General features: G+C 39.5%; 2 protein-coding genes, 1 long non-coding RNA gene and 2 pseudogenes across 7 annotated transcripts; 3 read left to right on the top strand and 2 right to left on the bottom strand.

Moving 5' to 3' along the window:
• Positions 1 to 1,255: 1,255 nt before the first annotated feature.
• LOC115895643 (dnaJ homolog subfamily B member 6) lies at positions 1,256 to 2,757 on the bottom strand. Its single transcript, XM_030926277.1, has one exon. The coding sequence runs from the start codon at positions 2,606 to 2,608 to the stop codon at positions 1,880 to 1,882; it is 729 nt and encodes a 242-aa protein (XP_030782137.1). The 5' UTR covers positions 2,609 to 2,757; the 3' UTR covers positions 1,256 to 1,879.
• Positions 2,758 to 51,560: 48,803 nt separating this feature from the next.
• LOC104667023 lies at positions 51,561 to 53,359 on the top strand (annotated as a pseudogene).
• A 10,091-nt stretch (positions 53,360 to 63,450) lies between these two features.
• On the top strand, positions 63,451 to 99,211 carry LOC115895658. The gene is made up of 4 exons (XR_004055828.1): positions 63,451 to 63,573; positions 66,024 to 66,129; positions 83,955 to 84,044; positions 99,155 to 99,211. It is a non-coding gene; the product is annotated as an uncharacterized LOC115895658 (long non-coding RNA).
• On the bottom strand, positions 83,376 to 134,009 carry ZFY (zinc finger protein Y-linked). Of its 5 annotated transcripts, none has more exons than XM_030926312.1 (8): positions 133,311 to 134,009; positions 113,195 to 113,283; positions 104,691 to 105,263; positions 90,172 to 90,321; positions 89,763 to 89,906; positions 88,672 to 88,824; positions 87,755 to 87,895; positions 83,376 to 87,033 (listed from the first exon to the last, which is right to left on the bottom strand). In XM_030926312.1, the coding sequence occupies exons 2-8, from the start codon at positions 113,253 to 113,255 to the stop codon at positions 85,850 to 85,852; spliced, it is 2,406 nt and encodes an 801-aa protein (XP_030782172.1). In that variant the 5' UTR covers positions 113,256 to 113,283; positions 133,311 to 134,009; the 3' UTR covers positions 83,376 to 85,849. The 5 variants fall into 5 exon arrangements, with proteins under 5 accessions (XP_030782172.1, XP_030782173.1, XP_030782174.1 ...); XM_030926313.1 differs by having other exon boundaries at positions 133,500 to 134,009; XM_030926314.1 differs by lacking the exon at positions 113,195 to 113,283.
• Positions 134,010 to 138,117: 4,108 nt separating this feature from the next.
• LOC104667032 lies at positions 138,118 to 139,424 on the top strand (annotated as a pseudogene).
• The last annotated feature ends 4,755 nt before the right edge of the window (positions 139,425 to 144,179 follow it).

Genomic DNA, 144,179 nt, shown 5'->3' with positions numbered 1-144,179 from the left:
CGGTGGGCGCCGGGGCCCACACCTGTCATCCCAGCACTTTGGGAGGCGGAGGCGGGCAGATCACGAGGTCAGGAGATCGAGACCATCCTGGCGAACACGGTGAAACCCCGTCTCTACTAAAAATACAAAAAACGAGCCGGGCGAGGTGGCGGCGCCTGTAGTCCCAGCTACTCAGGAGGCTGAGGCAGGAGAATGGAGTAAACCCAGGAGGCGGAGCTTGCAGTGAGCTGAGATCCGGCCACTGCACTCCAGTCTGTGTGACTGAGCAAGACCCCGTCTCAAAAAAAAGAAAAAATGCTAAAAGGAGTGCTTCAAACTGAGACACTAATATGTAAAAAGAAAACATCTGAAGTAAATATAACTACACAGAAAAACCCAGAGTACTCTACTATAAGCATGGTATATAAACTGCTATGTCTTTAGTATAAAGATGAAATAACAAGGCTATTAAAATAATAATTACTTTTTTTTTTAGTAAAAAGAGACAGATTTCATTATGTTGCCCAGGCTACTTTCAAACTCCTGGTCTTAACTGATCCTCTCACCTCCGCCTCCCAAATTACAGTGATTACAAGTCACAAAAACTGCACTCATCCAACTATATTATTTTTTAAGAGATAAGCAATAATAAAAAAGTAAATGGGACATCAAGAATTCACGTTAGAGGCCATGAGATTAAAGTATAGAGTTTAGGGTTTTTTTTTTACATTTACAATGAGAATTAATTGTTGTCAACCTAAAATAATTTATTATAACTATAAGGTATTTTGTTGTAAATAACATTATAACCACAAAGTGAAATCCTATAATAAATATACCAATAATAAAAAGGAAAGAATCAATATACTGCTAGAGAAATTAACATGACTAGGAAGACATACCAAGAGAAAAGAAAGAAAGAAACTACCAAAATAATACATATATTTAAAATAAAAATGCAGCTAGTAGACCTTACTTATTGTTACCTTAAATGTAAATGACTTCACCAATTAAAAAACACAGAATTAATTTTTTTAAAGACTTAATCCTATGCTGTTTACAAGAAATATGCTTCACTTATAAGAACATGTACAGACTGACAAAGAAGAGCTAGGAAAAAAATATTTCCCATTCCCACTGTATTTGCATGATATCATTCCATGCACATGGAAACTTAAAGAGGGCAGGGTAGCTAGTTAAAAAAAAAAAAAATCAACCTTTTTCTAAGTTTACTTTCTTTTTTTTTTTTTTTAATGCACCAACACATTCGCATTTATTTTTTTTTTAAAGCAAATGACAAAGACCCAGTTTACCAGCTTTACTTTTTTAAACCTAAGCTTAACATTACATATTTAAACAATTGTCAAAACTTACTAAGTTGCCAGCATTCATGCACAACTAGAAAACATCCTTAATTTATATTAAACCAGAAATGTATTACCATTAATGCATTAATATCTTTCACTACTAAATACTGAAAAAAATTGAAATTATTTCTGTAGAAGAATGGTCCTGGCAATGTTAACTTCACAGCAGGCGGACACTACGTGGCTCACATTTCAGACATAATGAAAAGCAGGTCCATGCTGGTGTTAGTGTACAATCTTGTCCTACACTAAAGAGTCAAGACTCACCTTGGAGTACGTTTAATAAAAAAGCAAAGTGCATACAGAGATTTACAACAATTTTAAAGACAAAAAAAAAATGGTCCTATTATGTGGTCCCAACAATAAACTCAAAAGTCTACGACAAATAGAGGCTCCGATGAGCTGTTTATAAATACTTTAGGCACAATTATACTGAAAGTCGAGTTCGTTTGAAATCTTCAAAAAAATGTTTCTGTTAATCCTCAAATGGTGCTCGTTATAGTTTAACATTTCTGTTAAGCGCGTGCGTTGAATTACTTGTTATCCAAGCGCAGCAGCTGCTCCTTACCATTTATTGTTAAGGACTTTAACTGGCCGTCTTCTTCAACTTCTACTCTTTCTTGACCGTTCTCGACAATTCTCTTTGTAGTGATTTTTCTGCCATTAACTATTTTAGTTGAAGTTGATATCGATTTGAAGTTGCCCATGCCGCCACCACCACCAAATGACGTGGAAGAGAATGAAGTGAGGCCCCCATGACCTAGTGACCCAAATGAAGTAAATCCTGTATCAAAAGAAGAAAATCCACTTCCAAAAGACGGGAATCCACTGAACGCAGAGAAAAACGACCCCGTCCCTCGGCTTCTGCTTCCTCGGGGACCCCTTCGATTCCCAAAGAAGTCCTCAAAAGGGTCTTCAAACAAGTCAAATGAAAATGGGTCCCTTCCACCAAAAAATTCCCTGAAGACATCATCTGGGTTGCGGAATGTGAAGCCAAATTCAAATGGACTGTCAAAATGACTTCCACCTCCTCCTCCACCATTTAATCCTTCTTTGCCATATTTGTCATAGATGTCCCGTTTCTTAGCATCCGACAGCACTTCATATGCCTCCGCTACTTGTTTGAATTTTCTCTCTGCTTCTTCTTTATTCTCGGGATTTTTATCTGGATGCCACTTCAGTGCCAGTTTCCGATATGCTTTCTTAATATCCTCGGGTGAGGCATGTCTCTGCACGCCTAGAACTTCATAGTAATCCACCATGTTTTAAGAGATTGTTGGAATGGGTCCGAGGACGGGGACGGCAGGTGTCGGGACGCAGGAGAGGCGGGGTGACTGCCCGAATCTCCTCACAGCTCCTGCACTGCTGCGCTGGTGGTGGCGGCGTCTCCTCGCGCTTTCCTTTCTAGTTTACTTTCAAAAAGGAGATATGATGAAAATAAAATCACAGAGATGCACAGAGAGGCAGCTCATTCCCACTCCAAACCTCTTAAAGTCTCCAGCCCCAAACTCCTCAGGGAGATGGATTTGAGGTCTCCTCCCATCTCATCGTTGAGAAGCCTTGCAATTAAAAGAGAATACTACTACAGATTTTATAGAAATAAAAAAGATGATCAGAGTGTACCCTGAAAAATTATGCCAAGAAATTGGATAACTTGGAAAAAGTGGGAAAATTTATAGAAACATGCATACAACCAAGACTTAATTATGAAGAAAGAAAAATCTCAACAGACTAATACCTGGTGTAGAGATTGAATAGTAATCTAAAACTTCCCAACAACAAAAAGAGTCCAAAATCAGATGGCTTCACTGGTGAATTCTAGCAAATATATGAAAAAGAATGAAAACAAATACTTCTCAATGGAGTTAATATAGCAAGGCTGCAAAATAGAAAGCCCAGTATCTCATTCAATTACAGAGACACTGAATTACCAATCACATAAAAAAGTAGCTCTGCGCTATCTGAAGAATGTAAGGTATACAAAATTTATCAGGTACAAAAAGACATAAAATAGGAGGCCCCCACCATCCACATACATGCACCCATGGCCTGGATTCATTGTTTAATGGTATTTTGCTACACCTTTCCTTCTCTGTAGTTTCCAGACTAGCTGAGGACTACATTAAATGTTACTAAAAGCTGCACAAAGTGACCTTTAGCCATTATCATCAAGTTCCTCAAATTTGTGATACAAAAAACAATGGATAACCAATCAATAGCTTATGTTATTTTAGTGTACATCCTTGGTATTCACTTAAGAACTGCTCCTTCTTTACTTCTTCAGAAACTCAACTGTAACTGCTGCTAAATGGAGCATATATTAAGGGCATCTTGAATCCATATATCCCAAGTTGCCATCCTCAACCTTGGCACAAATATACCAGTGATCAGGAAAAGATGCAACAGAAGGAACACAGAATGTTCAAGCTTGCTTGAGGGACAAGGTAAGAAGGGTAGCTCCAGGAATTTGCTTCTCTTTCACCCAACTGAAACGGATAACTAACAACCATGTATTTGGATGCCTGAGTGTCATGAAGAATCAAAAATAAAATAAAAAGCTTTCCAGTTTATTGCAATACCACAGAAGCTGCAGTACCACAAACATCAAGGGGATAAAGATGTTAAAAACTTTCAAAAAAGAAACTAGTAAATTCTCTAACTGGGAAACTAAATGCAAAATCCCAGAAAAGCACATCACAGAAAATCTTAAGAGGCCCGTAAATTCTCTGACCAAGCTCACTGCTGAAGCTTCCCGACTCTGAAACCAGTCAATAAAAACAGGAGAAGTGGCTGTTTTTTCCCAATGAACAACTCACAGCAGAAAATATCAAGCTATAATACATAAAAGAATAAGTTAGATCACATTAGGTCACAAAATAAGCCTTAACAAATCTTAAAAGATTGAAAATCAAGTACCCTTTCCAACTAGAATGGAATGATACCAGAAATCAATAGAGTAGAAAAAGCCAAACTCAGACTGTTTTCCATCTGCTGTCATCCTCCCAGCAACACAGAAGACTTCTGTGATAAACATGTAGGAATTTCTCTCTATCAACAAACAGCAATCAATTCTACAGTGAACACAAGTTGGATGTCCTCCAATTCCATTCTGATTCTAACTATGTGGAGATGGTATCAAGATGACACAGGTTGAGAGCTTAGTTCCATAAAACTGCCCCCACTTCCAATGCCAATCCCAAGTTCCAAGTGGTCCTACCTATGCTTTGACTGACTGATTACAAATTGGACATCCACTACCCCTCCTTGGGTTCAGTTAACTTGCTAGAAAAGCTCATAGAATTCCGGGGAACACTTACGTTTACTGGTTTGAAAAAAATAAAAAATACATCACAAAGGATACAGATGAAGACATGTGTAGAGAGAGTTATAGGGGAAAAAAGAGTTAGGGATTTCATGCCCCCTCAGGGTCTGCCATGCCCAAAAACCTCCATGTGTTCAGCTATCTAGTGTGCTCCAAACCATCCTTTTGGGCCCTGTATTAGTCTATTTTCATGCTTTCAGTCTGAGAAGGGAAACCCAGCAAGGCCTATCTGTTCATATTTTCCTTAGCATCTCTGTGCAGTATTTCTTCTTCCACCATATGGGGAAGGACTAGTTCTGAAACCAGGGCTGTAGAGCCTGCAATGAGAAAAAGGTCAGAGCGTTTCTTTATGGTCAGCTCCAAGACAGGCAAGGGAAAATTAAAGTATGTTTTTCATTTCTGTGGCCTGCCTTGTGGAGAAAAAGAAGTAAATGGAAGGACAGAAGAAAGTCAGAGAAATTCTGTTTCCTGAGACCTGCTTCTGAGACCTGAAGCACCCCAACATTACAGCAAGTGCTATGGGAGTAATGAACCAAGAACTGTGGAAAACAATCTACCTCTCTGTCACATAATATCACGATAAGAGAAAAACTGCAAAAGTCTCAAATAAAAGATTTAACATATTTATGAACAAATAATAGGTTTGGGAAACAAAGGAAAATGTGAAACTATCTTGAGTTAAAACAAAAACACAGTGAATGAAAACTTTAAGTTGCCACAAAAACAGTACAAAGAGTAAAGGCCTACATTAAAAAAGAATAAAGATCTCGAGTTAACTGCCAAAGTTTGTATCTCAAAAACTAGAACAACAACAACAACAAAAAACCAAGGCCAAAGCTAATAAAGGAAAGAAATAACAAAGTTTGCAGCAGAAATAAATAAAATGGAGAACAGAAAAACAATAGAAAACAGTTTTTTAAGTTCAGATTTTAAAAAGATCAACAAAATTGACAAACCATTGATTACACTGAGAAAACAAGAGAGGACTGAAAAACCCAGAAATGAAAAAGAGACATTACAACTGATGCCACAGAAATCACATTTCTTAAGAGACTATGTGAGTGATTATACACCAAGTACAGGATAACTAGAAAAGGTGGATAACTTTCTAGAAACATATAATCTGTTAAGATTGAATTATGAAGCTAGTCTGAACAAACTGAAAGCTAGTAAGAAGGCTGAATCAGTAATCAAAAATTTTCCACTACAAAAAGTTCCAGAACCAAATGATTTAATTCTAAAAAACAGTTTTTTAAAAAAAAAGCTATCCCAAACACTACCAACATCAGATGCTACAATGACAACAACAACCACCTAACTATAAATCAATATCCCTTATGAATACTAAGGTAAATTCCTTTAAAAATACTAGCAATCTGCATGCAAGAACACATTAAGATTTTACACCAAGCTTGTCCAGTTCACAGCCCATGGCCCACATGTGGCACAAGATGGCTTTGAATGCAGCCCAACACAAATTCATAAACTTGTTAAAGTATTATAAATTTTCTTTGTATTTTTAAGCTCATGATCTATTACTAATGTTAGTATATTTTATGTGTGGCCCAAGACAATTCTTCTTCCTATGTGGCCCAGGAAAGTCGAAAGATTGGACACCATGTTCAAGTGGAATTTGTTCCTGAAATGAAAGAATACCTCAATGTATAAAAAGGAAACAATGAAGTACACAACATTAATAAAATGTAGAGGAAAGAATACGTGATCCACGTATGTGGATGCAAACAAACAAACAAAAAGACCAAATTAAACATCATCTTCTGATGGTAACACTCAACAAACTAGGAAGGCAAGAAAACTATGTCAATGTAACAAAACCTGTGTATAAAAAATCCACAGCTTATATTCTGCTGACTAGTAAAAGGCTGAAAGCTTTTACTGAAAGAAGAGGAAAAAGACAGTAGCTGTTTTGTCACATTTATGTAAAATAGGACTGGAAATCCTAGAATCCTAGTCAGAACAACTAGGTAAGAAAAGAAAGGGAAAACCTCAATATTGAAAGATAAAAGTAAGATTATCTGTTTAAAGAAGACATAATCTTATTATCTCAAGAAGTCTAAAGTCTTCACCAAAAACAGCTTAACTTAATAAGTTGTAGGATACAAAATCAGCACATGAAAATCAGTTGCATTTCTAAATACTAACAATGAACAATATAAAAAGGAAATTAAAAATAGAATCACATTTATAACATCAATATGATACAGGAGGCAAAACACTTGCATTTGGAAAACCATGAACCACTTCTAAAATAAATTAAAAACACAAATTTTTAAAGGTTGATGTTCATGGATTTTAAGGCTTAATGTTATAAAAATGCCCATGTGGCACATATACACCATGGAATACTATGCAGCCATAAAAAAGGATGAGTTTGCGTCCTTTGTAGGGACATGGATGCAGCTGGAAACCATCATTCTTAGCAAACTATCACAAGAAGAGAAAACCAAACACCGCATGTTCTCACTCATAGGTGGGAAGTGAACAATGAGATCACTTGGACTCGGGAAGGGGAACATCACACACTGGGGCCTATTATGGGGATTGGGGAGGGGGGAGAGATTGAATTGCGGAGTTATACATGATATAAATGATGAATTGATGGGTGCTGACGAGTTGATGGGTGCAGCACACCAACATGGCATAAGTATACATATGTAACAAACCTGCACGTTATGCACATGTACCCTAGAACTTAAAGTATTAAAAAAAAAAAAAAAAAAAAACAGCACTTGAACAGAAATTTAATTTTCTCAGAAAGAGCATGCTTACTTCCTGCAGAAAGGGTACACTAACCAGCAGTTTGGCCATGAGAGGACACCAAACAAAGGAGACAGGGTCATTTATAACTTGATGCATCCACCCTACTCTGTGTCTGGTTTCCCCTAGCTGGAACAGGACCTCACATTCTGTATTTGTCCTGATTGGCTAGCAACTTAGAACTTTTTACAAGAGGGAAAAGCAGAGGAGAACAAAAGAAGGAGGAAGTAACTTCTGGAATGCTGAGAAAGGTAAAGAACACCTTCAAACAAGGGAGAGGAACAGGCTATGACCTAGGGCTTGCTTGGACTGGTATAAGCATGCCAGCGCAAATATTTAGGCTAAATTGTAGAAGCTAAGAACATAAAGTACACGGATTTCTTTATTACAACTAGCAGATATTTAAGAATGTTAGCACAGGTCTTTGAATAAATTTTGCTTTTAAGAGAAGTTACTTCCCAATTAGATGGGGAGGAAAGTCTTTGAAGAGGAACCTCTACTTTACTTTCACACTCCTCAAAGAAAACATAAGATAAACTTCATTACATTAAATTTTACGTTAGTTTCTTGGATATAACAGAAAAGCAAAAGAAATAAAGCAGAAAAACCACAAATGGATAATTTCAAACTAAAAAACTTCTGTGCAACAAAGTAAACAGAGAAAACGCAACTTACAGAACAGGAGAAAATTACAAACTATGTATCTGTTAAGGGTCTGGTATCCTTTATCTTATGTATAAAGAACCCCTAAAACTCAAAAACAAAAACAAAATAATCTGATTTTTCAAATGGTGAAAACAAATCATTACTTGTCACCCAAAAGACATAGAAATGTGGCCACAAAATACATACAAAAGAGTCAGTGATTTGTTGGTAGGAAAAAACAAATCAAAACTAAAATGAAATATCACTTTACACTTATTAGATAATGGTGTTGGCACGGGTGTCAAGAAATTTAAGTACTGAAACATAGTAATGGAAAGCAAAATGGTGCAGCCACTATGGACAACAATTTGATAATATACAGCATATACAAAAGAATTTAAGAGAGTACTCAAATACTTGTTTACTCATGTCACAGCAACAATATTCACTATAGTCAAAGAGGGAAGCAATTCCAGTAATCAACAAATGAAATTGAGGCAGGGAAATAGGATCTGGAGGCAGGGAACATAAGGTCTATTCACACTTCAGCTATGACAGGAAATATCCTCTCCATAGGGTGCATGCCGAGTAAATGACTTTGTAACTTTACTTCATCCTCTCCATTTACATAGGGTATATACCAAGTAAAGGGTATTATAAACTCACAAGAACTCTGTAATGAGGTCCTTGATCCTCTGTGCTCAGGCTCACCCCCACACTGTGGAGTGTACTTCTATTTTCAATAAATCCCTTCATTCCTTCCTTGCTTTGTGTGTGTGTGTGTGTGTGTGTGTGTGTGTGCGCGCGCGCGCGCGCATCTTGTCTAATTCTTTCTTCAAGATGCCAAGAACCTGGACAGCCTTCACTAATATTTTGGTAAGCCAACCAGGAGGAAAAGGTAAGTGCAAAGTTTGGGGTTTATTCTTTTCCTTTCTCCTTTTCCTTTCTGCTCCATACAGGGAAATCTCTCCCTCTCTGTTTTCCTTTCCGAGACGGGACCATTGGTTGGCAGCACCTAAACATGGAAGCAACTGCAGGTTTCTGATGCCAGTTGTTTGAAATGCTTGTTGCCTCAGTGCTGTAAAGAAATAGCACTTGAACAAAATTTATTCAGTAAAGCCATTTTTACTTCCTGCAGAAGGGGTACACTCTCCAGTAGTTTTGAAATGAGAGTACACCGAACAAAGGAGACAGGGTCATTTATAACCTGACACGTCCACCTCACTGCTGTGTCCGGTTTCCATTGGCTGGAATGGGACCTCAAATTTTGTATTTGTTCCAATAGGTTAGTAACTTAGTAACTCCTCTTAAAAGATGCCAAGGTAGACAAGAACAAAGGAAGGAGGAAGTAACTTGTGGAATGCTGAGAAAGGTAAAAACACTTTTAAATAAGGAAGAGGATCATGCTATGACTTAATGCTTGCTTGGACCAGTATAAGCATGCCAGGGCAAATATTTAGGAGCACAGGTCTTTGAATAAATTTTTCTTTTAAGAGAAGTTACTATTTATTCCTAATTGGATGGAGAGGAAACTCTTTGAAGAGGAACCTCTACTTCACTTTTTACAATATTCCACCTTTTTATTTTATGATTTCTCTTTAAACTTGCTTACTATGTTTTGACTTAATTGTTTTGTTTGTTCTTTTAAGAGAAGTAATTTTTTTAATTGTGTGGAGGAGAGTTAAGAGTTAACTATGTAACAGTGGCAGAGACAAGTTTTAATATAAAACTTTGAAGTCAGGGAATAATAGTTTACAAGAATAAGTACACCAATAATAAGAGTGGAAAAGGTGAGAACTGAAGTAAATTTTTTTTTTAATTTATAGTTACCTACCAGAACAACATGAATTTAAATTTTGCAGCTATTTGATTTTGTGTTTTAAATGTATTTGGCACTTCTTATAGGACCTTAATAACATTTATATAAACCTGAGGATTAAAGGACTTAAGAGTTTTTTTGTTTTTTTTTTGTTTGTTTGTTTGTTTGTTTGTTTTTGGCCTGAGTGTTTTGTTTTAACCTGTTCAGACTGATGAAATACCAGGGTAAAGGGGATAACCAATTCATTTAGAGCATAAGTGTAGCAGGACAGGTGTCAGACAAAACTCCTCAGACACCAAGTAACAGAAGGAAGGAGTTTATTCCACCGGGGCATTGACAAGACTTCAGTCTCAAGAGTCGAGCTCCCCGAATAACCAATTCCTGTCCCTTTTAAGGGCTCACACCTCTAAGGGGGTGCATGTGAGAGGGTCATGACTGATTGAGCAAGCAGGAGGTATGTGACTGGGGGCTGTGTGCACCAGTAATTGGATCGGAACAAAAAAAGATAGGGATTTTCACATTGTACTCCTATACAATGTCTGTAATCTATAGATAACAGAACCAGTTAGATCAGGGGTTGATCTTTAACTACCAGGCCCAGGGTGTGGCGCTGGGCTGTCTGCCTGTGGATTTCATTTCTGCCTTTTAGTTTTTACTTCTTCTTCCTTTGGAGGCAGAAATTGGGCATAAGATGATATAAAGGGTGGTCTCCTCCCTTATTCCCCACTTTGAGACTCTCACTCATTTTATTAGTGGGAGTTCTCAATTTGATTTTCACTATCCATGTTTTCTTGCAAGACAGATCGATAGTGATTTATATAGTATATTTGTGCTGAAGGATTTTGGTGAGCTAAGGTAGTGATGAAGTTTTTTATCATTTGAAGAAGTACAGGTATCAAACAAGGGAGCAGTAACCAGGTTCCTATTATTATTATTATAACTCCTATTATAAGACTTTTAAATCCACCTAGAGCTGGGAACCATTTTCCAAACATGGCTCCAGGATCAAATCCATGCCACACTTGCATGGACACATGTGCCAGTTTTGTCATATCTTTAACTATGTCTTCAACTACTTGCCCTTGATCATCTATGTGTAGATAGCAAATAGTAAGGTTAAATTTTCCACAGACCCCTCCTTCAGCTGCTAGCAAGAGCCAACCTATTTTGATAGACAGCATTTCTCATCTGAGTTTCTTGCTGAACCAGAATAGTCAAGGCTCTGCCGGTTTTATTAGTGATTATTTCTAAGACAGCTTGTAACCATATGATTCAGTTGATCATGTAAATGGGGGTCCAGTATCCCCATGAGCCATCTTGTGCCCAAGTAGCAGGCCCATAATATTGTATGATTCTCTCAGGGGGCCATTCATCATCTTTCCAATTTCCTATAGCTATGCTGCTCTTTGCATGCAAAGCATAGACAGGGAAGCCCAGGAGTTCACCTGTTTTTATGGGCAGTAGGAAGAAAGATGGTTTAATAGTGCCAGTAACACAATGACCTGCCCACTGGGCAGGTAATTTGGCATAAGCTCTGTGCCCCATATCCAGAACAATCCAGCTGGGGCTGTCCAGTCCCAGTGGGATTCCGGATGGGTCCACATGGTTTGCAACTTTGGGAATTTGCTAAATAGATTCCTCTCTGTTTGATTTGAACTCCACCAAGTGACCATTTTTGTGGTACCATTATACAGTTTCTGTCCCAGACAACTAAGTCATCCTACGGGGTGAGTGAATTCTTTTCCTTCTCTAGCTATGCAATATTGTCCAATAATTAAGGTTTTTAAGACCCAGAAATTATCAGGGTCATTCTTTTGAGCCAGAAATTCATCAGGAACTGGGTCTGTAGGCACTAATTCTCGGGCTTCCCATGGCCATTGATCTCCCATTACAGTGCCTCCACATACATAACAGGAAGTGACATTGAGAGACTGGGCTATATTCTCGGCTAATTGCAAAAACAAATTTCTCGTTTTTCCTGTAATTTCTGGTACTAGTACATTTAGTTCATCATAGAAACTTTGAAACACTGGTTCAAGAGAGCGTTTGTGAACTTCTCCTCAAACCAAGATATTTACTCGAGGATCCAGTCTGGCCCCATCGATTCCTAATGTCACACGCCCTTTTTTCCAGTGAGGATCAAGGGGATTGGTTATTACTAGCCTAAGGGGTTACATTGTCCCTGAGTACAGGTAGGGCCATTTTTTCCTTTCCGAAGGTGGACTGGATCCTTTTCATTTTTTATCCAAATGGCCCAAATGACACAAGACCAGTATCCACATTCATTTCCACACAGTCCTAATTCATGGCAATTGTACTTATTTTCGGTCATATAACCTTTTTCCCAACTAAAGGAGCCACATCCCCTTCCTAACTTATTGCTATTAATGACGGCACAGGCATCAAATTTCAAGATTATGCATTTGGGCACCCCTTTTTCTTCTGTTCTGGCTAATACTTTACTTGTATCAGTTATGAGTCCCCACCAGTCTTCAGTCCCTAATCTTACTTCAAAAACTGTGGACCTGGGAGGCTCAGAAGGGTCATAACACACATCTGGCCGGTTGTTTCCTGGGCTACATACCTTGTACTGAGTGTCATTATGTAAACATGTTCCTTTTAAAGTTTCTAGGCATTCATAGTAAGTATAGAATAGAAAGATTGTTTTAACTTGTTGCCCTACCTTGGTAACCTGATGTATACACTGAAAGCAGTCCTCCATGTGGGGAAAATCAGTGGAAGTTTTTACTATACAAGTCCAAATTATAAGGAAAATGAGTCCCACGATGATTCTCCTCATGCTTTGGCTGTGCGTAGACCAGTCAGCTTCTGGGTGTGACTGGAGCAGGGCTTGTGGTCCTCCTCAGAGTCACTTTGCAGGGGTTGTCCGGGCTCAGTTTTTGCCTCCCAGGTTTCATCGGCTACAGGTTTCACACAGCTGTGATGGATCCAGGCTGGTATTCCTTCTACCTTTACAGCCGTGGGGCTGGTCAGGATGACAGTCTGACGTCCTTTCCACCATGGCTGCAAAGGGGCTACATTCCAGTCTTTGATTCACACATGATCAACTAGAGAGAAGGGGTGAACTGGGGAGAATAAGCTGATGGGACACCTCTCATTTACCCAAGTTGAGATTGATTGTGTAAGTTTTCCTAAAGTCTGTAGCTGTCACTGTAATTCAATGTCACCTAACTCTCAGGGAGTGCCTGGAAGCCCCCATAGTATAGGAGGAGGCCTATGATACAGTATTTCATAAGGGGAGTATCCTGTTTTCTTGGAAGAAGTGCATCTAATTTTAAACAATACCATCGGAAGGACCTGTATCCACTTCAATCCTATTTCCTGACATACTTTCCCTAAACTATTTTTGACAGTTCGATTCATTCGCTCCACCTTTCTGGAACTTTGAGGTCAGTAGGTGGTATGTAGCTTCCGAGTGATTCCTAATGCTTTTGCTGTCTTCTGTACCAAGTCAGCCACAAATGCTGGCCCGTTATCTGAGCCGATTCATAAAGGCAGTCCAAACCTAGGAATAAGATCTCTGAGAAGCACATGGGTTACCTCATAGGCCTTTTCAGTTCATGTTGGATAGGCCTCTACCCACCCAGAGTAAGTACAGTCAAGAACCAGCAAATACTTGTTACCTCCACATTTCAGCATTTCTGTGAAATCCACCTGAAGATCCTCAAAAGGAGCCGCTCCATAAGATTGTGTGCTGTGTGGAACAGTGGGGCCTTGCCTATCATTGTACTGTCAGCAAGTGACGCACTGTTGTGCTACTGCTTTGGCAAGGGCTGGCAAGTGTGAGATGTAGAAGTACCGACCTAACAATTTTTCAAGTGACTCTTGAGCTAGATGAGTGGTTTCGTGCATGGCCAGTATAACTGTGGCTCCCAGCAACTGCGGCACAGCTACCCTCCCATCTGGCAACCTGATCCATCCTCCTTTTTTTACTTGCCCTCCTTCTGCGTGGAAGAAGTCTTTTTCTTCCTTAGAATAGGTAGGTACCAGGTCAGGTATTTGAGGGAGTAAGGGGGCTGCTGCCGATGTTGGGTTAGGGGTAGATGCTGCTTTTCCAGCTTCTGAATCAGCTTGAGAGTTTCCTAAGGCCACTGAGGTGGAGGCTCACTGGTGTCCCCTGCAGTGCATGACTGCTACCCTCTGAGGTTTCCACACAGCCTCTAATAATTGAAGAACTTCTTGTTGCTATTTTATGTCCTTTCCCCCAGAGTTTAACAGACCCTTTTCCTTATACAATGCTCCATGCATTTGGAGGGTTAGAAAGGCATATCAAGACTCAGTGCAGATGTTTACTGTCTTACCTTCACTGAGTTCTGAGACCAAGTTAAAGCAATGAGCTCAGCCTTCTGGGCTGAAGTGCCCTGTGGCAACGGTTTGGCTTCAATGACAGGATCCAAAGTTACCACCGCATATCCTGCACATCTTTCTCCTTGTGGGTTAACGAAGCTGCTCCCATCCATGTATAACTCCCAGTCTACTGATGTCCATGACTGGTCCCGAAGGTCAGGTCTGCTAGAATAGACAGAGTCCAACATTTCTATTCAGTTATGCTCGACTGGGCTCTCTGATACTGGGAGCAGGGTGGCGGGATTTAGGGTGTTACAGATTTCAATAGTTATGCAGGGATTTTCACATAGCAAGCTTTGGTACTTGGTTAATCTAGCATTTGTTAGCCAATGATGTCCTTTGGTATTCATCAAAGTTACCACCACATGGGGGGCCTTTATATTCAAATTTTGCCAAAGAGTTTGTTTATCTGCTTCTTGTGCTAATAGGGCTGTTGCTGCCAGGGCCCTTAACATGGTGGCCAGCCTTTGGAAACCCCATCTAGTTGTTTTGAGAGATAGGCCACTGGCCTTCTTCAGGGCCCCACAGTCTGGGTTAAAACTCCAACTGCCATTTTTTCTCTTTCTGACACAGAGAGTGTAAAGGGCTTCATCAAATCTGGTAGTCCTAGGGCTGGGGCCAACATAAGTTCTTCCTTTAACTTACAAAAGGCTTGCTGTTGTAGAGGTCCCCATTCAAAAGGCTCCCGGTCACTCCCCTTTGTAACCCCGTACAAAGGTTTGGCTAGTACTGCAAAGTTTGGAATCCATAATCTGCAAAACCCCACAGCTCCTAGGAATTCCCTTACTCGCCTTCTGGTTTTAGGTTCCAGTAGGCTGCAGGTGACCTGCTATCTCTCCGACCCCAGGCTGTGCACCCCTTTCTGAATAGTGAATCCCAGGTAGTGTACCTGCTCTCTGCAGATCTGAGCTTTCTTCTTGGACACCTTATACCCACAGTCCTCCAGGTGCTGAAGCTGGGCATCAGTCCCTTTCACACACCCGAATGCCGTGGAGTGTCCCACCAGAAGGTCATCCATGTACAAGAGCAAGACGCAGCCTAGGTCTTTAGCAGGAAACTTTTGCAGATCTCAAGCCAGGGCCTCCCTGAAGATAGTAGGGGAATTCTTGAACCCTTGGGGAAGCCGGGTCCAAGTGTACTGAGTAGTGACACCTGACTTTGGATCTTCCCACTGAAAGGCAAACAGCTTCCAGCTCTCAGGAGCTATTCTGATGCTAAAGAAGGCATCTTTTAAGTCCAGAAACGTAAACCAGCTGTCCTCAGCTGGCAGCAGCCCTAACAATGTGTGAGGGTTAGGAACTGTCAGGTGGAGAGTCACTGTAGCTTGGTTGACCAAGTGCAAGTCCTGTACTGGCTGGTAGTCCTTGGTCCCTGGCTTAGAGACAGGCAGGAGGGGTGTATTCCATGGAGACTAGCAAGGAACTATAATTTCATAGGTTTTCAAGCACCTGAGATGAACCTGGATTCCTTCGAGAGCTTCCCTGAGAATCTGATACTGCTTTTGTCTAACTGGTTGAGCCCCAGGCTTAACTTCTATGAGTATGGGGGCTCGGTTGACCACCAGTCCCGGAGGATTATCCTCTGGCCATACTCGGGGCCATCGCTTAGCTAGAGCTGGTTTTATCTCTTGGCCTGGCTCAGTTAGAAAAAGTCTCCATTCTTCTTCCTGGGGGACTGTATGGGCCATGATAACTCCTGTTCCCGGTAACTCTATCTGTAAAGAGCCCTATTTTGTAAAGGAGATGGTGGCTTTCAGCTTGTTAAGCAAGTCTCTTCCCAGAAAGGGCAAGGGAGAGCTAGGTATGTACAAGAACTGGTGAATTATCTTATGTCCCCCCACTGAGCAGGTCCATGGTAGACAGAAAGCCTACTTAGTGGAAACTCCTGTTGCTCCAATTATATCAATGGTTTTCTTGGATAAGGGGACGACCCAGGTGGTCACTACTGAATGTTCAGCCCCAGTGTCGACCAAAAACTTAATGTCCTTGCCCCCAATTATAATCCTGACCATGGGCTCCTTGGGGGCACTTGAGCCCAGTCCCCTTCACTCCAGTAGCCCTTCAGCCAGATTGAACAAATCTCCCTTGTCTTTATCTGAGGTATTTTGTTCTGAATCACCGTGTTTTTCCTTCAGTTGGGGACATTTGCTTTTCCAGTGTCCTACTTCCTTACAATAGGCACAATGGTTATGTTGCAAGCATGGGCGATTAGACTGGGTATTCTTCCCGGAACCCCCCTTTCCCTCTCCTCTCAGGGGAATTCCCTTAATGGCTGCAACCAGTAAGTCGGCGTTTCACCTGGCCTGACGTTCGCCTTCCTTACGGCTTTCTTTGTGGCTTGTTGCATCTCTATTCACAAACAGTTAATTGGCTATTTCCAGTAACTGTGAGGTATTCATACCCATAAACCCAGCCTGTTTCTGCAATTTTCTTCTGACATCTTTCGTGCTTTGACTAACTAAGGCCGTGTTAATCGTGTGCTGATTGTCAGGGCTGTCTGGATCAAAAGGAGTATACATACAGTAAGCCTCACACAGTCTTTCATAGAATTGCGCTGGACTCTCCTCTTTTCCTTGGATGACCTCAGAGACCTTATTTATATTTGTAGCCTTATGAGCCCCTTTCTTTACACCTTCTATTAATGCCTCACGGTACTGCCTTAGCCTCTCCATGTCTGGTCCCTCATTCAGGTCTCACTGGGGGTCTGTTCCTGGCAGTTGAATTCTTAAATATTCTTAGGGGTTTTGGTAATTGGCTGGGACATGCTCCTCTAGCCACTTAGTTGCTGCCTGGGGCACCCTTCACCTTTCATCTGTATTAAAGAGGTACATAAGCAGCTGGTGGCAATCAGCCCAAGCATGATTATGAGTCTGTATAATAGTTTGGAGCAAGTCAATTAAAGTTTGAGGCTTTTCAGTGTAAGATGGAGTATTATTTTTCCAATTGAGGAGGTCAGCAGAGGTGAAAGGTTGATACACAAAGGCACACCTTTCCACCATGTGTCCATCCTTATCTACCCCAGTATATTGCTGCTCTCTCAGGGCATTTGGATTCCAACTGTGGGCCCTAAGCGAGCTGCCAAGGGAGGAGTTTCTCCCATGGCTTCACTTCCTCTCTTGTCTACTCTGGGTGGTCTAGGGGTGTGGTCATCTGGTGAAGGCGCAAGTGCTGTGGGCTCAGGGGTGGGGAGTCCTTCCTCCTGATAAGGAGGGGGTATTGCTGGTACCAATTCCTGCCATGATTCTTCTGGTGTTGGGTCGGACAGGACTTTTGGTGCTGACTTCCTTGGTGGGTGGAGCAAGGACCTTCCTTAACTAACTGTCCCTTTGCTGCTAGTACTGCTGCTGCCTGTCTTCTTAACTACTGTGGGGGTCCAAAACTAGCTATAACCAAGAATCTATATATGGGAACTGATCTGGGTACCCTGACTTACAGGTTACCCTGTGCCATACCTTCAAGACAAGGGACCTGTCCAAGCTTCCTTCTGATGGTCAACCCACCTCTAATGCTGGCCAGGCTATCTCACACAAAGTTCTAAGTTTTCCTGTTGTCATGGTGACTCCATAGTCTCCCTTAAATCCCTTCTTAAAATTTTTCTACATAGTTCCTAATGGGGTGGGCTTACTTTGTGCCTGACCCATGTTTTCTCGAGACAAAACACCACACTCACACCACAGGAACACCACAAAACAAAGAACGGGTAAAAAGGGCACACACAAACTTTTGTAGTTTACTCCAAGACAAAATCAAAAACCAAAATCAGAGTATCAAGAAATCTAAGCCAGGTCAAAACCAAAACCAAAGTATCAAGCAATCCAAGTCAAAAACCAAAACCAAAGTACCGGCAGAGGCACACCGTGGGTGATCAGGCAATGCTTCCACTCAAATGGAGTGGGCAAGATCTCAAGACCAGTCCTGTGAAGCAATTCAAACCAAATCAAAACCAAAACCAAAGTGCCAATAAAAGCAGGCCATGGGTGATCAGGCCACGCTTCCACTCAAATGGAGTGGGCAAGTTTCAAAGACTAGTGTCTTACCAAGTTTTAGATGTCTAGACTCCAATGCCCGTTCCTTCCTGGTGTTCACCCACTGCATTGATCCTCCACGGCGGCCTGCCACACACTGCTCTGGCAAGGTTTCCCACTGGGGCGAATGCCTATCTGGGAGCGCTCTCAGGATACCTGTCGCTCAGGCTGGTCGGAGTCCCCAGCAGGGATGTTCCACAGGGCAGGCTTAAGCTGCCTAAGGAGCTGCCTTCACCATCCACCATTCACCTCGCTTCCGGGTCAAGGAACTGAGAAATGTAGCAGAATGAGCATCAGACAAAACTCCTCAGACACCGAGTTAAAGAAGGAAGGGGTTTATTCGGCCAGGGCATTGACAAGACTTCAGTCTCAAGAGTAAAGCTCCCCGAATAACCAATTCCTGTCCCTTTTAAGGGCTCACACCTCTAAGGGGGTGCATGTGAGAGGGTCATGACTGATTGATCAAGCAGAAGGTATGTGACTGGGGGCTGTGTGCACCGGTAATTGGATTGGAACAAAACAAGATAGGGATTTTCACAGTGTATTCCTATACAATGTCTGTAATCTATAGATAACAGAACCGTTTAGGTCAGGGGTTGATCTTTAACTACCAGGCCCAGGGTGTGGCACTGGGCTGCCTGTGGATTTCATTTCTGCCTTTTAGTTTTTACTTCTTCTTCCTTTGGAGGCAGAAATTGGGCATAAGACAATATGAGGGGTGGTCTCCTCCCTTGTAAGTACTGCTTCAATTATTTGGCAGAGTGTTTATTATAGTACTACTATACATTTGCTTGGGGATAGCCAAGCATGGACTGATGGGCAAGCTCTTGGAAGGGCTTGAGCTTATTGTATTCTTTTATGCTTTCAAGGAACACCAAATTTTCCTCTGCCATGTGAGGCACAAAGTAAACTTGACATTCAGAGGTGGAAGCTGGATTGCCTGCGGTGGCTGATCCACAGGGTGTTGAATTTCAGGAAACAGCAGAGAGAGCTCAGTATGATGGATTATTTCGAGCAGTGGGATTTTGAAAAAGAGTCACCATACAGTCCATATTTGGCCGATGAGAAGATCACCCAAGTGGAAAGGGGATAATCTGGGCCTCTGGCCTACCGTGTGTACAAGTGTAATAATTGCTTTTATTTAAAGTGCAAACTGAATATTTAATCCATTTCAGCCAGACTTTTGCATCTTGATATTTTGTCTTGATGGCTAAGGTCTGTTTTAGATTTTTTATTTTTAAAATAGACACCCTCGTTTTATTCAATGTGGGAGCAACTGGTGTGGGATTTAGAACTGAGGCTACTGAAGAAGGGGGAGATGGGGGGAAAATGCACATTTTAAAAATATCTAGGGGGTCTTTTCTATTTATGTTAATTCCCATAGCACAGAAGCCACTAAGGGGAGGTCTAGAGTTAGTCAAGATGGAGGTGGTGAAAAAGAGAAGGCCATGGTTACATTGATAAGGCTGACAGTTAGAGGGGTAGTCCTTTTAGTGAAATAGATGAGGGGTTTTAGATCTGCACGGACCTTTTTTGTGGAAGTCCAACTTTGTTACTGGATAGTTTATGGGACATAGTCCCATTCACTACAAGGTTGCCAGGCTGTAGGAGCAGAAAATTTGTGTCTTGGCTGCAGGTCATTACAGCAATGAGTGATAAGGGTAACTGTGTCAATTAGAGGCCTGGGACATAAATATTTGTGTGAAAAGGCTAGCTGTTGTTGATCTTTTACATTTCTACAAGGTATGACAGAGCAAGCATTAAAGACAATGGTCTGAAGTCAGTTAGACTTAGTTACCTTAATAACCAAGGAGCTAGTAACAGAATAAGGAAAGGAAAGGAAGCAATATAGAAGGTATATGAAAATTAAGCTTTTTTAAAATTTTAACTTAGTAGGGCTTGATTTTAATACAGTAACCCATGATTTTTAGGGGAAGATTTTTTTTTTTTAATTTCAGTATGGTGGGTCCCTTTTCTGCTCAGTTGTGAGGATGGCAGTCTTAGTGGTTAACAGCATAAAATAGGTTCTTCCCAGGATAGCTTGAGTTTCTTTTTCTTTCTATCTTTTGATGAGGATGTGGTTTTTAGGGTGGTGCTGATGTACTGGAAATTCTAGGGGTGGTAGCTGTGCTAAAAGACTTTTAGTTCCCAGGGAAGGGAATAGTGGCGGATAAATTAAGTATGTCATTTCTGCTGCATATCCTGAGGCTTGAGGCCTCATGGTGATGCCCCTTGCTCTATTCCTGCTTAGTGTCCCCCAGGGGACACTGTGACCCTGCCCCCTCTTTTTTTTTTTTTTTTTTTTTTTTTTTTTTTTTTGAGATGGAGTCTGGCTCTGTGGCCCAGGCTGGAGTGCAGTGGCGCCATCTCCCCTCACTGCAAGCTCTGCCTCCTGGGTTTACCCTATTCTTCTGTCTCAGCCTCCTGAGTAGTAGGAACTACAGGCACCCGCCACCTCGCTCGGCTAATTTTTTGTATTTTTAGTAGAGACAGGGTTTCTCCGTGTTAGCCAGGATGGTCTCCATCTCCTGACCTCGTGATCCGCCTGCCTTGGCCTCCCAAAGTGCTGGGATTACAGGCGTGAGCCACCGCACCCGGCCATGTTTGGCTTTCTTATGGCCTTTACTGTCCCTACTCGCTGTGGCCTTGGGGATGAGGGGCCTTGTGACTTACCTGGCTGCGTTTAGGCCTTAAGAAAACTAAACACCGTTTTATATGTGACAATGTTTTTGTATGACTTTATACCAGATATGCTAAATTTTACCTTTATATGTATGTGCTATTAACATTAAACTTACTAAGTTTTGTAGACATTATTTATTCAATTTTAATATCTGTCTATAAGGTAAGACCTTTATAGACTCTTTTTAACTTTTTATAATTTTTTTTAAAGAGCAGATTTGTGGTTTAAGAAAATTTACTGTGCTTTCATTTTAATGTGCAGTTCACAGAAATACTGGATGATACCCCTTTAAGTTTAGCCAATATGTTTACACACAGAATTTCCTTTACAATTAACATTTTAAAACTTGCTTAAACCTTTAAAACAAAAAAAATTTTTAGCCTTTAATGTAAGTAAAAATCCATATTCTTATGCCTCCTTATAATCCTTTTATTAAAAGTATATATTTTTTTACATACCTTGTACATAAACTGTTTTTTAAAAAATAATTTTACATTCAGGAGGCCTAATTACTTTTACATTATACAACACTTTTTTTGCATAAATTCTCTTTTATAGATTTTCTTATGACTTTTACAGACAGTCTTTAACTTGTTTTAACTTTCTGCCTTCCTTTTACAGTTTCTTTTTCTCCTTTCACCCTCTGTGTCTTCCTTTGATTTATCTCTTCCAGTTTCTCTCTTACTCTTTCCCTCTCTTTCTCTCTCTCATTTCCACTCTGTTTTCCTCTCTCTGTCTATCATCCTGTTTCCCTTTGTTTTCTGGAGTTCTCCCACTCCTGCTGTGAGTCAGGCAGGGCCACAACACGGGCCCCACACCTGCACATGCGTGGCCGTCTGTTTCTCTTGGTTTGTTTTTTCTTTTTTTCCCTCATTTTCCTTTTTACTTTTCGTCCTTTGTTTTTACACTTAGTTTCTATGGCTAGGTTGGTGGGATATGCACGACTGTTGTCTGGGCTCCAGGCCGTCATCGACCCTAAGGCTTGGAAGATGCCTGCTGCAAATTGCAAGAATTATGCCTTCATCTCATGTGCTCCCCTTCCAGTGCTGGTCCCTGCCCTCTTTTTCATATAGACCCTTGGTGTGTTTGCCTGACTGGCTCTGTACTTGCTGTTTTTGCCTTTTTTTCTCTGACTTCCGCTCCTTTTTTTTTTTTTTTTTTTTTCTTTTCTGCTGGTCTTTCTTTCCTCTCTGCTAGCCACCTATGCTGCTGTTTTTCCCTCTCCTTCCTCTTCCCCTAGGGGAGGGACCAGCAGGAGTACAGCGATTCTTTCTTCCCTAGAAGAAAGGAAAGAGGGGGTTCTGAATATTTTTCTTACTACAGGAGGTTTACTTACTACATGAGGTTTACTTACTACACAAGGTTCAACACCTGCCATGGGGATTTCTCACTTCTTTCTAAGGTTCAATGCCCCCCACCGCAATAGGGACTTCTCACCTCTTTCCGAGGTTCAATCCTTGCTCTATGGGAATTTCTCACTTCTTTTTAACCTCCAAGACACCCTGACTAAGGAATAGTTTACCGCCCCTACAGTTTTTGTCTTCTTGGTACATTCTAACCAAGGAATGCTTTACTGTCCCGCAGCTTTTTTTTTTTTTTCCTTAGTCCCAACCACCAAGGAAATACTTCACCAGCTCCTGCCATTTCTTTTTTCTTGGTTGTGCACAGAGTTGTCACATAGGATGTGCGGAGCCTTTAAACTAGGTTGTGGGCCAGTTTCTTTTTTTTTTTTCTTTGCGTTGCTGAGAGCCTGGATTTACTTGTAACACTGGGTGGATCTTAATTTTTCACCCATGAGGTGATTTTTTTCCATGAGGAACCTCTGCTTTACTTTTGTGAAACTAAAGGGTTTCCATGTGGAGAAGGCTGACTACCACTGCTGATTTCCTTAATTTCCTTAAGGGTCTTTTTTGTGTTTTTTTCCCTTTTTCCTTTTCAGTCTTTCATGGCTGTTTACTAGTAGCTCCTTGAAGATTGAGGGCAATTGGCTGGGGTCACTCCCTGCTACTGCCTGACGGCCTAGGAACCAATGGGAAGTTATAACCGCCCTGCCCAGAAGGGAGAGGGACTTTTTTTAAAAAAGGGCAAACTTATAAGCCGATAGTTACATTGGCAAACTTTGTGGTGTATATTTTACCACAAAAAGCAGGGGAGCGGGCAGTCCAAAAAGCTAGAAAACAACAATCCCTGTAAGGTCTATAGAAGTCACACAAAGAGCCCCAATTGATTAGCAATTAGTTACATCTGATACCATATGTGATTATTTATATACTCCTCCATCTTCCCTAATTCTCTCACCCATGTTTGGATAATTTGCCTCTCACTGTCATTCCATGAACTTTGAAAGACCCAGCTAGCTACCAGAACAACTATTTCAACCTTCCAACAAATCCCTGGCATCTAGGTTCAGTTGTGCTTTGACCTCTGCAGGTAGACTTCATAGCAGGGGCAGGTTGACAAAAGATGGCCATGACTGTTAAGGCTACTTCTAGACTTGAGGGTCCATGTTACCCACTGCTACTCCCCAACTCTATTCCACTTATTAGACAAGGATATCTCCTCATTTACCTCTTTGGACTTACTACTCTTTATGTACTTATTTCCTGATTAAACTTTATCTATGAATGAACAAAATAACTCAAAATAACTCAATAAAATGAAGAAACATTTTACACTTTTCAGAAGTAACTAACATTTTAGTAGTAGAAAAATACAGCATAGAAGTATACTGATACTATTTATATATTAACAATAAACCCCAATATTATTGCTGACATATGATTAACAATGGAAAGCATTTATAAAGTACATGTGGCAAATATAAAAACAACAAAATTAAGTGGCAATGGATCACTTGAATCCAGTAGTTTGAGCCTAGGCAACATAAAAAAACCCTGTCCTTACAAAAAATACAAAAAATTATATGGTCATGTTGGTGTGTGTTTGTGGTCCTATCTACCCAGGAGGCTGAGGTGGGAGAATCATTAGGAGGTTGAAGCTGCTTTGAGCTATGATGTTGCCACTGCACTCCAGTCTGGGTGACAGAGTGACACTCTGTCTTCTCTCTCTCTCTCTCTGTGCAGGTGTATATATATATGTGTGTGTGTGTATATATACGTGTGTGTGTATATATACATGTGTGTGTATATATGTGTGTGTATATATACATGTGTGTATATGTATGTATATGTATAGATGTATATTTAAAATATACCTGTGTGTGGTGTGTATACACATATATACACACGTGTGTGTATACACATATATACACATGTACATACACACACACACACACACACACACACACAAGGTGGGGGTTTCACCATATTGGTCAGGCTGGTCTCAAACTCCTGACCTCGTGATCTGTCTGCCTCAGCCTTCCAAAGTGCTGGGATTACAGGTGTGAGCCACCTCACATGGCTTTTTTTTTTTTTTTTTTTTTTGCTTTGTTGCCCAAGCCGGAGTTTAGTGGCACAATCTTCACGTACTGCAGCCTCAATCCCCTGTGCACAAGTGATCCTTCCACCTCAGCCTCCCAAGTAGCTGGAACTAAAGGCATACACTACCACATCACATTTGTATTTCTTCTTCTGATTGCACAATACTTCACTGTATGGATATGTCATATATATATATATATATATATATTCAATAGATGTATATTTAAAATATACCTATTAAGCAAACATTTCTTACATCTCAATTCTGGAATTTATAATAAAAATAATCACACCTGAACCTCAGTATAAACACTGCAAAAACAGCATCAGTTCTTTTTAAATACTATCTATGATTTCTACATTAAAATATTTTCTTCTAAATCTAGAAAACAAAAACAAAAATCATACAATTATACAAAGATGATTATAGTTTTTTGTTGTCTCCAATGCAAAACTAACCATTAGCATTCATAGAAAAATTACATATATAAAGAGCAAACAACTTCATAAATGTATCCAAAGAGCAAAGATCTCTCCAAACTTTTCTTAAGGGATTTTTACAGGCTTTATGAATGGCAGTAAATTCATGAGATAAATGACCACAAATTCTTGCAAATTTTTTTGGAGAAAAAAATGACTATGAGCATCACATGCAGGTATCCTCCTATGTCTGAGTAGTGCAAAACTGCATTTACAGGAGACCACCAGTCTCAGAGTCTTCCATCTGAAACATGAAAGGCATACTACCAAGATCTGCCTCATTGCTTCAGTGGTGACAAGGTGTACCACTGTCCCTTAACCCTCAAACATGTGCATCTCACTGAGACTTTTCTACATTGAACCTCCCATGACACAGTTCCCTCATTGGCGCCTACATCTTCCTGAATATCTGCCTGCAAAGCCAGGTGCCATCATGTTCTGTAGGGCATAGCTTTTTACAGCAGAGCAACAGGCCAGCCAGCCTGTGGGAGCTTCAGGAGCCTCTTCACAGCCAACTTGCTTGAGTTTGAAGGTCAGTGTTACTGATATCCCAGAAGGGATGTTACTCATCTCATAAAACCCCAGTGAGAAACATGCCACATGCATCTTTCAATTGTCACAATAAAATGGAGGCCTTCCCAGACAGGTGGAACTGTAAGTCCGTTAAACTTCTTTCCTTTATAAATTATCTAGTCTTAGGTATTTCTTTACAGCAATGAGACTCCATCAGTGGAGCCAATACTTAAAGGCTGCCTTCTGTGGGTCAGCATTTGTTACTCAGAGCAATGGAGCCGCAACAGTTCTAGGTGTCTTTCAAACTCCTACTTCTTTTTCATCTTTGGCCCACAGAGATAACACACTTTTCAGTCTCCCTTGCAGCTAGGTGTGACCATGTGAGTGGGTTCTACACAATGGAATGTGGGCAGATGCCATATATACCCCTTCCGTTCTTGTCCCATAAGCTTCTGGCAGAATGCTTCATGACTTCTCTCTTCCCTTGCCTGCAAGCTGAAAGCAAAGGCCCCAGTGGAGGATGGCAAAGTCTCATAAGACAGAAAAGGCACACCACAGAAGAAACTTGGGACTCTGAATTACTGTGTGAACCAGAGAGTCTAGAAAGCCATTCTCATAACTGTACTTGACTGACATGAACAACACACACCTGTTAGGTGGCTGAGATTTTTATTGCTAGAGTAGTTATTTGGCTGACATGCTTAAAGATCTGGATAAAGAAATAAATTAATGGAAATATGGAGGTTTTAATTTCATTTGACATAAGTATCTTTAGTGATTCACACAAAGTTATTTAAGGATATACAGCAATCAAAACAACACAAAGTCCGGGAGACTCTGTGAAAACAACAGAAAGTATCACATGCCATCTAGGCCATAATTCATGTAATGAATATTAGTTTCTAAATAGAGAAAGGCTTCTTGACTGAAATGGTGTGGTTACTAGATTTGTGAAGACATTTTATTTAGATTGAAGACTTAGAGAGGATTAAATGGTTTTTCTCTCCTATACTATATGGTATCTCAGGCATAATGGGTAAGACCAACCATATTCTTATTTTCATAACATCATATTTCAATTATAAACATCACTTACAACTTTATTAGGTAATTATTATTTTACATTACTACTTCCCTCTATTAGTCTGTGAGTCCCTTAAAGAAAAGACTGTTTTCTTGTAATTCACTTTCTTAAGCCAGAGCCTTAGAAAACAAAATGCTATTTGACAAATTAAACAGGCCAACTGTAGAAATTGATACTACAGAAGAATCAAATGGAGTCAATTAACAACCAGGAAAAACTTGGAACGGACAAATAAGGGGAGAAAGAAGCATTTTTAATTTGAGACCAGAAGGCTTTGATTATTTAAAAAAACAAAAAACAAACAAACAAACAAAACAAATCGGGGGACTCAGGAGGCTAGACATTATAGGGTCATTCCTCAGTCACACAGCTTATTTTTTTAAACAGATCTGTCCTTAAAAGAAAGGTAACTCATCAGGTTTCCAGAGCTTGATGAAATATCCCTGAGAATACTTCCCCTAGCCCTTTTGTTCTGAATTTCAACATCGTCATCTACAATCTCGTTTCCTGAATGTGGGTCTGCACACCAGAGAGGGAGTGTGTAAAGAAAACAGAGACATGACATCTTTGCAAGATGTTATCTCCAGCAAAGAATTAAATGTAGCAGGACAAGCTGCAGACAAAAACTCTCAGACACTGAGCTAAAGAAAGAAGAGGTTTATTCAGCCGGCAGCATGGGCAAGACTCCTGTCTCAAGAGCCGAGCTCCCTGAGTGAGCAATTTCTGTCCCTCTTAAGGGCTCACAACTCTAAGGTGCACATGAGATGGTCACGACTGATTGAGCAAGCAGTGGGTATGTGACTGGAGGCTGCACATACCAGTAATCAGAACAAAACAGGACGATTTTCACAGTGCTTTTTCTATACAATGTCTGTGATCTATAGATAACATAACTGATAGGTCAGGGGTCGATCTTTACCAGGCCCAGCGCGTGGTGCCAGGCTGTCTGCCTGTGGATTTCATTTCTGCCTTTTAGTTTTAACTTCTTCTTTCTTTCGAAGCAGAAATTTGGCATAATACGACATGAGGGGTGGTCTCCTACCTTAAAACTATTCTAAGAGAATCAGTATCACACATACTTAGGAAAGTGAACTCAATGCCACATACCTAAGAGCTAATGAGTCTGATGAATCAAGGACTCTGAACTCTCCTTGGGTAATTAGCCAACTCTGTGTGCTTCCCATCTGAGATAAGGAAAGAAATATAGGCGAAAATAGAAAAGTTCCAATGTTACCTAGGAAACACCATCTATGAGAAAAACACTAGAAATGAAGTATTACTTCCTTAAGGATAATACACACTGCCGTTTGTTTTAAATAGTTTACATAATTCTTACCTTCCTCACAAATTTCAATTGATAAAATTATGAAACTTAATGACCAGCTTTTTATTTTCATTATTGCCAAAATGCTAAAAGGAGGTGTAAATACAAAACTTTACAAATACAAATAAAATACAACATTATAATACAGGGTTCTTAATTCACTACTGAATTTAATTGGCAAAATGAATATTTAAAGGAGGAACATTTATGTTAAATAGGGGCAGTTTTTAAAAAATAATTTGGAGTGAAAAAAGAGAGATATAGACTAACCATTGATAGAAGTAATCTAAACTAGAATGGGAAAGAACAAGAGTGGCCAGGCAGAGTGAAAACATGGAAAATACGATTCTTTAGAAAAGGCCATATTGGGGTAGCAGCCAAGATGACTGAAGAGAAACAGCTCTGCCCAAAGGCCGGCGATTTCTGCATTTCCAAGTGACTGCTTGGACAGTAGGTGCAGCCCATGGAGGGTGAGCTGAAGCCCGGTGAGGCTTCGCATCACTCAGGGAGTGCAAGGGGTCAGGCAAATTTTCCCCCATCCCCAAGGGAAGCCATGAGGGTCTGAGTCTGAGGAAGCATGCACATTCCAGCCCAGATACTGCACTTCTCCTACAGTCCCCTTTGGAAAGACATGGAACTAGCTGCAAGAGTTTTGTTTGTTTGCTTGCTTTTTCCTTACTCCAGTGGTACCTGGAACACCAGTGAGACAGAACCGTTCACTCCCCTGGAAAGAGCTGAAGCCAGGAGCCAAGTGGTCTGGCTCAGCAGGTCCCACTCCCACAGAGCCCAGCAAACTAAGATCCACTGGCTTGTCATTCTTGCTGCCAGCACAGCAGCAGTCTGAGATCAACCTGGGACACTGGAGCTTGGTGGAAGAAGGGGCATCTGTCATTGCTGAAGCTTGAGTAGGTGTTTACACCTCACAGTGTAAACAAAGCAGCCAGAAATTTCGAACCAGGCAGAGCACACTGCAGGTCAGCAAGGCTACTGTGGCCAGACTGCCAAATTTCTCCTCTCGGGACAGGGCATCTCTGAAAAAAAGGCAGCAGCCCTGGTCAAGGGCATATAGATAAAACTCCCACTTCCCTGGAACAGAGCACCTACAGGAAGGGGTGGCTGTGGGTGCAGCTTCAGCAGAATTAAATGTCCCTGGCTGATGACTCTAAAAAGAGCAGCAAACCTCCCAGCAAAGCATTCAAACTCTGCTAAGAGTCAGAATGCCTCCCCAAGTGTGTCCCAGGCCTCCATGTATTCTGATTGGGAGACACCTCCCTGTAGGGGATGACAGATGCCTCAAACAGGAGAGCTCTGGCTGGCATCTGGCAGGTGCCCCTCTCAAGCAAAGTTTCCAGAGGAAAGAATAGGCAGCAATCTTTGCTATTCTACAGCCTCTGCTGGTGATACCCAGGCAAACAGTGTAGGGAGTAGACCTCCAGGAAACTCCAACAGACCTGAAGTAGAGAGGCCTGACTGTTAGAATGAAAACAAACAGAAAAGATAGCATGTCCACTAAAAGACCCCATCCGAAGATCACCAATATCAAGACCAAAGGTAGATAAATCTGCAAAGAAGGGGAGAAACCAGTGCAAAAAGGCTGAAAATTCAAAAGACAATAATGACTCTTCTTCTCCAAAGGATCACAACTCCTCACCAGGAAGGGAACAAAACTGGATGGAGAATGAGTTTGATGAATTGACAGAAGTAGGTTTCAAAAGGTGGGTAATAACACACTCTGAGCTAAAGGAGCACATTCTAACCCACTGCAAGGAAGGTAAGAACCTTGAAAAAGGTTAAACGAATTGTTAACTAGCATAATCACTCTAGAGAAAAACATAAATGACCTGATGGAGCTGAAAAACATAGCATGAGAATTTCATGAAACATACACAAGTATCAATAGCCAAATTGATCAGGTAGAATAAAAGATATAAGTGATTGAAGATGAACTTAATGAAATAAAGCGAGAATACAAGATTACAGAAAAAAGAATGAAAAGGAAGCAACAAAGCCTCCAAGAAATATGGCACTATGGGAAAAGACCAAACCTGCATTTGATTGCTGTACCTGAGAGTGATGGGGAGAATGGAACCAAGTGGGAAAACACTCTTCTGGATATTACCCAGAACTTCCCCAACATAGCAAGACAGGCCAACATTCAATTTCAGGAAATACAGAGAGCACGACAAAGATATTCATCAAGAAAAGCAACCCCAAGATGCATAATCGTCAGATTCACCAAGGTTGAAATGGAGAAAAAAAGTTAAAGGCAGCCAGAGAGAAAGGTCGGGTTACCCACAAAGGAGAGCCCATCAGACTAACAGTGGATTTCTCTGCAGAAACTGTACAAGCCAGAAGAGAGGGGGACCAATATTCAATATTCTTAAAGAAAACTATTTTAATGCAGAATTTCATACCCAGCCAAACTAAGCTTCATAAGTGAAGGAGAAATAAAATCATTTACACACAAACAAATGCTGAGGGATTTTGTCACCACTAGACCTGCCTTACAAGAGCTCCTAAAGGAAGCACTAAACATGAAATGGAACAACCAGTACCAGCCACTGCAAAAACATGCCAAATTGTAAAGATTATCGATGCTAGGAAGAAACTGCATCAACTAATGGGCAAAATAACCAGCGAACATCATAATGAGAGGATCAAATTCACACATAACAATATTTACCTTAAATGTAAATAAGCTAAATGCCCCCAGTGAAAAGACACAGACTGGCAAATTGGATAAAGAGACAAGACCCACTGGTGTGCTGTATTCAAGAGACCCATTGCATATGCAAAAACACACATAGTCTCAAAATAAAGGGATGGAGGAATATTCACCAAGGAAATGAAAAGGAAAAAAAAAGCAAGAGTTGCAATACTAATCTGTGCTAAAACAGATTTAAACCACAAAAATTAAGAGAGACAAAGAAGGGCATTACATCATGGTAAAGCGACCAATGCAACAGAAGAGCTAACTATCCTAAATATATATGCACCCAATACAGACACATTCAGATTTATAAAGTGAGTTCTTAGAGACCTACAAAGACTCTTAGACTCCCAAACAATAATAGTGGGAGACTTTAACAACACATTGTCAATATTAGACAGAGCAATGAGATAGAAAATTAACAAGCATATTCAGGACTTGAACTCAGCTCTGGACCAAGCAGACTGATAGACATCTACAGAACTCTCCAACCCAAATCAACAGAATATAAATTCTTTTCAGCACCTCATTGCACTTAATCTAAAACTGACCACATAATTGGAAGTAAAACACTCCTCAGCAAATGCAAAAGGACTGAAGTTATTACAGTCTTGCAGACCACACTGCAATCAAATTAGAACTCAGGATTAAGAAACTCAATGCAAAACTGCACAACTACATGGAAACTGAACCACCTGCTACTGAATGACTACTGGGTAAATAATGTAATGAAGGCAGAAATAAAGATGTTCTTTGAAACAAATGAGAACAAAGACACAATGTAACAGAATCTCTGGGACACATTTAAAGCAGTGTGTAGAGGGAAATCTACAACACTAAATGCCCACAAGAGAAAGCAAACTGACACACTAACATGACAATTAAAAGAACTAGAGCAACAAGAGCAAACAAATTCAAAAGCTAGCAAAAGACAAGAAATAACTAAGATCAGAGCTGAACTGAAGGAGATAGAGACACAGAAAACCCTTTAAAAAAATCAATGAATCCAGGAGCTGGTTTTTTGAAAAAAATCAACAAAATACATAGACCACTAGCCAGACTAATACAGAAGAAAAGAGAGAAAAATTAAATAGATGCAATAAAAAATAATATAGGGAATATCACCACTGATCCCCAGAAATACAAACTACCATCAGAGAATACTATAAACACCTTTACTCAAATAAACTGGAAAACCTAGAAAAAAAGAAAAAATTTCTGGGCACATACACCTTCCCAAGTCTAAACCAGGAAGAATTTGAATCCCTGAATAGACCAATAACAAGTTCTGAAATTCAGGCAGTAATTAAGGCCTACCAACCAAAAAAGTCCAGGAGTAGATGGATTCCCAGTGAAGTTCTACCAGAGGTAAAAAGAAGAGCTGGTACCATTCCTTCTGAAACTATTCCAAACAGCAGAAAAAAAGGAACTCCTCCCTAACTCATTTCATGAGGCCAGCATCATCCTGATACCAAAACCTGGCAGAGGCACAACAAAAATGGAAATTTTAGGCCAATATCCCTGATGAACATCGAAGTGAATATATTCAATAAAATATTAGCTAACTGACTACAGCAGAACATCAAAACTCTATGCACCACGATCAAGTCATCTTCACCCCTGGGATGCAAGGTTGGTTCAACATACACAAATCAATAAATGTAATCCATCAGATAAATAGAACCAGTGACAAAAACCACATGATTATCTCAATAGACACAGAAAAGACCTTCAACAAAATTCAACAGCCCTTCATGCTAAAAACTCTCAATAAACTAGGCATCGATGGAATGTATTTCAAAATAATAAGAGCTATTTATGACAAATCCACAGCCAATATCATACTGAATGGGTAAAAATTTGAAGCATTCCCTTTGAAACCTGGCACAAGACAAGGCTGCCCTCTCTCACCACTCCTATTCAAAATAATATTGAAAGTTCTGGCCAGGGCAATCAGGCAAGAAAAAGATATAAAGGGTATTCAAATAGGAAGAGATGAAGTCAAATTGTCTCAGTTTGCAGATGACATGATTGTATATTTAGAAAACCCCATGGTTTCAGCCCAAAATCTCCATTAGCTGATAAGAAACTTCAGCAAACTCTCAGGATACCAAATCAATTTGCAAAAATTACAAGCATTCTTATACATCAGTTACACAAACAGAGAGCAAAATCATGACTGAACTCCCATTCACAATCGCTACTAAGAGAAAAGAATACCTAGGAATACAATTTACAAAGGATGCGAAGAACCTCTTCAAGGAGAACTACTAACCACTGCTCAAGGAAAGAAGAGAGGACACACATAAATGGAAGAACATTACATTCTCATGAAAAGGAAGAATCAATATGATAAAAATGGACATACTGCCCAAAGTAATTTATTAAATCAGTGCTATCCCCATCAAGCTACCACTGACTTTCTTCACAGAATTGGAAAAAACTACTTTAAACTTTGTACGAAACCAAACAGGAACCTTCATAACCAAGTCAACCATAAGTAAAAAGAACAAAGCTGAAGGCACCACACTGCCTGACTTCAAACTACACTACAAAGGTTACAGTAATGAAACAGCATGGTACTGGTACCAAAAGAAATATATAGACAAATAGAACAAATCATAGGCAGAATAATACCACACAGAAATAATACCACACATCTACAAGCATTTGATCTTTGATGACTCTGGCACAAATAAACAATGGGGAAAAGATTCCCTATTTAATAAATGGTTTTGGGAAAACTGGCTAGCCACATGCAGAAAGCTGAAACTGGACCCCTTCCTTGCATCTTATACAAAAATTAACTGAAGATGTAGTAAAGACTTAAATGTAAATACAAAAACCATAAAAAATCCTAGAAGAAAACCTGGGCAATACCATTCAGGACATAGGCATGGGCAAAGTCTTCATGACTTAAACACCAAAAGCAATGGCAACAAAAGACAAAATTGACAAATGGGATCAAATTAAACTAAAGAGGTTCTGCACAGCAAAAGAAACTGTCATCAGAGTGAACAGGCAACCTACAGAATGGGAAAATTTTTTTGCAATCTAGGGAGTGGAACATCTCACAATGGGGCCTGCTGGGGGGTGGGGGACTAAGGGAGGGATAGCATTAGGAGAAATACCTAACATAGGTGATGGGTTGATGGGTGCAGCAAACCATCATGGCACATGTATACCTATGTAACAAAACTGCACACTCTGCACATGTTCCCCAGAACTTAAAGTATAATAATAACAATAATAAAAAGAAAGAAACAACTCTGCTCTGTGGCTCTCACCAAAAAGCAAGAAAATCATGGGTAAATTCTGCATCTTCAATTGAGGTACCAAGGTTCTCTAACTGTGACTGATGAGGCAGTTGGCGCAACCCACTGAGAGTGAGGAAAAGCAAGGTGGACTGAGGGCCCATCTGGGAGTTGCACATGGCAAAGGGTGCCTCCTCCCCGGAGCCAAGGGAGGTGGTAAGGGACTGTGCTACTTCTTCCTAGAAACCATGCTTTTCCCATGGGTCATTGGAAGCTGTGGACTAGCAGGTCCCCTAATAAGCTCATGTCACCAGGCCTTTGGTCTGAAGCACAGAGCTGTGCAGACTCATGAGAGTTACTCAGGTGGGTGGCCACTTGAACAGGCACTGAGACACAGAAATTTTTTGCATATCCTGGTTCCAGAAATTCCAATGAGGCAGGAAATTTGTTCACTCCCATGGGAAGGGGACTGAAGCCAGGGAGTCAAGCTGCCTCACGCTTACTAAACCCCACAAGCTAAAATCACTGGCTTGACATCCACACTGGCCAGCACAGCAGGCTGGAGGTTGCCTAAGAAGACGGAGTTCTGGTAGGAAAGGGGCAGCCACTGTCACTGTGGCTACAGTCAGCCATTTTCCCCTGCTGCATGCTGGTGAAACTGGGTTTTCTGGCTTGGGAGCAATTCCCTACAGAGCAGTACAGTGGCTGGGGTGGTTAGTGGCCAGACTGCTTCTTTAAGTGAGACCTGGATCCACTCCTCCTCACCCAGCAAGTCCTCCCTGTGGGAATTTCAGCATCCCCAGCCAGGAATTTATGGACAGAACTCTGATATCCCTGAGACTAGCTCCCATTAGGAGGGGCTGCTATGGTATTGTGGACCAGCTGTCTTAGTCTTTTCTGGCTGCTGGCTCTGGAGAATCGGGGACACCCTGATTCTCCTATTGACTGGGGAGTTAATAGGAATCCTCCCCAGTGCAGCACACCTGCTCTGACAAGAGGCAGCCAGACTGCTCAAGTGGGTACCTAATCCTACTCCTTCTGACTAGGTGAGAGACCTTTTAAGAGGAGCTCCAGATACCTCACATACCCCCACAAAAACCCCATCCTCAGAGATTAAAGATAGATATACCCATGTAGATGAAAAATAATCAATGCAAAAATGCTGAAAACTCAAAAAGCCAGACAACCTCTTCTCCAAATGATCACAACACTTCTCCAGCAATGTCACAGAACCAAGCTGAAGTTGAAATGGATATAGTGACAGAAGTAGGCTCCAGAAGATGGGTAAGAACAACTTTTGTGAGCTAACAGAGTGTATTCTAACTCTTTGCAAAGAAGATAAGAATCCTGATAAAACATTACAGGGAGCATTAACTAGAGTAACCAGTTTAGAGAGGAATATAAATGATCTGATAGAGCTGAAAGACACAACATGAGAACTTCAAAATGAAAACACAAGTATCAATAGTCAAATAGACCAGGCAGAAGAAAGGATATCAGAGCCTGAAGACTATCTTGCTGAAATGAGGCAGACAGAAAAGATTAGGGGGAAAAAAAGAATTAAAAAGAATGAACAAAACCTATGAGAACTATGGGATTATGTAAAAAGATTGAACCTACAATTGATGGGGTACCTGAAAGAGACAGGGAGAAGAAAACCAAGTTGGAAAACACACTTCAGGATATCATCCACGAGAACTTTCCTAATCTAGCATGACAAGCCAACATTCAAATTAAGTAAATCCAGAGAACCCCAGCAAACTATTCCATGAGAAGATCAACCATATAAGATACATAAGCATCAGATGCTCCAAGCTCAAAATGAGGGAAAAAATGTTAAGTGGAGCTGGAGAGAAAGGGTGGGTCACCTATAAAGGGAAGCCCATCATTCAAACAGTAGACCTCTCAGCAGACACCTTACAAACCAGAAGAGATTGGGAGCCAATATTCAATATTCTTAACAGGAAGAATTTACAGCCTAGAATTTCAGTGGCCAAACTAAGCTTCATAAGCAAAGGAGAAATAAAATCTTTTTCAGACAATCAAATGCTGAGAGAATTCATCACCACTAGGCTTGCTTTGCAAAAGCTCCTGAAGAAAGCACTACATATGGAAAAGAAAAACTGTTACCAGCCACTACAGAAACACAGTGAAGTACACAAATCAATGACACGACTAAGCAACTACATCAACAAGTCTGCAAAATAACAACCTAACATTATGAAGCAGGATCAAATTCACACACACAAATTTAACCTTCAATGTAAATGGGCTAAATGCCCCAATTAAAAGACACAGAATAGCAGACTGGATAAAGAGGCAAGATCCATTGGTGACTGGGTTCCAAGATGGCTGAATAGGAACAGCTCCAGTCTACAGGGCCCATCATAAGTGATGCAGAAGACAGGTGATTTCTGCAGTTCAAACTGAGGTACCAGGTTCATCTCACTGGAACTTGTCGGACAGTGGGTACAGGACAGTGGGTGCAGCCCTCTGAGAGTGAGCTGAAACAGGACTCCTGAAAAGGAGTCAAGAAATTTCCTTTTCTAGCCAAGGGAAGCTGTGACAGATGGCACCTGGAAAATCGGGTCACTTCCACCCTAATACTGCACTTTTCCAACAGTCTTAGCAAGCGGCACACCAGGAGATTATATCCCGCACCTGGCTTGGAGGGTCCCATACCCACAGAGCCTCTCTCATTGCTAGCACAGCAGTCTGAGATCAAAGTGCAAGGCAGCAGAGAGGCTGAGGAAGGGGCGCAGTCATTGCTGAGGCTTCAGTAGGTAAACAAAGTGGTCTGGAAGCTTGAACTGGGTGGAGCCCACTGCAGCTCATGGAGGCCTGCTTGACTCTGTAGACTCCACCTCTAGGGGCAGGGCATAGCTGAACAAAAGGCAGCAGAAACCTCTGCAGACCTAAATGTCCATGTCTGACAGCTTTGAAGAGAGTGGTGGTTCTCCCAGCACAGAATATGAGATCTGAGAATGGAGAGACTGCCTCCTCAAGTGGGTCCCTGACCCCTGAGTAGCCTAAGTGGGAGGCACCCCCCAGTAGGGGCAGACTGACATCCCACATGGCCGGGTACCCCTCTGAGATGAAGCTTCCAGAGGAATGATCAGGCAGCAACATTTGCTGTTCAGCAATATTCTATCTTCTGCAGCCTCTGCTGCTGATACCCAGGCAAACAGGGTCTGCAGTGAACCTCCAGCAAACTCCAACAGACCTGCAGCTGAGGGTCCTGACTGTTAGAAGGAAAACTAACAAACAGAAAGGACACCCCCACCAAAATCCCATCTGCATGTCACCATTGTTAAAAACCAAAGGTAGGTAAAACCACAAAGATGGGGAAAAAACAGAGCAGAAAAGCTGAAAATTCTAAAAATCAGAGCGCCTCTGTCCCTTCAAAGGAACACAGCTCCTCATCAGCAATGGAACAAAGCTGGAGAGAGAATGACTTTGACAAGTTGAGAGAAGAAGGCTTCAGACGATCAAACTTCTCCAAGCTAAAGAAGGAAGTTTGATCCCATCCCAAAGAAGCTAAAAACCTTCAAAAAAGATTAGACAAATGGCTAACTAGTATAACCAGTGTAGAGAAGTCCTTAAATGACCTGATGAGCTGAAAACCATGACATGAGAACTACGTGATAAATGCATGACAATTGTACAAGCTTCAGTAGCCAATTGGATCACTTAGAAGAAAGGGTCGCAGTGATTGAAGATCAAATGACTGAAATGAAGCAAAAAGAGAAGTTTAGAGAAAAAAGAGTAAAAGGAAACAAACAAAGCCTGCAAGAAACATTGGACTATGTGAAAAGACCAAATCTACATCTGGTTGGTGTACCTGAAAGTGAGGGGGAGAATGGAACCAAGTTGGAAAACACACTTCAGGATATCATCCAGGAGAACTTCCCCAACCTAGCAAGGCAGGCCAACATTCAAATTCAGGAAATACAGAGAATGCCACAAAGATACTCCTCAAGAAGAGCAACTCCATGACACATAATTGTCAGATTCACCAAAGTTGAAATGAAGGAAAAAATGTTAAGGGCAGCCAGAGAGAAAGGTCAGGTTACCCACAAAGAGAAGCCCATCAGATTAACAGTGGAGCTCTCAGCAGAAACTCTACAAGCCAGAAGAGAGTCAGGGCCAGTATTCAATATTCCTTTTTTTTTTTTTTTTTTTTTTTTGAGACGGAGTCTCGCTCTGTCACCCAGGCTGGAGTGCAGTGGCCGGATCTCAGCTCACTGCAAGCTCCGCCTCCCAGGTTTACACCACTCTCCTGCCTCAGCCTCCCGAGTAGCTGGGACTACAGGCACCCGCCACCTCGCCCGGCTACTTTTTTGTAGTTTTTAGTAGAGACAGAGTTTCACTGTGTTAGCCAGGATGGTCTTGATCTCCTGACCTCGTGATCCGCCCGTCTTGGCCTCCCAAAGTGCTGGGATTACAGGCTTGAGCCACTGCACCTGGCCGGCCCAATGTTCTTAAAGAAAAGAATTTTCAACCCAGAATTTCATATCCAGCCAAACTAAGCTTCATAACCGAAGCAGAAATAAAATCCTTTACAGACAAACAAATGCTGAGGGATTTTGTGACCACCAGGCCTGCCTTACAAGAAATCCTGAAGGAAGCATTAACATGGAATGGAACAACTGGTACCAGTTACTGCAAAAACATGCCAAATTGTAAAGACCATCAATGCTAGGAAGAAACTGCATCAACTAATGACCAAAATAGCCGGCTAACATCATAATGACAGGATAAAATTCACACATAACAATATTAACCTTAAATGTAAAAGAACTAAATGCTCCAATTAAAAGACAAGACTGACAAATTGGATAAAGAGTCAAGACCCATCAATGTGCTGTATTCAGGAGACCCATCTCATGTGCAGGGACACACATAGGCTCAAAATAAAGGGATGGAGGAAGATCTACCAAGAAATGGAAAACAAAAAATGCAGGGATTGCAATCCTAGTCTCTGATAAAACAGACTTTAAACCAAAAAAGATCAAAGAGACAGAGAAGGCCATTACATAAAGGGAAAGGGATCAATTCAACAAGATGAGCTAACTATCCTAAATATATATGCACCCAATACAGGAGCACCCAGATTTATAAAGCAAGTCCTTAGAGACCTACAAAGAGACTAAGATTCCTACACAATAGTAATGGGAGACTTTAACACCACACAGTCAACATTAGACAGATCAATGAGACAGAAAGTTAAAAAGATATCCCTGATTCAACTCAGCTCTGCAGCAAGAGGACCTAATACACATCTGCAGAACTCTCCACCCCAAATCAACAGAATATACATTCTTCTCAGCACCACATCACACTTATTCTAAAATTGACCACATAGTTAGAAGTAAAGCACTCCTCAGCAAATGTAAAAGAACAGAAATTATAACAAACTGTCTCTCAGACCACAGTGCAATCAAACTAGAACTCAGGATTAAGAAACTCACTCAAAACCACTCAACTATATGGAAACTGAACAACCTGCTCCTGAATGACTACTGGATACATAATGAAATGAAGGCAGAAATAAAGATGTTCTTTGAAACCAATGAGAACAAAGACACAACATACCAGAATCTCTGGGACACATTTAAAGCAGTGTGTAGGGGGAAATTTATAGCACTAAATGCCCACAAGAGAAAGCAGGAAAGATCTAAAATTGACACTCTAACATCACAATTAAAAGAACTGGAGAAGCAAGAGCAAACACATTCAAAAGCTAGCAGAAGGCAAGAAATAACTAAGATCAGAGCAGAACTGAAGGAGATAGAGACGTAAAAAACCCTCCAAAAAATCAATGAATCCAGGAGTTGGTTTTTTGAAAAGATCAGCAAAATTGATAGACCGCTAGCATGAATGATACAAAAGAAAAAGAAGAATCAAATAGACACAATGAAAAATTATAAAGGACATACCACCACTGATCCCACAGAAATACAAACTACTATCAGGGAATACTACAAACACCTCTACGGAAATAAGCTAGAAAATCTAGAAGAAATGGATAAATTCCTGGACATATACACCCTCCCAAGACTAAACCAGGAAGAAGTTGAATCCCTGAATAGACCAATAGCAGGCTCTGAAATTGAGGCAATAATTAATACGCTACCAACCAGAAAAAGTCCAGGACCAGACGGATTCATGGCTGAATTCTAAGAGAGGTACAAAGAGGAAATGGTACCATTCTTTCTGAAAGTACTCCAATCAATAGAAAAAGAGGGAATCCTCCCTAACTCATTTTATGAGGCCAGCATCATCCTGATACCAAAGCCTGGCAGAGAAAAAACAATAACAAAAAAGAGAAATTTAGACCAATATCCCTGATGAACATCGATGCGAAAATCCTCAATAAAATACTGGCAAACCGAATCCAGTGGCACATCAAAAAGTTTATTTATCCACCATGATCAAGTTGTCTTCATCCCTGGGATGCAAGGCTGGTTCAACATATGCAAATCAATAAATGTAATCAATCATATAAACAGAACCAACAACAAAAACCACATGATTATCTCAATAGATGCAGAAAAGGCCTTTGACAAAATTCAACAGCCCTTCATACTAAAAACTCTCAATAAGTTAGGTATTGATGGGATGTATCTCAAAATAATAAAAGCTATTTATGGCAAACTCATAGCCAATATCATACTGAAGGGGCAAAAACTGGAAGCATTCCCTTTGAAAACTGGCACAAGACAGGGATGTCCTCTCTCACCACTCCTTCCAACATAGTGTTGGAAGTTCTGGCCAGAGCAATCAGGCAGGAGAAAGAGATAAAGCGTATTCAATTAGGAAAAGAGGAAGTCAAATTGTCCCTGTTTGCAGATGACATGATTGTATATTTAGAAAAGTCCATCATTTCAGCCCAAAAATCTCCTTAAGCTGATAAGTAACTTCAGCAAAGTCTCAGGATACAAAATCTATGTGCAAAAATCACAAGTATTCCTATACACCAATAACAGACAGAGAGCCAAATCATGAGTGAACTCCCATTCACAATTGCTTCAAAGAGAATAAAATAGGAATCCAACTTACAAGGGATGTGAAGGACCTCTTCAAGGAGAACTACAAAGCACTGCTCAATGAAATAAAAGAGGACACAAACAAATGTAAGAATATTCCATGCTCATGGATAGGAAGAATCAATATCATGAAAATGGCCATACTGCCCAAGGTGATTTATAGATTCAATGCCATCCCCATCAAGCTACCAATGATTTTCTTCACAGAACTGGAAAAAAGTACTTTAAAGTTCATATGGAACCAAAAAAGAGCCCGCATTGCCAAGACAATCCTAAACCAGAAGAATAAAGCTGGAGGCATCACACTACCTGACTTCAAACCATACTACAAGGCTACAGTAACCAAAACAGCATGGTACTGGTGCCAAAACAGACATATAGACCAATGGAACAGAACAGATCCCTTAGAAATAATACCACACATCTACAACCATCTGATCTTTGACAAAACTGACAGACAAGAAATGGGAAAAGGATTCCCTATTTAATAAATGGTTCTGGGAAAACTGGCTAGCCATATGTGGAAAGCTGAAACTGGATCCCTTCCTTACACCTTATACAAAAATTAATTCAAGATAGATTAAAGACTTCAATGTTTGACCTAAAATCATAAAAATCCTAGAAGAAAATCTAGGCAATACCCTTCAGGACACATTCATGAGCAAGGACTTCATGACTAAAACACTAAAAGCAACGGCAACAAAAACCAAAATTGACAAATGGGATTGAATTAAACTAAAGAGCTTCTGCACAGCAAAAGAAACTACCATCAGAGTGAACAGGCAACCTACAGAATGGGAGAGTATTTTACAATCTACCCATCTGACAAAGGGCTAATATCCAGAAGCTACAAAAAACTCAAACAAATTTACATTAAAAAAACCAACAACCCCATCAAAAAGTGGGTAAAGAATATGAACGGACACTTCTCAGAAGAATACATCTATGCAGCCATCAGGCACATGAGAAAATGCTTATCATCACTGGTCATCAAAGAAATGCAAATCAATACCACAATGAGATACCATCTCACACCAGTTAGAATGTTAGCCATTAAAACGTCAAGAAACAACAGATGCTGGAGAGGGTGTGGAGAAATAGGAACACTCTCATACTGTTGGTGGGAGTGTAAATTGGATCATCCATTGTGGAAGACAGTGCGGTGATTCCTCAAGGATGCAGAACTAGAATTACCATTTAACCCAGCAATCCCATTACTGAGTATGTACCCAAATGATTATAAATCACGCTACTATAAAGACACATCCACATGTATGTTTATTGTGGCACTATTCACAATAGCAAAAACTTGGAACCAACTCAAGTGCCCATCAATGATAGACTGGATTAAGAAAATGTGGCATATACATAATGGAATACTATGCAGTCATTAAAAAGGATGAATTCATGTCCTTTGCAGGGACATGGATGAAGCTGGAAACCATCATTCTCAGCAAACTATCACAAGGACAGAAAACCAAACACCGCATGTTCTCACTCATAGGTGGGAATTGAACAATGAGAACACTTGGACACAGGGTGGAGAACATCACACACTGGGGCCTGTCAGCAGGTGGGGGGCTGGGGAAGGTATAGCATTAGGAGAAATACCTAATGTAAATGATGAGTTAATGGGTACAGCAAACCAACATGTATACCCGTGTATCAAATCCGCACAGTGTGCACATGTACCCTATAATAAATAAATAAATACACACATACATACATAAATACATAAAAGATTTTAAAAATCTGTATGATTCTAGGCAAGTAGTTACCATGTGACAATATGCAGCAGAGTAAACCTCTGATGTTCAGCAATTTTGGGGGTTAATTTCCTTTGTCACTTCTTAGCTTATAAAACAAATGAGACATTAAGTGTACACTATGCTTCATGTCATCTTTTCCTATCATAAATATAGGACAAATGGTATGAATTGTGATACAATTATATTGTTTCATACTTCTCAGAACATAGCCACATAAATAAATGCTGCCTTTCAAAGCAATCAAAAAAAGAAAGAAAAATAATACAATTAAAATGCTTTATTAGAAAATATTATTTCAATACAAAATAAAGTAGCAAAAATAGATGAACAAAAGACATGAGAGAGGAGACATAATTTAAATTCAAAAACATATATACTTCAAGTAAAATAATGAAAAAAAATGTATCATGCAAATAGCAACCACAATAAAGATGAACTGGTTGTAACCAATATCGGACCAAAAAAAAAAATCTAAAAAAAAAAAGTCATTATATATAACAGGGGAGACTGTTAAGAAATTAGAGAAGCCCAACACAAAATATAATAATTATAAACACATATGCACTTAACATAGTACCAAAATAAGGTAAAAATGCAAAATTTAAGACAGAGCTATGCAATTCAACAATAACAACTGGAGACTTCAAAACCACTCTTTCAACAACGGGTAGGACCCACAAGAAAATAGAAGACTGGTACAAAACTGTAAGTCAATTGTACTATATTGACACACATGCCATCCTAAAAAACTAAATATATATCCTTCACATGTATACCTTCAGTATATATAAAACAACTAAATATATATCCTTCACATGTATACCTTCAGTATTCTCTGGGACAGACAACAGCTAAGCCACAAAGCATTCATAAGTAAGGTTAAATGGAAATAACATAACATGAGTTCTCCAAATACAACGAAATGAAATCAGTAACAGGAAAACTTGGGGGAAACTCACAAATACATAGAAATTTAAAACACAATCCAAAAGTTGGTCGGTCAAAAAGAAGTCAAAAGAGAAATCAGAAAGTACTTGGAAATAAATTAAAACAAACAACAAAACATACCACAGGTTTCTGTGATGCAGCAAAAGCAGTAATAAAAGATACAAATTTATACTTTAACTGCTTTTGTTAAGAAAGAAGAAAAAAATCAATTCAATTGAATTTACTACTATAAGATATGTGGGAGAGAAGGAACAAACTAAACTAAAAGCATGCAGAAGAAAGGAAGTAATAAAAATTAGAGTGGAAATTGAGGAAATAGATAATGAAAAGCAATAAAGAAATTTAATGAAACCAAAAGCTGGTTCTTTCAAAAGAGGAACAAAATTGATAAACCATTAGCTAGTTTGACTAAAAAAGAGAGAACACTAAAATTGCTAGAATCTGAAATAAAAGAAAAAGAAGTACTACTAACCTTACGTAAATGAATAAAATGAACACTGTGTGTCAAAAATGTAGATTATTTAGATTAAGTGGATGAATTCTTAGAAACAAACTGCTGAAACTAATTCAAAAACAGGAATGTCACTAGACCTATAATAAGTGAAGATAGTGATTCAATGCCCGCAAGAAATATCCTGAGGTCAGAATGTTTTATCCATGAATGTTACTGAATCTTCAACGAATAACTAATATGAATTTGGCTGAATGCAATGGCTCAGGCCTGTAATCCCGGCACTTTGACAGGCCTAGGCAGTAGATCACTTGAGGCCAGCGGTTTGAGACTATCCTGCCAACATGGTAAAACCCCATCTCTATTAAAAATTTGCCAGGCATGGTCACAGGCACTTCTAATCCCAGCTACTCAAGAGGGTGAGGCAGAATTACTTGAATCTGGGAGGCGGAGGTTGCAGGGAGCTGAGATCATGCCACTGCACTCCAGCATGGGCAACAAAACAAAACTCTGTCAATAATAATGACGATAATAATAATAATAACAAATTATTCATAAACTGCAAAAAAAAGAAACATTTTCGAATTCCTTTTATTTACCCTGATGTCAAAACCATACAAAAATATAAGAGGGTCCGGGCACAGTGGCTCACGCCTGTAATCCCAGCACTTTGGGAGGCCAAAAGGGCAGATCACGAGGTCAGGAAATCAAGATCACCTGGCTAACATGGTGAAACTCCATCTCTACTGAAAAAATACGAAAAATTTGCCGGGCAAGGTGGCACATGCCTGTAGTCCCAGATATTCAGGAGGCTCAGGCAGGAAAACAACTTGAACCTAGGAGGTAGAGAGGTTGCATTGAGCCAAGACTGAGCCACTGCACTCCATTCTGGTGACAGAGCGAGATTCTGTCTCCCCCCCCAAAAAAAAGAAAAAAAATTCATAAGAAAACTACAGTACACTGTGTTAACTACGAAATGAAAAACAAAAAAATTCAACAAATTATCAGCAAACTGAATTCAGCAACATACATATTAAATACCATGACAAATAGGGATTTATCTTGGGAAAGCAAGTTTGCCTCAACATGCAAAAAATATTAATGTTACACATCATATCAATAAAACAAAACACTAACCTTACATAAATCATATGATTATCTCAAGGATAGGAGAGAAAAAGGATCTGATAAAGTCCAATAATATTTGTGATAAAAATATGAATGGAAGTAAACTTCTTCAACTTGATAAAGGACATCTGCAGAAACTCACAGGTAACATCACACTTAACAGTGAAAGGCTGCATGCTTTTGCAAAAGATACAGAACAAAACAAGAATACTGTTTACACTGCTTCTATTCAACATTCTACTACAGGTTCTAGGCAGAGGGAAAAGGCAAGAAGAGAAGTAAAAGGCTTTCAGACAGCAAAGAAAACAGCAAAACTACTTCTCTTTACAAATAATATTATATTGCATATGGAAAATCCTAAGTACTCAATCACTAGAGCAAATTAATGAGTTCATCAACATTCAAAATAAAAAGCAATTGTATTTCTATATACATGCAATGAAAGATCCTGAAGTGAAACTGAAACAATCCAACTTATAATACCATTAAAAAGAATAAAATATTTAGAAATACATCAAACAAAAATTTTAGAATGTATGAAAATTACCAAACATTATTAAGAGACTCACAATTCTAGACTTCAAGAGTTACTTTCAATAAATTGGTAATCTGATTTCATAACTGATGTGAAATTACATGTAACACTACAGGAGGGGGAAGAAAGAAGACTCACAATTCTAGATTTGAAAAGTTACTACAGGATTCAAGCAATATGGACAAACAGATGCAGTCAAGTGAAACAGCTGCCACTGAGAGACCAGGACTGTAGCAGAGCAGGTCTCACTTACATTTGAATAGACAGGCCCCTGTGACAACTGTTTCAGCACTGAATGGTTAAGCTAAATATTAAGAGCAAGTGCTCTTATACAAAGGCTAGAATGTAACAAAAGCCCACCAACAGTTTTGCCCAGGCTTTTCCTAGGTCTTGAAGCATGACAAGATACAAAGGAATTCTTAATGAGACCTGTTTAGAATTAAACACGTTTTAATGTTCGTGTGAAGAAACGCCCCAGGCCTCCACAAACAAGTTTTATTAGAGGTCTGAAAGAACTCCCCAAACCTCCACGATTGAGCAAGAGACAAGATAAGGGTAATCACCCCAGCACCTGGATCCATCTAGATTGAATAAATTTGCTGAAGCTCTGGAGAAAGGTCTTCAAAGTTTGGACTTTAGTTACAGGTTAGAGGAAGTTAATCACTTACGTCTTTAGATGAATGCACACTTACACATACACATAGAGCTGAGAAGGTATATAAGCTCTGGAAAACTTACTTTTGAGTGGGTCTGGCAATATTTTCCAGGCCTCCTCTCTGTACCCAATTACAGAAATAAACTCCCTCCTTGCCCAGGTCATCTGTATCTCATTATTGGGCTGTGAGAATAAGAAGCCCAACACTTAGTTTGGTCTGGGACCAGGATGGCTGGCACACTCCTAACAGGTCTTCAGAGGGGAGGTACTAAGAGTGCAAGGAGGGAAAACACAGAAGCTGAGCTGAAGTGGGGAACCAGCAAGGAATCTGAACCAGGAGGAGATAACTGAAATGACAGAAACAGAATTCATAATAGAGACAGACACTAAAATCACTGAGATGCAGGACTATGCATAACCCAATTAAAGGAAGCTAAGAATCACAAGTAAATGATAACAAGAGCTGACAAAGTACTTACCATAGCAAAACCTTAAGCAACCTGATAGGGCTGAAAAACACTCTATAAGAATGTCATCATTCAATTGCATGTATTAACAGCAGAACTGGCCAAGCTGAGAAAAGAACCTCAGTGCTTGAAATGTGTTTTTCTGAAATAAGACAGAGAATAACAGAGAAAAAAAAGAAAGAAAAAAATTAACAAAACCTCTGAGAAATATGGGATTATGTAAAGAGACCAAATGTAAGACACATTGGTGTCCCTGAAAGAGTCAGGTAGAGTGTAAGCAACTTGGAAAACCAAGCCAATGGGGAATCAAGAACAGGCAGGGGACCAGTGCTCAACACTGGAGTCAAAGACATGTTGTCCCTCATTGACTTTGGGAAATGAGGCAACTAAGTTAGCCTCCCTTGGCATCAGTTTCATCACGTGACACTGTACAGCTAGTGCAGCCTTTGTAGGCTCTCAATGAAACATCTACATAAACATACATAAACACTTAGAGCACTCAGTACTTGTATACCTCAATCACAGAGTCAATGGACACCAGTAGGGAGAAACCCACAGGCAAAAACAACATGGTAAGGCCTCATGGAGAGGAAACAAGCATCAGGTAAGACCCATGGCAGGGGTTATCTGGTGTTGTTTAACACTAGAGTTCCAAACTCTGGAAGACCACCTTAGACTGAGAAGCTATGCAACAAACTAAGAAAATAAACTTTTAACTAAGGAGTGCAAGTCTCCCACAGTAGCACCCACATCCCACTTCCCCACTTAAGGTAAGTAGTCATCTCTTGAAGTTGCTTGCTGTATAGATGCTACAATTATTATGCCAAAAGTTAGCTATAAAACCATCAACCAATGCCACATATTGGACACTACAACCAACAATCTACAACTTAACAATATGTAGCCAATTGCTAATCAATGCTATTTCTGTAATCCATTTGACAATTCCTAACAAACAACTTTGTTATAGACCACTTGCTCTCTACTTTTTGCCTTTACAGATTTGCTTATCACATATCCATGTTAACAAAACATTGGTGTGCCTATCTAAGTTTACTTGGTTCTGTGTTTTCCAGGCACTTTTCTGCATCGTGCATCAAATAGACATTTTAAAACCATGTTTCATCCCTCAGCTTTTTCCTTTAGTTTGATATTTAGAGTACAGTAAGCAGGATTCAGAGTCCCCTCCTCTGACCATTCAACACTCCTCCAGGAGTCAGCACTATGAGCCCAACATCTAGGCAGGCAGAAGACCTTAACATTCTTCCAGGAAAGTAAGGGGTTAGTCCTCCAGAATTCAAATCTCTGTACACCTTGGTTGAGATCAAACTGTTTGAGCTGTTCTTTCGAACTTCCCCTTTGCAGAATTCATTTAGCCATCTCCAGCAACGGATAGGAGTTTCAGGTTTCAGGAGAAAAAAACAAAAACAAAAACAAAAACAGCCTTCTCTGCCTCAAGAACAGAAGCACAGGTCACAGCAGGAAAACAACTCTACAGAGAACTTCTGCCGTCTCTGCCATTGTCTTCAGGAAGAAATCTGTGTCAGGCTTTTGGCAGTGTAGCACCAATGGTTTCACTTCTTTTGGCCCAAAATTACATTGTGTGCATTTAAAATTGCAGCTGCTACCTACTGTTTGTAATTTGAACTTTCATTTTCTTCTGTAACCAATTACCGATAGTTTCAAATCAAAAGGTACATGACGATGAGTTCTCTTATTCCAAAGTTAAGAGACACTTGCTCCCTCCAAATCCAACTGGGTGCTGTAAGTGACTAGAGGTATAACAGAGCTGTTTGGACAGCTGTCCATGATATGCAGCAGTCTCACAGACTTTGCAAGAAAAGGACCTTCAGAGAGTTTCAGCATAACCAGAAGGTGCCTATTAGGGTTGGCCACCTGGCAACTTGAGCACTCTGACACTACAAGGGGATCAGAAATTCCAAGATGTATAAGACAAATTAATGAGTCTTCAGTAACACCTTGGCTGAGTGACATGCATAGGCAGCACAATTCAACCCCAAACACATTTCTGCCCTAGGTCACTTTCAAAAAGTTCCTAAATTATGGGAAATATTCTTTTGATGGGTAGTCGTCTTTTATAAAAGCAGCTGGTTTCATGTACAACAAAAATGGAGTGTCCTCAAAAATATCTGGAAAAATAAGCCCATGTAACCTGGAATGGTCACAAGCAGCAATGGCCTAAATGAAGGTCTTTTGAAATGCTCAAAGTAATTTATTTGCATGCAAAATTGGAAAAGGTTTGTTTTAAAACCAGAAAAAAATAAATAAATGAGAGAGTTGGCCTTGATTTTTTGCAATGGGAAAGGACTGAACCTAACACCTGGAACCAACGCTCCTTATAGTCAGGAGCAACATTTTCTATAAAATGATGGTCTGTGGGAGAAAAATCTGCCTTCCAATAAAGCAAATTAATGAGAAAATCTGTGTATCTATACCAAGCCTAAGCGAAGAAATTAATGACAACCGCTGAGGAAGCCTGAGTTGAAATTTACATTACCCTTAATTTAGGAAAATGCCTGTGAAGAAAACAAAAATGTCGCTGTCTAAAATTGTGGTAGGAGTTATTAAGAAATTATTTTAGGTAGATAGAAAGGAAAAAAGGAGTCCTTGGAAGATTTTTCGCAGCTCTTGTCTAGCATGTGTTGGTAGTGGTGTGCATGTGTACACAAAAAGAGAGCCAAATCATGAGTGAACTCCCATTCACAATTGCTACAAAGAGAATAAAATACCTGGGAATTCAGCTTAAAGGGATGTAAAGAATCTCTTCAAGGAAAACTACAAACCACTGCTCAAGAAAATAAGAGGACACAAACAATGGAAAAATCATTTTATGAGGTCAGCATCATCCTGACACCAAAATCTGGCAGAGAAACAACAAAAAAGGAAAATTTCAGGCCAATATTTATGACCATGAAATGATGAACATTGATGCAAAAATTCTTAATAAAATACTGGCAAACCAAATTCAGCACCACATCAAAAACTTATGCACCACAATCAAGTCGGCTTCATCCCTGGGATGCAAGGCTGGTTCAACATATGCAAATCAATAAACATCATCCATCACATAAACAGAACCAATGACAGAAAACATGATTATCTCAATAGATGCAGAAAACGGTCCTACTGCCCAAAGTAGTTTATAGATTCAATGTTATACCCATCAAACTACCATTGACTTTTCTTCACAGAATTAGAAAAAAAACACTTTAAATTTTATATGGAACCAAAAAAGAGCTCGTATAGCCAAGAAAATCCTAAGCAAAAAGAACAAAGCTGGAGGCATCACACTACCTGACTTCAAACTATACTACAAGGCTGCAGTAACCAAAACATCATGGTACTGGTACCAAAACAGATACACAGACCAATGGAACAGAACAATCTTGGCAAAATAGTTTTCTAAGTTAACTGAAGCCCTATCTCCAGATATTCAGGGTTCACATAGTTAAAAACTGTGTTTCTTAGGTTTTCTCTATGGGGTAAGGTTAGTAGTAGTTAAAAGTCTAATGTACAATAACTAAAGCTACAAATGATTAAAAAGTGACAGCAGGTATGTAAATCAATGACTTGACAGGGTTTCATTTAACCAGTTTGTAACATTATCTCCCAAATGGCTTTTTGGTGCTCTTAAAATTCCTCACTGAGACAACTTCTCTTTGACCCTCTAGCAACAGCCTCTGTCCCCTGCACACACACACACCACTACCTACACATGGAACAGAACTATCCAGCAATGAGCTTGTTAGCCAAAATAAAATTTAAAGCCTCAAACCATCTGAATATACACCTCCTCTCGGCCAAAAACATTCTGAAGATAACCTGAAAAACTAGTTCAGGCCATAATGAGAAGGGGGAGTCAGACATGCCTCATTACCATTAACATCAACACAGACCATGGTACTGATAGAACAGATCCTTTAAGTCTGACAGGAAACCTTTACAATCTATTCTCTCTAAAGGCTCTCTGATACCTGGAGGCTATTAGCAAGATAAAACTTTGGTATCCACAATCCCTTATTATCACCCAGACATTTCTTTCTGTTGATTTCAGATATTTATTTAAATGTTTGACAATAAGAAAATGTTTCAATTCACCTAAGATCTGAAACCCACATTTCTAATGGTCCTACTTTTCTGAACCAAACCACTATTTATATTACACATATTGATTAATGTCTTGTTTCTTCCTAAATGGATAAAAGCAAATTGTATCCCAACTACCTGAGGCACATGTCATCAGGACCTTTGAAGGCATGTCCTTAACCTTGGCAAAATAAACTTCTAAATTGAGACTTTTCTCAGATAGTTTTTGGATTAAAAGTCTTATTGAGAAACTCTGACATGCAGATTTTTATCATCAAGGCTATCAGGGAAAAAATGTTCTGACTAAAAGAGAAAAATGAGGAAGAAAAAAAAAAAAACTTTTAGCTGAGGAAAAGCAAGTGTTCTCTAAACTACCAGACCCAGAAAAGGTCAACAAACTGATAGGTATTGAATAAATGAACAAAGGAATGAAAGGAGGAATGAATGAGCAAATGACCAAAGGCAAGGTGCTTAAAAAAGATGGCTTTGGCCCAGCACAGTGACTCACGCCTATAATCCCAGCACTTTGGGAGGCCAAGGCAGGCGGATTATGAAGTCAGGAGATCAAGATCATTCTGGCTAACACAGTGAAACCCTGTCTCTATTGAAAATACAGCTGAATGTGGCTGCTGCCTCTGCGAATGGATGGCGTGGGAGGAGGATGGCTTCTGCAAGGAAAGCCAGCTGTCCCATGCACAATGTTTTTGGTGACTTCAGTGACACTTCCTTAGAAGATTCAACAATGGAAGAAATCAGAAACTTCCAGATCAGTAGAAATCTTACCAAAATAGCACCTGGTCATAGCAGATTTCTAAAAAGAAACCAAACTCTAGGTGAGATTACTCCTGAAAGAGAACCCTGTATTGGGGAGTGGACCCAGCCTTGCCTCAAGTAGACCACCCACCACTGCCTCCAGGATCCGAGCCAATGCCGCACTCATGAAGCTGGCCCAGCTGGAAACCTGGATCATGAATCGGAAGCTGCAGAGGAATCTGTCTGACACAGAATCTGACTCAATGATCACCAATGCCAGTCTTCCAAAGAGAGCTGACAGAATCCTCTCCGGGGGTGCAATCGAACTTGCATCCCAGAACACAGACAACACTTCCCAGACTCAAGCCCGTGAACTTCCTGTCACCGATAATAATGCACAGAACACAAAAGTCAGTAGGTTTCTAAAGAAGAAACAACCATCTGTTGAAAACATATCCCCTGAAGCACCTGTTGGGAAAGAGAGGACTTTGCAAACCCCCAAACAGAAAAAACCTGCTAGAACATTTGATTCTCCAGACAGTGACGAAGAAGAAATGAAAGTATTGCTAGGAAGCTTGATGGACTCCTCTAGAGAAAAAAAGACGAGTCAAGGCTTCAGCAGTGTTAACGTCAGTGAGGAAGAAGAAAGAAAACTACTTTCGGTCCCATCTCAGCCAAGAGCATTTACTGTACCCAGTGTGGAACTCTCCAGCGCAAAGCCGTCTCAGAAATCACACCTGCCAACCTCCCTGGCAGCAGAGAGAACCCTTCACAGCGCTCACTCAACAGCAGACTCCCCACAGAGTCACGTTTCCGGTGACACCACCTCCCACACGCCCTCAGTTTCCATCACAGGTGCCTTTTCAGAATCAGCGTCTTTAAGAATGGGGCACGTCAAGCTTGCATCCTCCCCTGGAAGGAGTGAGGCTGAGCCAGTGGATGAACCAGTCTCAGAAGGTGCTGATAACAGCCTCGACGAGTTTAGAATAAATATTTTATCGCTTGACGATCTGTCTCCAGTTGTCAGTGAGAACTCCGATTTGGAACAGGAAGAAGAAAGTGCTCAGAGAGAGAAAACAGCTGGCAAAATCTTCAGAGCTGAGGTGTCCGCTGGGCCGGATGCCCCCAAGCAGGCCCAGGCGAGGAGCTGGGCATCACAGGGAAAGGCCACCTCTGCAGAGGGGGATGAGAGCGAGGTCTCGGAGCATCTCAGTGCCAGCTCAGCTCCTGCCATCCAGCAGGACAGCACTTCCAGCATGCAGCCACCATCTGAAAGCCCCCATGGTGAACACAGTCAGTTCAGCTTATTCTGAGGATTTTGAAAACTCTCCAAGTCTGATGGCATCTGAGCCAACTGCGCGTTCCAAGGAGTCTCTTGACAGAACACTGGACACTCTGAATCCTCTTCAAGTGTAAAGACAGACCTTCCACAAATAGCCGAGTCTAGGAAAAAGTCGGGCAAGCACGTGACAAGGGTGCTTGTGAAGGACACAGCTGTGCAGACGCCAGACCCCACCTTCACCTATGAGTGGACCAAGTTGGCCGGTATGGCAGCCATGGGGCCTGCCCTGGGAGGTGCCTACGTGGACCCGACACCCATTGCCAATCATGTTATCAGTGCGGACGCAATAGAAGTACATGAGGCGCCACAGACCTGCCCCACTGACCATGGAGGATGCCCTGGAGGAGGTGAACAAGGAGATGTGAGCACCAGCAGGTGGAGCTTGATGTGACATCTAACAAAAGGTACCCTGTGCACACACACAAACACAGAGCTCATCAGTGTCCAGGTGTGATGTTCCGTGGTGGGGCAGGCGGTGCCGGGATGAGGGCCACACACACACGTATCAGCATCCAGGTGTGACATTCCGTGGGGCGGGCGGTGCCGGGATGAGGGACACACACACACACACACGTATCAGCATCCAGGTGTGACGTTCCGTGTTGGGGCAGGCGGTGCTGGGGTGAGGGCCCCAGACTCCTCTGAGCCAAATCCAGCTCAGTGACAGCTCTCCCAGCAGCATGCCCAGCTCCATGACACCACAGGCCAGTAGAAATAGTTTCAGTGGAGCTGTCCCTACTCACAGCAGGACAAGGGCCACCAGCCTCTGCAGAGCAGCTCCACCCAGGCAGGTCCTGGCATTCCAGCAAGCCAGAGGAAGGCGGGGTGGACAGCAGAAGCCCTGCTCCAGGATATGGACATGGGACCAGGTCAGCACGCTACGGACGCCACGTTAGCCCCTGGGCGAAGCCTGTGACCCCAGGCTGCACAGCTCAAACCAGGACATGCGTCTCCTCAGTCAGCCGAGCATACTTCTGACTTACACATGTGTGGGAGAAAGGTCTTTAAAGGCTTTGTTTGAAGGCAAAACAATGAAATCCACAAGAAATTACTAACAGCACGTGTTTACGTCTTATCCTGAATCATACATTTTAACAATTCACAGCTGCAGGAAATCTAGAACAAAGTCAAATATTCATCACGTTGGGTTGAAAAGTTGGAGGATTTCGCATCTTATTGAAACGAATTTTTCAAAAATGTTTTTGTACAAATGAATGGCATTGCACCAGGCTGCCCATGGACACCACTTGGGGCCGATTCCCAGCAGTTCCCCACCAGCTTCCACAGGGGTAGCTCCCAACTGGCCTCCCCTCCCTTCAGGGGTGTGAAATGAAATGACGGAGCGGGAGGTGCTGGCTGGGGTCGGGCTCCACGCTCTGGATGGGACGGGCCATAGCACACACCAGCCGGTGCAGGATTCTTCCAAGTGCGAAACTCAAGCAGGGGATGCGACGGGCACGGACTCCGAGGAAGCGCTCGACCTGAAGTGTCTTAGGCTGGTTTCCTGTTAGAATCTTCTGTTTCCCAGATAACAGCAAATGGCTACATTCCAGAAAAAAAGTATCAACTTAAACAACTAAAATAAGTGAACTAAGGGCCAGTACGCCTTCGAAGAAGTGGGTTTCAGAATCTCACTGGGCCCTTTCTCAGGTCAATATTCTTCTTTCTAAAACTAAACCAAGGGGAATAAAAATGAAAACTCTGCTTCACTTTGCAAGTCAAGTCAAAAAAAAAAAAAAAAAAAGAAAGAAAGAAAAAGAAAAAGAAAATACAAAAAAATGAGCCAGGCCTGGTGGCGGACGCCTGTAGTCCCAGCTGTTGGGGAGGCTGACTCAGGAGAATGGCCTGAACCCGGGAGGCGGAGCTTGCAGTGAGCCGAGTTGCGCCACACAGCGCTCCAGCCTGGGCGACAGAGCGAGACTCCGTCTCAAAAAAAAAAAGAAAGGGAAAAATGGATACGGTTTTCGCAGTTGGGTAGCACTCTGGAAAAGCACTGGATCAGTGGTCAGATAATTCAACCGAGGTTCTTGCCGATTAAACTGCCTGTTCAACACATCTCTTGGCCTGGCAGTCAAGTGCAAAAAGAGAAATTTGAACAAAATCATGTATTTTTACGTATATTTTCTATCCTTTTACTTTCTGTTTTTTTTGTATCATTAATTTATGTATTTTTCTTGCCAATATTGTATAGCTAGAATTTTATCTAATTTTATAATTTTTGGTCTTTAATAGGTAGCGTCTACTTATATTCATTGCAATTATTAAAATATTTGGCTAAAATAATTAAAATATCTGTTATATATTTTATTTTAAATGTTCTTTTCATCCTGCTATTTCTTCACTTCCTTTATGACAGCTTTACTGACAGCTATTTAATTTGTTTTGAAGGTTCGTTTATTTTGTTTTGGGTTTTTTTGGCACCATATTTCCCTTCTACTTGTTTGGACACTTTGCATTCTTTCTACTCCTGTAGTGATTACCCATAATACTTTAACACCTATATGTAATTTAAAGACAAAGAAGCAATCAAACCTTTTTCATTGTAATACTTTAGCACTGTTTTGATCTAGTAACCTCTGTAGTGAAGAATGGGGGTTGCCTACCCAATACATACTTATCCTTTGTACCAAAGATACTTTAAATCTGTTGAAGTATCTTTCACTGCATCATGTGTGTAGGTTTTGTTCTGCTTTGCTTTTTTGAAGGAAAAGCTAACTCTATCTCTTGTTATGGGAATCAACCTAGTTATGCATAATGTTATTCACTTGTTGAGGTTGGTAATGGTTAGTTATGTTAACAGTATTTCCAGGAAAAGCTTTGTGGTCCAACACTAGCCATTGATACCTGATGAGCAGCCTTACAGAAGGACTTTATGAAAAAGTTTCTTCTTTAAGAGAAAGCCATAGGAAAATGTTATTTATCTTTTTTCTCTCAATTGCCAAATTTGGATGAGACATGTGGAACTGCTATAAATGTCTTTTTCCCAATATATTGATTCAACAAATACCAAATATGCAACTAACTTTGAAGATAACTACATCTGGAGTTCCTATTAAAAGTTTTCTTATAGTTCATTGTGTTGAGTCATGCCTTCCATTTTGAGTGTGTGAGTGTGCTTTTATTTTCTATATGCATATAGACTTAAAGTATTACTATTATATGTTGCCCAGGCTGGTTTCAAGCTCCTGGCCTCAAGCAATCCTCTAGCATTGTCCTCCCAAAGCAGATTATAGACATGAGGCACCATGCCCAGCTGAGTTATGATCTGTAATACTTGCAGCCGAGAGCGTTCTAACTCACAATGATGATGGCAACCTGTTTGGAGCAGCCACTGTGGCAATGCCAGCTGCAGCAGGGGAGGTGTGGCCAGGGCTGCATGTTCCATGCAGCTGTGAAGAGCTGGGAACAGGTAGGAGCCCTGTCCCCTTCCAAGCTGGTGGGGCGGGAGTCCCGTGCTTAGCTGCAGCTGCCCAACAGTGACTGCAGACTCATGTATCACTATGCTTTTGGGGGCCCAGGAAGCCCCTTTGCCCCTGTAAGCTTGAAAGTGCTTGGTCCTGCTGCCTGGCTTTCCCAACTCTTGTTTGCTCCAAGTGTGGAGCAACATCGTGGCCAAGCCCAGGTGCTATCACAACCCAGTCGGGAGGGTGCCCATGCTCAGGGTGGTGTTGACACACCAGCCCCCTGCCACCACATCCCCTTCCAGACTTTGGGTGCCTGCCCATGAGCACAGGAGTGGAGATGAGGAGATGTTGAGGGTCATTTGGCACAGGCCTGCTGGCACTCCTTGGCATGAACAGTCTGGGCACTGTGGATGGCAAGTTGATGGCAACATTAGGCAGATGGGCTCCTGGAAATAAAGGGTTGGGTCACTGGTGAGGCACTGCTTCAAGCCATCCTCAAAGCTGTCAGTTCCAGGTGAAGTCTTTGGCCCTGAGTGAAAACTTATGGTGCTTTTTCCAGGCCTGCACATGGCTGTGCATGGACTTCTTGCCTTCTGAAGTCCATAAAAACCTCAGACAGCCAGACTTGCACAGACTGTGGGACTACCAGCTGTGGGAAGCACTGACCCAATTCAGGTCTCCTTAACTGCTCCATGGACAACCTGCTCCATTCTGCTGAGAGCTGGACACTAACTGGGACAACCAGCCTGCAGGAAGGAGCTACCCACTCTGGGTCTCCTGAAAACTGTTCTGTTGCTCAACGAACCCCGTCTTTGCCTTGCTCATGCTCCAGTTTTCCATGTCTCATGCTCCAGTTTTCTATGTATGTCGTTCTTCCTGGATGCAGAACCAGAACTCAGGACCACAGAATGGTGGACTGAAAGAGCTGTTAACACACAAAGGGCTAAAACATACCCTCCACTTGATACCTTGTGAGTGGCAAGAAGCAGAAAGAGTTGTTGACCTTCAGGGAGCCCACACTTAGGAGCTCCCCAAGCCAAGGCTGTAACGCCTTCTTTTGAGGCTCTATGGTTCCTAGCATCTCCAAGCTTCTGGGCACCACTGCATTACCCGGTGCCCACAGTGGAAAAAGCCACTTGCAATACGCCTGGTTCAGCTGCAGCATCACACAGAGCTAGCACCTGGAGTTGCCTGCCTCACTGCAGCTGGCATGCCTGGCAGTGCACAGTAGCCAGATCTCACTCGCACACCTCTCATTACTCCACATCTGGCTTGCCCTTGGCAGGCATGGAATCCAGGCTGGTTGCTTCACCAAGTGGGCAGAACAAGCCCAGCAGGCCCAAGAAAAACCCAAGCAGAGGCATCACCAGCCACAGAGGTTTCTGGCTGGCAAAGTGACACCCTAAGAATCCTGTGGCAATAGCAATGCCAATTCTCCTGTATATTGTTATTATGTAGTATTTTGGTCCCATCATGCTTTTACTCAGTACCCCCAACCTGCTCTCATTACCCACTGCTATAGTTCTTGTTTTGAGACAGATAAACAAACCAATGTACTATTAGTCAATACATTTATAGAACACTGGCAAATAATGGACCAGGTAAAGTATGCAAAGAAAATCTCAACAAACACAAAAACATTAATATTTAACAGACCATATTCATGAAGGGAAACATGAGCCACAGTTCAAAAGAAACAATGTACCAACCATAAAACTATTCATTGTGCTCAGTGCCTTTACTGTGCTTCTCCTCGTCAGTTCTCCTCCTATCTCTACCTTGCTGTGTGCCTGAGAAACTGAACTTTGGACTGTGTAAGGTGCTCCCATTCCCTTTGGTTTCCAGGTGGATTCAGCCAATGGGCAGTTTAGAAGGGTGATAAAAGGCAAGTGGTATTTATTGCCTTGGCTCCTCTCTTGTGAAGGGAGTTTAGCTCCTGTCAGTACAGTTTTCTTCCTCGGCTATGCTTATCCTGAGAAGTCAGGAACTGTGGAAGACCTGAGATTTTGCCTTACTGACAACAGATAAGGTGATTATATTCATCCTTACCAAACAGACTAGAGTCCTGGTCAAAGACAAAGACTGTTTACGATTCATAGAAAAAAGCAGCAGCCTGAGCAATCTCTTGAGTTCATACACAACATCTCAGTTCACACAGATCATGCTGAGGCCCAAGTATTCACTGAGCTTGTGGTGGGTTGCTTTATAGGAGAGAAACCCTCAGCTAGAGACTGATCTTTTATCAAGGCTGCTAATGATCTTCCCATCTTCCCCTCCAGAGAGATAACTCATTCAATGAAATGCTAGTAAAACTCCTTAAGTGTTGAGGGGAAAGGGTCTCCAGGTAGGTAACACTGGAAAATAGGCCAAGGTCTCCTGTGACGGAAAGGGGAAGGCTTTAGGATGTTGGAATGCTTCTTAGGGGAGAATGACATTTCCTGTCATTAGTCTCTAGCTGTCAAGGTGGATTTTTGGTGGACCATGTGGAAATGCTGAGAAATGAAGCAAAAAATCCTCCCAACACTTTCACCCTAGTCTGAACTGATGAGTACTCCCCAGTGTTGCTAACATTGTGTGTTGCATTATAACTCATTTGTTTCTCACAAATCTGCTCATTTTTATAAATAGTCCATCTTTAAATTCTTATATTACCCAGTTTGTGCATGTCTCATTGTTGCATGTAGAGATCATATCTTAGCCAAGGACATATATTAAAAACATTTCTAAATAACAAAAACCGACTCTATTTGATTTAGCAGAGGGGCTGTAACAAAATATAAGCTTTGGGAAGGATGAAGGAATGAAGATTGGAAGTGAAGCAACCAGGAACAATGTCCAGAATATGGAGAGTTAATTTAGCAGTCCCTATTCCCATTACAGACACACAATGTTACAAACACTGACACTGAGTTCTGATGCTGCTCCTAGAACTTTTGGGCACACTGTTCCCTCTAACTCTGATAGGCCTGCTGACTGTCTCCATCCTCACCAGCACAACTTTGTCAAAATTCCAGACTCTGTATCCTTTATTTTCAATTCAGCCTCCAGTACAAGCACTGATTGGCAGAGCCTGGTTAGGTACCACCACTCCGATTGCAAGGGAAACTAGTATGTTGAGGTTCTACAATGAAAGGTGACACACTCTGCCATATAACTTGAGGAATTCCTGAAATATAAGGAATAATAGATTCTGAGCAGCCAAACTAAGTGACCAACGGCCACTACTTGCCCACCCCAATAAGTGCCAAATTAGAGAAGAGTCATGATCCAGAGGGAAATAGGGATCAATGGGATATTTTATATCAGACCAAGTAGATGTAGAAATTCTTCAAGAAAACTTTTGTTAATTTCTAGCATATTGCAATAGATACTTGGATAAGATGGTGCAAGCTAGCTGGTAAAGCCAGCTCTTCCTGGTTTGCCTGGGATTTTTTAAGTGTTTTAACAGTTGAATACCCTAAAAATAAAGGTTTATAGTTGGATACCCTGACAATAAATGTTCATAATGAGGACATGCCTTCAGTCAACAGCATTATGTTACCTTGATTGTCAGTGTTGCAGGAATCAGGACACTGGAGAGACCAATGAGGGGAACAGGAGGATTTTATTTAGGTGGCCACCAGCTCAGCAGATTAATATCCAGAGGTTGAGCGATGAACAAAGACAGGGCTTGACTTTTATTCATGCGACCAAAGTAGGTTGGCTAGCCAATGGCACAAAACTTGCCAGGCGGGGAAAGCAAACTTACAGAAGCAGAACAAACGCAGTTAATCAAACGGTTACAGATCTTGTAACTCAGGCATGTCTTGTGACCTTTGCCATGCTGCACAGAAGGGAAAAACAGGAACTTGCAAAATCCTTGCAAACTTGCAGAAGGAGTATACAAGCAGAACAAGGAATGATGGCATGGGGAGAGAATTTCAGGCAGAGACTGAAAATAACTTGTTTTTCTTGTCCCTGATCTTGTTAGTCCTATGGCCGTTCTTTCCCATACCCAGCCATGGATCTCTTGCATGGCTTTCGCTAAGGCCCGCATTTGTCTTTGACTTTCCCTAAGGCCTGCATTTGTCTTCTTAAGGACAATTCCCCTAGCTCACAGACATCACCCTTAATTTGACCTATGATTGCGAGTGACTGGGCGAACAAGATCTCATAGGACAAACACCCAATTTGTTCGGTGCAAGTGCACCTGATTCAGAGGAGGACCGTGGGCAGGACCTGATCCCATCTTAGATGAGCTTCTTGGTAATATTTCATTAATAGCTGCTTGAGTGTTCAGTTCATGTGCTCCACTTTTCCTGAGCTTTGCAGCTGGTAGGCTATGTGTAACTTCCATTTCCTCAAGGGCCTGGTTTGCAACAAGAAGGTCCTGCACCAGTTTATATTCATTAGTCCCCAGTTTCCACATTGGCAAAAGCGGAGTGTTCTACAGTGACCAGCATCAGGCTAAGATCCTGTGTTCTAACTGCCACTTCAAATGCCCTTGAATGCCATGTATGGCTTATCAGGGAAGTGGGTAATGACGAAACTGAACTGATATTTCCCCCGGTTTTAGTTCTACTATCTTTGGTATCTGGCTCAAAGCCAGGCTAGGGGCATTACCTTCAGCCCACACTCTAGGAATTTTACTAGGCAACCAATACAGCTCATCTGGCCCTAGTTTTGACAACCCTTCTGCATACAGCTTCCATTCTTCTGCCTGCAGGATGTCAAGAGTTAACACCATCTCTTCAGGATAGTGGCAGACTTAAAGTTATGGGCCATATCATTGCCTAGTATTCAGCCTCAGTGTCTACCATAAAGCCCCTTACTTCCACCATGACCATGGGGTCCTGGGGGCCTAAGGAGATATAGCCTTGTTTGGCCTAGTCTTCATACCCTTCAGTCCCTGCCAGCCTGATAAGGTCGGCATCTGGCTCCTTCTTGGTGTGATAGTCCTTAGCTGGCAGCCTTCTAGCTCCTTGACTTTCATCCTCTCCCTCTTTGCCCTCTGGACATTCATTCTTCCAGTGTCCTTCCTTCTTGCACCCTGCACACTGGTCCCTATCCAGTCCTGTCTGATTCTTGGGTCATTGCTTGATTTAACCTTTTCCTTATCCACACCTACATCCACATCCTCTTGTGACATTCGCCCCCTTTCCATAAGTGCTGCCACCAGCAAATTGGCCTTTTTCCTGAGTCTCCGATCAGCTGCTCTTTTTGTCTCCTCACCATGGTTAGTGTACACCTTGGTGGCCAATTCTAAAAGCTGAGTGATATTCATGCCAGTGAAACTCTCTAGCTTTTTGCAGTTTTCACCTGATGTCTCCCTGGGCTTGCCCTACAAATCCGGCATTGGTTTTCAGCAGCCTCACGATCAAACAAAGTGTAAAGCTGGAAGGCCTTACAGAGTCTCTCATAAAACTGGCTACAGCTTTCATTTGCACTCTGAAGCACCTCTGAAATCTTTCCCATATTGAATGTCTTTTTCCCTCCTTCTCTCAAACCTTGCAGCAGTGCCTCTTTGTACCTCTACAGTTGCTGTAGTTGGGCTGCGTCATTTGGGTCCCAGTGCGGGTCTGCTTCTGGGAACTGGCCCTGTGCATATTCCAGGACATTAAGGATGCCTTCCAGTGTATTGTTTTCTAGTCAGTGAAGGGCTACCTGGGTCACCCTTCAGCATTCCTTGGTGTTGAACAGCATCAGGACAAGCTGTTTGCAATCTGGCAAGTTGGATTGTGTGTCTGAAAAATAGACTGTATCAGATCTGTGAGGGCCTGGGGATTCTCCATGTAGGAGGGAGTATGGTGTTTCCAGTTTAGGAGATCAGTGGTTGAAAAAGGCTGGTAAATGAAAGTTGGTTGCCCCACCTTGGACCTGGCCCTGTTCATCATAATAGATGGGTCCCCTGGTTTCTCAGAGAGGCATCTGCAAAGCTCTGTTGCAGCCAGATTGGAGGCAGCTTGCTTGATCATCCTGACTTTCCTCCTTGACCTCCTGGGGTGAGGGCTCAGATTTCTCCCTTTGGGGTTAGCCTGGGGCACGTCACCATCTAAGTCTGGCTGCTATGGAGCCAGCCTTAGTAATGGTGGGTAGATTGGTGCAAAACTGGTTTTCTTGTGTTTTTTCCTTTCTCTCTGTAGCTGACAGTGTTCTGCAATAAGCTGCCAGGCAGGGCTGCAGCCACGCAGGTCGGGTTTGAATTATATTCAGCCAGGAGGTGATGAGGCTCCTCTTCTGTCCTTATGGGACAGGTCTTGCCTCAGGCCCAAACCTTATCATGGTCCTGTAGCACACTGTCACTGGAATTGTCCTGTAGCTCCTTAAATTCCGTTGTGCTGTCAGAGAGCAGCACCAGGTCGTGGGAGAGCTGATCTCCCTTCTGGGGTGAAGTTCTCCGGATAGCATGCCTGGAGTCATGGGTCTCCCCTAGCCCAGGGCCCCAGATCCACAGGCAAAGGAGACAGCAAAACTGTCATCTTGACTCCTGGCTGGCTCACCAAAATATGTCTGGAATCTGGAGACCAGAGAGATTAATGAAGGGAACAGGAGGATTTTTATTTAGGTGGCCACTAGCTCAGCAGATTAATATCCAGAGGCTGAGCAATGAACAAAGACAGGGGCTGACTTTTATTCATGCAGCCAAAGGGGATTGGATAGCCAGTGGCGCCAAACTTGCGAGGCAGGGAAAGCAAGCTTACAGAAGCAGAACAAATGCAGTTAATCAAACTGTGACAGATCTTGTAACTCAGGCACGTCTTGTGACTTTTAGCATCCTGCACAGATGGGAAAAACAGGACCTTACAAAATCCTTGCAAACTTGCAGAAGTAGTTACAAAAATAGTTATAGGAGCAGCACAAAGAATGATGGCATGGGCACAGAATTTCAGGAGGAGACTGGTAAGAACTTGTTTTTCTTGTCCCTGCTTTTGGAACCCATTTCTTCAGGGCCCCTGCCTGGCCTTGCAGGTAATGTTATCATAGCTCCAGCTGGACTTTGGAGTGAGTCAGCCTGGTCAGAGAAGGACTTGTTTTTCTCTTTACTTGTTTTTCTTACATTTCGTGGTTCATCAGCAAGAAACAACATGCTATTTACCTTCATAGTAGAAGAGTCCAGCAGAACCAAGATAGAAGCAGAGTGGGTGAATCTAAACCTGTGGACACATTCATCTTGGAAACCCTAAGAGAGGCGAAAGGTGAGTATCTAGCTAATACTAGACAGTCATTATGACTAATTCTGACTGTTAGAGGGAGTGCAAAAGTCAGTCTCAAAGCTAACAGCCAGTACTAGGAAACAGAAACAAAGTAACAAGAAACTCTTATAGCAGCAGAGTTCTTCTAAATAATTCCATTGGATGGTATTTTTGGTCGTTAGTCTACTTAGAAAGAAAATTGGACCTTTTAAAATTATTATTGTGATAAAGTGCTCATCACAAAATTTTCCACCATAATCATTTTTAAGTGTACAATTCAGTACTTTAAATGCCTTCACATTGTTGATGTAACCTGTCTCTAGAACTTTATCTTGTAAAACAGAAACTCTATACTTTTTAGAACAACTTCTCCCTATTCTCCCCTCCCCACAGTCCTGGCAACCATCACCTACTTACTGTTGCCCTGAATTTGACTATTCCAAGGACTTCATATAGATGGAATCAAACTGTATTTGTTCTTTTATGTCTGGCTTATTTTACTTAACACAGTGTTTTTCCTGTAAGTGCAGTTGTAGCATGTCAGAATTTTATTCTATTTTAAGGCTGAATAATATTCCATTATAAGTATATTTCATATTTTGTCTGTCTATTCATCTCTTAATGGAAATGTGAATTGTTTCCATCTTTTGCAGTTGTGCATACTATTGCCATAAATATTTATGTCCAAATATCTGTAAGCCAGGCTTTCAATTATTTGGGGTATATATATAATGTTGGAATTACAGAATCATTTTTCACATCAGTTGCACTATTTTGTATTTTCACTAGCAATTCATAATGTCCATTTTCTCCACATTTTTCCCAACACTTATTTTCTCTTGAAAGTAAGTATTAATTTACATGAAATGGTATCTGCTTGTAGTTTTAATTTGCATTTTCCTAATGGACAATGATGTTGAGAATATTTTCATGTTCTTATTGATGATTTGTATATCTCCTTTGGTGAGAAATGTCCATTCAAACCCTTAACCTATTTTTAATGGGTTTTTCTCATTAAGTTGTAGGAGTTATTTATATATTCTGGACATCAGTTTATCAGATGTATGATTGACAGATATTTTCCCTATTTGTGTGTTGCCGTTTCACTCTGTTGGTAGTGTTTTTCGGTACTCAGAGGTTTCTAATTTTGTCCAGTTTACATAGTTTTTATTTTGCCGGGTGTGGCGGCTCACATCTGTAATCCCAGCACTTTGGGAGGCCGAGGCGGGCAGATGACCTGAGGTCAGGAGCTTGAGACTAGCATGACCAATATGGAGAAACTCTGTCTCTACTAAAAAAACAAAATTAGCTGGGCATGGTGGCGCAAGCCTATAATCTCAGCTACTCCCAGACTCTCCTGAGGCAGAAGAATCTCTTAAACCCAGGAGGCGGAGATTGCAGTGAGCCAAGATTGCATCATGCACTCCAGCATGGGTAATAAGAGCAAAACTCTGTTTAAAAAAAAAAAAAAAAAAAAGAAGATATTCTGAAGTATTTTATTCTTTTGGATTCTATTTTAAATAGGATTATTTTCTCAATTTCCTTTTCAGATTATTCGGTGACAATATATGAAAATATGACTTTTTTGTATGTATTGAATGTCTAATAGTTTGTGTATTTGTATAATCTTTGTTTTCAACATAAAGGTTCGTGTCATCAGCAAATTAAGATAATTTCATTATATTTTACAATTTGGATGTGTGTTTTTTTTCCCTTGCTTAATTGACCTGCCTTAAATTTCTAGTACACTGTTAAATAGCAGTGATTTAGATGGGCACCTCTGGCACAGTGGCACATGCTGGAATCCCAGAACTTTTGGAAGCCAAGGCAGATGGAGCACTTGAGGCCAGGAGTTCAAATTCAACTTTTCTTTTTGCAAAATTTCTGTGTACTATTCACCAATGTTCTAAAATGCAACATATTGTATTGTAAACCTTAAAAACAAATAGAGAGACTCTTTAAAAGAAAAGGTGTTTATTTGGAAAAGGAACATTACAAGTTATGCACAAGCTGTAGTAAACTAGGTGCACATTCTGAGCAGTAAAGGAAGACAAAGGAGTTTTAAAGTACTAAATGAGGAGGATTACACAATTGTTATGAAATAACTATCCCTGGCTACAAAGATCAATAAAACAGATGTGTGGGTAAGTCAAAAAGAAAAGTAACAAACATAATGCCAGTCTGAGGTTGAATAGGCAGTTGCTGGGCAAATGTCTTGTGGAAATATTTTTTATAAGTTTGTGATATGGTTGCAATCTGTGTTCCTACCCAAATCTCACACTGAATTGAAATCTTCAGTATTGAAGCAGGGGCCTGGTTGGGGGTGATTGGATCATGGGGGCAGTTGCTCACAATACCCCTTTGGTGCTGTCATTGTGATAGTGAGCTCTCCTGAGATACAGTTGTTAAAAAATGTGTGCCACTTTCCCCTCTCTCTCTGGATCCTGCTCCAGCTATGTGAGACATTTGTATCTGCTTTGCCTCCTGCCATGAATTAAAGTTCCCTGAGGCCTCCCCAGAAGCACATACTCCCATGCTTCCTGTAGAGCCTGCAGAACTGTAAGTCAATCAAACCTCTTTTCTTTATAAATTACCCAGTTTCAGATATTTCTTTATAGCAATGTGAGAACAGACTAATAGTGATACTAACAATCACTTGATCCAGTAACCTTTAAATCCTCGTACCCAGGATTCTGTATAGTAGTTTAAACAGGCTTGAAATTAGTTTAAATAAGACCACTTAAATGGACTAACAGTTTGTGATGCCTTTGTTCAAGGTTGTAGAGTTTTGTAGAGTCTACTTTGCTGTCAGGCATTTAAGTATGAGAACGCTGTATTCCTGGCCTTTCCTGGCTCCATTTGTTAGGATTTTTTTTTTTTTTTTTAACATTAGGGACTCCATTTTTAATCTGACAACTTTCACAGTGTACATATGTAATATTGTCACATAAAGTAATTTGCTTCTAAGTGTCAGATAAAAATAGTCAGGAGGTCCAAAGTTGGAGGAAATAAAGAATGTGTCTTTACTACAATATCAACCACTAACTATATGACTTTAACTGGCAGCCTCAATTTTCATATTTATAAAACAACATACTGAAAAGTATTAATGTTTATACTTTTTTCCCACATTATACATTTTAAAATGAATACTATCCACAAATCTAATATGCCAAAGTGGTCAAAAGCCTGCTGCTAATTAAAAAAAAAAGAGTAAGAAAAAATAATAAACCAAGAAAAAAAAAAGCAACCGATATGGCTAGGTGTGCACATGTAGGATTATTTTCTCCCATTATACTATAACTATCTGTGACCACCTTACTGTTTCATTGTACAGAACCCTATTCAAACTACCTCTGCAGAATCCTGTGTGCCAGGATTTAAAGATTACTGTACCTAAAAGTACTTCATAGAAATACTTCCAACTTTCTAGTCCAATAGAGGAAAGTTTTCACTCACTGAATAAAGAAAAATTAAATTCTTTGTAGTATTTTTAATTGTGGGAAACAAAATTTTAACATTTTACTAATTTCTAAGTGTACAGTTCACTAGTGTTAACTGTATTCACACTGTTGTGCAGTAGATCTATAAAATTTTCTTGACAACTTAAAATAAATATACGTATTAATGGGGTACAAAAATGATGCTTTCATATATGTGCATGTTGTAGAAAAATTAAATTAAACTTATTAACATATCCATCACCTCACACACTTACTCTTTTTATGAGAACATTTAAAATCTACTTTTAGCAATTTTAAAGTATACATCATTATTAACAACAGTTATTATACTATAAAATTTATTACTTACACTTATTTCTCTTATCTAAGTAAATACTTTGTGCCCTTGACCAATGTCTGCCCATTGCCTATATGCTCCTACCCCAAGCCAATTACATTCTCTGCTTTGATAGGTTCAATTTTTAATATTTGCACATATAAGTGAATATACGCAGTATTTGTCTTTCTGTACCTACCTTATTTCTTTTAATATAATAGCTAGTAAGTTTATTTATGCTGTCACAAAATGCCAGAAGTTCCCTTTGTTAAAGGCTTAATAGTATTTCCTTGTGTAGATATACCACATTTTCTGTACTCCTTTATTTGTTAATGGACATTTAAGTTGATTTCATATCTTAGCTATTGTGAATAATGACTGCAGTGAACATGGAAGTGCAGATAATTCTTCTACATGCTGATTTCAATTTCCTTGGATAAATACCCAGAACTGGAATTGTTAGATCATGTGTAAGGAAGGATAACCTACATCATAAAAGAAGGACGATCTCAAATAAGAACCTACTGTTATACCTCAAGAAATTAGAAAAGTAAGAACAATATAAGCCAAAAGTTAGCAGAAAGAAGAGCAGATAGATCAGAAGACAAATAAAGTAGGATTACAAAAACATTTTAAAAGATTAACAAAACTAAGATTTAACTTCCTGAAAAATAAGCAAAATTGATAAATCTTTACACTAAGAAAAAAATTAAAGACTCAAATAAATCAAATCAGAAATAAGAGAGGAGATATTACAGCTGGTATCACAAAGGTACAAAGATTATGAAACTATTACAAACCAACAAATTTTATACCAAACAATGAGGTAACATAGAAGAAAGGAACAAATTTATAGAAATATAAAACCTATCAAAGATGATCATGAAGAAATAAAAAATGAACAAACCAAATTATGAGTAAGAAAACTGAATCAGTAATAAAACCCTCCCATCATCAAGGTTGTGGTGAGCAGTGATCTCACCACTTCACTCCAGTGTGGGTGACAGAGCAAGACCCTGTCTCAAAAAACAAAAAAAGTCTTTCATCAAAGCAAATCACAAGATTTAATGGCTTCTTGGTGGATTCTACCACATAATTTAAGAAAAACTAATGCCAATCCCTTGTCAACCCCTTCCAAAAAGTTAAAGAAGACAGAATACTTGAAACTTATTTTTTAAGTCTAGAATTACCCTAATACCCAAGCTAGACAAGAATATCACAAGGAAAGAAAATACAGGCCAATACTCCTGATAAACATGGATGCAAACTGCCTCAACCAAATGCTAGCAGACTAAAAGACAGCACATTAAAAGAATCATTTGCCATGATCAATCGATATTTATCCCTGGGATGCAAGAATGTTTTAACATATACACATGAATATATGTGATATATAACATTAATAGAATGAAGGACAAAACCATATGATCAGCTCAATAGATGCAGACAAGCTTTGACAAAATTCCACATATTTTTAAAATTAAAATCTCCACAAATTAGGCGTGTAACTCAACACAATAAAAGCCATATATATTACCAACTTGCAGCCACATTACACTCAGAAGCTTTTCCCCTAAGATCAGGAATGAGACAAGGATGTCTACTCTCACCCCTCTTATTCACTACAGTACTGGAAGTGATAGCCAGAGCAGTCAAGTAAAAAATAAATAAATCTCATCTAAACTGGAAAGAAAGAACTGAAACTCTCTCTAATCACTGATGATATGAACTTACATATATTGAAGTCTGGCAATGCTGCCATTCTTGATAGGGTTGCTGACAAGCCCCTGTGAATGTGGACTTTCTCTAGCTATCCTCTGGGTCATTTTGCTGTTCATGATATAAGACAGACAGTTGCTATGTGTATCATCAAAGCAGTGGACAAGAGGGCTGCTGGAGCTAGCAAGGTCATCAATTCTTCCAAAAAATCTCAGAAGGCTAAATGAATGTTATCCTTAATATCTGCTACCCCAGTACTAATCAGTGGTGGAAGAATAGTCTCAGAACTGTTTGTTTCAATTGGCCATTTAAGTTTAATAATAAAAGGATCATTAATGAAAATAATGCATCACAAAACTTCAGAAGGAAAGTAGAGTGTCTTATGGGCCACTGGTAGGCAGAGTGTTGTTTGTTTGTTGTTGATTTTTTTTTTCTTTTTTGCATATGGCAGTTTTCAGTTACTGGGTTTAAAAACCAATACTATTTAATTAAAACAACTTGAATAAAAATCTGTCACAGCATTTTAAGAACCATTAAAACAGTTTAATGAGAAACCAAGAAAAGAATCCAAAATATATTACAACGCTATATTAATCAAAGCAGCATGACACAGCATATAAACAGATACACTGACCAAGGGAACAGAATAGAAACCTATGTACTTACCATACCATAAGCTGACTTTCAGTTGACAGGGAAAAATAAACACAAACAAGGAAAAACACCTTTCATGGTGGCTCATGTCTGTAATCCCAGCACTTTGAAAGGCTGAGTTAGGAGGATCACTTGAGACTACCCTGAGAAACACAGTGAGACCCCCATTTCTACAAAAAAAAAACTTCTTAAAAATAATAATAAATTAGCCAACATAACAAGCTACTCAGGATGCTGAGGTGAGAGGATCTCTCAAGCCTGGGAGGTCAAAGCTGCAGTGAGCTGTGATCACTCCACTGCGCTCCAGCCTCCATGACAGACCAAGGTCCTATTTCAAAACAAAACAAACCTAAAAAGTTGTTACTGATGTGACCTAAAACTTCAATAATTTACAAAGTATTTCAACCTCATAAGATACAAAAATGGTTTTAAAATCTGAATAAGTATAGATGTCATACCTCCAGGCAACAGAGATAATACTTCATTGGTAGCAGAAACGCCAAGCTGCTCAAAGAGCTGCAACATTTCCAGCTGGTAGTATGTTGGGGATTTAGTTTAAGCAGCTTTGTCTGTATGTATTTCTTGTGTATATCCATGCATGAATACCTGAATCCCCAAACATATATATATATGGACACATACATACACAGAAACATATATATACATGTCATGTCATCTATCATTTACCAATATTCAAACACATACGTTAAAATAAGGTAGAAATTTATTTAGAAATAAGAGCAGGTATCAAAACATAACAGGAATACTATATTAAACAAAATTTTATGGGCAAAACCATATATGTGTAATAAAACAAAATCCATGAGGCCAACTTAAATTTGACTAATAGCTACTGAGTGTGGAAAAACTGTGTTTCTAACATGATTTACATCAACTTCCCCGGGGCAGTTAATTTTAAAAAACAAAATACTCATGCAGTTACTCATACCACACCTTTGCCAGCCTTTCGAGTTTTACTTGCTGACTCTGTTTCTGAATTTTATTTACCTTTGAAGAATTTAACTCATGGGAGACCACACAAGATTTATGAAATGCACATTATTTACATGTGCATTAAAAAGTATATTTATTGAATGAAAACCTGCCTTGTAAAAAGCTTACATAAACGTATGAATATGAACTATTCAGGCCCTGCTTTACCTGCACTGCTTTTTTTTTTTTTTTTTTTTTTTGAGATACAGTCTCACTTTGTGTCCCAGGCTGGAGTACAGTGGCTCAATCTCTGCTCACTGCAACCTCCACCTCCTGGGTTCAAGAGAATCTCCTGCCTCAGCCTCTGGAGTAGCTGGGACTACAGGTGCACATCACCATACCTGGCTACTTTTTTGTATTTTTGGTAGAGACAGGGTTTCATTATGTTGGCCAGGCTGGTCTGAAACTCCTGACCTCAGGTAATCCGCCCTTCTTGGCCCCCCAAAGTGCTGGGATTATCAGTATGAGCCACCGCATCCAACCTGTGAGTTTCTGGTTTGGTTTAGTTCTATGATTTTTCACATAAAACACAATATGTTGCATAATTATTTTGTAACTTCCTTAAAGTGCTCTTTTTAGTAAAGATTCACAAACTTGAGAGTGCATAAGAATAACGTCCTTAACAAAGGACTTGTTAAATCAGATCACTGGGCTTATTGGTAGGAAAAATATTGGCAAATGAATTATGCCTGCCTAACAGCAAAGAACATTGTCCATAAGATGGTATACTAGAACTCTCCAGGCCCTCATTCCACCAGAGACACCAAGTTAAGAAGAAACTGCAGACTACAATACCTTTGTAAGAGCTCTCAAGACCAGCTGAGAAACTATAGCAAGCCATGCCAAGTAAAATCAAGAAGGGACAGGAAGAGTTATTGGACTATCAGTAATTTCTCAACAGAAACATTTCAGGCCAGAAGGGAGTGGGATGACACATTTAAAGTGCTGACATTTTAAAACTGCCAACCAAATTAACTGTATCTCCCAAACTATCCTTCAAAAATGAGTAAAAAATAAAAGTTTCCCATATAAAAGCTGCAGAAGTTAATTACTGTAAGAACTGCTCTTCAATGATTGCTAAAGAAAGTCCAAATTTGAAAAAAAAAAAAAGGATGCTAAAGAGCAATATGAAAATATAAAGATTCTAGTAAAGGTAAATATGTAGAAAAATACAGTCATTTGGTTTGTTATAATTTTAGTGCATTGATTCACTTTTAATTCTTGTATGGAAGTTAAATTTAAAAAGAAAAAGTAACTATAAATTTATGCTAATGAATAAACATAACCAAGTAGGGAGGTTACAGCTAGAGAGGCACATATTGTATATGTGACTGAAGTTGTTATATCAATTTAAAATAGAATGTTATAAACTTTAAGATATTTAATTGCAATGATAATATTGCAAACATAATATATCTACAATATACACAAAAGAAATGAGCAGGGAATCCCAACCAAAAAAAAAAAACTAAACACAAAGGAAGGCACTAAGACTTAAGCAGGAACAAAAAAGCTAAACAGAAAATAATTAACAAAATGGCAATAGTAAGTCCTTCCCCTATTATAATCTAATTTAAATGTAAATAGATTGAAATCTAAAAATAACATTGGAGTATCTGGATGTAGGGGCTCAGGCCTGTAATCCTAGCACCTGAAGAGGTCGAGGCAGATGGATCATTTGAGGCCTGGAGACTAGCCTGGCCATTGTAGCAAAACCCAATCTCTACTAAAAATGTAAAAATTAGCTGGGTGTGGTGGCACACAACTGTAATCCCAGCCCCTCAGGCGGCTGAGGCACAAGAATCACTTGAACCCAGGAGTAGGAGATTGCAGTGAGCCAAGATCACGCCACTGCACTCTAGCTTGGGTGACAGAACAAGACTCCATCTCACCAAAAAAAAAAAGAGATTGAGAGACTCTGTCTCAGAAAAAAAAAAGAAAATAATGTTGTAACATTGGAGACTGTAACTTGACTGGGTATAAAAGAACAAAACAAAACAGAATCTAACTATATGTTTGTCTATCTTAGATCTAATGACATACGTAGGCTGAAGGTGAAATGATGAAAAAAGATAATTCAGGCAATAGTAACCAAAAAGAGCAGGAATGACTACAATAACAGACAAAACAGACTTCATGCAAAAAACCATTCAAAGAGGCAAAAAATGTTATATAATAATAAAAGGGTCAATTCAACAAGAAAATATTTAAAATGTTTAAAATTGAATCAGTAATAAATAGCCCACCAACCAAAAAAAGCCCAGGACAAGATGGATTCAGAGCTGAATTCTAGTGGATGTAAGAAAGAAGAGCTGGTACTCATTCCTACTGAAACTATTCCAAAAAAATTGAGGAAGAGGGAATCCTCCCTAGCTCATTCTATGAGACCATCATCATCCTGATACCAAATCCTGGCAGAGACACAACTAACAAAAAAAATTTCAGGCTAATATCATTCTTGATGAATGTCAATGCAAAAATCCGTAGCAAAATACTGGCAAACTGAATCCAGCAGTAGATAAAAAAGCTAATTAGTCAACTATAATCAAGTAGGGTTTATCCTCTGGGAAGCAAGGTTGGTTGAACAGATACAAATAAAAAAAAATGTGGATTATCCCATAAACAGAAATAGAGACAAAAACTACAAGATCATCTCAACAGATGCAGAAAAGGCTTCTATAAAATTCAATACCACTTCATGTTAAAAGCTCCTAATAAACTAGGTATTAAAGAAACACAACCCAAAATAACAAGAGCCATCTATGACCAACCACAGCCAACATCATACTGAATGGACATAAGTTTAAAAGCATTTCCCTTGAAAACTGGCACAAGACAAGGAGGCCCTCTCTCATCACTCTTATTCAACATAGTATTGGAAGTTCTGGCCAGGGCAGTCGGCCAAGAGAAAGAAATAAACGACATTCAAATAGGAAGAGAGGAAGTCAAACTATCCCTGTTTGCAGACAGCATAATCCTAAACCTAGAAAACCTCATACTTTTGGCCCAAAAGCTGATTAAACAGCTTTAGCAAAATCTTAGGATACACAGGCAACGTACAGAAACTGCTAGCATTCCTGTACACCAACAACATCCAAATCAGGAACATGATTCCATTCACAACTGCCATGAAAGAATGAAATACCTAGGAATACAGCTAACCATGGAAGTGAAAGATCTCTACAAGGATAACTACAAACCAGTGCTCAACGAAATCAGAGATGAAATGGAAGAACAATCCATGCTCATGGATAAAGATGAGTATTGTTAAAATGGCCATAATGTCCAAAGCAATTTATAGATTCAGTGCTATTCCTATCAAACTACCAATGACATTCTTCACAGACTTGGGAAAAAAAAAAAAACTTAAATTCATATGAAACCACAAGAGACCCTGAATAGCCAAGGCAATCCTAAGCAAAAAGAACAAAGCTGGAGGCATCACATTACCTGACTTCAAACCATACTACAGGACTACAGTAACTAAAACAGCATGGTAATTCTATAAAAACAGATACGTGGATCAATGGAACAGAATAGATATCCCAGAAATAAGGCCACACGCCTACAACTATCTGATCTCCAACTAAGCTGACAAAAACAAGGAATGGAAAAAGTACTCTCTATGCAATATATGGTTCTGGGATAACTGATTAGCCATATGTAGAAGATGGAAAACCTTTCTTTACACCATACACAAAACTCAAGTCAAGATGAATTAAAGGTTTACATATAAAACCCAAAACGGTAAAAACCCTAGAAGACAGCCTAGGCAATACCATTCTGGGCATAGGAATGGGCAAAAGTTTCATGAAAAAGACAACAAAAGCAAATGCAGCAAAAGCAAAAATTGACAAATGGGAACTAATTAAACAGTTTCTTCACAGCAAAAGAACCTATCAAGTAAACAGACAACCTACAGAATGGGAGAAAATTTTTGCAAACTATATATCTGACAAAGGTGTAATATCCAGCTCTATAAGAAACTTAAAACAAGAAAACAACCCCATTAAAAAGTAAGCAAAGGGCCGGGTGCAGTGGCTCATGCCTGTAATCCCAGCACTTTGGGAAGCCGAGGCAAGTGGATCACAAGGTCAGGCGATCGAGACCATCCTGACTAACACAGTGAAACCCTGTTTCTACTAAAAATACAAAAAAATTAGCCGGGCCTGTTGGAGGATGCCTGCATGCGAGATCCCGCCACTGCACTCAAGCCTGGCTGACAAGGCAAGACTCTGTCTCAAAAAGATAAGTAAATAAATAAAGCAAGCAAAGGACGTGAACAGATATTTTTCTAAAGAAGACATGTATTCAGTCAACAAACGTGGGAGAAAAAGCTCAACATCACTAATCATTAGAGAAATGCAAATCAAAACCACAGTGAGATACCAGTCACACCAGTCAGAATAGCTATGATTAAGAAGTCAATAGATGTTGGCAAGGTTTTGGAGAAAATGACACACCCATACACTGTTGGTGTGAGTGTAAATTAAGTCAGCCATTGTGGAAAACAGTGTGGTGATTTCTCATAAAAGGAAAAGCAGAACTACCATTCGACCCAGCAATCTCATTACTGGGTATATACCCAAAGAAATGTAAATCCTTCTGTCATAAAGACACATGCATGTGTATGTTCACTGCAGTACTTTTCATAATAGCAAACACATGGAATCAACGTAAATGTCCACCAATAGTAGACTGAATAAAGAAAATGTGGCACATACACACCATGGAATACTATGCAGCCATAAAAAAAGAACGGGACCAGGCTGGGTGCAGTGGCTCATGCCTGTAATCCCATCACTTTGGGAGGCCAACGCGGATGGATCACAAAGTCAGGAGTTCAAGACCAGCCTGTACAACATGGTAAAACTCCATCTCTACTAAAAATACAAAAAATTAGCCGGGTGTGGTGGCAGGCGCCTGTAGTCCCAGCAACTCAGGAGGCTGAGGCAGGAGAATCGCCGGAACCCAGGAGGTAGAGGTTGTGGTGAGCTGAGACTGTGCCACTGCACTCCAACCTGGGCAACAGAGCGAGACTCCATCTCAAAAGAAAAACAAAACAAAACAAACAAACAAAAAAACCAATAGGATGATGTCCTTTGCAGGACCATGGATGGAGTTGGAGGCCATCATTCTTAGCTAACACAGGAACAGAAAACCAAATACTGTATGTCCTCACTTATAAGTGGGAGCTAAATGATGAGAGCGCATGGGAGAACAATACACACTGGGACCTACCAGAGGATGGAGAGTGGGAACAGGGAAAGGATCAGGAAAAACAAGTAATAGGTACTAGACTTAATGTCTGGGTGATGAAATAATCTGTACAACAAACCCCTGTGAAACAAGTCTACCTATGTAATAAGCCTGCACATGAACTTAAAATAAAAGTTAAAAGAAGATAATAACAATTATAAATATATCTGCACTAAATATCAGAGCTCTTAACTATGTGCTAAAAATATTGACAGGAATAAAAACAAGAAACAAAGACAATAATATAGGAGGCATCATTCGCCCACTTTCAATAATGGGTAGAAAAATCAAATGGAAAACCAGTGGAGAAACAGGACTGGTAAAATGCTGTACACCAATTGGACATACCAGACACATAGAGAACATTCCACACAACCACAGCAGAATATACATTATTCTAAAGTGCGCATTGAACATTCTCTAGAATAGATGATATATTTGGTCACAAAACAAGTTTTAACAAATTTTAAAACACAAATTGGCTGGGCACGGTGGCTCAAGCCTGTAATCCCAGCACTTTGGGAGGCTGAGTTGGGCGAATCATGAGGTTAGGAGATCGAGACCATCTGGCTAACACGGTGAAACCCCATCTCTACTAAAAAAATACAAAAAACTAGCCAGGCATGATGGCGGCCACCTGTAGTCCCAGCTACTTGGGAAGCTGAGGCAGGAGAACGGCGTAAACCCGGGAGGCAAGCTTGCAGTGAGCTGAGATCCAGCCACTGCACTCCAGCCTGGGCAAGAGCCAGACTCTGTCTCAATTAAAAAAAAAAAACACACACACACACACACACAAATTATACAAAGTGCATTTTCTGAGCACAATATGATGCACTAAAAATCAAGAGCAATGGGAAAACTGGAAAATTCACAAATGTGTGGAAACTAAGCAACAAACTGTTAACCAATGGAAAACCTGGCACAATAGCACTCACTTGTAGTCCCAGCTACTTGGGAGGCTGAGTTGGAAGTAAGAGCTCTTGAGCCCTGGAGTTGGAGGCCAGCCTAGGCAACAGACCAAAAGGCAGTGTCAAAAACAAAACCACACAACCAATGAGTCAAAAGAAGATACAAGGAAAATTACCTTGACACACACTAAAATGAAAGCACGACATATGGTACACACAACATGAGATACAATCAAAGTAGTCACAGAGAGGTAAATTTACAGCTGTAAATACATGTATCAAAAAAGAAGAAAGACCTCAAACCAACTACCCAACAACATCACATGTACTCCAAAATATGTATAACTATTATATGTTATTTAAAAATATGCGTCCGGGCGCGATGGCTCACGCCTGTAATCCCAGCACTTTGGGAAGCCAAGGTGGGTGGATCATGAGGTCGGGAGATCGAGACCATCCTGGCTAATATGATGAAACCCTGTCTGTACTAACAATACAAAAAAAAAAAAAAAAAAAAACTAGCTGGGCGTGGTAGTGGGCACCTGTAATCTCCCTACTCCGAGGTTTAGGTAGGAGAATGATGTGAACCTGGGAGGTAGAGCTTGCAGTGAGCCGAGATCACATCATTGCACTCCAGCCTGGGTGACAGAGCGAGACTCCGTCTCAAAAAAAAAGAAGCTTAATAGTAGAAAAATCAACAAAACTGAATTCATATTTTGAAAAGATGAGTAACACTGGCAAATTTTGCCTACATTAAGAACAAGACTCAAATAACTGAAGTTAGAAATGAAAGAACGGTAATTACAAGTGATGCCACAGAAATGAAAAGGAGTAAAGAGAATACAATGAATACAAAGTACACCAAGGAGTTGGATAAATCAGAAGGAATAGGCTGGGTGTGGTGGCTCACACCTGTAATCCCAGCGATCTGGGAGGCCAAAGCAGGTGGATCACCTCAGGTAGGTTTGAAACCAGCCTGGCCAACATGGTAAAACCCCATCCCTACTAAAAATATAAAAAATTACCCAGGGTGGTGATGCACACCTGTAATCCCAGTTACTCGGGAGGCTGAAGCAGAAGAAACACTTGAGTCAGGGAGCCAGAGGTTGCAGTAAGCAGAGATAGTGCCATTGTACTCCAGCCTGGACGACAGAGTGAGATTCTGTCTTAAAATAATAGTAATAATAATAATAATAATAATAATACATTGCTAGAAACACACAACCTACCATGGGTAAATCAGGAAGAAGCAGAAAATCTGAACAAACCAGTAACTAGTAAGATTGAATCAGAAATAAAAATCTGAGCAAAGAACAGCCCACAGTAAGATGGCTTCACTGGAGAATTCTATCAAAATTTAAAAATAATTTTATGCAGGCACAATAAAGAATGAAATAATGCCCTTTGTAGCGCGGTGGCTCATGCCTGTAATCCCAGCACTTTGGGATGCCGAGACTGGTGGATCACGAGGTCAGGAGATCGAGACCATCCTGGCTAACACGGTGAAACCCCGTCTCTACTAAAAAATACAAAAAACTAGCCGGGCAAGGTGGCAGGCGCCTGTAGTCCCAGCTACTCGGGAGGCTGAGGCAGGAGAATGGCGTAAACCCGGGAGGCGGAGCTTGCAGTGAGCTGAGATCCGGCCACTGCACTCCAGCCCGGGCGACAGAGCGAGACTCCGTCTCAAAAAAAAAAAAAGAAAAAAAAAGAAAAGAAAAGAAATAATGCCCTTTGTAGCAACATGGTTGCAGCTGGAGGCCATTATCGTAAGGAAACTAATGCAGAAACAGAAAACCTAGTGTCACATTAAGTGGGAACTAAATCTTGGGTTAATATGAACATAAAGATGGAAACAACACATACTGAAGTCTCCAAAAGAAGGGAGTAAAGGAGTGGGGCAAGCATTGAGAAACTTCCTATTGGGTATTATCTTCACTATGTGGCTGATGGGATCTAAAGAAGCCCAAACCTCAACAACACTACACATACACCCTTATAGCAAACCTGTATGAGTACATCTGAATCTAAGATAAAAATGAAAATTTTTTAAAATAAAAAGAAATTAATAATCCTAAAGGAGGAAGCACTCTGAAATTCATATAAAGATGCCAGTATTACATTGCTGTCAAAACCAGATAAAGACATACACAAGGCTAGGTATAGTGGCTTATGCCTGTATTCCCAGCATCTTGGGAGATTAAGACAGGGATTGCTTGAGTCCAGAAGTTTGTGACAAGTCTGGGCAACTTAGGGAAATCATGTCTCTACAAAAAAATTGTAAAAAGTTAGTTAGGCATGGTAGTGTGCACTAGCAGTCCTAGCTATTCAGATGGCACGACAGTTTGAACCCAGGGGTTCAAGGTTACAGTCAGCTGCGATCGCACCACTGCACTACAGCCTGGGCAACACAGCAAGACCCTGCATCCAAAAAAAATTAATTAAAAAAACACATAAAGACAAAAAGAAAATCACAGACCAATATCACTAATGAAAATCTATGCAAAAATTATCAGTGAAATACAAGCAGGTTGAATTTAACAGCACATTATAAGGATTACAGGCTGGGATTACATGCTTGTAATCCCAGCATTTTGGGAGGCCAAGGTGGGTGGATCATTTGAGGTCGGGAGTTCGAGACCAGCCTGGCCAACATGACGAAACCCTGCCTCTACTAAAAATACAAAAATTAGCCAAGTGTGGTGGCCCAGATGCAGTGGCATGTGCCTGTAATCCCAGCTACTTGAGAGGCTGAGTAAGGAGAATCACTTGACCTTGGGAGGCAGAGGTTTCAGTGAGCCAAGATCACACCATTGCACTCCAGCCTGGGCGACAGCAAGACTCTGTCTCCAAAAAACAAAAAATTAAAAAAAAAAACAATTATATAGGCCAGGTGCCATGGCTCACACCTATAATCCTAGCACTTTGGGAGGTCAAAGCAGATGGATCACCGCAAGTCAAGAGTTCAAGACCAGACTGGACAACATGGTGAAACCTTATCTCTATTAAAAATACAAAAAATTAGCTGGGAGTAGTAGCAGATGTCTGTAATCCCAGCTACTCGGCAGGCTGAGTGAGGCAGGAGAATCTCTCCAACCCAGGAGGCAGAGGTTGCAGTGAGCTAAGATCACACCATTGCACTCCAGCCTGGGCAACACAGAAAAAAATCGCTCTCAAAACAACAACAACAACAACAACAAAAACAAAAACTTACTATATACCATGACCAGTAAGATTTTACTGGATTTTAAGAATGGTTCAGCAATACCTTTTAATACATCACGTTAACAAAAACAAAGGACAAAAGTTCACTTCAATGTTCACTTCAATTTACATAAAAAAAGCATGTGACAAGATTCCACACCTTTTCATTATAAAATACACTTAGGCAAGAAGAGGGAATCCTCAACATAATGAGGGCAATTATTTTTATTTATTTATTTTGATATGGAGTCTTGCTCTGTCACCCAGGCTGGAGTGCAGTGGTGCAATCTCACCTTACTGCAACAACCTCCTCCCAGGTTCAAGTGATTCTCATTCTTCAGCTTCTTGAGTAGCTGGGATTATAGACATGTACCAGACACCCAGCTAATTTTTGTATTTTTAGTAGAGACCTAGTTTCGTTATATTGGCCAGGCTGGTCTCAAACTCCTGACCTTAAGTCATCCACCTGCCTCAGCCTCTTAAAAGTGCTGGGATTACAGGTATAAGACACCATGACTACCCAGGGCAATTTTATTTATTTTTGAGATGGAGTCTCGCTCTTTCGCCCAGGCTGGAGGGAAGTGGCACAATCTCGGCTCACTGCCACCTCTGATACCTGGGTTCAAGCAATTCTCCTGCCTCAGCCTCCCGAGTAGCTGGAGTTACAGGCATCTGCCACCACGCCCACTTATTTTTGCATTTTTAGTACAGATGGGGTGTCACCATGTTGGCCAGGCTGGTTTCAACTCCTGACCTCAGGTGATCTACCCGCCTTGGCCTCCCAAAGTGCTGGGATTACAAGTGTGAGCCACCGTGCCCAGCCAGCAATTATTTTTAAAAGCCCACGGCTAACACCTTATTTGATGGTGAAAAGCTGAAAACTTCTTCTCTAAAATTGAGGAGGAAAGGCTGCTAAGTGATATAAGCCAGTCTCACTAACACACACACACACACACACACACACACACACACACAAATACACACAGCTGTATGATTCTAATGAAGTAGTCAAATTTATGGAAACAAACTAGAATAATGGTTACCAGGGCCTGGGCGGCAGTGCAGAAAGTTGCTTAATGAACATTGAGTTTCAAATATGAAAGTTAAGAAACATTCACAACCATGTAAATATTCTTAGTACTATTAATTGTATACACTTAAAATGATTAAAATGGGCCAGGCGCGGTGGCTCAAGCCTGTAATCCCAGCACTTTGGGAGGCCGAGATGGGCAGATCACGAGGTCAGGAGATGGAGACCATCCTAGCTAACATGGTGAAATCCCCTCTCTACTAAAAAATACAAAAAACTAGCCGGGCGCAGTGGCAGGCACCTGTAGTCCCAGCTACTCAGGAGGCTGAGGCAGGAGAATGGTATAAACCCGGGAGGCGGAGCTTGCAGTGAGCCAAGATCTGGCCACTGCACTCCAGCCTGGGCCACAGAGCGAGACTCTGTCTCAAAAAAAATAAATAAACAAAATGATTAAAATGGGAAATGGTTTTCTTCTTTCTTTTCACAATAAAGCCAACCTGACTGCTGGTGCCTATGTACAATTTTTTTATGTAGTAGGTCTAGGGTGAGCCCAAGATTTCATATATCTAAAAAGATTCAAGTAATGCTGATGCTGACCTGGCCCAGCTTCAAAATATCATACCTTTTAAGATATTGGTCATAATGCTTCTCTTTACAAAAATCCTAGAATTCCTGAGGAGTTAAAAAATAATAAAAATAAAAAATAATAAAATTGACATTGACATTGCCAGAAAACCAGTCACTAAATTATCTTAGGTGAAATCACAGGCCTGATTGGGTATATTTTTAGGTTTTCTAAGACAACTAAGTTATTCATGATCTTTCCTGGCCTACAACTCTGGCCAGTAACATTCACCATATATATATATATATATATATATATATATTTTTTTTTTTTTTTTTTTTTTTTTTGAGATGGAGTCTTGCTCTGTCGCCTGGGCTGGAGCGCAGTGACAGGATCTCAGCTCACTGCAAGCTCCGCCTCCCAGGCTTACGCCATTCTCCTGCCTCAGCCTCCCGTGTAGCTGGGACTACAGGAGCCCACCACCTCGCCCAGCTAGTTTTTTGTATTTTTTAGTAGAGATGGGGTTTCGCCGTGTTAGCCAGAATGTTCTCGATCTCCTGACCTCATGATCCACCCGTCTCGGCCTCCCAAAGTGCTGGGATTACAGGCTTGAGCCACCAAGCCGGCCACCACATATATATTTTAAACATTTTAGTGGCTTTAATTATTTACTGTTTGAACCACTAAACACACACGTCCCTACAGAGTTGAAGAACTGCAGAATCTTTATCCAAGGTGTTTTGCAACTAAAGAGAGGTGATGGAAACATATGAATGTGTTAAATGCCAGTTACACATTTTAAGATAGTGACTTTTATCATGTGAATTTTACCTCCACAAAAATTTACGAGTCTCAGTCTTCTTTGCTGTAATCTGACTCCTTGTTAACTTCTACCAAGCTTCTAATTTCTGTCATAATGCCCACCCCACAGTATGTGTGTACACTAAAGATCTCCAAACTGAATACAAAGGAGTAATACACAAATGTGTAACTAGGGCAGGTTCTTCTGCTATGGACTTACTGCCCTCAAAAACCACTTAAGGCCTGGTGCACTGGCCTATGCCTATAACTGCACCATTTTGGGAGGCTGAGGTGGGAGGACTCCTTGAGCCCAGGGATTTGAGACCACCGTGGGCAACATAATGAGACCCAACCCCATCTCTATAAAAAATATAAAAACTAGCCAGGCATGACAGTACATGCCTATAGTCCCAGCTACTATGTAGGCTGAAGTGGGAGGACTGCTTGAGCCCAAGAGTTCAAGGTTGCAGTGAGCTGAGATCACAAACCACTGCACTTGAGCCTGGGCAAATGAGTAAGGCTTTGTTGTTAAAACAAAAACAAAAAACCAAAAAAAAAAAAAAAAAGAAAAAGAAAAAAAAGAAAAAAAAAGCTTTATGCAAGGAAAATTTATTTCAGCAAGTGGAGATGCTAACCAAATAATCTTCCATTAAGATAAAACAAAAAATTGACTTTCAAGAACACACTGAGCAAAGGACTCTTCAATTAGCACAAGTACTCTGAAATACTACTTGTAAATTCATAAGGTTACCAATATTTACATAAAAAGCATTTCGTATTCCACTTACGTACAGAATGAACTAAGTGGGGAAATAAAAATAGTCCACTATGTTTTGTGTTTATTAAGACTTAAAACTGCATGTTTTAAAGAAAAAGAGTTAACTTAGTATTGGTATCATATACAAGTAAACATTTATTAACAGCAAAATATTATCATTTTTATTTTTGCATATTATTCTCAAGTACACATTTACAACAGTATCACTCTTCCTACATGAATTCTCCATAGTATTTTAAGTATTTTACAATTTGTACAGTGGAAGGGACATACGATATTTAATAGGCTATTTTTCAACCAAACAATAATTTATGTCCTTGTAAGATTTTGTACCTCTTTAAAACTTTCAACTTCAACATCCACTTTTTTAGCTTTGCTAATCAAATTAAGAATTAAAACCAGCCTGCAAATAATAACAGTATATAACATTAAGCACAATTTCGTTTCTGTCTTTATACAAATGTTCTATCATATTTACTTGACCAAATGCTTAATTACCTTTTAAAGGTTTCAATATTGTGGTTAAAAACAAAACAACTGTGTATAACTCCAGACTATATGAAAAATATGAAATGTAAAGTGTTGTTCTTTACGTTTCTGTTTATTTTTAAAATATAAATAGCTAACTATTAATTTTAAGGAGTGCTTTAAAACTCTTAAACTTTCACTTAAATACTTCCTTTTATATTACTTCAGGGAGAAAACAAATTGGAAGGAGATTTAAAGGATTCTCAAATACAAACTGAAGTTATCAAGAACAAGATAATGAAGGACAGTAACTATCAGGTAGGGACATGTATGAGGGCTAAGAAGTCCTAACAGATTTTCAAAATCCATTACATGGTTTTGGTTGGTACTAGGTTTAAATTCATGTATGACTAAACCACTTCAGAACTAGATCAAATTAATCTAACATGTCAGAGGCTGTCAATCACCAAATATTTGTATTTCCTAATCCTATAACTTTTGAATTGGTGGCCCAGAAGGAGAAAATAAAAACCTGACAGCATAAGTTGAATGAAGTACCACCATACTAAAGCCAGCAGGTAGCTGTAATGTGGCTTAAAAAAAAAATTCTAATCCCCAAAAATATTCCAAATACATAGGTACCAACAGCCAAATTAAGGAACCTAAAAATGCATTTTCCATTCTCCAAAATTCTTATTAACCAAATTCTTTTTAATTATATGAATTCATTTTATATTATATCCATACATGTTATTAACTGCTTAATAACTTATTAACTCTCAAACAATAAAATTTGGAAAGTGATATATGTTCCAAATAAGGCCATGGATTTTCATTATGTATGTTTATCTTCTAATCAAAATCAACTTGACTGTTGTCTTTTTAAAACTTTACTCAGTGTAAAATAAAAAGCAGGATAAAGTTGCTAATTTGGAATTAGCTCTAATTCTGCCACATGGTACCATCACTTTCCCTTAGTCCTCTTTACTTTGCAATGAGACCAGAGTTCCTTCACAGGATTCTCAAAAACTAAGAAACCTATGTCTGAAATAGCTTTCCAGAAAAATTTATGATATGAAGCTGAAATTGTAAGAAAACATTCTATCTAGACACATCTTACCTTCCATTTTTATCTATCAAAGAGTATTAGAAGATTTTCACTCTTCCTAATGTCCTTCTTTTCAATTCTTCACCTCAAATTGAGTAACTCTGAATAGTTAAGTTATGAAATGCTCTCATGCATCCCTGGATCTTTCAGGTTATTGTAAATTTTCATAAGTTTAAAATTTGTGCTTGTGTGTGTAAATATGTAATAAGCAACAAAGATGCATATACAAGATTTAGAGTTACACACCAAGTTTCAAAAAATCCTGAGTCCACAATTTACCTCTAAAAGACTAAAAGTCAGTGTGCAGTAAGTCGGGTGTTGGAACACAACGCAAGACAAAGCAGTACAAAGAGAAAACAAAAGACAAAAATAAGTAAAACTTTTCAGTAATACTTTTTAAAAGTTTGCTGTGCTGACAAAAGATGTAAACACTATTAATGAAAATTAAAGTAAGTACATTTTGTCTGCTGAACAAAATGAAATTTAAACATAAATGTAGTCAATATCCTATATTAATCAATGCTAGAAGCTCAAATGTAAAATTTCATCATGTAATGTTAAGAAGACAAAAAAATTATTACGTTTTGCTAAGTAGACTTGACAGTAAAATCTCCCATTTATGTTAGCAGACATCTCCAATGTGAAACGTTTGTGTAGGAAGAAATGGGTCAAAAATGTTACTTTTGTAGTTATCAATTTGATTTTGTCTTAGAAGAGTACCATCAACATGAATAAATATGTAAATAAATAGTAAAGCTTTTAAGACTGAAAATTCAGTATAGAATCACAAATTATAAGCAACTTGCTTGTTGATACTTTTCTCATCTATTAAAGAAACTCAATAGGATTCAGGACACCCTACTGAATAAAATGTAAAGAAAAGTGGACTAGAAGCAATATTTCTATTTTTACACAGCATAATTCAATGTATAGTAATGGATGTGAACAAGACTGGCTTTAAAAAATGAATTTTCTGCTTCAAGGCCAACATCTTCACAAGCTTGTACACACACTGTTAGGGCAGGCCAACTTCTTTATGATGTCGCATTATGTGCTGGTTCTTCTCTGAAGGTCTTCGGAAGCCTTTCTTGCAGTACTCACACCGATGAGGATAGTCTTTTGTATGAATGGAAATAACGTGCCGTTTAAAGCCTGAGGCATCCGTAGTGCTATACTCACAGTACTCACACTGATATACTTTCCTGCCACTGTGTGTCTTCATATGCTTTTTAAGCTCATTTTGTTGCCTAAATCCCTTTCTACATCTCTTACACCTAAATGGAAGATCCTTTGTGTGAACTGAGAGAATATGGCGACTTAGAACAAATGGGTCTGCAATCTTAAAGTCACAATGTCTACATTGGTGCATTTTTTTACCTTTGTGGACAGCCACATGCTTCTTGAGTTCTGAAGGCCTGTGAAAGCCTTTCTCGCACATCTCACACTTATGAGGATAGTCTTTTGTATGAACTGAAATTACATGTCGTTTCAAATCACTTGAGTTTGAACTCTTGTGGTCACAATGCAAACACTGGTGTGTTCTGTTTTCCTGGTGGACAAGAGTATGATGCTGCACTTCTTTGGTATCTGAGAAAGTCAGAAGACAAATATCACACTTGAATGGCATCTCTTTACTATGCTTTGTTTTTATATGTGTTTTCAAGTTAGAAGAGTCTGCAGACCTATATTCGCAGTACTGGCATTGGTATGGCTTCTCCCCGGTATGGATTCGCATGTGCTTTTTGAGTTCCGACGGGTGTCGGAAACCTTTACCACACTCCACACAAATGTGAGGAAAGTTCTTGCTGTGGACTGCCAAGAGGTGGCGATTCAATAACCCCTGTTCAGCTGTCTCATATTCACAGAATTTACACTTGTGCATTTTGTTGGCCCCTTTTTCCTTGTGCACCATTTTGTGAGTAAACAAAGCCCCGGCATGAGAAAAATGCTTCCCACACTCATCACATTCAATGGCCTTCTCTGCCTTGCTGGTCAGCTTGTGGCTCTCCAGGTGGTTATGTAAACTTATCTTCTTGTTGGTAGTGTAATCACAGTCAGTACAGTGGTACTTCTTCTTGGCAAGGTGTTCGGGATGGTTTTTCATATGTCTTTTCAAAAAACCTCTCGACTTAAACTTCTTCCCACAAATCATGCAAGGATAGACAGTCAAAGGATGACCATCAGGGCCAATAATTATTGCTAAGAAAGGAAAAGAAAGCAGTATGAGTGCTTAATCAAACTTCTGGTTTCCTCATGAATTTAAAGCTTGTGTTCTGAACATTACTGGGCAAATACTTTTATTAACATTCCTTTTATTGCTTTTCAATGTTAAGAGTTACAGTAATGTCCTAATCAACAGAAGTGGTTTGGTTCAGTATGAACCAATCTCACCCCCTCCAGCTTAAAAAAAATAAATCAAGCAAGCAGTGATAAAAGAACATAAATTTAGAAATGTATAGCAAATAACTCACAAAAATCAAGGCCGCATTTCTTCTTTGGTGACTGACTCCAAACCAAATATATGCTAAGAGTAAAGCTTAACTGCACCTATGAATAAATTTTAATATGCAAAGAAGCATTCAAAACAACACAGGATAGTAATCTGTCCTGTAAATAACCTAGGTACTTCTTCCACTTCTCTGTAAATTATACCTGCTTTATGCTGGTATACATAGATCCATGTAATTTTGTTCACTTAAAGTTAGGTAACATTTTAGAAATTTATTTTCCCTTTCACTAAAATCACCAGAGGATTTTAATTCTTTTTCCTGAATGTTTGAGGCACAACTGTTTCTTTTTATCCAAGAAAATCATTCATGAATATCACTGAATTTTGAAATTTTTTCTTTCAAATTCAATACACAAAAATACACGTGGCCTAGCAACTAAAACTCCATCATAACACTCCTGTGGAACTCACCTGTTTGGTACTGCCTGGAATCAGGTCTTCTCTTTTTCTTTGGTTTTTGTTTAGCCAGTCTGCCAAGGCCAGCAGACTCATCTACGTGCAAGAGAGCACTTGCAGTGCCATTCCGGTTTTCAATTCCATCAGAATTATTACCTAACGATGTGCATTAACACACAAAATTACACAACATTATAAATTCTAAACAATCAGGAATTCTTTATTAACAAGAAGTCCTGACATTCACGAATGACAGAAAGTCCTTATTTTTTATTTTTATTATTTTTTAAATGTATTTTTGAGACAGAGTCTTGCTCTGTCACCCAGGCTAGAGTACAGAGGTATAATCTTGGCTCACTGTAACCTCCTCCTCTCAGGTTCAAGCGATTATCCTGCCTCAGCATCCTGAATAGCTGGGATTATAGGAACACACCATCACACCCATCTCATTTTTTTGTATTTTTAGTAGACAGGAGGTTTCACCATATTGGCCAGGTTGATCTTGAACTCCTGACCTCAGGTCATCCACCTACCTCAGACTACCAAAGTGCTGGGATTACAGGCGTGAGCCACTACACCTGGCCCCCCACTGCAGATAATGTGTTTTATGGGCATATTTATGGCAAGACCATGGGAAGTGCCTAGCTTCCATATCTTGCAGCATGTTGCTCTATTGGACTCCCTTATTACCTCCCAAAATTGTAAAGTTGTGAGTTACCTATAAACCAAGATTTAAAATGTTAGACTGAAAGCTCCTACGCTTATGTAATAAAGGCATGAAAGTTCATGTTAAAATTAAAGGCAACAAGGAGACTATGTAATCTTCCTCTACTTTTGCTTAAATCATGAAACCCTAAGACCACAGAAATCACTTTCAACAGCGAATTAATGTTCAAAAACCACTCAATCCTTCTAGCTACTATGTAAGTTACCATAAGCTGCTGCCCATGCAATTGGCACGAAGGTTTTCATTTCATCCTCATCAATCTGCTGCTCATGCACAGCAGCTGCTGCTGCTGCAACAGCAGCATCCTCCTCTCCTACGATCACTTCCATATAAACTTCATCAGCAATTTCAGCAACATCTAAGCACAAAATAAATAAAAAATTTTTTGTGACTAGGTTTACAGAGATCACACAGAAAAAATACATTAGTAGGAAAAAATAAACTGGTTGAATTAATCATTTGTTTCTTGGCTTTCACCATAATTAGCTTATAAAGCAACAATGAAAACATACATAGTCACTGATATATTTCCTTGGAATATGGCAATATAGTAATCTCTAAAGCAGTGTTGCTTTTTTTTTCAAATATTGGTTACATTAAAAAAAAAAAAAAAAAAAAAACCAGCTTGGGCAGGGCACAGTGGCTCATGCCTGTAATCCCAGCACTTTGGGAGACCAAGGTGGGCAGATCATGAGGTCAACAGATCGAGACCATCCTGGCCAACATGGTGAAACCCTCATCTCTACTAAAAATACAAAAATTAGCTGGGTGTGGTGGTGCGTGCCTGTAGTCTCAGCTACTTGAGAGGCTGAGGCAGGAACTTGGGAGGTGGAAGTTGCAGTGAGCTGAGATTGCGCCACTGCACTCCAGCCTGGCGACAGAATAAGACTCTGTCTCAAAAAAACAAAAACAAAAAACACTATTTATAGAAAGATAAAACCCTCTTCCACAAAAAAAGCCACAGAGCTGGAAACCACCATCCTCAGCAAATTAACACAAGAATAGAAAACCAAACACCACATGTTCTCACTCATAAGTGGGAGTTAAACAATGAGGACACATGGACACAAGGAGGGGAACATCACACACTGGGGCCTGTTGTGGGGTGGAGTGCAAGGGAAGGGAGAGCATTAAGACAAATACCTAATAATGGATGGTGGGCTTAAAAACCTAGAAGATGGGTTGATAGGTGCAGCAAACCACCATGGCACATGCATACCTATGTAACAAACCTGCACATTCAGCACATGTATCCCAGAACTTAAAGTAAAATTTTTTTAAAAAAAAACCACATACTTAAATCTTCATCTTCTTGTTGAGAGTCACTGACAGTCATATAAACCATCTTTTCCCTGGGAACACGAATACTGCTGTTCTGATCAAGTAGTTCAACTCCATGATCATTTTCAGGCTCACTCTCCACAATGTCTACAGTCCCACCTATCAGAAAAGATGAAAGCTCCAAAAATTATTAGAGAGTTCATTTTCACATATTTTGCTTACATGTTTTCATATATTTTCATATTACTAAATCAAAAATATGTCTTAAAAGTTATCTTTGGAAAAGAGTTCAAATTTTCCAACCTAAATAATCTAAACTAAATGCTAAATATCAATGAAAAAAAGTAACCTGTTTATTTTTTTGACACCATTTGGTTGAAACATTTGGATGATGACGTATAAAATGCTGACGGCTTCCTCTTACCTAAGTCATCTTCTCCAGGGTCAGCTTTAAAAATGTATACCTTGATGACTTCAGGACAAGTGCCATCCACTTTACAAGGATCCATTTCTGATTCTCCATCGATGGTCACTCCAGTGGAACCATCATGTTCTATTTTGCCAGCATCATCCACTGAAAAGGCAGAAAACATATCATCAACAATAACAGCAGATGCTTTAAAACTTAAGAAAACTAATGAAAGGACATACATCATCTTTGCTTGTCATAAAGTAAAAGCATACAATATTACAAGTATTCTGTTTTATTTTTTGAGATGGGGTCTTTTCTTGTTCTGTCACTCAGGCTAGAGTACAGTGGCACCATTACAGTTCCCTGCACCTTTGACTCCAGAATTCAAGCGATCCTTCTGCCTCAGCCTACTTCAGTAGCTGCAACAACAAGCGTATGCCACCATGCTCAGCTAATTTTTTTATTTTTTTGTACAGACAAGGTCTCACTATTTTTCTCTGACTTATCTCCAATTCTTAGGCTCAAGCAATTCTCCCACCTCAGCCTCACAAAATGCTGGGATTACAAGCTTAAGCCACAGAACCCAGTTTACCAATGTTCTTGAAGATCTGAGAAATAATGCCCTACTAGTAAATTCAGTACACACTAGTCCTAATGTATTTTATGAGCATTACCTAACATTCAGTACTTCTGAATACAATTGTCTTATCTGTTTTTATGAGAATCATAAACTTTTTAAAAATCAAAATATGGTTGCCAGAAACAAATTCTGGCTGGCTGTGGTGGCACATGTCTGTAATCCCAGCACTTCGGAAGGCAGAGGCAGGCAGATCACCTGAGGTCTGGAGTTTGAGACCAGCCTGGTCAACATAGTGAAACCCCTGTCTCTACTAAAAATACAAAAAAAATGAGTTGGCCATAGTGGCAGGTGCCTGTAATCCCAGCTACTCAGGAAGCTGAGGCAGGAGAATCACTTGAACTTGGAAGGCAGAGGTTGCAGTGAATCAAGATTGCACCACTGTATTCCAGTCTGGATGACAGAGTGAAACTCTCAAAAAATAAATAAATAAATATAAAAATAGTTGTAAATTCTAATATTAATCTGTTTAAATCTAATACTACACACATATGCATTTAAAAATATACACACACACACACACACACAACATATACATGAGTTCATGGAAGTAATGAGTCTGGGTCTACTGCTGGCAAATACAGTAAGATGTAGGCTTAAGTATCTTCTTAAATGACTTAAGGCAGCCTGTTTCATGTTTATGTATTAAAAAAAAAAGAATCCTTACTTACCAATAAAGTGAATATATGATTTCCAACAGTGGGCTCAGGGTATCTACAACTGTTAAGTGTTACACAGTAAGGGAATCAAGTGTGCTGTTATGCTTGGGACTTCAAAATTTTAACAAAAGTAAAAAATAATGTCTTAAAAAATACACTCTGGATTGCAGTAAATACCAAAAATATGACCCCTATATAATGTAACCTTACATTACACACCACTGTGGGCACTGACTACTATCTTTAGCACAACAGAAAGTGTGGCACAGACTAATGAACAATAGCACAACAGTACAATTTAATTTATCACAAAAGTCAGATTTTTCAATATTCAGTCCATTACAGAAACACTGAGTAATGTTTTCTCTGTTGTGGGCCCACCTGGCCTGTATGACACAGCAAGAGACCAACCACAGAGGAGTAGGACCCCAAGAAGCTTTTTCATTTCCCCTTTCCCATTTTAGTTTCCTTTTGGTATTCCTCTGCTGAATATATTTTATTATCCTTTTGGCTAGATATTTATGTTTAATTCAATTAAACAATGATTCACAACTAAAAATCAGACTCCGGGCAAGTATCAGAGGTGCAAACTTTAAAAGAAATTGACCCAAGGCCATGCATGGTGATTCGCACCTGTAATCCCAGGGCTTTGAGAGGTGGACGTGAGTGGATTGCTTCAGGCCAGCCTGGCCAACATGGCAAAACATGTTTTCTACTGAAAATACAAAAGCTGGGCATAATGGCACATGCCTGTAATCCCAGCTTCTTGGGAAGCTGAGGCACAAGAATCATTTGAACCCAGGCCAGAGGCTGCAGTGAGCTAAGATCTCACTACTGCACGCAAGCCTAGGCAACAGAGAAAGGCTATCTCTTAAAAAAAAAAAAAAAAAAAAAAAAAGGTAATGGACCCAAGAAATTTCTAGTTCAGTGAAAAAGCAGACAGATGAACAGATGATTATTTTTAAATGTGATCATAATAATGTAGTTACTTTTTAAGTGATTACTGAAAGCATTACTTAATGCTCATAATAACTCCATGAGGAAGTGCTATAATACTGTTGACATTTTACAGTAAAGCAAACTTAAATGATTTATCTAAGGTCACATCTAGTAACTGGCAAAACCAGAATTCAAATCTTGATCTATGTAATTCACAAGAAACAACCATCAACCTCTGGTGTTTGAAAAATGCTGTAAGTTTAAACTGTTAGAGGCAATAATAGTTTTTTCTAAAAAATAAAAAACAATATAACAAAAGATGGTTTCCATTAGTGCAGAGCAGATAAATGCACTCACAATTCAACTACAATGAGTATTACTTAGAAAAGGCAATGGTGATAGTTTTGACTACTTTAGGTTTTAAATTCTTAGTCTTAACTTTTAACAGTGGCTTATAAACACAGAATTTAGATTTTGAAATCTTTGCATACTTTTCAAATTCCCCATCTCGTTCTTCAAAAGATCCAAAACTATATTTGTCTAATCAAAATTCTCTAAAGCCAACATTAAAAATACATATATACAATGACAATATAATTTGGTTTCTTACTAGGAATTACAGACTACTTTCAAATAGCATCTCCTTGTTACCTACATAGATATTATAAAATCTAACTACTTAACCCAGGATATGAGGACTTGAAACACTGGGCTACTAAAAGCTACTAAAACTTAACTATTTAAACACAAGATGTAAGAACCCAAAACAATGGGGAAAAAAGTTCTGTCTAACTTGGACACAGTAACATATTTTCAAATCACATTTTAATATACATTTTTCAAAACAAAATGTCACTTAGAAAGACACTAGCTGATTCCTTAAAGTAAATTTAAAAGATTACTTAGAAGAAAAAATTAAATTTTCTTTTTTTTCTTGAGATAGGAGTCTCACTCAGTTACACCCAGGCTGGAGTGCATTGGCGCTATCTCAGCTCACAGCAACTCCCAAGTTCAAGTGACTCTCTTGCCTCAGCCTCCTAAGTAGCTGGGATTACAGGCATGTGCAAGCATGTGCCAACACATGTTGTCAATTTTTGTATTTTTAGTACAGATGTGGTTTTGCCATATTGGCCAGGCTGGTCTTGAACTTCCTGACCTCAAGTGATCCAGTTGCCTAGGCCCCCCAAATTGCTGGGATTACAGGCTTGGGCAACTGCACTTGGCTTAAAATTTCTTTAAACATAAAATTATATTAATTTTGAACTCTCTAGTGCAATCTTTAATGTTAACACTGGTGTACATTATTTTTATTAAAACTGATTTGTTTTCCCATACAATGAAATAATATTTTATAAATTTTCAAGGTTTCCACAAGATAGTATTCGTATAAAACAGGCTGGGGAGTCAGAAATGTTTTGGCAAATGCTGCAAAGTGCAATAACAGCGGCCCCCCAAAAAAAGTGAAGGTATCTCATGTAGACTGAAAGAGAACAGCACTTATTCTATGCAAAGAATACAGCAGGTAGGGGGACAGGACAGTAAGAGAGTATGTTCTTCAATACTGCTGCAAATCAGGCCATAGTGGGAAATGTGACCAACTGGTAAACCAAAACCAGGTCATGGAGGACTTTATGCACCAGGCAGAGGGGCTCAAACTTAATTCTGGTAGACTGCAAGTTTCTCAATCTGATTAAAATCAGAATCTGCAGGTATGGAATGAACTTGTATACACAAATAGACTCCAAGGTATCCTACTCTTGGGGATTCTTATCAGAGATCTGATAATTTCTGCTTTTAAAAAGAGCAGTCACTAAGTCAGGTCAGTATTTTTGCTAAAGCATCCTGCTGGCCTTATAAAAAAGCAGATTTGAAGAGACCAAGAAATGACGCAGGGAACTTCAAGTACATTTAGGTGACAGATAATGAGGCCTTGAATGAGGACAGAGGTAGTACAAATGGGGATAAAGGCTGGAGTTGAGTCATATTTAAGAATAAACTGAGAAGACGGAATGAATGACATGTGAAGCCACCTACAGAATATTCAACTCTGAAAGTTGAAGATCAACACCAATTTGGAAGCCATCAGCAAAATGTTAACTAAAAAACACTTGAGATCATGCAGTGAGCATCTGCAATGTAAAGAAAATCATGAGCTAAAGACACAGTCCCAGTGAGATTACAATTTAAGGCAGGGGCAAGAAAGAATTCACACAGTAACCTAAGTAGAAAAAGCTGGAGAGGTAAATGAAAGGGCATGAAAGAAGGTAGGGAGTTAAAGGTTCCAAGTATCCTAGTAAAACCTGCTGTAATAACACAAGCCAATGAGCTACAAAAGGGAGAGTTGAGGAAATGAGAAGGATGTCTGTCTTTATAACTCAGCTTAATTTTTAGCTGGTCATGTTATCTCACTTCTCTTTGCTTCCTCAGAAAATGAATTACAGTTCTCCTGAGGAAAAAAATTGGTTACTGGATTTCCACTGGACTGCATTTTGTCTAAATTAATATCATAAAAACGGTGCTTTTTTTTGCTTTGCAGTCTTAAAATGCAAGCACATGGTTTGTGCCTCTCCATTCATTTAAATCGTCTCATCTTTCAAAACCAGGTTGTTAAAACTTCATTTACAACTAACCTCAGAAACAAAACAGTTTACCTGATTTCTCTCTCCTAAGGTTTCCAACCAAACACCTTGACAATAGTATCAATCTGTCTTCTTAAAAGAAAGATCCAGTCACTTTACCCTCCTGCCCTAGTCTCTAGTACTCCTTTTCCTACCAAGTAAAATACAAATTGCACAGTCTAGCAACCAAAATCTGCCCAAACTGCTTTGGTCTTTACAGTATTATTGCCCCCAATATCTCATGGGCCCCAAATTTAAGAAATACTGTTTTATTATTTATTCCCTTATACTTCTTCAACTTTGCTCTAAAAGACAGCTTTTTCTTGAGATGATCCACTTTAATATTTAAGAAAGTATTTTTTAAAAAATTAAAGAGTGCTCAAAAACAACACCATCTGAAATACCAATAGAATTTACAAAAATATTATTCAGATATTTCTCAATGCATATATGCAACTAAAAGAACAGAAAGCAGGACAAATACAAGTTTAAAATTAAAATTGAAATGTTACTTTTAAACAAAAATTTTATAGCAATTTGAACAACAAGTAAAACAGCTTAATTCCATGGCTGGTCATTCTAACTGTTCTCTTGCATATTTTTTCAACTCCCATGCCCCTGTCTGATTTCATAATACTTGACTGGCAAAACCACAAACCTACTTGATATAATTTTATGTCAGCATCTACATCTATGCAGCTAAGTCTAGACAGAAAAAAAGTACTATGATGTAGATAGTGTCATCTTTAAATATATAAATATGAACCTTGAGTAGATGCTATTTGCCATATTTTTCTTAAAATTCCCATATTACCTGCCTATTATTTTATTTCCCACCTTACCAAGAACCCAAAGCAGAAAGGATGATCCACTGTCTGCACCATCTGTCTTACTGCCAACAACTAATTCACAAACTTTGTATTTCCTGCACATTGTCACAGACAAGCAGTATTCCTTTCTACTTAAAACCAATGCCCCCACATAAGCACTAAATCATACCTTCTCTTTTCTGCTTTTTTGCAGTTTTTTCAGTTATCCCTTATACCATCAATTTATCTATCACCCTCTAAAGGAACATTCCCATCAGGAAATAAGCTTTTTCTTTTGAAAAAACACTAAAACAAACAAAAATTCCATCTTCTCTTGATCCCACTTCTCCTGCAAGCAACCGTTTCGTATCTCCAGTGATTCTCATTGCACATTCTTTCTCTAAACTTATACTTCCATCAAGCTTTTGTCCATGATTTCACTGAATCTGTTCACCAAAGAAATACATGACCAACTCTGAGTCCTCATCTGACTTGCCTAACTTGCCGCATTTGACGCAAACTGTCACTGTCCTCTCTATTGAACTAAGATCAATACATGCATTTCCTTTTTGAAATCTGTGATACAACTCAAACTGAAGTCTATGACAAAATGTCATCCTTCCAGCAAGGCATCCCTGACCATCTCTGAAACTCACAATCCTTTTGATTAAGCTCTTTTACTTTCCCAAGATACATTATAATACACATTTAAATAATTTTATGTATGTACAGTCATACTAGAAGTCCATCACGATGAGGGAAAGGAATCTCTATTTTGTGCACTGATGTATTCCAAGACTTGACAATACTGTCTAGCCTTAGTAACTATCTAATATTCGATTTGTTATATATATGAAAGAATATCAATTAAATGTCTATTAATTTAAGACCAAAGATTTTAAAATACTCTTCTAAGAAAAATATGGGCTGGGAGAGGTGTCTCAAGCCTGTAATCCCAGCACTTTGGGAGGCCGAGGTGGGCTGATCACGAGGTCAGGAGATCAAGACCATCCTGGCTAACATGGTGAAACCCCATCCCTACTAAAAGTACAAAACAGCTGGCTGTGGTGGCAGGCGCCTGTAGCCCCAGCTACTCAGGAGGCTGAGGCAGGAGAATGGCGTGAACCCAGGAGGCGGAGTTTGCAGCAAGCTGAGATCGCACTCCAGCCTAGGCAACAGAGCAAGACTCTCTCTCAAAAAAAAGAAAAATATGATAAAAATAATAGGAACCATACTGTAAAGATATTATCTACTGTCACCTGCTGTAAAAGGTGAAAACATGAACATATTTGCACATTGTGACATGGCAAATATTTTAGTTAATATTTTGTAGACATTTACCATGTTATATAACTTTAATTTGCATGTTTACTCCAATTTTGCATTAATTCAAAAATCACTACTCATTATTTTATCAGTTCTCCACTCTTGAGTCTTTTTCTACTAATTCATCTTTGGTTTACGGTACCAAGTAGCAACTCTATCACACGTGGGTGCTAAAATTTCTGAAATCCTGGATGTTTTAAAATGTCTAACTGTAATTTTGACTTGAATAAGCTGTCTGTGTATAAAATTCTTATGCTATACTTTCCTCAGAAACTTTAGGCTTTGTTGCACTGTGTATAGCATTGAGTATTTTGATGCGGATGACTATATAATTCTTGATCCTTAAGTTCACCAATATAATGATGATTATTAATAGTTTTCGCTGGGTGCAGTGGCTCACGCCTGTCATCCCAGCATTTTAGGAGGCTGAGGCAGGCAGATCACCTGAGGTCGGAGTTCAAGACCAGCCTGAGCAACCAGGTGAAACCCCATCTCTACTGAAAAAACAAAAATTAGCCGGGCATGGTGGCAGGCGCCTGTAATCCCAGCTACTCGTGAGGCTGAGACGGGATAACTGCTCGAACCCAGGAGGCAGAGGTTGCAGTGAGCTGAGATTGTGACACTGCACTCCAGCCTGGGTGACAGAGCAAGACTCCGCCTCAAAAAAAAAAAAAAAAGTTTTATTAGTCTCTCAATTTCTTAGAAGAAAATGAACTGCCTTAAAAGATTACAATTTTTCTTTTTTGGCACTAAGAGGAAATTCACATATGAGTTACTGTTGCATAGTATGTAAAGCATACATAATCAATCCAGTGGGTTTTCAGAGACGTGAAAATTCACAGAGCTGTGCAAGCATCATCACTAATTGCAGATAATTTCTATCACCCTCACAAGAAATCGTTGTACCATTTAGCTACTACTCCCTGTTCCACACAACACTATCCATGAACACTAGGCAACAATATACTTTTTTACTTTACATACATACCTATTCTAGATACTGCACACACTTCTTGCATTTTAACACAATGTTTTTGAAGTTCATCCATGCTATGGCATTCATCAGTGCTTCATTACATTTTATGATCAAATAATATTTCATTAGACAGATACACCACATTTTATCAATTCATCAACTGATAGATACTAAAGTTATTGCTGCTCTTTGGCTACTATGGCTAATGATGCTATGAACATTTGTATAATATGTAACCCGTTTTGTGGACATATGTTTTCAGTTCTCTTGGGTATATCCAGAAAGGAGTTGCTAGGTCATATGGTAGTCCTATGTAAATTTAACTTTTCCAGGAACTGCCAAACAGTGGCTGTAAAACATCAGCAATTTACGCTTATTCCAAATACTTGTTTTCCTTTCCTGTAATACCCATCCATAGCAGATATAGGGTGGTATCTCATTCAGGGATTCCTTTTATAGTTTTAGCTGTGTTACTTAGATAAGAGACAGCTCTCTATGATCACAGATAGCTGTCTATGATCACAGAGATAATCATATCGCTCTCTATGATCTTACGGAGCTATCTATGATCTCTTTTGAGTCATTTTTGTATACACTTTGAAGTAGGGACACAATTTCAATCTTCTGCATGCAAACATCTAGTTACTCCACTACCATCTGCTGAAAAAACTATTCGTTGTTACACTGAACTGTCTTGGCACCTATGTGAAAAATCAGCTGGGTGACAGAGCAAGACTCCATCTCAAAAAAAAAAAAAAAAAAAAAAAGGAAAGAAAAATCAACGGGCCATATAGACATGTGGTTTTATTTTTGTACTCTGCATTCTGTTCCACTGATCTATACATCTCTTCTTATGGCAATATTATACAATCTGGATTACTGCTGCTGTTCTGATTATCTGTAAATATTTTAATTTCACCTTCATTTTTAAAGCATAGTTCTGTTGAATTTCAAGTTCTTGACTGATATCATGCCACTGCCTTCTATCTTCCATGTTTTGTAATGAGAAAATCGCTATTATTCTTTTTCAGAGAGGATAACTTGAGCTGGGCGCGGTGGCTCACGTCTGTAATCCCAGCATTTTGGGAGGCCGAGGCAGCAGATCTCGAGGTCAGGAGATCAAGACCATCCTGGTTAATACGGTGAAACTCCCTCTCTACTATAGCCAGGCATTGTGGCACACGCCAGTAGTCACAGCTACTCAGGCAGCTGAGGCAGGAGAATTGCTTGAACTAGGGAGGCAGAGGTTGCAGTGAGCCGAAGTCGTACCACTGCATTACAGCCCAGGTGACAGAGAAAGACTCCAACTCAAAAAAAAGAAAGAAAAAAAAAGGATGGATGAAACGGAAGGAAAGGAAGGAGGGAATGACAGAGGAAGCAAAGGAAGGAGGACTTGTATGTGAGAAGTGACTTCTACCTTACTGCTTTAAAAAATTTATCTGTCTTTTGACAACATAAATGTCTTGTGTCTAGACATGGATCCCCTGTAATTCACGCAACTTCTTACAAGTGACGATTACAGTTTTTCATCAAGTTTGTGAAGTTTTCAGCTATTATTAAACTATTCTTTAAGCCAATTTCTTTCTTCCCTCCCACTTGTGGTACAGTATATGTTGGTATGCTTACTTCATGGGATCCCATAGATTATATATGGCCATATTCATTTTTCTTCATTATTTTTTATTTCTCCTCAGACTAGATGATCTTAATTGAAGTTCCTTTAAGTGTGCTGATTCTTTCTTCTGCCTGTTTAAATCTACTTTTGAGTTCCTCTGGTGAAATCTTCATTTCAACCCCAGAGACTCTATTTACTTTTTAATTTCTGATTTTTGATATTCTCCATTTAATGAGACATCATTCTCCTACTTTCCTTTCTTTCTTTACACATGACTTCCTAATTAGCCCTTTGAACAATGTAATAAAACTGATTCATAAGCTACTCTAGCAAGTACTGTGTCTGGACTTCCTTAGAAAGAATTTCTGTGGGCTATGCTTTTTCTTGCGCGTAGGCTGTGCTTTTATTGGTTTTGTGCCTGTCTCATTTTTTGTTGCTGTTGAAAACTGAACATTTAAAATAATACTATTTGGCAACTGTGAAAATTAGATTCTTCATTTCCCTAATGTGTGTTGTTATGACTGGTTACTGTTGCTTAGCAAACAACAGTACTGTGATTTTTCTAAACTAATCCTTTAAAGTGTGTGTGTGTTTTCAGATGCAGCAATTTAAAAGTCTATCTAATTATATCTAGTTACATAAAATACATATTCAGCTTATGACTTGACAGATGTGTAGAACCAGCAGTTTTTGGCTCTTACATGCATGCTGAAACATTCATGCAGGCTGTTTATAGCTCTATACTGGCTTTTATTTGGGCAGCCCTTGAAGATTACCCAAAGTGTGAGTCTAAGGCCTTGCCAAGCTTTTCCTTACCGGGGCCACAGACCTGGCATTATCACATTCAAGATTATCAGGAATATGTCCCAGCTTTTCAAAGCCCTCTGGACTTTTCATTCCACTAATGGACTTTTCATTCCTTTTAAGCTTTAGTATATCTATTGCTTGCCCTAACTGTATCAACTGCCTCAAAAACCAGTGATGTTCAACAGTTGTCTCTAAAATTTTCAACCAACAACCCAAAGGAGAAGGCTCATACTACAGAAGTTCAGAGTCTAACTCAATTAAAATAGTCTAAGTGTGGTATTGGGTGCAGTGGCTTACATCTGTAATTCCAACACTTTGGGAGGCCAAGGTGGGTGGATCACTTGAGGCTAGGAGTTACAGACCAGACAAATCAACATGGAGAAACCCCATCTCTACCAAAAATACAAAAAAAACAAACCAAAAAAATTAGCCGGGGTGTGGTGGCGCAGCACATGTAGTCCCAGCTACTCAGGAGGCTGAGGCACAAGAACTGCTTGAACCCAGGAGTTGGAGGCTAAGATGAGCTGAGATCACAGCACTGGGGTCCAGCCTGGGTAAAAGGGCAAGACTCAAAAAAAAGTCTCAAGTCTCAAAAAAAAAAAGGGTGGGTCTTGCAGGTCACCACCAACAGGTCAAATAATATCAGTTCTCTGAAAATGGGCCTTTCTTCCTCCTCCAGTAGCTGCCAAACTGCTGTTTAAAAGAAAAAAAAAATTTTTTTGATTCAGGGTGTTGCTCTGTAACCTAGGTTGAAGTGCAGTGGCTTAATCATAACTCACTGCAATCTTGATCTCCTGAGTTAAAAGGATCCTTCCACCTCAGCCTCAAGTAGTTGGGACTGCACGTGCATACCACCATGCTCAGATAATTTTTTAGTTTTTTTGTAGAGAGAGGGTCTCACTAAGTTGACCAGGATGGTCTCAAACTCCTGGTCCCAAGTGATCCTCCAGGCCAAGCCTCCCAAAGCACTCGGATTACAGGCATGAGCTGCTATATCTTCCCTGACTGCTCCTTTTTTTTATATTTGTCAGATGTCAGTTTTTAAGGCCAACATACAGCTTGGGAGGAGTGGATGTAAACACAGCAAATTAAAAGGGCAGAGTCTTGCCAATATCCAGTACTCCCTCTATTGTTACAATCATTTAGTTTTCAGAGAGCTGAAAAATGTTACTCTGATAATTTTTTTAAACCATTGTTCTCATTATTTTCATAAAAGAGAAGTTTTTCAGTGTTCTTTACTCTGCCATTTTCATTGCTGTACTCAAATCATTCCTAATTTCAGGAAAGCTTTCTTCCATAACTTTCTGTCACATTAATTGTTTTCTTCTTTTCTGTATGTAAGTTTTGCCTTCTGTTTCTCATGTCTGCTAATCTTGTCCATAATCATTTTTATGTCTGTTTTTTCACCATTTTATTTTGGCAATTTTCTAAAGCCCAATCAGAAGGCTTCCAGTCATATTAACACTAATCCACATTTATTTTATTGCTGCTTTTATAGTCTCTTTTACCTTGATAACGTTATTTCTCCGTTCAACTTCTTTCCTAAATTCCAACAGTTTGATTTCTATCTCCTTTGATTAGCTTATCTCCTTTTGAAACACTGCATATGTGCTTTAAGATTTTCTAAATGTATTTTAGAGTTTCTACATAAAAATCATTAGTTTTAGTCTTATGAAAAAACATCTGTTTCAGCAATGTATCAAAACTTAAAACAACCTATCTCCCTAAAATATCTTTATTCACTTTTCAGAAATCATCCCTTGCAGATACACACTTTTAAAATTCTTGCATTTGGTACCATTTTGCCAAATGGTTTTACAAAACAAAACAAAATTAATAGGTAACTTAAAATATATATACACTTACTAATTATATATGTAATATGTATCTAAAATATATGTATTTTTAGATATATATATCTAATAATGAGTTACAGAACAGAAGGATAAGCAAAATTAATATATGCAATGTGTATAAATATAAAAAAATATAAAATAAGTATAACAAACAACTATTTTACCAGTTCTACTGTGCTCTAGTAGCCACTAGAATCATTAAACAAATCATCAAACTGTATTGATCCATAGGCTTTCAGACTGAGATATGAGGATTGGGTTTCATTTATTCATTTATTCACTGAATATTTTTACTGAATGTTCACTATGACCAAAGTCATAATTTATTAGAAACACTAGGTGGAGTGCCAAAACAACTAAACTAAATGCCCTGTGGATGAGACATGATATGCACAAATGTTCAGCTATAAAGTTCACATAAGTGTTCACTCCACAAATATTTTATACCAAATATGCACAGGTTTGGGGGGACCTGTATTTAAGGATGATGTAATCAACTTTAAAGTCAGTGGTAACATCTATACTGTGAAGACTATATGAAGAGGTCATGTTGATTTCTGTAGCATTTAGGGTGTAACAGTGGGCACTTTTGTGCAGATATACTACTGTGCTAACATAGAGGACTCTGATCATTTTAAACGAGATTTTCAGAGGAGAAAAAACCTGCCACTAAAGACATAAAAATTAATAAGCTCTTAAATCTAATAACATTTTTAAATGTAAAGTGTACTTAAAGACTGTTTTACAACCTTTAATCTACATATTAAATAACTATATTAAAGAATTTAAAAGATATTATCATCTCTAATATTATGGAAAGCATTAAAGCTTACTGTCACTGACAGCATCTCAGTATTCTCTATATTAATATAAAATCAGACCACACTTCCTCTATACACTTTATGAAAAACCTGTCAACCCAAAGCCCTATAGAGTTTTAATTAAAAATGCAGCATTAGGAGATATTTTTTCTGGAGAAAGCAAGAGCTAGCAAAAAAAAAAAAATAAAACAATTGAAATAGCTAGATAAATTTGGCATATAAAAATATTTATTATGACATTTTCAAGAGCTAAACACCCTTTACTCCCCCTTTTCCTAGCACACCAGGTTATAAAGTTTACGAAAGTCAAAACTGTAAATTATTAATCTTAAATATTTAACACTTTATAGAGTAAGTTTTTACACACAGAAATAAATGTTTATTAAATCAGTTGAATGAGGCTCTTTAAAATCATTAAGCAGGTTCAGAGGGAGGTAGAAAATTATCATTATCAGAAAACTAGGCCATAATGGTATACTTGATCATATAAGAGGTAAATGCCTACTCTCCCTGTGCCCATGCAAATGCCTGCACAAATATTTTGCTGTGCAATGCTCAAAGACACAGGACGAGGAGTGTAGGTGGTATTTAATATTAATGGGAATGCTCTAAACTAAATCTACACTATAAAACTTCATTTCAAAGACCATAGTAATGAACTGATCAATTAGGATAACTAAATTATTTAAATCAGCAAATAAATGACACAATGATTCTATAAGTTGTAACCATATTAATGTAGAAAATATACCTAGATATTGAGTTAAAAATATTTGAGAAACATAGTCAGGGATTCCAGCAAGAGAAAGACTATGGCAGCTGCTGCATAAGCAAAAATATGCCCAATCATGTTCTGGTTGACAAAGTTATAAACACAATCAAGAAAGCCAGCATCCCATGAGGATCAGTGAGCAGAACATAAAACTAGTATGATGTAAAATTTGAAATCAATTTGAAACCTAAAGAAATTAGTTGCTTAGGTGCAACCACTGTATTTCAGGGAATTCACCAGATTTAACTCCAAAGCCAATAATGAATTAAACAACAACAACAACAAAATCATGACTTTAAAGAGAAAAGGGACACTAAGGTAGAAAAAAGGGAGAAAGTGAAATGACTACATAATAAAAAGACTTTTAAAAAAGCTGACTACAAGTCTCAGGGATAAATCTGAAGGTAACAGACCAATCATACATTGTATGATTTCATAAGACTCAATTCTGTCATTTTCATACCTTATTTTTCTCATCTTTCTATTCTATGCTAATATAGAAATAACTCTGTTCTGTACCATGTCACTTAATTATGGTTTATCTTCTGGGATGCAAACTAAGCAACAATACATGTAGGTTTATGATTTCTACTTTAATTTTACAGAAGTTAACATCAATAAAATTTCACCATTATTTATGTTATAAAATACATGTATCAAAAACATTGCTTAAAATCACTGTACCCCATGACTTACACGAAATCATTAGGTAGTCCTCACAGTTGGCTTTGTCATTATCTTGCTGGTCCACTGAGATCCCGCTGGCATCTATGATTGCTTCAGGGGCACAGTCTGCTACCAACACTTCTTCTGAAACTATGTCACTGGTCAGAGGATCAGTAATGATTTCTGCTTCCACTACACTATCATGGACCACATGTTCAACATGTCCAATGTCACACACATGCATGGATTCACTCGTTAAAACATGTTCTGGCATAGACATTGAGGCTGAAGTAATGTCAGAAGCTAAAACATCATCTGGGACTGTGCAGTGTGGTAAAGAAACTTCTTCAGTTACATCTGAGTCCACCACTTGCTCAGGAATGATGACATTTTCAGATACATCTGCCTCTTCTAAGATATCTGAGCACTGAACATCCTCCTCTATGACAACATCTTCAATAACATCTTGGATTACAACTGAGTCTGGGTCATCAGGAACAAAGTTATGCACAGTTATGTCTGAATCCACAATATTAGAAACAAAAACTGCTTCTTGTACTTCCACAACAATCTGATCACCATCCATGTGTGTAGCATCAGCTCCTTAAAAAATAAAAATTAAAATGACAAATCTCAGGTAAGTATACATGACTAAATACAGTTATTTAATTTCTACTGGGAAAACAGACTATGTCCTTGGTGTTCCTCAAACATTGACACAATAAATAGAGAATGAATCTATTTTTGATTCATTTAACAAACAGAAATTTTTAACATGAAAACTTACTTTACTCAACCCTAATCAACTAACAAGAAATAAAAGAAAAATAAAAAAAAAACTTTGGGGCAATGACAGAAGAAAACCATTCATGAAATACTTTTAAAACATCAACATAAAAAATTGCCCATCCCACTAAAATAAAATCTTAAGAGATTTTTATATAAGTTAAGCAACAAATTCAGAAAACAAACATATCATTTATTTGCTACATGTTTCATTCATTTCTCTTCCTTTTTTCACCATCTCCTTTCTCAACACATTGCTTTTCTTTTATTCATTATACCTACATATTTCTTTTTTACCCTTCCTTTTTTCTCTTTCGGCCTTTATAATCTTCCCACTTTGTCCTGGTGCAATATCCCATCAATATCCACTATAACTCTGCTAATTAGAAAGTCATTCTTTGAATCTAAGACAAAAGAATCAGGGTAGAAATTAAGAGGACTAAAGACAGGAAAGACATTAGGTTGAGAGGTTTCCATGGAAAGATAAAATCAGTAAAAGTGCAGTTGGGCTAGGTGGTGAAGGGTGGGGGTGGTTAAAGAAGGGCCTGCCCTAATTTTGCCAGGGTATTCCACCTCCATCTCTCCTCCTCCTGTTCCCACTAACCCCAAATCCCAAAGTAGTTCCTTGGGAATATATATATAAAAGCATTTTTCTAATGCTGGGTGTAGTTAAGCAATGAAGGTAGAAGGGTGAGAGCCAGTTAAAGCCCACTGAGATCAAATGACTGAACCTAGATCACACAACTTGCACAGCACATGATGCCCAGTAAATATTATTCTAAATGAACACCACAAATACGAAGAGAATTCATGTATCTTTAACACAAATATAACCTAATATGAAACAAATTAGGCATTATGGCTACTAGTGCATAGAGAAAAACAAACATGGATGACATATGAAAAGCTATTCACATATCACAAGCAGTTAAGATTTCTTTTCTTCCTTCTCCACTCCCACTACCTCACTGGATTATCCTTAAAAAAAAAAAAAAAGAAAAAGAAAAAAAAGGCTATTTATCTGATTAGTGTTTCTGATTGTAACTCAGAGGAAGCTGAGTCCCAGCAGGTGCACAACTCAATAATTGTGCACCTGTGGCAAAGTCCTCAAACACACAGATTCTTCAACAAAAGTGATCAGCAAGGGCAAAGCAACAACAGATGGTGCAGGAAGTCTTTCAAGTAATTAATACCCACTTAAATTACATGTTGAAAGAATGTTTGCTTTTATTTCTATACATCTTCTACAAAATGATTTCTACTCATTTGTCTTCTATGTTCATAATAGCAATAGAACAGTGTAATCCCCATTGTACAGACATAAATTTGATAGCACTTAGTGGCAACAGCACTGGTTATAATGGTCTAAATCAGAGGGCAAAGTTTATATACTTATTAGTTTTGTAACCTTGGACCAAGTCATCTAGCCTCTGAGTTCAGTTTCCTCAAGAATAAAATGAGGTCAGTAGTAACTGTCATGCACACCTCACAGGACTATCATAATCAAACGGGAATGCATGGTAAGTGTCCTGAAAAAATGTAATCAGATGTTTCATTATTGTTATGCATATGAAAATGGAAGCTTGGGCAGATTACATGACTTCCTCAAATTTAAAGAAAATACCATTTCAAGTGTATTCAAGGCGAAAATGCAACAGCCCTTCAATCTACCATTTAGTCCATGACTCAGGTATGATTGTGGCAAGAGTACACTAAAAAATACTGAGTTTTTTCCCAAAGAACTTGGTCTCTCTCTTTCAAACAAAAATTTGCAAGGGTGGTGCAGACTTGCGTTAAAAACCTGGCCACAAGCAATCCTCTTGCTGTGGCCTCTCAAAATAATTATACTTCACTATGTTCCAGAGAAAGAAAGAATTATAGGTTTGCATTTACCATTAACAACCTGAAAGTACCTAACAGCGAGTCAAAAGAATATCCTAAATTGCTTAACAAATATATATACACACACAAAATTTAGAAGGTATATTTAAAATTCCTTATGTTTCTTGGTAAAGTTAATTACTATTGCTAATATATGGCAATATTCATTTAAAATTCAGTTAATAAAATCATTAAAATTTTAACTTACAAGAGTATGAAACAGAAAAATAAACTCTAGTCTAATTGTAGTATTATGTATTTAGAACCCTGAGCAATCTGAAATTGAGAATACATTTTTCCCCCCTCTTGTTTAAGTGTAATTTTTTTTTTTGCAGTTCTAGAAATGAGGTAAGAATGCATCTGCCTGATATAAAGGCTCCTTTTGTGAATATGGGAAAAGGTTACAAAAGTTAGGACAGGATCAATTCCAGAGGACCTGGGATTTACAGTTTATTTCCTGGGCAATGGAAAGGAATAATCCACATGTTTTTTAGGGCTGAATATTCTACTACTGTGGTAGGTGAAAGAAAGAAACCAAGAGTGAGAAAACAGTCTTAATACTATCAATTAAGAATGAGGTGCCGGGCGCGGTGGCTCAAGCCTGTAATCCCAGCACTTTGGGAGGCTGAGACGGGCGGATCACGAGGTCAGGAGATCGAGACCATCCTGGCTAACACGGTGAAACCCCGTCTCTACTAAAAATACAAAAAAAAAAAACTAGCCGGGCGAGGTGGCGGGCGACTGTAGTCCCAGCTACTCGGGAGGCTGAGGCAGGAGAATGGCGTAAAACCGGGAGGCGGAGCTTGCAGTGAGCTGAGATCCGGCCACTGCACTCCAGTCCGGGCGACAGAGCGAGACTCTGCCTCAAAAAAAAAAAAAAAAAAAAAAAAAAAAAAAAAAAAAAAAAGAATGAGGTAATAGGGCCTCCATGGTAGGAACTAGCATGAAGAAAAAGCAGTGTCATAAGACTTCTCTCAGCACCCCAGACAATCTACATCCCACTGTATCCCCCACCAACCAAATCCCCAAGATGTTTATTCTCTAATCACTGGAACTTACAATATATCATGTTATGACTTATACCACATGGGCAGTGCAGGTAAAATTAAGATCATGAACTGTAAGAATAATTTGTTGAGACCAATCTGCTTAGATAAAACTTAAAGCAGAGAGCTTTTTATGTCTGGGGTTGGAGAGCTGAAGCAGAATGATAAATTGGAGAGATTTTACATATTAGAGGGATCGAATTAGCCATGCCTACAGTGGCCACATGGAAAGCATGAGAAACAACAGGCAGTTTGCCATAAGAAGCAAAGATTTGCCTGTTAGCTCACAACCAGTACAGCAATGGGGACTCCAATCCCACAGCTGCATGAACTGCCTTCTACCAACGACCTGAATAAACTGAAATTGGATGCATCTAAAGAACAATGAAACTGGATTCACCAGAAAGGAATAAAACTCTGGCAACACCTTATGAAACTAGCCATGCCATGACAGAATTCTACAGAAACTGAGAGAATAAAATTTGTTTTGAACTGCTTGAGTTTGTGGTAATTTTCTCTGCAGTAACAAAAATAATTTCAGATTTTGGTGTCAAGAAGTGGAGAACTGCTTATACAAACACCTAACAACATAAAGTGACTTTGCAGTTGGATAGGTGATACCTAAAAATGTAAAGTGGCTTTGCTGTTGGATAGGTGCAGATTGTAAAATTTCTTACAAGAATGAAGAGAAATTCCAGCTCTTAGAGAAATGAAAAAAATAATTTTTAAAGAATGAAAAGCTTAGATTCTGTTGAGTAGAAAAAAAAAAAACAATTTCCTTAAAAAAACCAATAGTAGGCCGGGCGCGGTGGCTCAAGCCTGTAATCCCAGCACTTTGGGAGGCCGAGACGGGCAGATCACGAGGTCAGGAGATCGAGACCATCCTGGCTAACATGGTGAAACCCCGTCTCTACTAAAAAATACAAAAAACTAGCCGGGCGAGGTGGCGGGCGCCTGTAGTCCCAGCTACTCGGGAGGCTGAGGCAGGAGAATGGCGTGAACCCGGGAGGCGGAGCTTGCAGTGAGGTGAGATCCGGCCACTGCACTCCAGCCTGGGCAACAGAGCGAGACTCCGTCTCAAAAAAAAAAAAAAAAAAAAAAAAACCAATAGTAAAAATATGAATGTTAAAAATAACAGGCTGGACACAGTGGCTCATGTCTGTAATCACAACACTTTGCGAGGCTGAGGTGGGAGGATGGCCTAGGCTCAGGAATTCAACATCAGCCTGAGCAGCACAGCAAAACCTCATTTCTACTAAAAAAATTCCCGGCCAGGAGCGGTGTGGCTCAAGCCTGTAATCCCAGCAATTTGGGAGGCCGAGGCAGGCAGATCACGAGGTCAGGAGATCAAGACCAGCCTGGCTAACACGGTGAAACTCCGTCTCTACTAAAAACACACAAAAAAATTAGCCGGGTGTGGTGGCGGGCGCCTGTAATCCCAGCTACTTGGAAGGCTGAGGCAGGAGAATGGCGTGAAACCAGGAGGCGGGGCTTGCAGTGAGCCGAGATCACGCCACTGCACTCCAGCCTGCGGGGCAGAGCAAGACTCCGTCTCAAAAAAAAAAAAAAAAAAAATTCCCCAGGCATTGTGGTGTGTTCCTATAGTTCCAGCTACTCAGGAGGCTGAGGTGGGTGGATCACTTCAGCCCAGGAGGTTGAGGTTGCAGTGAGGAGCCATAATCATGTCACTGCCCTTCAGCCCTGGTGACACAGTGAGACCCTATCTCAAAACCAACAACACAAAAAGTAACAAACTCTGCCAGTGAGAATCCACAGGGAGAAAAGATCAAGGCAGAGAAATCCTACATGGACTCAGAGAATATCTAAGTCATGTATGACTGCTAGTAGAAATCTAGAGTTTTGTAACACTGCTTGTAAGGGCTTAAAAGTGAGTTTCCAACTGAAAGAAGGAAGAGCTTTGTTACATAAAAAGACAGACTACTTAGCAAAATTGTCTCCCTGGGTTATGTGGAAAGCACAACTTGATAGACCACTTAGCAAAATTGTCTCCCTGGGTTATATGGAAAGCACAACTTGTAAAAATGAATTCTTTAGTTCAGAAGATTTCAGGAAAGTGTTGGAATGTGGTCTCATTTCTTCTTACTGCTCAGAGTAAAATTCAGTGCGAAAAATGAATAGTTGGAAGATTAAAAAGATAGCAAAACATGACAAATGAGAAGTTTTCTGTCCATCTGGGGGGTGAAAGGGGAGGTTAAATTAAGGAGATTCCTTGTCAGAGTAAAGCCTCATCTTTATTTACAGCCACTTACCATCACAGGCATCACTGCCTGAACTCTTGCCTCCTGTCAGGTCAGTAGCAACATTACATTCTCATAGGAATGCGAACCGTACTATAAACTGCACATGTGAGGGATCTAGGTTGCACGTTCCTTATAAGAATCTAATGCCTGACGATCTGTAACTGTCTCCCATCACCCTCAGATGGGATGGTATCATTGCAGGAAAACAAGCGCAGGGCTCCCACTGATTCTAAATTCTGGTGAACAGTATAATTGTTTCATTATATATTACATGTAATAATAATACAAATAAAGTGCAGAATAAATGTAATGCAGTTGATTCATCTAGTAACTATCCCCCAAACCCCCCTATTCCCAGGTCCCTGGAAAAACTGTCTTCCACGAAACCAGTCCCTGGTGCCCAAAAGAGTGAGGACGGCTGATTTTAGAGAGAGAAAAAAACAGTATGGGATTCTCAACCATTCCACAAAACAGAAAGAACAAAAGGTTCCTTCAGGCACCTGATCATTACACAAGGAAAGTAAAATTTAAGGAAAAAGGAAAGAAAGGGAAAGGCCAAGGTAAAAGAAAAAGAAAGGGGGAAGGAAAAGAAAAGGCAAGGAGTAAGGTAAGGTAAGGCAAGGCAAGGTAAAAAGAAAAAGGAAAGGAAGTGGAGGGAAAGGAAACGGAAAGATCAAAAGGCCAGAGAATTAAGTCTTTTTCAAGCAAGTAAAAGTGTGACCTACAAATACCCAGCACTTCTAAGAAATCTAAGGATATTGGGCTTCAACCATTTTAGCAGAAGTCAAAAACATACATAGGATAATCTCAGAAAAAATTATATGAGCCTCTCGTCTACTACAATAAATCCCCAAGACACACACAAATTTTTTTTTTCAAAAGAAGCACTGCTAGCTTAAACTGAAAGGGACACAATTAATACAATGAACTGTTGGACTACCAGAATTCCAGAGGCAGGAAGCAGGAAATAAAACTATTCAGCTGCAAATATCTGCTGTCTTTGAAGAAAATAGCAAGGAACACTCAAAGGGCAGAGCCTCAGGCCAAAAACGATTATTCCCAGGTCTTGAAACCTAATGGGAATTTGGTTGCATTTCAGAATTTCTTCACACAAAATTTCTTTCTTACCTTTCATGTCACCTTGTTTGAACCAGAATATCCCAAACTGTCCTACCACTGTACATTTGGAAGCAGACAAAGAGGAATTGTGTCCCAGGACTTGCACTTAATGACTGATACCCAGAGAATTATTAGCATCTGATTTAAATGATATTTAGCACTTCCGAGCTGATTAATTTCAGATAAGATTTTTTTTTTTTTTTTTTTTTTTAACTGGGAAACTTGAGAGAGGGTGGATGTTATTTTACATTTGCCAGAGACATATGAGAACCAGGTGCAGATGGTGGCAGGAAGAACGGTCCCACAAAGATGTCCATACCCTAATCCCTGTAAATCTTGTAAATATGTTACATGACATGCCAAAAGAAATTTTTCAGGCGTAATTAAGATTATGAATTTAAAATTGGGCAATCATCCCGGATTACCCTGGTGCATCAAATCTAATCATGTGAGCTCTAAAAATGAATAGTTTTCTGGCTAGATTCAAGAAGATGTATGTGACAGAAGGGAAGATCAGAAAGATTAAAAGCATGAGTTAGACTCCACTGACTGTTGCTTGAGGAAACCACCATGCAAAGTATGAGAAGAAATCTAGGCAGGTTCTGGAAGCAAAAAATGGCCCCCGGTGATGAACTGTAGGGAACAACAAACAGTATCTCCATTGTACAACAAAAAGAAACTAAATTTACCTAAAAGTATGGATATTCTTCGAAGTCAAGAGCCTCCAGCCCTGCAGATAGCTTGATTTTTTTTTTCTTGCTCTGTTACCCAGGTTGGGGTACAGCTGTGCCATTATAGCTCACCACAGCCTTAATTTCTGGTTTAGCAATCCTCCTACCTCAGCCTCCAGAGCATCTAGAACTAGAGGTATGCACTACCATGCTCAGTTAATTAAAAAAAAATTTGTTTTTTCAGAGACAGGGTTTCCATTGTGTTGCCCAGCACCCAGGATGTTCTTCAACTCCTGATCTCAAGCAATCCTCACAATTCCGCCTTCCAAAGCAATGAAATTACAGATGTGAGCCACCACACCTGGCCAACATCCTAATTTTAACCTTGTATAATTCTACATGGAACTCAGTTGAGCCACATTTCTGACCTATAGAACTCTTGAGATAAATTTGTCCTGTTTTAGATTAGTAAATTTTTTGAAATATATCAATGGAAAAATAGAAAACTAACACAAATAGAAAACATTTCAAAGGGAGAACTAGCAGGATTTATTTGCATAACTGGAAAAACTGGAACAACTGAAGGGTAACAGTAAGATTTTGATACTGATGGTTTAATTAACAAGATTATGAGTTGGCTATGAGATTCTGACAGGACCTAAGTATGGACCTAAGTACTTAAATATGAATTAACATCAGATTCTGCAATTTTGATAAGTAATTCCAAATCCAGCAGATGGGAAGTGAAACAACCCAAGAAATACTAATACCTATTCCATCAAAAAATGAGTTTGGCTCTTGTGGCTGCAATTCAAATTCATCTTCATCCATGGCCTTTAATTCTCATTAGTCACAGCTCCTAAACCAGGGAATAAAGTATACCAAACATTAATTTTTATATCACATATTAAAATGTCATGATATTCACATTTCTGAAATGCTAAAATTATTTTTCAATGACCTATCAATGTAAAATTAAAGGGAACAAACTGATTTCCAGTGATACATGGGCTACAACAAGACAGGAAAGGGCAGGTAGATCAAATCAAACAGATTGACAGTGTTTCTGTTTTTTTGGTTTTTAAAGATACTGGGTCTTGGCCAGGCATGGTGGCTCATGCCTGTAATACCAGCACTCTGGGAAGCCAAGGTGGGAGAATCACAAGGTCAGGAGATCGAGACCAGTCTGGCTAACATGGTGAAACCCTATCTCTACTAAAAATACAAAAAAAATTAGCCAGGTGTGGTGGTGGGTACCTGTAGTCCCAGCTACTCAGAAGGCTGAGGCGGGAGAATGGCGTGAACCCGGGAGCTACGTAGAGTTTGCAGTGAGCCAAGATCATGCCACTGCACTCCAGCCTGGGCGACAGAGTGAGACTCTGACTCCAAAAAAAAAAAAAAGAAAAAGAAGAAGATACTCGGTCTTGTTCCTCACACTAGCCTAGTATTCCAGGGCTCAAGTAATTCTTCCCCGCTCAGCCTGAGTGGGTGGGACTACAGGCCACCACGCTTGGCTTTTTTATATTTTTTTAAAAGTTCAATTATCATCTTACATAAAATTCATAATGCTTAAGTATTTAGCATGACAAACAACATTAAAGTGTTAACTGGAATTTGCATTATTTATATTAATTACATAAGTGTTAACTGGTATTTGCATTATTTATATTAAGATACAGAACACTTCTTACACACCAGATGAATCTTCTTGAAGTACTGCTTTGATCACTCCCTTACTAAAAAGCAGTTCTCCAATATTCAGTGAGCTCCATATTATTAACCCAAGCTACCACATGACTTATTTACTGTTATTACTCAACTTTGCAACCTAGCTGGAGAGCGTATCATTCTTTAAACAATCTTTATGTGTTTACCCTGACACTCAACATCCTAGAATTTTCTAGGAGGTGAGGTCTTGAAAAAGTGGAGCTATCATTCAGTTCAACTGTCATTAGCAGGGTCAATAACTGCTAATATTTACAAATATTTATAAATGCAGGGAAATGTTGGTATCAGTGACCCCTTAGGGATGTGGTGCTAGCGTCTCATGTATGTAACCAGACATCTGTGCCACAGATAAATAAATTCTGGTTTTATCATTCTGAAACAGGCAATAAAGAAGAGAAAAGAGCTCAAACAAGTGAGAAACCAACCACTAACTGCTACATTCTAGGACTTTATTCAGCACAACAGCTACTCACTCAAAATCTTAAATGAAAGGGGGTTAGGTGTAATTTTATGTCATATACATCTTCCTACTATATACCTGAGCCCATGATAATGGCTGCCCACCAATCCAATCTTTACTATAGTGAGCAATCATTCTTCAGCAACACATTTGACTGATTATTGTCCTATTTTATCATGGCAAAAACTGACAGAGACAAAAGAGGCTTTTTTGCACTTCACTGTAAAGATGACCACACCTTTACATTAGTAAGCTTTCTTGGGTTAGAACTGCCAGTTTCTTCCTACAACCAGAACAAAACCATGCTCTTAATGGTAATAATAGTACCACAATTTTGATAAGTAAAGGTGAAAGATAAGTTCCCATGATTTAACAGTAATTTCTCATGCCTATGCAGTAAGAACCAAGCTTAGAGATCAGCTGAACTGGAAGACAAACAGAATGATCCAGAGGATCCACTCTAAAAAATAATTTAGGCCAGGTGTGGTGGCTTAATCCTGTAATCCCAGTATTTTGAGAGAGCATGGGAAGAGGATCACTGGAGCCCAGGAGTTCTAGACAAGTCTGGGCAAATAGTTGGATCCCTTTTCTACAAAAAAATTTAAAAATTAGCTGGATGTGGTGGTGCACCTGTGGTCCCAGCTACTTGGGAGGCTAAGGCAGGGGAGGCTCATTTGAGCCTAAGAAGTCATGGATACAGTGAGCTATGATCACAACACTGCACTCCAGCCTGGGTGACAAAGCAAGACACTATCTCTATAAAAAACTCCAAAATTAGCCAGATGTGGTGGTGCATGCCTTCAGTCCTAGCTACAATGGTATGAAGATGAGAAAACAACTAACAGCTAGTAAACCAAAAAAGGAGAAATAAACCAGTGTAAAGTAGAAAAGCATTCTAGAAACATGTATGTATGTATGTGTGTATGTATAAGGGTATGTGTGTGTGCATATATATATACACACACACACACAAACATATGGGGTTTTTTTGTATTGTTTTTGTTTTGCTCTGTCGCCCAGGATGGAGTGCAGTGGTGTGATCATGACTCACTGCTGCCTCGACCTCCCATGCTAAACCGATCCTCCCATCTCAGCCTCCAGAGAAGCTGAGACTACAGGCACTTACCAACATGCCTGGCTAATTTTTTTTTTCTTTTTTTTTTTTGTAGACATGGGGGTCTCAGTAGATTGAACAGGCTGGTCTTCCACTCCTGGGCTCAAGGTAACTGCCTGCCTCTGCCTCCAAAGTGCTGGGATTGTAAGTGTGAGCCATCACAGCTAGCAATATTGCTAAAATAATCTTGACAACGGCTCTTAAAAATTTATTAGCTTTCACAAGTAATGTTGAGAGAGTGACTATTTCCCAAAAACTAATAAGCACTACACACTTAAATTTTTTGGCCAGCTTGGGTGTGCCGTGGCTCACCCCAGTAATCCGAGCATTCTGGGAGGCTGAGGCAGGTGGATGCTTGAATCCAGGAATTTAAAACCAGCCTGGACAATATGTTGAAATCTTTATATCTTTTAAATCTTTTATATCTTTACAAAAGATATAAAAATTAGCCAATCATGAAGTGGGTACGTGTGGTCAGTTACCTGGGGGGGTTGAGGTGGGAGAACTGCTTGATGAGCCATAATCTTGTCACTGTACTCTAGCCTGGGCAACAGAACTAGATTGTCTCAAAAAAAGGAAAAAAAAAAAAAAAAAAATGTGGCTGCGTATTGTGGCTCACACTTGAAATAGCAAAGGCAAGAGGATTGCTTGAGGCCAGGAGTTCGAGGCCAGGAGTTCAATACCAACTTGGGCAACACAGTGAAACTCTTTCTCTACTTAAAAAAAAATTAGCTGGTTGTGGTAGCATGCCCCTGTAGTCCCAGCCACCAATGAGGATGAGGAAAGAGGATTGCTTGAGCCTTGCAGTTTGAGCTTTCAGAAAGCTATGACTCGGTTGCTGCAATCCAGCCTATGACTAAGACCGTGTTTCAAAAAAAAAAAAAAAAAAAAAAAAAGGTAGTAACTTGACCCCCTTACTGAAAAAAAAAAAATTTATATCCAATGTGTTTTTTTCTGCTTGCGCATTTCATACATCTTTCTATCAAGTTTTATCTCACTGATGTAATGTTCTATGTGTTTATATTGTTACGTGATCTACTGTTATACTTTTATCTGTCATATGCTTAAATTTTTTAAGCAACCCCATCAGATTTTGATTGGAACTGCATCAGTCTATACTGATCAATTTGAGAAGAAATAGTACATTTAAAATATTAACTCTTCTACTCCATATCTACTCTTTAATTTAGTTTCTCTTAGATTTAATATAAGAATTTATGAGAAAGATCTTAGATTGTTTCATTACATTTACTTCAAAGCATTGGATGTTAGCCTGCTACAGCCTTCTTTAATAAAGTCAGAAATAAAAGTTGAATGTTAGTCTTTTTAACTTGTATCCATGTTTGTTTTAATTTATTCCAGCTTCATCCATTTTTAAAAGGTATCATAATTTCTTAGATGCAAAAATCTGTTAAGCCGTTTGTATAAACTGTCTCATTTAATTCACCGTAATCACCGTAAATAGTAGATATGACCAAGCCTATTTTCCAATTAAGGAAATTGAAGCTTAAAATGCTAAGAAGCCTGCTCAAGGATACGTTGTAGCAAAAGAAGATCTTTCATCTAAGGTGTCAAACCACCAAGTCTATTGTTTGTCTCATTACTCTGTATCATAATCTGGGACTTCATTCCATTTTATTCCTTATATAAATTTCAACTACTTATTTTTTAATCTTTTAATTCCCCATTCTCTAGTTTCAGTTGTTTCGTAATATCTTCATTTAGTCTACTTTAAGCTATCTGAATGTTCCTTATCTTAAGTCTCAAGAGTTTTATGGTTGGAGAGGAAAACAAAAGTTCTAAGAATGAACATATTTAGCATGTCAGTATTCTCTAAAGTAGTATTTGCACACATTTAGGAAACAGATGTAAAAAGACAAAAATCAAAACTTTTGTTTTTATATATTTTTAAATTTCATCCTTTAAATGTGTACATTGTATGTTTAAAAATAAGTAATAGTTTAACAAAATAGGTGAATAAGAAAAACTGGAGATTACTCAACTAAAAAATGCAAACACTCCTCCCTTTATAAATTTTAACTGCTTCCTACTGAACACACATTGTCTTTGTTAATCAGTCTGAATGATAAATACAGTAACATAACGACAATACAAAATAAAAACAAAGCAATTATGTTGTAAGATGAAAAACGTAAATCCTACAATTATATGTATAAAAAAAGTGGTGAAAGTGAAAAAAAAATGTTCAATCACAGTCATAGCCATTGGCTTAAATACAGATCTCTCTTCGTAACTGTAGAAAGAAATTATAACTGTAGAAAGAAAAACACCACTGTAAGCATGGAAGTTATTTTTTTCCAAAGGAGAATTATGTGAATATCAAGATTTGCAACAGCTCTTAGAAAACTGAAAAAGTCCTTGAACATATTATCTTTATTATCACACAGTAAATACCATTACTGTACTTCCACACAATTCTGTCATCCAAAACTGAATCCACTATTTAATTCATTCTGTTCATTCACATAATTAGTACACATGATTACAATTAAATCTGATTTTTGAAAGATGAAACAAAATCATAATTTTTATTTCATCTATAAAAATAAAATCTCAAGATATTTTGCACCACATTATAGAACTTTTATCCTGATTTTCCATAGTCCAACTTTCTTCTGTATCTACATACTCAGAAAACATAAATATGGTATGTTATACACATTTCTTTGATATCATTATAACGATTTTAACTTCTATTTAGCTTTCCTCAAATTTTTTTTTTTTTTTTTTTTTTTTTTTGAGACAGAGTTTCACTCTTTTTGCCCAGGCTGAAGTGCACTGGTGCTGTGCAATCTTGGTTTCCCAGGTTCCAAACAATTCTCTTGCCTCAGCCTCCCGAGTAGCGGGGATTACATAAGCCTGCCACCAAGACCAGCTAATTTTTTTGTTTTTTTGCTTATTTTTTTTTTCAGTAGAGATGGCATTTCACCATGTTTGGCCATGCTGGTTTCGAACTCAGGTTTCAGGTGATCCACCTATCTCAGCCTCCCAAAGTGTTAGCATTACAGGCATGAGCCACCATGCCCGGCCCAAATATTTTTAATTTAATATACCCTATTTATCTTAAAAATTCTTCTTTTTTTTTTTTTCTTATCTGCCACTCCACTCAACCAATCTTTTTATGATAAAGCAAATTTTAAACTTCCTTTTTTTCCTGGCCACCAAACCCTATCTTCAAATAGAAGTTTAAATACAAAATAAACACACTGATTATCTTTCTACTGCCTGAAATCAAGTAACTGGGTTTAACATTAAAACAAAATAACTGAAAAGACATAAGTAGAAACAATTTATTTATAAGCTGTTGTTTAAAAAGATGGTGAGATGAAATCATTCAATACAATAAAAAGCCAGAAAGGAGATGGGAACTCACATGAAATACTGGCAAACAGACAACATAAAATACAATAGAAAGAGATTTAAAAAGATGTCCTAAGGCCGGGCGCGGTGGCTCAAGCTTGTAATTCCAGCATTTGGGAGGCCGCGACGGGCGGAGCACGAGGTCAGGAGATCGAGACCATCCTGGCTAAGACGGTGAAACCCCGCCTCTACTAAAACAATACAAAAAACTAGCCGGGCGAGGTGGGAGGCGCCTGTAGTCCCAACTGCTAGGGAGGCTGAGGCAGGAGAATGGCGTAAACCCGGGAGGCGGAGCTTGCAGTGAGCTGAGATCCGGCCACTGCACTCCAGCCTGGGCAACAGAGCGAGACTCCTTCTCAAAAAAAAAAAAAAAAAAAAAAGATGTCCTAAATAGGAGATTAAACTCACTCAATGGGTTATGTTTAAAATACTCCTTGTGGTTCATGTCTATAATATCAGCACTTTGGGAGGCCAAGGTGGTTGGACTGCTTGAGCCCAGGAGTTCAAGACCAGCCTGGGCAACATAGTGAGATCCCATCTATTAAAAAAAAAAAAATTCCTCCTTGCATACCCTTGTTAACAGGAGATTAAAATTAAAACCACTGCAAACTCTTTAGTTTTTAAAAAATTATATGATTTGTATGAGGGAGAAAAACAATTGTTTTAAAAAGGCACATTAACAAAAAACAAAAAAAGCCAGAAATAAAACAAAATTTCAGACCAGAATCATCATCAGCATTGAAATACATCATGTCTTAATGTTAAAAGGAAAATAGTGACATAATATGTAATAGTCCTAAACACAGGCACCTTACAATACAGCCCAATAAATAAATACATACATTTGAAAACACAGGGAAAAACTTAAATAATTCAGGGGTAATGAGAAAAACGTCTATAGAGGCCAGGTCCTGTGGCTCACGCCTCTAATCCCAGCACTTTGGGAAGCTAATGTGGGAGGATCACTTGAGGTCAGGTGTTTGAGACCAGCCTACCCAACATGGTCCTGGCCAATATGGTTAAATCTTGTTATCTACTAAAAACACACACACAAAAGATTAGCCAGGTGTGACGGCATGCAGCTACTTGGGAGGCTCAGGTACGAGAAATCCTTGGACCTGGGAGGCACAGGTTGCAGTAAGCCGACATCGTACTACTCCCTCCAGCCCGGGCAATAGAGTGAAATGCTGAGTCAAAAGAGGGGAGGACAGGGGAGCAACTTTAATTGCATATACTGTAAAAAGTGAAATTAAATATAAATGTGCTAAGCCTCCTACATATGCACACACAGAAAACTGGAAGAAAAAAAAAAAGACACAATAAACTCAAGCAAAAGGGAACGAAAGATACGGACAGAAAGCATCAACAAAAAAATTCGTTAAAAAATATAATCAAATTCCTATCTGGCAAGGAAAAATGGCAAAATGTAAAAAGGTTATCAGAAAAAAAGAAGCAAACTGACAGAATTATACATGTTTTGTAAGTCATAAGATAAAACTATAAATATTTATATCCTATTTATAAACATATTTATAGGGCATTAAAAATTCTGTGTAAGCAACAAGACCATACTCAACAAAAGCCAAAGACTTATCACCATGAAAGAAACTTTCAATAAATCCAATGTCAAAAAAATATTAATGGCCAGGCGCAGTGGCTCACACCTCCAGCATTTCAGGAGGCCAAGGCGGACAGATCATCTGAGGTTGTGAGGTCGAGACCAGCGTGACCAACATGGAGAAACTCCGTGTCTACTAAAAATACAAAATTAGCTGGGCATTGTGGTACATGCCTGTAATCCTGGCTACTCAGGAGGCTGAGGCAGGAGAATCACTTGAACCTGGGAGGTGGAGGTTGCAGCGAGCCAAGATTGCACCACAGACTGCAGCCTGGGCAAGAGTGAGACTCCATCTCACAAAAACAAAAACAAAACAAAACAAAAAATTCATAAAAAGACTCCAAGTACAAGTAAATATACAAAGAAAGTCTATCTAACTTCAAAGAAACAACGAATCCCTTTTTAATAGGCAACCTGTGTCCAGAAAGAGAGAAACCCTCATTACCTGAGTTTAACACAACCTTATCAAACTCTGAAAAAAAAAATTACAGGAGTGTAATTTTGTTTCTATTCTATTAGCATCTATGAGACTGTGCAGATATGAAGATAGGACTACAATAAGGCTATGTAAATATTAAACATCCAGGTGATTCAAAGAATGTTTAAAGTTAGAAACGCTGTTAATGCAATTAAGCACATTAAAAAATTAAAGGGGAAAATCAACAGATGTAACCAAACATCTTAAAAATTCAACTTCTCCTTTTTATTTAAAAAAAAAAACAACTCTCAAATTGTGAATGGAAGGAAGCTTAAAGAATATCTTCCCAAGAAAACATTCCAACATCAGTATTTAAGGATAAAACACTGGAAGCACTTCTTTTAAAGAATCTAGACCACTGGAAAAGAAATCTAACATCACTATTCACAGACAACATAATTATACAAAAAATGCAAAAAAATCATTATTACTGCTGATTCTTACTATGTCTACATGCTCACAATTGTAGGATGAACCTTTATATATCACTAAGGAAAAACATTGCCAAGTAAATTGATATACTGGAGTTCGTTCAGATTTATTCACACAGTTTTTAAAAATCATACACCACTCTTATGCATACATAGAAAGAAAAGTAACATCCAAAGGAAATTGGCTCAGGGTATTGATAAAGTTTCTTTGAATTCAGTGCTACTCTCACTCACTTGTCTATTCACTTCTCTTCAAAGTCCTTATCTTTCTAACTAATAGAGTCATCTTCATAACAATAGTGCTGATGATGAAGCGTACTAAATTATCATCTCTGGAATAATCTTTCAAGTCAAAGACATCTACTTTGCAAGTTTTGATGCCTGCATTTTACTATTTGACAAAAGTCTGCTTTATCTTTTCCCCTGAACTGAACCACACCAATATATGGTAAGAAGTTGCTCTCCAAAATTAGAAAATATGTAATAAATATTTTACAACATATTTATACTCAACATATGACAATTAACCTCTGACTGAACCAAGGACCAATCAAACCTGCTTCTGGCTGTTTCCTTCGGCCAGGCACAGTGGCTCATGCCTGTAATTCCAGCACTTTGGGAGGCGGAGACAGGTAGATCACGAGGTCTGGTGTTCGAAACCAGCCTGGTGAAACCCTGTCTCTACTAAAAATATATAAAATACATATAATTAGCCAGGTGTGGTGGTGCACGCCTGCAATCCTAGCCACTCAGGAAGCTGATGCAGAAGAACTGCTTGAATCCAGGAGGCAGACGTTGCAGTGAGCTGAGATCACACCACTGTACTCCAGCCTGGGCGACAGAGCGAGACTCCTCTAAATAAATAAACAACTAAATAAAAATTTGCTTCAATATATCCAAAGGAAATTTATCTTATTTACAGTTACACTGTTTGGCATATGTCAGCAATGTGATCAGTGCCAAAAATGGATGCAATTCATTTGGAGTGATGACAAAATGAACAACTTATAAATTGGAAAACTGATAATAGGACTCTATTCATGGTAAAATACATTCTGATTTTAGAAGTGCTATGAAGATTTATACATCTCAAAATCTATGAAATATGATCATATGATTTTCAGCAACATTGCTGAAAGTCAGTAAGATTTACATTATAAATTACAACAACTGCTAACTAAGTACATCTTTTTGAAACTGTTATTCATAATGGCAACAAAAGTTACACAACCTCTTGACATCTTGGTATAGTTATCCAAAATTTTCCAAGATCTCTATAAAAACCAATACTATATATTGTAGGTATAGTATGTTAGTACAACCCCAATGGAAATCAGTAAAAAGATTTCCCAAAGAACTATGTTTATCACAGTTATTCACCATAGCGAAGATATAGAAACAAACTATGTGTCTATCAATGAATGAATGGAGAAAGAAAATGTGGCACAGCTGGTGGTCATGACTCAGGTCTGTAATCTCAAGAATTTTGCACGCTGAGACAGGAGGATCACCTGGGCCCAAGAGTTCAAGACCAGCTTGGGTAACATACTGAAACCCTGTCTCTACCAAAAAATAAATTTAAAAAAAAAAAAAAAGGAAAATTTACCTAGGAATGGTGGTGCACACCTGTAGCCGCAGCTACCGGGGAGGCTGAGGTGGAAGGATCATGTGAACCTGGGAAGTCAAGGCTGCAGTGAACCATGATCAGGCACTGCACTCCACCCCGGATGACAGGAGTGCGACCCTGTCTCAAAAAACAAAACAAACAAACAAACAAAAATAAATATACCTGGCACTAAAGCCTAGGTAACAGGAGTAAGGCCCTGTCTCAAAAAAAAAAAAAAAAAAAAAAAAAAAGGAAAGAAAAATTAGCCAGGCATGCTGGCTCACACCAGTAAACCCAACAATTTGGGAGGCCAAGGTGGGAAGATCGCTTCAGCTCAGGAGTTCAAGACCAGCCTGAGCAATATAGTGAGACCCCTATCTCTACAAAAAAAATACAAAAATTAGGCCCAGGCACAGTGGCTCATACCTGTAATTCCAGCACTTTGGGAGGCTGACACGGCCTGGTCATTTGAGGCCAAGAGTTCAAGACCAGCCTTGCCAACATGGTGAAAACTGGTCTCTACCAAAAATACAAAAATTAGCTGAGCATGGTGAGGTGCACCTGTAGTCCCAGCTATTTGGGAGGCTGAGGCATGAGAATTGTTTGAACCTAAGAGGGAGAGGTTGCAATGAGCTGAGATTGTGACACTGTACTCTAGCCTGGGTAAAAGTGAGACCCTGTCTCAAAAAAGAAAAAAAAAAAAAAATTAGCCAGTCATGATGAGTGTCCTACACTCCCTGCTACAAAGGAGGCTGAGGTGGGAGGATCACTTAAGTTCAGGAATTCAAGACCAGCCTGAGCAACATAGTGAAACCCCATCTCTACAAAAATATATAAAAATTATCTGGACATGGTGGTGTGCACTTGTACTCTAAGCTACACATGAGGCTGAGGTGGTAGGATCACTTGAACCCAGGAATTCAAGGCTGCAGTGAGCTATGATCATGCCACAGGACTCCAGACTGTGCAACACAGTGGGACTCTGTCTCAAAAAAACATACATATATAGTGGCATATATACACAACAGAATACGACTCAGCTATAAAAAGAAAAAGAAATCATGTCTTTTGCAGCAACATGGGTGGAACTGAAGGCTATTATCTTAAGTGAAATACAACAGGTACAGAAAAACAAATGCTGTATTATCTCGTAAGTGGGATCTAACTAATGTCTACACATGGACTTGACACTAGAGACTCAGAAGGGTCTTGTGAGTTGGGAGGGGGTCTTGTGGAAGGGAGTTGGATAATGAGAGGTAACTTAATGGGTATAGTGTATGTTACTTAGGAGATGGCTACTCTACCATCTCTATGTATGTAACAAATGTATCCAGGTATACACCATGCAATCTGTGTATGTAGTTGTACTCCATAAATTCACAAACACACACACATTTTGTGTATATATGGACAGTGGACTTAGATGGCTAAATTCAAAACCTACTCCAGCACTTAATCATATAATATATAAAATGTCACGGCCTATAGACTTTCTTATCAGAAATACGGTACAGAGCTGGGGAAGGTGGCTCACTCACACATGTAATCCTAGCACTTCGAAATGCAGAGATGGGAGGATCACTGGAACCTAGGAGTTCAAAGCCTGCCTGGGCAACACAGTGAGTCCCCATTTCCATAAAAAATAAAAAACTAGCTGGGTGTACATAGTGGTTTGCACCTGTAGCTCCAACTACTTGGGAGGCTGAAGTTAAGAGGATCACTTGAGCCCAGAAGTCCAAGGGTAAGCCATAATCATGCATCAGTGCACTCCAGCCTGGTAACAGAGAAGACCCTCTCTCAAATTTAAAAAAAAAAAAAAAAGGTATAAAATATTTTACCTCAGGGAGTGATAAATAGATTAAATGGGCTAATATATTTAGAAACCTCAAAAACAGTGCTAGTGGCCGGACGCGGTGGCCCACGCCTGTAATCCCACTTTCGGAGACCAAGGCAGGCGGATCACCTGAGGTCAGGAATTCAAGACCAGCCTGGCCAACATGGTAAAACCCCGTCTCTACTAAAAATACAAAAATTAGCCAGGCATGATGGCAGGTGCCTGTAATCCCAGCTACTTCAGAGACCAGGGCAGAAGAATCGTTTGAACCCAGAAGGCTGCAATGACCCGAAATCGGGCCACTGCACTCCAGCCTGGGTGACAAAGCGAGATTCCATCTCAAAAAAAAAAGAAAAAGAAAGAAAAGAACAGTGGTGGCACACAAGAAGTACTTATGATTAGGTACTAGATTCACCATGTGTGTTTCTTTGTGTATGTATGTATTCTATAAATGTGATATATATACAAAACTTAAAGTTTTACCATGAATTTTTTTTTTTTTTTTGAGATGGAGTCTCTCTGTCACCAAGACTGGAGTGCAATGACACGATTTCAGCTCACTGAAACCTCTCTGCATACCAGGCTCAAACAATTCTCATGCCTCAGCCTCTCCCATAGCTGAGATTACAGGCACCTGCCACCACATCTGGCTAATTTTTTTTTGTATTTTTAGCAGAGACTGTATTTTACCATGTTAGGCTGGTCTCAAACTCCAGACCTCTGGGGACCTGCCAGCCTCAGCCTTCCAAACTGCTGGCATTACAGGCGTGAGCCACTGTGCCCGGCCTATGAAAACTGAAAAACCCTAAAATGAGTAGAAGAAAAACAACTAAAACAATCAGGAGGCTGAGGATCACTTGAGCCTGGGAAGTGGAGACTGAAGTGAGTTTAGATAGGGCCACTACACTACAGCCCAGCTGACAGAGCAAGACTCCATCTCAATTTTTAAAAAAGAAAAGAAAGCTAAAACAATTCTAAATAAAATATACATATTAACATTTGATCATAAAGTCAGTTTTAAAACACAGCAAACAGAAGCAAATAAAACACTGAAAACAAAATAGGGAAACTAAAAATGCATAAATACTTAAAAGAATCTGATATACTACACAAATTGCATTACATATCAATGGAGAGAAAAGCTAAATGAAATAAATCCATACAAAAAAAGATAAATTGCAATCCAGTAAAAAATACAAAAGATATCCAGAAGGATTCATGCCCTATATATTTTTATAAAACACAAAACTTTAAATCAGTTTTAAAAACAAATAGAAGACAGCATCTTTATGCCCTATTTAATAGGAAAATTATTGCAGACACAAAAATTACAACCTATATATGAAAACACTAAAAAGATTACCTCAAAACTGCATCCTACTCAACAAAATATACCCAAAAGAACATTAAAAGAAGCCCCAAGCCAGGCATGGTGGCTCACACATGTAGTTCCAACAGTCTGGGAGGCCAAGGCAGGAAGACTGCTTCAGCCCAGGAGTTCAAGACCAGGCTGGACAACATGGCAAGACTGTGTCTATGAAAAATAAAAAAAAGTTAACCAGTGTGGTGGAGTGCACCCGGGCCCAGCTATTCAGGAGGCTAAGGCAAAGGGTTTGCTTGAACACACGAGGTCAAGGCTACAATGAGTTGTGACCACTCCACCACAATCCAGCATAGGAAACAGAGATACACACACACACACACACACACACACACACACACACACACACACACACAGAGTTTATATTGGGGGAGGGTGGGCAAGTGGGGAAGCTCAACCTCATTAGAAATATGACAAATGCAAAATTAAAACAACTGGATATTATTTCATCTCCAAAACCCTGAAAGAAATTAAACTGTCAACCTTTGGTGCCAGGTATGGTGGCTCACGGCTGTAAACCCAGCATTTTGTGAGGCCAAGACGGACAGATCACCTGAAGTCAAGAATTCGAGACCAGACTGGCCTGCATAACAAAACCCTGCTTCTACTAAATAAATAAATAAATAAATAAGCCAAGTGTGGTGGCACATGCCTGTAGTCCCAGCTATTCTGGAGGCTGATGTACAAGAATTGCTTGAATCCAGGAGGCAAAGGTTGCAGTGAGCCACGATTGCACCACTGCACTTCAGCCTGGGCAACAGCACAAGACTCCCTCTCAAAAAAAAAAAAAAAAAGGTAATGACATGGAGAAACACTCTGACAGAAAACTTAGTATCAACTAGATACAACCAATGTGGAAAGAATTTGGCAATTCCAGCACAGCTGCCAATGCACATGCACTTCAGATTACCAATTCCACTTAAACCCAAGAGAAGTTAATCATGTACAAAGATGTTCACAGCCACATCGTTTCAAAATTAGAAAAGACTGAAAACCTAATTGGTCCCAGTAATGAATAAACAGACCACAGTATATTTATAAACTAAAATAGGATATAAATTCAGATTAATGATTTCCCAAATTTGTTCACCTTAGGACTCCTTCACAATTAAAAAATTTGAGAGTTCTAAAAGAGCTTTTGTTTAAGCAGGTTTTATTATCAACATATACCATTTTAAAAGGTAGCGCCTACTAATTTTAGGAAAAGTTTGTTTGTTCCTTAAAACTAATAAACCATTAATATTAAGATAAATAACACTATCAAAAGGACTTTCCAACTTACAAATTTTTATGTTAATCTTTTTAATACCTGGCTTAAAACAAAACAGATGGATTCCTCTATCTGATTCTACATTCAACTTTCTGAAACATCTGAAACTCTTGAAAACTCTATGTGCACTACATTCCTAGGAATAATAAGAGTAAAAAAGGTAAATTACTTTTTGGTATTTTTTTAAAAATTGTTTTCCTCTCACAGACATCTGAAAAGGTGCCAAAGTTCCCTATGGGTTCCTAGACCAACTTGCTAACTAAAACATTAGATCCACAGATAACATGAAAGAAACTCAAAAGCTCACTGTTGAGTGATAAAAAATACACAAATGACACATACTCTATGATAACTTCCTAAAGTTATAACACATACGAGGAAACCAGTCTGGGGAAAAAGGAGCAGGATTGAGAAGCACTGAAGGCAGCTCTTTAAAATGACCTTCACAATTCCGTTTCTTTAAATTAAAAAAAAAAAAAAATGAAACAAGTTTGAAAGACTGTAACATTTGTTACAAACTGTTACAATAGATTTGTACTCACTTACTAAGGACAAAAGATTTTATAATTTACATGTTTAATATATTAACTGTTAATTTTTTTTTTTTTTTTTTTTTTTTTTTTTTTTTTTTTTGAGACGGAGTCTCGCTCTGTCGCCCGGGCTGGAGTGCAGTGGCCGGATCTCAGCTCACTGCAAGCTCCGCCTCCCGGGTTTACGCCATTCTCCTGCCTCAGCCTCCCGAGTAGCTGGGACTACAGGCGCCCGCCACCTCACCCGGCTAGTTTTTTGTATTTTTTAGTAGAGACGGGGTTTCACCATGTTAGCCAGGATGGTCTCGATCTTCTGACCTCGTGATCCGCCTGTCTCGGCCTCCCAAAGCGCTGGGATTACAGGCTTGAGCCACCGCGCCCGGCCTTAACTGTTAATTTTTTAAAGTCATTGACATAGATTCCTTTGTGCCTCTCCTAGATTCCTTTGTGCCTCTCCTAGATTAAAATTCCTCTTTCAATAAAGCAAAATTTGGTTAAAATCTAGTTACTCTCCTTTATTACATTTTATAGCTAAACAAGAGAGACATATTTATTAAAATACTGTCTTTAAAACAATTTAATAAGAAAAAGAATGGGCTGTCAGTCAAGGTAGATGGTGAAAGCAATGGTGGAAACATGTTCCTGAGAATCCTGTTTTCATCTGCTGCCTTCAAAAAATGAACACTGTATGCCTCAATACTTACACAATTCAAGAACACTATTTGGCTCCTTAATTTCAATTGGAGGGCCATTCAACTCCATATACATTTCTGCATTAAATTATTCAAATGATTTTTTTTGAAATAATGTTTATCAGCCAGATGATGCTGTTAGCGGAACAAATCAAGATAAGAAACTACCTACTATAATTAAGGGCTTCAAAAGTTAGGGATGAAAACAAAAGTATAAACCTACATTTAGAATACAATAGATTAAATGTTAATTAAAGATATCTCCACTGCTCTAAGCGACAAGCATGAAAGAAAGCCTGGTAAAACGATAGTGTCTGGAAAAGGAAGAAAGCAAAAAGGAATTATTTTAGGGACTCCAGGGCAAAAGAGGTTCAATGCACATTACTGGGCACCTACTATGTGCCAGATAAATTTGGTTTCAGCAATATTGAATATGGACTGTTAATAACAGGTCAGGATGGAGGTGTTCAGTAAGTAACTGTAAACGCTAGATGAGAAATTTGATGAGTGAGAATAAGAGACAGTGATGCCACGGAAGAAGTTTGGAGAAAACAAGTAATTAATCTCAAGTTAAATTCCACATTTAGGTTAGGAAAATGACCAGAGCAGGCAAAGAAAGCACAGAGAGTTTCTGAAATTGCAGTACACTTTCAGGTGACACACCAATTACCTGCTGTGGAACAGTTTCACACGTTGAAAAATACCAGATTTAGAAGTGGGAAGCATAGAAATAAAAGTACTTGTGAAACTAAAGAGAAGACAGATAAGATTTTTGTAAAATAAGCATACCTATGAATATTTATAGAAAGGGGCAGGCAGAGAGTAGGGAAAGGGTAAGCAGAGAAAATGAACTTTGAAAGCAGCACTTCTCCCAACAAAAGAAAGTGAAGGAAGAACTAAAGCAGAAGTATGAAATGAATGAGATCAAACATTTGCATCATATGATCATCTATCTTTCTCAATTCACTAACAAAATAACATGCTGGCATTGAAGAATTTAAGAATCTAAAAAAGTTTGCAATTGCCAGAATGCACAAAAGCAACAATTCAAAGCATAGCAATTAGTGACAATACAAATGTAAACAGAGTCAGTTATTTATATATATATATATGAGCACTGTATGCTTTTAAAAAAAAGGTTAAGGGGCATCTATTTGAAAATTACACATAAATTAAAAACTAACAACTCATTTATCCAAGATAATTGGCTAGCAGAAGTCCAGCACAGTGGTTCACACCTGTAATCCCAGAACTTTAGGAAGCCAAGGCGGGTGAATCATCTGAGGTCTGGAGGTCGAGACCAGCCTGGCCAACACGGTGAAACCCCATTTCTACTAAAACTACAAAAATTAAAAATTAGCTGGGTATGGTGGCACACACCTGTAGTTCCAGCTAATTCGAAGGCTGAGGCAGGAGAATCGCTTGAACCCAGAAGGCAGAGGTTGCAGTGAGCTGAGATAGCAACAATGCACTCGAGCCTGGGTGTCAGAACAAGACTGTCTCCAAAAAAAAAAAAAAAAAAAAAAAAAAACACAAAGGCTAACAGATCGTCAAGGTCTATTCTATAAGGCAAAAAAGTACTTTTTATACTTAACCATTTCCTTATAAATCCTTTAAAACCATGCACTTGCCTGTCTTCTTTTTGCACATCCATTGCTGACGTACTGGAACTTCTACAACTGCTGTACTGTACAAGATACTATTCTATCTTCTTTACAGCTCTTCGGTTGTCAAGATACAAAGCAACTACCTCTACAGTTTATGTTGGCCCTTAGCAAGTCAACAACTGGATTGCATTAAAAATTTGCTTTGACTGCGGGCGCGGTGGCTCACGCCTGTAATCCCAGTACTTCGGGAGACCGAGATGGGCGGATCACGACGTCAGCAGATTGAGACCATCCTGACTAACACGGTGAAACCCCGTTTCTACTAAACATACAAAAAAATTAGCCGGGGGTGGTGGCGGGCTCCTGTAGTCCCAGCTACTGGGGAGGCTGAGGCAGGAGAATGGCGTGAATCCGGGAGGCAGAGCTTGTACTGAGCCGAGATCGCGCCACTGCACCCCAGTCTGGGCGACAGAGCCATTCTCTGTCTCAAAAAAAAAATTTTTTTTTTTGCTTTGACTACCTCCTGCAATACACTGCCACACTTCTGTAAATCATCAATCTCCAGTTTCCTTCAGACTTCTTTGAATCATCAGCGCTCTGATAATGCTGCAGTCTGGGAAAACTAAAAACCTGCCTTTTATAAATTGTAAAAGTCTAGGAAACAAGTGCTGTACATTTTCTCTGAAACTACCGCATCTAGGACCCTCACATAAAAAGTGAACTGCCAATTTTAAAGCTTGCTCACCTGAAGACTACTTTCATCAGAGGATTACCTTCACCAAGAAGGGCAAAGTTTGCAACAGGCATCTGAAGGCTACTGCATTTCTGACAATTGGTTTTTTTTGTTGTTGTTGTTGTTGTTTTTGAGACAGAGTCTCGCTCTGTCGCCCAGACTGGAGTGCAGTGACGCGATCTCGGCTCACTGCAAGCTCTGCCTCCCGGGTTCACGCCATTCTCCTGCCTCAGCCTCCCAAGTAGCTGGGACTACAGGCGCCCGCCACCACGCCCTGCTAATTTTTTGTATTTTTAGTAGAGACGAGGGTTTCACCGTCTTAGCCAGGATGGTTTCGATCTCCTGACCTCGTGATCCCCCCGCCTCGGCCTCCCAAAGTGCTGGGATTACAGGCGTGAGTCACTGCACCCGGCCAAAAACCGGCTACATTCTTGATCATCTATCCGGTAACGGAAACACCTACCAATTTACTACTAGCTCTCAATGCTTCTCAACTTTGAAACTTTTCTAACAGCTACAGCCAGAGCTCAGCATAAACTCAGGTGTGCCACGAACGCATTTCAGAATCTACCTTTTACAGCCTAAATTTGTATCCCTTTCCTATCTATATTATACACTCCAGCCAAACCGTAAATATTTGCCGTTTTCTACAGACATTTCGTTCTTGTAACGACCTCTCCTACTCCTATCCTACCTAAGAAAATCCTACTCATCCCTCAGTAACCCTAGCTAAACCCCATCTACTTCAGGAATCCTTTCCCAATTTTGCAACGTGAAACCTCGCCTTCCTGTGAAATGCCCGCAGCAAACTTTTTGCAGTCACGTTCTGCATTAAGCGCCTTTTAAATCTTTCTTAGTACCTAGCACTGTCCAACGCTCCCGCTACTGTGCTCCAATTTGCCAGCAAAGTTGTACAAAATGCTAACAAAAGTCTTTTGAAGATGAAACTGTGTAAGAAATTTCAAATAAAATCTCAATGTCATCATGGGTATATGAACCTACAAGTAATGTATTAATTGTCCTTCAAAGAGAAAAATACCTCTTCTGCCTATTTTCCATCTCTTACTAAAAAAAAAAAGTATCCAGACTAAAAAGCTCGTTTAAATACAACTCATCAAAAGTTTTTCCACATAAATGGGAGAAGTCGCCTTGAAATTTTATTCCTCTGCCCTCGTGCTATATAATTTGTACTGTATTGTCTATCGAACGAGTGCCTAACAACTTTTTTAATAATAAATTCCACTTATATTTTTCAGATCCTCGAGGCGGCAATGATGGTTGCAAAATAAGCGCATGGGAGGTCCCCGAACAGCCACATAATGACTTTAATAAGGAGAAAATAAAATTTCCTGGAATTTATGTGCTCTCGTGAGCCCCGGTGCCCTAAGTGCCACCTGCCGACTCCAGTGCTATAGACTCTGAGAAAGACACAGAGGAGTGAGCGCTGCGACCCCGGCACCCGAACAGACGTCTGTGGTTATGTCAGCTAAAGCGTAGCCGACACTGCCTCCAGCCATGGACCGGCTGGGAGGAGAAGGCCGAGAGGTGGCGCTGCTGCAGGAGATGGAATGTAAGCGCGCGCATGGCGACAAAGGCAAAGGCCGCCAAGGGAACGAGCACGCCCCGTAGCGCAGACACGCCGTCGCGCCGGAATCTGGGCGGCCGCCGCCGCCGCCGCCCTTTTCCCCATCCCCAGCTCAAGGATCATAACGGAATTTTTTCCAGATACCGCCTTCAAAATGGCGGCTCCGCCTCCCGACAACACTTTCAACACACCCCAGCAGCAGGCGCCTACCATCCGCCATCTTGCCCCCGTCCCTCCTCCCCTTCGCGGACATTTACATAGCGAAAATAGGCCCAGCCGGCCTCCGGCCTTCACCTCACGCCTGCAGCCTTCCCCTCCTCGCCAGGCCTCGCCCCCGTGCCGCGCCTTGGGTCTGCAGTGGTTCGACCCCAGGTCCACCAACCGCCTTCCGGACAAACAGGCGACCTTTTCCCACCCCTGCCCGCTTACGTAGCGCACCTCCGCATCCTCTCAGGGCGGCCGAATTATCCCCAGGCCTAACTGCAGCCTCCTCGGGGCCTGTTCGGCGCCAAGCGCCACTCCGGCCGGCCTAGCGCGGGAGGGCGCCCTACGGGACGCCGACCAGGCCACGAGCAGATTATTGCGCGCACACTAGGCCCCGCGGCCGCGGGGGCACGCGGGACTCACCCGACGGACTTGCAGGCCGCGGGCGACAGCGGCGGGTGCTGCAGGCCGGCCTTTCTCTGGAGCACTGGGCCGGGCTCCGGCTGGTAGGGCGGGCGGAGGGAGGGAGGAGGGGCCGAGCTCGGAGCTGACAAAAAGCGGCCCAGCTCCCCGGCACGGGTCCGCCGTCAGCACGTCACGTCACCGCCCGGGAGAGAGACCCAGGAAAATGCGGGATAGTAGTTGGGCCCCCTCCGCCCGGTGGGCCTCCCGGGTCGCCGCCTGTCACGCCCCGAGACTGGGGAGTCCAGTGACCTCACTGCAGTGGGGTCTCCGGCAGCCGGAGTTTCCGTCACAACGTTCTTTTCCTCCGCGCTCCCGCCCGCCGTCACCACTACTCGCGCGCCACCGCCTCAGTCGGTGGCGTACAGGCAAGCGGCCCTGCACCGGGCCAGGCCACCCCCTGCCATCCCCGGTGGACCTCGGATTCGTAATCTCCCACACCCTGCCCCAGGCCTCCCCGAGACCTATTGCCTCTCGGCGCCAGTCCTAGCCAAGGCGACAGCTCTCATTGTTTGCATGTCCTTAGACCCCCCGCAACCAGTAAATGTGGTTTCTTTATTCCTAGGGTTGAGGAGGAAAGCAGATATAGAGCTACATATACAGACAGCATCACCCGCTGTCTCCTGCGTTCGATTTAAAAATTAAAAGAAAAAAGTAAATGGACTTACCAGTGTCAGTGTGCAGGCAAGAGGAGGGGAGGATTGTCGTAAATCAATTACTAAGCCATTTGAATTTTTTTATTTTAACGTAGGTATTTTGACCAAAGTTTGTAATGTCTAGTATACGTTCTCTATTGCAATGTCTCATCTTTTGGCATCCTTGAAATGTCAGTTTTGTGTAATTTTCTCATAGACGATGAATTATGCACATTCTTTAATAAGTGTAAACTAACAATTGGTTTGGGGATTGTTTTCTTACAAAATTATCCTCTTAAAGTTTAAAAAACCTTTAGAGACTGAGAGGAAAATGCATTTGATTAAACAGGTAGTACTGATGAACTCCAAAAGCGTGTATGTGTGTTTTCATTACTTTTTTATGCGCTCTAACTTCCTATTAAACTTGGGACCCAGACTGTGTTTGAAAGTTGCTACTAAAAAGTTAAATATGCCTATCGCAGTGGCTCACCTCTGAGCGCTTTGGGAGGCCAAGGCTGGAGTATCGCTTGAGGCCAGAAGATACAGGCCAACAGCTGTGATCAAGTCACTGCACTGCAGCCTGCGGGCCAGAGCCAGTAACCTCTAAATGTAGAGGCTAAGTATTTCAGTTTTCTAGCATACTTATTTTTAAAACTCATAGAAACCATCTTGTCCTTACCTTACACCTAAAAATCATAAAATGCTTTACAAAAGAAAAACCAATGGTACATAGTTGGTATAATGAGATTAGGGGCTGGGTAGCAATTCTCTTTTCAAACCATTGGTTTGACCTTTTTTCTCAAGTGGTTACATTTTATTTCAAAAATGATAAATGAGAGGCAGCTCACCCCTGTAATTCCAAAACACTTTGGAAGGCTGAGATAAAATCAGCTTGTGCTCAACTGAGAGTTGGAGACAAGCCTGGAAAACAGGGAGATCCATCTGTACAAAAAAAGCTGAAAAGAGCTGGATGTGTTGGTACACGCCTGTAGTCCCAGCTGTGGGGAGGCTTAAGCCCAGTTGGGCTATGATTGTGACACCACACTCCAGCCTTTATGACAGAGCAAGATCCTATATTTAAATAAATAAATGAATGTAAGTCTTGTTTGAGAAAATTTCATCAAGTTAAGACAATGTATTTTGTAGAAAGAAAAGTATTTTTACAATGTCTTTCAGTGAAGAACTAGCCTAATTTCATACATAATTAACGTAATTTCAAAATACTGATAAAGTTCAAGTTTTTAGAGATGGTACCTGGGTCTGCCACCCAGGCTGGAGTGCAGTAGCCGCTTCACAGTTCACTCCGCCTTGAACTCTCCAGTCCAGTGTAACAGCCATGGCCTCCCAAAGCACTGGGATTACAGCTGTAAATCAAGTATTTCCCAAAGGCCTTCATTTAATGCTATGATATGTCAAGAATGGGATCTCATGTCATCCATTCAACTGTAAGCAGCATGGTCAGAACACAAAAAACAAGGTAAACATTGTTAATACTTCTATGCTAATCAAAAATCCCATTATTATCAAAAATTACCAATATATAAAGCACTTCAGAAAGAACAGCTAAGGAATATAAAGGAAAAAAAGATGTTTCCTAATCTAAAAGATCAGAGGTAGTTTAGATAAAGTTTAAACAGCTTTTGACACTACTTTTCATTCATAATGTTAACTTTTGTTAAGAGACAAGGAAAGGATGGTCTAATGGTAGTTGTCATATAAGAAAAGTCTTTATTACAGTCCAAGAAAGATTATAAATGACTCCACAGCTGAAGTCAACTATATTACATCTTTTTATTTTCTCAGACACAACAGAGGGAAAATTTATGCAAGGACAATGATGAGATAATATTTCAGAAGTCCATTGTGAATACAAAATAACTGGCTGCAAAGCAAATAAGCATTTATTACTGATAAAATGTATCTGTTGTTCAGAGTTGCTGATGTGTCTCAGCTTTGAAAGTAACCAGCTCACAAAGATCAAGGTTTTAATAAAGTAGCTACAATTGCATAAGCAAGAGACAGTACAAGGTCTTTATGTCTTTTTCCAAAAGAAGATGAAGAAAAAAAATTAAATTTTTCTTTCCATTACTAAGAAGGAATTTACAAAAGAAAGATTATAGTAGTTTTTGAGAAAGCAGAGACACTTCAATAGTACAGAATTCATTCATATACCAAAATTTAAAAGCATGTTATCTAAAGTGTCTCAAAAAGCTTTATGGAACCAAAATTTAAAGACATTGTATCTAAAAAAATCTCAAAAAGTTTTATAGAACTAAGTGTATTAGGCTGCTATGGCGGCCATGAGAAAATACCACACTGAGTGGTTTTACCAACAGAAATTCATTTTTTCACAATTTCAGAAGCCCCAAGTCCAAGGTCAAAGTATTGACCGGTTTGATTTATTCCAAGGCCTTTCTACTTGACTTTTAGTGATGGCAGCCTTATCACTGTCTTCACCTGATCTTCACTCTGTGTCTATGTCTGACTCTCTTGTAAGGACCCTAGTATTGGATTAGAGATCACCCATATGACCTCATTTTACCTTAATTACCTCTCTGCAAATGCAGGCACAGTTGGAGGTACTTGGAGTTATAATTTGGGGAAGGACACATTTCAGCCCAGAATACCCTCTGGTCACTCAAATGCATCTTATTTCTCACATGCAAAATACATCATTACTAGGGTGTGTCAAAAAATGTGATCCAGTTTGAAGAGGCTTGTACTGACTAATAATGAATATCATAATAACACTTTATAGAAATGCACTTAACCATTCAGTGTATCCAAAATCATGAATCTACAATAACGTATTTCAAAAAATTACCACCTTTGAGGAATGGTACAGAACCAACACTTATGAGAAGAATTTCTGATTATGAAAAGAATAACATGTTTAGCTCATACAAATGGTTTTCCCAACCAAAAACAGTGATAGCAATTTTCTCTTTATCGATGTATTCCCTTTTTCAGTCTGTTTTCTTATCACATGTCATGTAGCCTCCAGAAAACTCCACTGTACACCTATAGAAAAATAAGAATGCAAAAGGCAGTATTTACAGTTATATGGAAATAGTTTTTTGTTGTTGTTCTGAGGAGTCTCGCTTTGCTGCCCAAGCTGGAGTGCAGTGGCGCTATCTCGGCTCACTGCCAGCTCCACTTCCCAGGTTCACTCCATTCTGCTGCCTCAGCCTCCCGAGTAGCTGGAACTACAGGTGCCTGCCACCACGCCCAGCCAATTTTTTTTGTAGTTTTAGTAGAGACAAGGTTTCACCGTGTTAGCCAGAATAGCCTTGATCTCCTTGTGATCCGCCCATCTCTGCTTCCCAAAGTGCTGGGATTACAGGCATTAGCCACCGCACCCAGCCTGGAAAGAGTTTTGAAATTCCCCTTGAAACGGTCTGGGGACCCTCAGACCAGACTCTGAGAAAGAATTTTTGAGTTAAAATGTAACAATAGTTGCACAGAGTGTCCTTGTTATAACATTTCCAGAGAATGCATAAATATGCCACTTTCATCCACCAAAATAACTAAAACAGAAATGAGGGATTTCATGTCAGATATTCAGAGTTCTTAGACATTGACAACAAAGAAGAGTCTGATCTTGGACAAGATTTGGGGCTGGCTGTGGTGCCTCATGCCTGTAATCTCAGCTCTTTGGGACAAGGGGGGTGGATCACAAGTTCAAGACTAGCCTGGCCAACATGGTGAAACCCTGTCTCTACTAAAAATATAAAAATTAGGTGTGGTGGTGCATGCCTGTAGTCTCAGCTAGTCGGGGGCTGAGGCAGAGAATTGCTATAACCCAGGAGGCAGAGATTGCAGTGAGCTGAGATTGTGCCATTGCATTCCAACCTGGGCAACAGAGTGAGACTCCTTTTCAAGAAAAAAGAAAAGAAAAGAAAAGAAACTGGTGAAGAGACAAAAATCAAAGCAGATTTGTTCAGATGATGGAAAATCCTCAGATTCTTATAGGCTTTAGAGAAAGACTTGATGGTCTGGTAGAAAGATCAACGGGATACATTGAAAGCTTGCCTAGAGTAGTTAAAAGATGGGTCAATATTCTCAAAAACCTGCAACTTCAATGTGCACAGAGGCCAAATTCTATGAGGAAGTTTATGATCCTGAAAGGAAGTATGCTACTCCCTCTCAACCTCTATTTGATATGTGATTTGATATTATTAATGCAATTCATGAACCTATGGAAGAAAAATGTGAATTGAAAGCAGATAAAACAGAATTTCAGCTGAAATTCAAAGCTGAAAGAAAGGCCAAGGTTGAAGATGAAAAAAAGTGAATGAAGAAACCAAAGACCCCAAAGGAATTCCTAAATTTTGGACTTGCTTAATGATGTGGTTTAGGAACATGATGAACCTATTCTGAAGCACTTCAAAGATATTAAAGTGAAGTTCTCAGATGCTAGCCAACCTATGAGTTTTGTCTTAGAATTTCACTTTGAACCCTGAATATTTCACAAATGAAGTGTTGACAAAGACATATAGTATGAGGTCAAAACCAGAAGACTCTGATCATTTTTCTTTTGATAGGCCAGAAATTATGGGTTCTACAGGGTACCAGATGGACTGGGAAAAAAGGAATAAAAACCTTTAAGAAGCAGAAACACAAGGAATGTGGGACAGTTTCTGATGGGAATAAAACAGTTTCTGATAACTCTTTCCTTAATTTTTTTCAGCCCTGCCTGAAGTTCTGAGAATGCAGTTCTGAATGATGCTTCTAAAGCTGTATTTGCTGCAAACTGTGAAAATGATTTATAATCCCAAAATCAGTGTTATACTTTACTGGAGCAGCTGTTGAAGATGATGATGATTATGATGAAGAAAGTGAAGAAATGCATTATCAAGAGAAAACAAATGGAGATGAGAAAAATTATCCAGGCTGGGTATGGTGGCTCACACCTGTAATCCAGCACTTTAAGAGGGTGAAACAGGCATATCACTTGAGGCCAGGAGTTAGAGACCACCCTGACCAAAGATTACCCTGGTGAAATCCCATCTTTACCAAAAACTACAAAAATTAGCCAGGTGTGGTGGTGGACACCTGAAGTCTCAGCTACTTAGGAGGCTGAGGACAATCACCTGAGCCTAGGAGGTCAAGGCTACAGTAAGCCATGATTATGCCACTGCACTCCGCTTTGTCTGACAGAGTAAGATCCTGTCTCCAAAAAAAAAAAAAAAAAAAAAAAAAAAACTATCCAAAGCAGAATCAAAAACTCGTGGAGAGCAAGGAGCAGTAAAGTAGGATGGCCAACCTTCTGCTTCCCTAGAAAAGAAATATTTACATCTGACAAGTCTATTTCAAGGGTTTGTGGTGGTGTTTTCTTGTTGTTGTTTGCTTGCTGGCTTGTTTTTGTTTTACAGCCTAAAATAAAAATGTCAAATACAGAAAACAAGTGTACTCCAACTAATTAATTAAGGATAGACAATAGGAGAATACCACCATTTTGCAATCCCTAATAAATAAATAAATCTAAAGCAATGATTAACAATAACTACTAGAAGACAATTAGGTATGTTGCCTATGAAGGATATGCACAATAAGACCTATAAAGTAATTTGCTTCCTAACTCCCCCAAAGCAGTCTTGCACAATCAGTCCTCTAGATTTAACCACTTATATGCAATAAATTTAGGGGCTTAGAGAAACATGTAAAGCCATGATGGTGGGGAGTGTTTTACAGGAATAGATGAACACAATTCAGAGGGCGAGAAACTCTACTGGACAAGTGACTTTTTTATCAAATAAAAAGTATGAGATAAAAGTGGAGTGGAAAATCGATAAATTAGAAAAGGCTTAAAAGGCATTTTAAACAATTATAAATAAGACATTTATTTTAATCCTGATTCAGAAAAATAACTATAAAAAGTATAACTTTGAAATATATAAACCCTTAATGTGCTTGTAAATACAGATACACATACAAATATACATATATTATGATATACACATACAAATATATATTTTATATGTACATATTCTTGTTAATATGTTGAAGTTGAATGCTTTTGTTAATGTTCATTTTTACATGATTATATAATTACGCCCTTAAAAAAGGATTCCTGTCTTTTAAAGATACACAATAAAAATATTTTTATAGGAAATGATATTTCAGAAATTTGCTTCAAAAAACTGTGAGGGTAAGGGAGTTCATGAATGGATCATGAAATAGGTGGAAAGTATACATGAAATAAGACTGGCTATGTGGTAACAGTTTTAGACTGAATGATGGATATGTGGGGTAATTCTCCGTGTGTATATTCAAAATAATTCACAGGTTTAAAACACAAAGACAAATGCAAAAAGAAAAGTTTACCTTCGTATTCCCAAGTATCTTTGCTGAGGGACAAGCTCTATAGACACTACTTGCTTTCTTCACATTTATGTGGACCAATGCAATACCACTTACTTAAAAATTATTTGGGAGGCCAAGGCAGGCGGATCACCTGAGGTCAGGAGTTTGAGACCACGTTGGCCAACATGGAGAAACCCTGACTCTACTAAAAATACAAAAACTAGCCAGGCATGGTGGTATGTGCCTGTAGTTTAAGTTACTCGGGAGGCCGAGGCAGCAGAATCACTTGAACCCAGGAGGCAGAGGCTGCAGTGAATTGAGATCATGCCACTGCACTCCAGCCTGGGCAACAGAGCAAGACTCCATCTCAAAAAAAAAAAAAAAAAAAAAAAAACAGAAACAAAACAAAACAAAAACAAAATTAGCATAATAAAGGAGCAGATAAATACAAATCAGACCACTTATATTTCAGAAAACAGCTATAGTTCTTAAAATTCCAGAGAAACATCTGTTTTTAAAAACAGATGGAAATTTCTGGGCCCAACTCCTAGGAACTGATTTTTAGGGGTCGGGTATCAATAGTCTTCTCCAGCACCAAGCACATTTTGAAAAACATTAGCACACTCTTGTAAAATCCTCTTTGTCCACATCTAAAACAGCTTTTCCACTGAGGATTGTATTGGTCCATTCTCATGTTGCTAATAAAGATACACCTGAGACTGGGTAATTTATAAAGAAAAGAGGCTTTCCTGACTCACATTTCAAAATGGCTAGGGAGGCCTCAGGAAACTTACAGTTATGGTGGAAGGGAAACCAAACACATCGTTCTTTACATGGCAGCAGTAAGGAGAAGTTCCAAGTGGGGAAAAGTCCCCTATAAATTCATCAGATCTCATGAGAACACACTCACTATCATGAGAACAGCAGCATGCAGGTAACTGCCCCCATGATTCAATTACCTCCCACTAGGCCACTCCTACAACATGTGGGGATTATGGGAACTATATATAATTCAAGACAACATGTGGATAGGGACAGAGCCAAACCATATCAAGGATTAATATTACCAAAATGCCAGGGGTTCATTCTAGGTCCTGCTGCTCAGTGAAGGAAGCCATTTACTAAAACAACAAATATTTATAGGGAAGAAGCTTTAATCAGGTGCTGCAGCCAACAAGATAGGAGCTCAGTCTCAAATCCATCATATCAACCAACTAAAGTCAAAGGTTTATATAGCAGGCAAAAAATATGAATACATGCAGAAAAACAAATTATGGAGGTGTAAGGAAGATGATTTGGTCAACAGGAAGCAGGTGGTCAGTTACGCAATCATGATGGGTGAGGGGTCTGGCATTTCATTATCCAAATGGAGTAATCCAGTTACATTTTAGTTCCTTGATACTACCTGGGAGGCCTAATGGTGGGCTGCCTAAGAAAGGAACTCAGATAAGACACACTTTAAAACTTTTCAAGTTCAAGGAGGTATATTTGCCAAAGTTAAGGATGCACACCCATGACACAGCCTCAGGAGGTCCTGATGACATGTGCCCAAAGTTGTTGGGGCACAACCTGGTTTTATACATTTCAGGGAGAAATAAGACATCAGTCAATATATGTAAGAAGTACATTGGTTCCATCCAGAAAGGCAGGGACAACTCCAAGCAGGGAGGGGCTTCCATGTTACAGGTAGGTGAGAGACAAATGGTTGTATTCTTTTGAGTTTCTGATAAGCCTTTCCAAAAGAGGCAATTAGATATGCATCTAACTCAGTGACCAGAAGGTTGACTTTGAATATAATGGAAAGCAGATTTGCCCTGAGTAGTTACTACCCTGAAGGGACCCAAGATATGCGCCTTTCACAATGCTACAAAGGGACATTTTGGGTAGCTCCATATGATGGTGGCCTCATGGCCAACTGGGAATCAGAGATGAAATTAATACTATAGTTTTCTTCTGAAACACAATCTTTCTCTCTCCAGCCCCTTACTTCCACCAAAGATACATAATAACAGGACCATCTCTAATTAATATTACACACAAATTCTGTTCAGGCCAGGCACAATGGCTCATGCCTATAATCCCAGCACTTTCGGAGACTGAAACAGGCAGATCACTTGAGCCCAGTAATTTGAGACCAGCATGGGCAACATAGCAAAACCCTATCTCTAGAAAAAAACAGAAAAAATCGCTGGGTTGGTGGATCACACCTGTAGTTGCAGCTACTCAGTGGGCTGACATGGAGGTATCATCTAAACCTGGAAGGTTAAGGCTGCAATAACCTGTAAACACACTAATGCACTACAGCCTGAAAGCCAAAGTGAGATTCTAAAGAAAAGGAAAAGAAAAAATAATTTCAAAAGAGAAAACCAAATTTTACCTTTTTCTGTTGTATTACTAACCTATTTTAATAAACCCTTATAAACAAATCTATTTGATATGATTTTGCTGTGTCCCCTGTGTCATACTGTAATTTCAAATTGTAATCCCTGTAATCCCCACCTGCTGTGGAAGGGACACAGTGAAAAGTTATTGGATCATGAGGTTTTCCCCATACTGTTTTCATGATAATGAGTGAGTATCACAAGATCTGATGGGTTTTGTATTAGTCCATTTTCATGCTGCTGATAAAGACATACCTGAGACTGGGCAATTTATAAAGAAAAAGAGGTTTAATGGAACTCTCAAGTCCATTGATATAAGGAAATAGTGAACAGGAATTAGAATGGACTGATATGCTATCTTTTTAACTAGATTGATTATAAGGTAAAAACTTCATAAGCCTTTAATAATCATTTATAATTTTTTTATTATTATACTTTCAGTTCTGGTGTACAGGTGCACAACATGCAGGTTTGTTACATAGGTATATCCATGCCATGGTGGTTTGCTGCACCCATCAACCCATCAGCTACATTAGGTATTTCTCCTAATGCAATCCCTCCCTTAGTCTCCCACCCACCAACAGGCCCTGTTGTTTGATGTTTCCTTCCCTGTGTCCACGTGTTCTCACTGTTCAACTCCCACTTATGAGTTAGAACATGTGGTCTTTGGTTGTCTGTTCTTGTGTTAGTTTGCTGAGAATGATGGTCCCCAGCTTCATTCACGTCCCTGCAAAGGACATGAACTCATCCTTTATTATGGCTGCATACTATTCCATGCTATATATGTACCATATTTTCCTTATCCAGTCTATCATTGATGGATATTTGGGGTGGTTCTAAGTCTTTGCTATCATGAACAGTGCCACAATAAACATGTGTTCATGTGACTTTATAGTAGAATAATTACAATCCTTTGTATACATACCCAGTAATAGGATTGCTGGGTCAAATAGTATTTCTAGATATAGGTCTTTGAGGAATTGCCACACCATCTTCCACAATGGTTGAACTAATTTACACTCCCACCAACAGTGTAAAAGCATTCCTACTTCTCCACATCCTCTCCAGCATCTGTTGTTTCCTGACTTTTTTTTTTTTTTTTTTTTTTTTTTTTGAGACGGAGTCTCACTCTGTCGCCGGGGCTGGAGTGCAGTGGCCGGATCTCAGCTCACTGCAAGCTCCGCCTCCCGGGTTTACGCCATTCTCCTGCCTCAGCCTCCCGAGTAGCTGGGACTACAGGCGCCCGCCACTTCGCCCGGCTAGTTTTGGTATTTTTAGTAGAGACGGGGTTTCACCGTGTTAGCCAGGATGGTCTCGAG

Source organism: Rhinopithecus roxellana, chromosome 22 (genome assembly GCF_007565055.1).
Source record: "Rhinopithecus roxellana isolate Shanxi Qingling chromosome 22, ASM756505v1, whole genome shotgun sequence".
In the NCBI taxonomy this organism is placed as follows: domain Eukaryota; kingdom Metazoa; phylum Chordata; class Mammalia; order Primates; family Cercopithecidae; genus Rhinopithecus; species Rhinopithecus roxellana.
The sequence above is the reverse complement of the archived record's forward strand: the minus strand, read 5'-3'. Positions and strand labels throughout refer to the sequence as shown.

Bases quoted from the DNA above. Each gene is read 5' to 3' on its own strand.
- LOC115895643 (XM_030926277.1), bottom strand. From the start codon at position 2,608: ATGGTGGATTACTATGAAGTTCTAGGCGTGCAGAGACATGCCTCACCC.
- ZFY (XM_030926312.1), bottom strand. From the start codon at position 113,255: ATGGATGAAGATGAATTTGAATTGCAGCCACAAGAGCCAAACTCATTT. The intron at 105,264-113,194 runs GTATTAGTATTT...TTATTTTTTAAG, and splicing joins CTCATTTTTTGATGGAATAG to GAGCTGATGCTACACACATG. The intron at 90,322-104,690 runs GTAAGTCATGGG...CTGCCTTTTCAG, and splicing joins GGACTACCTAATGATTTCGT to TGGATGATGCTGGCAAAATA.